Source organism: Pleurodeles waltl, chromosome 7 (assembly GCF_031143425.1).
Source record: "Pleurodeles waltl isolate 20211129_DDA chromosome 7, aPleWal1.hap1.20221129, whole genome shotgun sequence".
In the NCBI taxonomy this organism is placed as follows: Eukaryota; Metazoa; Chordata; class Amphibia; order Caudata; family Salamandridae; genus Pleurodeles; species Pleurodeles waltl.
Window position 1 is genome coordinate 678,333,603 of NC_090446.1, and position 121,896 is coordinate 678,455,498.

General features: G+C 45.6%; 1 protein-coding gene across 1 annotated transcript; it reads left to right on the forward strand.

Moving 5' to 3' along the window:
- Positions 1-44,213: 44,213 nt before the first annotated feature.
- Positions 44,214-119,279, forward strand: GRXCR2 (glutaredoxin and cysteine rich domain containing 2). Its single transcript, XM_069202005.1, has 4 exons — positions 44,214-44,591; positions 106,268-106,489; positions 110,417-110,461; positions 118,054-119,279. Exons 1-4 carry the CDS (start codon positions 44,253-44,255, stop codon positions 118,231-118,233), a joined length of 786 nt encoding a protein of 261 aa, XP_069058106.1. The 5' UTR covers positions 44,214-44,252; the 3' UTR covers positions 118,234-119,279.
- Positions 119,280-121,896: the final 2,617 nt, after the last annotated feature.

A 121,896-nucleotide genomic window follows, 5' to 3' on the forward strand; every position in this document is an offset into this window, starting at 1 on the left:
AGATAGAGCGAGTGCTTGTGGTTCTGAGGAATCAAAGAATGGCATTAGATCTATGTGCTAGTGTTAGGGAACTTTTTACTACTTTAGGGTCCCATTTTAAATTTGGGGACATACCTAGATAATCAAAGTCTGACACCCTTTCAAGGTTGGAATCACCCACTTTTATGCTCCTCATTCTGACTGTATAATTTTCAGAGACCATAAACTTGGTCTTAGAGCAGTTTATCTCCATCCCCCTTTCTCTACAAAAGGACCTTAATTTTAACACCAGATTTTGCAGTCCCATTGGAGACTTGGAAATTAGCAGTGAGTTGTTTGCAAACAGAAGGATGGGGATTTTCCCATCACAAATGGTGGGAGGCTCATTTATACACTGTCCAAGATATTAGGTGATGTCATTCATATATAGAGAAAAAAGCATAGGGGCCAGCACACAACCTTGTCGAATCCCCTGGAATTCTAGATGTCACTTCTCCTTGCCCACCCCAGCGGACCTGGGCGTAGTCTCCACAATGTAGTCTAATCAAGATGTCCACTAGACTACCAGGGACTCCCATCTTCCTTTGAACTTGCCACAGTTTATCAAGTGGGATTAAGTCAAAAGCAGCTCGCAGATCAAATAAAGGCTACATATGACCTCTGACGTTGGAGGAGGACCTGTTTCCTGTACAATACTGAAAACCTAAATACCTGATCGATGGTTCTTGTCTTGGGCCGAAATCCTGCCTGAAAGAGCGAGAATATCTCTACGCTAGCCACCCAGCCCAACAGTTTGTCAAGAACCTGCCTAGCAAATATTTTTGGGAGATTATCCAGCATGCTAATAGGGCAATAGTTCGCAATTTGGGACCTTTCCAGGTATCTGGCATTCTGCCCCCGCTTACTATTGCATTAGAAAGAAGATTTATATACCCTGCCAACACTCGTGGTTAGGACTTGTATAGCTCTCTGGGAATTCTATCCAAGCCTGGAGCTTTAAGAGGTTTCAGACTATCGATAGCTGCCAGCGTGTCTTCCATTGAAAAAAAAATTAAAGGACTATCTGCCTCACCCAACACTATACGAGGGTTCTCCACCCCTAATGCTATATTAAGGTCTACTAAGGGGCTCCCTGTGTGTTGATGTGGGGTACCACCAGAGACCTCCCCCTTATCATATTCACTCACAGAATATAAAGCACCAAAGTGTTCCTCCCACTTATCCGGTGCAATGTTACAGCGCCTCAAAGTACCTAATTCACCAGTTCCATCTGATATTATGGCCCAGAAGGCATGATTATCTCTTAGCTTCAATGCCTTAAGTAGCTTTTGCAGCTTCCATCATCTCTTTCTTTCCTTGCCATCCTTTGAGCCTTTTTATACATTGCTCGTGCGTACTTAATATCTGCTTGATTACACTCCCCTATGGCGGTTACCAGCGCCCGCTTAGCCATCCTACAATCCTGATTAAACCAATGTGGATATTTTGCTCCCGACCTATGGCTGCCTTGGTATTTACTAGAGAAAATCAATTTAAGTTTATCAGACAGTAGGCCATGAGTTTGTAAAAAAAGATTGGGGTTTATATGCAGATCTTCAAATTTGTCTAAAAACTGTACGAACCACTGATAGATCTCAGCATGCGCATCCCGATCAGCCAGGTCTCTAGGCCACGTTACTCGTCGCTGATTATTAGAGATACTGGGTTCCACAGGTCTGAATCTCCCCAGTTGGGAGACCTAAAAATTTCCCTCCATTGAGCCATACTGCTAGCAGGTGATGGTCACTCTCAGTGGTGCTAAGTACCTCCATATCTACCAGATCGGACCATAATCGCACATCCAACAAGATATAATCAATCACACTCCTCTGGTGCCCCCTTCTAAAAGTAGGCACTCGCGCTTGATCTGAGTTTGTTCTCCCATTACAGGCACGTAGCCCATGGGCCGCCACCATTGCCACTATCTGCAGAGCCATGTGGGAAAGATGACTTATTGGCCTGCCTACCAGTTGTGGGACACCTCATTGCTCATCCTCTTCCCTGATTACCATGCTGAGGGGAAGACACGGTTCAAATGAGGTATTGAAGTCTCCAGCCTCTATTAGGCTAGAATTACTTTTGTAAGTTTCCACTAGCATTTTAAGCATTGCCAAGACCGAGGACTCTCTGCTTGCTGGCAAAGTACGTGCATACACATTTAATATAACCAACGCTAATCCCTTTGGGAACCGTAAGCTAACGCCCATTAGCTTGGGGGAGTCTATCCTCAGTAATTCATGCCTACAGACTATGGGGGTCATTACAACCCTGGCGGTCTTTGACCGGCAGGGCTGTTTTGGAGGAAGCATCGCCACAGGCTGGCGGTGCTTCCAGGGGAAATACGACCGCGGCGGAAGCGCAGCAGTCGCACCGCCGGGACCGGCGGTTTTCTGCCACATTGATCCCGGTGGTTTAAATCCCCCAGGGCAGCGCTGCTTGCAGCGCTGCCCAGGGGAGTACGAGTCCCCCTCCCGCCAGCCTTTTCATGGCGGTAAGAACTGCCATGAAAAGGCTGCCGCAAAGGGGAGTCATGGGGCCCCTGGGGGCCCCTGCCCATGCCACTGGCATGGGCAGTACAGGGACCCCCTGCCACAGCCCCATGGAGCTTTTCACTGTCTGCTATGCAGGCAGTGAAAAGCGCGACAGGTGCAACTGCACCCGTCGCACAGCCACAACACCGCCAGCTCCATTTGGAGCTGGCTCCCGTGTTGCGGCCGAGATCCCCGCTGGGCCGGCGGGTGGAAACCAGGTTGCCGCCCGCCAAGGTTGTAATGAGGGCCTTAGTCATTTCTGACCAAGATCATAAGTCCCCCCATTGCCCGGACCATTTTCCTAGGTGGCAGGGCCTCAACGCTATAAGTGGTAAAGCCTCTAACAAATACCTTGTTAACAGCCCATGTTTCTTGGAACATACAGACATCATATTTCCCTATAAGGGAGTTCCATGCTTTGTCATCTACCTTAGGGTTCACCCCTGCCACATTCCAGGAGATTAGTGATATGTTTGTCCTGTATTCAGCCACCTTTTCGGGAGGATCACCCCTTTGTCCATCGCCCATCGATATACAAGATGCCCCCACCCTATGGGAGCCTCTAGGGTTGATTCGGTGACAGCTGCTCCTTGAGGTGTAAGAGTTCCCCTGTTCTTCCGTAACTTTAAAGGACCCAGTCAGTCTAACTGGTCTAGTGTGGATAGTGGGTAGTAACAGTTCCGAATAGGTACCTTAAAGGTAGTATGTTGTATACACCCGGTTTTTAGTGAATGATGTTGGTCAGACAGTATATTCTCAAAACCCCTTGCTACTGGGGGATAAATAATCCCAGGGGTAACACCCTAATACCCCCATTGACTTGGTTATTAACACCAATCATATTTAACAGGGATCAGACACTGCTTGGTGACTTGAAGTTCAAAATTATATAGTCCCCATTTGAAGCTTTTGGCGTAGGGCCCACCCACACCACCCTTCGGGTAGTAAGAATTTCCTCACAGAGGGCCTGTGGCCAGCCCGACTGTTTCCGTAACCGGTGTGCAATTTTATTTAGTAATGAGTTATGCGACTCACTTGTTCCTCTAGGTAACCGAGGAACATTCTCTAGGATAATAATGTGGGGCGTACACTCCGGAGGCCTGCTAGGTCGTATATCAAAGGAGTTAGTACGCAAACACACAGACCCAGCTTCTTCGGATCCACTGCCACGGACTCCTACCCCTTCCTCATCACCCGCATGGTGTCCACTACTTGGGCGTTCGAAAAGTCCCTTAGAGGGTTCATTAAATACAGGTGGACCTCTTCCTTTACTTGTTGTTTGGTGGATCAACGATTCCTCTCCGTTCCCTCTCGGGCGTGCTCTCTGGGTGTCAGGGATTTCACCTGGCTCATGGGTCCTGCCACAACCTCCCTCCCTAGGCTTAGTGAAGGGATCTCTGTTGTCGTGGCTAAACTCAAATCGTTTAATCACAGCCTCTATCGAGTTGAGACGCTCAATTAGAGGCTGCAATTTTAAGTCAAGGATGCTAAATAATATTTCTTCCATCTGTACAAACATCTCCCCCTGAGCCAGCCCTCATCCCTGCCCCTTCTCATTACCTGCCCCCTCCTTTTTAGAATAGATGGAGCGTTGAGCTGCCCCCATTTTTTGGAAGGAATAGAGCGTTGGGCTGCCAACTGGATACTACCACAACTTAAGCGATTATCATTCCTTTCGGGATCTGGTCGTGTCCTCTTCTCTCTTGTTACCAGCTCATTGCCTGTATTATTTGTGGGAAGTAAATCCAGGGCTCCAAACTCAAGGGGATCATACTCCTGCCTCTGAGCCTGATCTGGCTCGTCCACGTCCCCCTGAATCCCAACTGCCACAGGATCATCACAGCGCATCACCTCACTACTACCTCCCCTCCCAACCAGCTCTTCATTATTAAAAGTTCCTAATATTGAAGCACCCAGCACCCCTGGGATGTGGGGAACGTAGGGAGGATACAGAAAGTTGACGCTCTGCCACCTCAATTTCCTTATCAATTATCCCCACAGCCCTTACTATAAATTTGTCCATACTCGACTTGCAGGGACCTACTTGACCTATAGAGTTCGTCGTTCTGGGGGCGGCCTTACTATTTGTCTTACGACACGATGTCTTAGCTCTAGGCATGCTGCAAGATTAAAGTAAGGAGCCCCGGCAAGCACCAACCAGAGGCTCAAGCACTTATCTAATAGCAAACTTCCCACTGCTCATGAGATTGCAAATAAGAATCGAATAAGTGAGCCCAGACCCTTTTGTGGCCCCCAACTGCCAGAAGCGGAGATCATTCAGTGCACCTCCGGTCGCCGCAGGAGGCGGTATGCAGCTTCCTCCGCCACCTGGACTGTTGTGGGATACAGTGCGGACCCCTGTCGATTTGCCAAGTTCTTAATGATGGATGTTAAAGGGGTGGCCCAGCCCAGCTTCCTTCTGGCTCCGACGGGCTTGGATGGGCCCGCCTTTGGCCCGGGCTTCGCCCGTGTGCGCCCTGCACTGTGTTGTACTTCTGGCGCTTTGAAGCGCTGCTGGCAAGGTGATTAGGGGCAGCTGGTGCAGTGAGATGGCTGCCTCCTGGGGCCTAGAGCAGTCTGGGACTTGTAGTCCCCCTTCCAATGTTCAGCGCATCCTGCAATGCGTTGTCCCCCTGGCGCTTTATAGTGCTGCTGGCAAGTTGATTAGGGGCAGCTGGTGGAGAGATATAGCAGCCTCCTAGGGCCAAGAGCAGTTTGGGACATGTAGTCCCCCTTCCAACGTTCAGCGCATCCGTGCTGCGTTGTCCCCCTGGCGCTTAATAGCGATACTGGCAAAGTGATTAGGGCCAGCTGGTGCAGTGAGATGGCCACCTCCTGGGGCCCAGAGCAGTCTGAGATTCACAGTCCCCCTTCCAATGTTCAGCACGTCCCGTGCTGCATTGTCCCCCTGTCGCTTTATAGCACTGCTGGCAAGGTGATTAGGGGCAGCTGGTGCAGTGAGATGGCTGCCTCCTGGGGCCTAGAGCAGTCTGGGACTCGTAGTCCCCCTTCCAAGGCTCAGCATGTCCCGTGCTGCGTTGTCCCCTTGTGCTTTATAGCACTACTGGCGAGGTGATTAGGGGCAGCTGATAAGGTGAGATGGCCACCTCCTAGGGCCTAGAGCAGTCTGGGACTCGTAGTCCCCCTTCCAATGTTCAGTGCGTCCTGTGCTGCGTTGTCCCCCTGGCGTTTTATAGCGTTACTGGCGAGATGATAAGGGGCAGCTGGTGCAGTGAGATGGCTGCCTCCTGGGGTCCAGAGCAGTCTGCGACTCGTAGTCCCCCTTCCAATGTTCAGCGCGTCCCGCTCTGCGTTGTCCCCCCGGTGCTTCATAGCACTGCTGGCGAGGTGATTAGGGGCAGCTGGTGCAGTGAGATGGCCACCTCCTGGGGCCTAGAGCAGTCTGGGACTTGTAGTCCCCTTTCAATGTTCAGTACAGTCATGGCAGCAAACGGCGGTAAGGTGGCACTACTGCCAGCAGCAGCACCACGCCATCAAAATGCCGCCTACCGTATCATGTTCTTTGATACGGCCTGGTGGTGTTTTGCTGGCGGATGCTACTGTTGCCAGCAGCGCCGCGTCCCGTCCACTGCCAGAGGACCCCCTGCAAGTAGGTAAGCCGGGTTCTCCAACAGGAGAGGGGGCTGGGGGTGTGTGAGTGTGTGTGAATGTGTGCATGCGTGTGAGCATGAGTGGGTGTGAGTGTACGTGTATGTCGTGTTGTGAGATTTGTGTGTGTGCCTGGATGTATGTTCGTGAGTGTTGCTGTGAGTGTGTATGAATGTATGAATGCATGGGTGATTGTGTGTATGGGTGTGCATGTATGTGTGTAAATGTGGGGAGCGGGGTCGGGAGAGGGAGGGGGAGGGTGGGGGAGGGATCTGGGGAGGGGGAGGTGAGCGGGGGAGACCCCTATCAGTGCCAGGGAAGGAATTCCCTGACACTGATAGTACCTACCGCCATGGTTTCAGTTGCGGTACAGAAACCACTGAAACCATGGCGGTAGGCGGGGTCAAAATGCCATGGGCGGCCGAGTGGCGGCTGCCGGGCTGGAGACTGTAGTCTCCAGCCCAGCGGTCGTTACTGCCGTGGCGCTCGGTGTGTTGACTTGGCGGTTTGGCCTTGGCCAAACCGCCAATGTCATAACAGTGTAGGTAGGTACCGCCAGCCTGTTGGCGGTAATACCTCCACTATACTACTACCGCCGGGGTCGTAATGACCTCCCAAGTCTCTAAAGTTGTTAACTCACTTTGGTCGGGGTTAGGTTTTTACATGTAGTTATTTTCATTAGTTAGCACCTCTGCACCTTGTAAGCTACATGTACTCACTGTTCTGATGCAAAGCAGCCGGAACCAGCTCTTCGGGGGTTAAGGTAACAGACTGGATAGTCCTGGTAAGAATGACAGCAACAAATGTGTTGGCACAGAACCAAAGTGGGTGGTCCGGTCCTGTCTCTTCCTGGATCTGACAGGCGCAGGTGAGGGTGATTTCACAGGCCTCCTCCTCTTCTGGCCAAAGGATTCTGGATTGTGGAGATGGTAGTCCCAAGGCACATGAAGTACGGTATTTCCAGGAATGTGGTGGAAGTCTTGCAGACTGCTTCAGGTTACATGGAAAGGAAGACATAGCGGATCACACCGGAGTGAAGGATTTCGAAGATATCTTTTTCCACGGGTTGCTGAGCTGCCCTCCTGGATCCATTCTTCTGTGCCGCCGGCACCGCAGGCCCCTGCCTCTGCACGGCGCAGGGAGGAGTACTGGGGCTGGAAACTTCTGTGCCAGCTTCAGGTACGTTGGTGAGAAGTAAGCAAGGGAAAGGAGCGTAGTCTCGCATGGTTCTTCATTTTCTTTAATTCCTTCTCATTTGCAACAGTATTCCATTTATTTAATGCTTCAAGCTCTACTGGTCTAGGTTGCGATTTTTTCTCATACATCATACTCCTCAATCACTCCAGATTTCTCACATTAACAGACCCTTCAAACAAAACTGTTTTTGGCATCAGATGGACTTTGCTTCTGTTCTTTTAGCCACATGCATGCATGAAGACTCAAATTCAACATCAATTTCATTTAACGAGAGAAGAAGTTAATTTCAGCACAATCACTCTAAGGCAAGTTCTGAGGAGAATTACTTACCCTAAGACTAGCACATTTACTCCTGTGAACCAAGGAATAAACAACACCAATGTAGGTTGCGCTTAGTGTATACAAAATAAAAGTCGTTGTCTTGATGTATACATCACAATACACAATACACAATGCAGTTTGCAGACAAGTTCAACAAAAATTAATCTCAAGATCTTGGATTTTGACTAATCCATTAAACAAACCAACATACAGTTTACCATAAGAAACCACAATAATTCAACTAATTTCGAAGCATTTGACAATCATACATATACAATCAGAATGATGAATTTCAGTAATTCAGGGGAAGGACAAAATCATAAAAATCACAGTAATTAATATGAGAATAGCCAGCAAATCAGAATTCCATTGCCAACAAGCTCACAGTCAGTAAAATCCATGATACCACAAGAAAATCAGCACATGTCAAATTCTCAAACCACAAATACCAAGATGCATTCTCTTCAACATCAAAATACGTCACTATTAATTCACCCTATTGATACTCACTTTCCTGTTCTCAGGAACAGCTCAGGCACACTGCAAATAATCCAGTTTTGGCAAATTATAGGAACCAGGATTGTAGAAAGAAATTTAGGAAGGGGAACATTTTTACCAAATCTTGTATCTAATTTATTATCTGCCCTGTCCACATTCTCCATCAAAACTGTTATGTATATCTTTTCAGATAATCTAAAATAAACCTGCGTACAGGATTGGAGATGATATTAACCTCAAGAACATAAGAAACAATATGTCCTAGCAGGTAACAGTTTTTTCAGAAAATAAATCGGTATGGTCAATGAAGTGGGTCTCGAAAGAAGACGGGACATGGGCCTTCCAAAAGGTCAAATCATGAAGATTTATTCATAATTAAAGTGCAGCACAGAAGCTAAAAACGTAATAGCCTAAATGAAGGATGAATCATTATAATGAATTAGCATGAAGCATAATCAGCTGCAGCAAAGAGTCTGAAATGAAGTCAAAGCTCAGAACAAAAAAAAATTCTAAGTCCAAATCAAGAGACCGACTAACACAATTCTGCTCTCAAAAACTCAAGGCAAAGCAGACTGGACCACCTCCAATTTCAGGGCCTTTTAAAATAAAATCCACAGTGAAAATAACATTGTCAGCATAAGGTGATCATACATCTTTACAGAATAAACCAATCATAACCTAAAATGTAATACAACATTATCTACCACTATTCCATTTCCATCCACTAGCATGAATATTAAAACCACCCCTTTGACCTAATGTCATCAGACCTGCCAGTACAAATCTGGTTCCACTCTGAACAATGACACTCTCATAGGTGATTATCCCTACAGTTACACAGGCAGGAAAAACGTCAATGTTACAAGGCTTCCCCCAGAGTTATTTGAGAACACCATGTAAACAGAGAGCATTATACTGGTGCACCTGTTTTTGCATATGATGAGAGGTGAAGTACAAACACACCTCGTGGCTGCATTAGGCTTGAAGATGGCATTTGAGCCTTGCTTGAGCCTGTCTGAGTAAAGAAAAATATGACTTTTCAAGGTGCGGTGTTTTTATTTTAGTGCAACAATATTTACAATGACAGGCACACAATTGTAATTAATTAACATCAGCTTCCTCAACTGCCGTAACCTTGCTTTTAGGGTGATGTGCATTCTCCACCATTCCAACCAAATTTTGGTGATGCAAAAGGTCCTGCACAAGCAGAAAATACATTTTCGGGTATTGTGCATGGTGCACCAAGCTTTCTATCGCACACCCCTCTCTTTCCAACAAACATGAGAAACCCATACTTTCTTGGTGGTACTCTCAGATCATAAACTCAATGCTTATGCAATGTTCCTCACCTTGATCGTGTGACGTGTGGTAGAAGATCTGTTGGAGTTAGTGGCCTCCAGCTTTGAAATGTACTTCCCACGGATTCCTTTGGCTTCTCGAACTTTGGGGTGATTCGTAAACCACCCCACACTGGAATTTGCTTTGAGTACTAACTATTGTCAAGATGACTTTGGGAAATAAATACAAAAATCTAACACTACAGATTAGACAGGGTCTTCTGTATGCACGGGCCGATAACTGAGTATGCACCACCATATTGTCTATTGTTCCACGCGTCTTCATTTGTCTGTGCAGTAAATATTCACATCATACCTGTTGCTATTAAAATTCCACAACGTAGCCAGAATTTAACCAAGATATGTGATTTATTAAATAGGAGCAAAATCAGCACACATCTTCTCAAGTGGTCTTCAGGCCACAACCAACTAGTTAAGTACCATTACTTATTTTTACCCTGTTATTTATTTTAATTTTAAAAACTGCTGTATAGATTTACCCAAAACCAAAATATGTGGACAAAACTATTCAAACTACTATGGATGTATATTTTTCTGGAATGTGTTGAGCAGCTTATCTCCACTTCTGATTTGAAGCCACAGTCCTTCTGCTGTGGTATCTCTAGATATACTTTGGTGGTACCATCATCGCAATTGGATGGACCCCAAAGGCCCATTAAGCAGGTGCCTGTGGTTAAGCTCAGGCAGCAGCAGACCTTCCATGCGGGATGAGGGGCCACACCCTCTACTTTTTTCCTGACATGAAGAGTGTCTGTCAGGCTGAACAAATGTCAGTCTGACAGACACTCTTCTGATTCAGGTCAGGCAGCCAGGAGCTGGACATTTGCTAATTGCGTAGGCTACTGGCTGCCTGAGCTGAAGTTTTCTGGGCTGGAGAAGTCACAGCCATGTAGGTGTAACCTCTTCAGCCTGGCAAAGGTGCCTCAAAGCCCTCCCCCTCGGTAATGAAGGGAGCGTCGCTGATGGCTTCGGACCTGGTCCCTTCAGTTTTAAGCCATGAAGTCCCCAGGGCCAAGTGTCAATCAGTGACACCTGGTCACAGAGTGAGGTGGGGTCAGCAGTCTCACTGACCCCATACCATTCTGTAACTAGATTGGGAATGCTTCCTTCCATCATTGGCTGTCCTTAGGTCAGCCAATGAGGGAAGGCAGCAGTCCCATCCTTTATGGGACCTTCATGGCTTCTCTGTTGGAGCTGCTGCTGTTGAGGTAAGATTTTTTTATGTTTGGTGCGTGCATGTATTAATTTATGTATATCTGCTAGCGAGTGTTGTTAATGGGAGTGTGAGTGCATGTGTGAATGAATGGGTTGAGTGAGGTATATGTGTGCATGTATTCAGCCCCACTCCTTTGCTCCCTCCCTAGTAAAATTACTGGCTGCTACTGAGCTCCAGTATGCCATCTCTGTGGGGAGTGAACCCCTTAGATCGTGGAACAGAATAACTTTAATGCTCCATAATTTTACTAATCATATGTTGATCCAAGTGGTAGTATGTTAATTGGGGTGCTAAAAGTGGCAGCATATCATTGCAAGCAAGCCACATTTATATAACTGGAGTAAGATCAATGGGTTGCTTATGACAATAGTGCATTTATTTAACTGTCATTTCTTGACGTTGGCCTGACAGGGAGTAGGCCTGGGCCACGTGAAGTAGTCATCTAATACATGTATTATTGATATCTATGTGGTTTTATGTCTCTTTTCCTATTGCAGGTAGCTTATCATCTTTGTTAGTTAGAAAAATGATTCAGTGTTTTGGCTTTGATAAAATTTGAGATTAGAAAGTTAATTGGAGCTTTGCTGTGATTTGTGATGGGCATAGAAGAGAGCCTCCTGTACCAGGTGGACCGATTGCAGATACTCTCAAGGTTGTGCAGTTATGTGCTCCTTTGTTTGGTGAATGGAACTAAGGGAGTCTACCTGCTCTCAGAACATGATGGCCCATATTTATACTTTTTGACGCTAAACTGCGCTAACGCAGTTTAGCGTCAAAAAATTTAGCGCCGTCTAACGCCATTCTGAAGCGCCATGCGGGCGCCGTATTTATGGAATGGCGTTAGCCGGCGCAAGCAGACCGGCGCTGCCTGGTTTGCGTGGAAAAAAACCACGTAGACCAGGCAGCGCCGGCGTTGGGAAAAAATGACGTTAGGGCGTCTTAAAATTGGGCAAGTCAGGTTGAGGCAAAAAAATCGCCTCAACCCGATTTGCGCCATTTTTTTACGACGCCCAGACGCCATTTCATGACTCCTGTCTTAGTAAAGACAGGAGTCATGCCCCCTTGCCCAATGGCCATGCCCAGGGGACTTGTGTCCCCTGGGCATGGTCATTGGGCATAGTGGCATGTAGGGGGGCACAAATAAGGCCCCCCTATGCCACTCAAAAAAAAGTAAAAAAATATAAAAAATAATACTTACCTGAACTTACCTGAATGTCCCTGGGGTGGGTCCCTCCATCCTTGGGTGTCCTCCTGGGGTGGGCAGGGGTGGCAGGGGGGTCCCTGGGGGCAGGGGAGGGCACCTGTGGGCTCATTTTGAGCCCACAGGCCCCTTAACGCCTACCCTGACCCAGGCGTTAAATAGTGGCGCAAATGCAGGGTTTTTTGACCCGCCAACTCCCGGGCGTGATTTTTGCCCGGGAGTATAAATACGACGCATTTGCGTCGCCGTCATTTTTTTAGACGGGAACGCCTTCCTTGCATCTCATTAACGCAAGGAAGGCGTTCACGCAAAAAAATGACGCTATTTGCCAATACTTTGGCGCTAGACGCGTCTAACGCCAAAGTATAAATATGGCGTTAGTTTTGCGTCGAAAAAAACGACGCAAATTCGGCGCAAACGGAGTATAAATACGGGCCGATGTATCCTGATTGGCCCATTTGGAGGGAGATGGTGAAACAAAAATTCCACAGAATTCTGAATGATATAATTGTGTGTCTCTTAGAATAATTTAGCAGATCCTGCCCTGACTTGACTGACCTACTTCTGGAGAAACTGTGTTTTCTATGTTATCGAGTTAGACTCTTGAACATTCCTGGCTGTTGCCCTGAACCTTAACACAGTCCACCTTTGCTTTGTCACATGAAGGGTGACAAAGCCCAGAGGGGCTGATTGCGTTGTGCCATGCCAGCAAAACCTCACAGAGGGGCGGAGTATTTAAGTAGGACAAGCTTGGATCACATCTATAACTCTAGTGCATTACACCAACATTTTTCTCACATAGGGCACTTTTAAAGCACTTTATCTCACCATTCATAAAATATAAAAAACGGAGTATCTACTCACTCAACCATCCAGAAGGAGCTTTGGACCTCGGAGAGTTAGGGAAAGTGCTATAGAAAACCAACACAATTCAGATTTGTAAACATTGACCAAGACTATAAATGATTCAAACGTTCTTTCAATAGAATTTAAGAATAAATCATAACTAAAGAATCACCATCACTTTCTCTTTAATAGGCTAACCAGATAATTATGTCACCATGTATGAGTCTTTCTCCAGTCTCAGGCCTCCCTTCTATAAATTATTGCAATCTCCCTTTTTAAATATCAAAACCCAAACTGTGGCAGGATGGCTCAATGAGTTGAATGAGCCTAATTTATTTCTTGGCAGATGGGGTTAACTCGGTCATGACAACAGAGTTGTCATTTCTATAGCATTGTCAGGAACCATCATCATGGCGGCTCCAGTCAATGCTTTTTTAAGTTTGACGCATGGCTCTGTCAAAATGACAGTTGTCTGTTAAACTTATATTTCGTTTGTTTTGAAAAAGAAAATCCCTAAGCAGGATTTTATTTTTTATTTTCTCTTCAAAGAATGCCCATTGTCATGGTGGTCATCTCCCATTGAAAGAGAGGGATTTTTAGTTTTATACCTCCCTTTACCTTTACCGCCAGTGTTTGCCTGGGGGTGGCGAGCAATAAAAAATGGCTATATGTCCGCCCATCTAAATTAAGGGAGCGGACATATAACTAATTCTCTGATGACCTTTACTGTGTAGGGCCATTGGAGAAGTTTGGCCACGGTGGAGATGGCGTAGTCTTGGCCGTGGCCAAACTATGGTCTGCTCACATGTAAATTGGGTAGGAGGACCATCATTTTGGCGATAAGGATACTCAGTGGCTGTTGTGATGGATTGTCCTTAAATCTAAGGTGTAAACCAGGCCCTTAATACAGGAACATAAGGAGATCTGCAAATCACAGTCCTAGAAAGGCTGACTTTGCCTTTCCTACAGGATCGATACTAAAATACTTGTTATTTACAGCACTTCGAATTATTTGAGGTGCTATACAAAGTGCTAGCTTACATAGGTTTTTATTATTACAGAACACACAAGAATGACTCTGTGTACTCATATTTTACAAAGATAACTGTCAGGGCCAGGGTTATTGGGAGAAAATACATGGGTTCTGATTTTCTGCAGTCTTAAAATCCCAAAGCCATTACAAATTAATAGAGCGACCCAGGCAACTGAGGGGCATATTTATACTCTGTTTGCGTCGGAGTTCCGTAATTTTTTTCTACGCAAATCTGTAGCAAACACAACTTCATATTTATATTTTGGCACTAGACATGTCTAGCACCAAAATATTGGAGTTAAAGTAATTTTTTGGCTGCGGGAATTCACCTTGCGTCAATGAGATGCAAGGTAGGCATTCCAGGGCAAAAAATGACTCTAAGCGCCTCATTTATCCTCCAGTGCAAAAATCACGAATAGGAGGAGGAGGGCCTTAAACAATGGTGCTAAGCCTGCTTAGCACCATTATTTAACGCATGGGTACAGGCAGGCGTCAGGGGATCCGTGGGTCTTTTTCCATGGTCAGAGACCTTGGAAACAGCCCACAGATGCCCTTTCCTGCCCCCAGGGACAACCCCACCCACACCTGGAGGACACCTAAGGACGGGGGGGACCCATCTCAGGTAAGTATTTTTAATTTCTTTACAAAGTGCTATGGGGGGGGGCCTAACTTGGGCCCCCCTACATGGCACTGTGCCCAATGGCCATGCCCGGGAGACACAAGTCCCCTGGGCATGGCCATTGGGCTGGGGAGGCATATCTTCTGTTTTTACATGAGTCATTGTAGCAAGGGGGCTCGCCAATAAACAAGGAGTCGTATTTAAAGATGCGTGCAGGTGAGTTTATTGTTACAAAAGGGACCCACGCACGTAGCCGCCTCTCAGTCCTGGAATAACGGCCAACTCAATCCCGAGCCGCCCGCACTCCAGAACCCAGAGGAACAACCAATGGAACAAGGATTCCATTGGGACCACGCACGTGGAACACATACAAAGAACTAAAACAGGACAATACTATATGGAAAGTAAATTACATACAATACTAAAAAGAAAGATGATTACATATTACAACATCTCCCTCCTTTACAATAAAATAAGCAATTAAACACTAAGACAGTATAAAATCTCAAAATTTAACAGGTAAGTTAACTTGTCTCGAGCTTCTAGTTGTAACACATTTAGAATGAGCCTCATCCATGTTTTTGTCACTATCAGGATTTGAACCATTATCAACAGACTGATGATCAGAACAAAAATTCGGAACCTCAGAATCATTCATGTGATCGTAATCTAAATTACTAGATTTCAAAGACCCGTCACATGCAAATTCTTGCAAATCCGTCGACAACAATGACCCCTCATCATGTTTTAAATGAAGCATGTTCCTGAAAATCTTGAGTTACTCAAAATTAATAGGAATTACACAACTCCTGCTCCACCAACCTCGTCCATCTAATAATACAGAAGCTCTGGTAACTTTGAGAACTTTAGATGGAAAAAGAAATTTTGATTCTCCTTTTCTTACCCTAAAAGGTTTTTTAAGTAAGACCCAATCATTGACCTTTAAATCAACTGTTTTTGTGGGAAACCTGTGATCAAAATGACATTTCTGCTTAAGTTGTTTATCAAAAACAGTACTTCTCATGGTGTTTCTAACCAACAACTGAGATTTTTTGTCAACATCATTCAAGACATGAAACATCCATCTTGGTACAAGTTTGGTTCCCCTTAGGGATCCCTTCCCCTTAGTAACTTGAATGGAGAACAACCTGTAGTTGAATGAGGAGTAGATAGGTATGCCCAAATTTTCTCTTGCAGAAATTCTGCAACATCAACATTTGATGGTAAAGCAGTCTGAATTCCTTCTTTAAGAATCCGATTGACCCTTTCTACTAATCCATTCGCCGATGGATTGTGTAGTGCCACTCTGAGGTGTTTGATATCATGTAAAGTCAAGAAATCTGAAAAAAATGTAGACAAAAAATGTGAACCATTATCAGTAACAATTGTATTGACAGGCCCTTCTGATCTAAATAATTTGCTCAAAAAACTGATAACCACATCAGAATCGGTTTCAGAAGTGAAGGAATAATAAACCCATTTTGAAAAATAATCCACCGCCACCACAAGATATTTCATGTGCCTTGGTAACAAATGAAATGGCCCCGAAAAATCCAATGCAACTTTATCCCAAGGTTTCTACGGCAAAGGAACAGGATATAAAGGCTTAGGGACAGTCCTCCAAAGTTTATCTGAAACAATACACTCGGGCACCTGTTGATAAAAGAAACTACTTGCTTATCTAAAGTAGGCCACCAATATGACATTTTACGTTTTCTGGATGTAGCTGAAATACCCAAGTGACCTTCGTGGGCTAGTTTAACTATCTTGTCCCTGATGTTGGTAGGAGGAACAATGAGATCACCCCTCAGGAAAATACCATTCTCACATGTGAGCTCACTTGACACATGATAATAAGCTCTAAGCTCCCCTGACAAACTTCTCTCAGCAGGCCATTTGGTCTTCAGAAATTCTATTACTTTAGACAATGTAGAGTCTGAGGACATAGCAGACACCCATTCTTGCTCAGAAACATGATTGTTAAATACAGCCAAAATGTCCAACAGGGCTACCACACACTCCTTTTCAGCATCAATCTCCACTGAGGCCTCATAGGGAAAGGCAAACGAGACAAACAATCCGCACAAAAATTCATGCCTCCTTGCACAGACTTCAGCACCAGATTGTATTCTTGCAACTTGGATAGAATGCGAACTAACCATGCTGATGCTTTACCTAGACCATTTCCATTCAACAAATGAACCAAAGGTTTGTGATCAGTGAACACCTCACACCCGTTGCAGCAAATATAAGTTCTAAACTTCTGAACTGCCCATACACAAGCTAAGGCCTCTCTTTCGATGTTGCTATAATGTTTCTCTGCCTCTGATAACATCCTAGACGCAAAAGCAACAGTGTTTTCACCACCATTTACCCACATTCCAACTAAACTGCCATCTACCATGACAAAAGGAATACCTGCAGGGTCAAAGGTTTGTAATGCAGGAGCCTTGAAAACTAAATCTTTAACTCTATCAAATGTAGAGTTTAAATCCTTTGTCCATTCAAATTTAGTTCCTTTTTTAAGTAATGATCTGAGAGGTTGTACTTCCATGGCATACCCCAGGACAAATCTAGCATAGTATTCACAAAGTCCTAGAAAGGATTTTAATGCATCTTTATCAGAAGGTGGACATGCCCTACTAACAGCATCCACATTGCTAAATTTATGTCTGATTCCTTCACCAGAAATGACATGACCAAAATATTCCACCTCGTTTACGAACAATTTACACTTGCCAGGTTTTACTGTCATACCCTTTTCCCTTAGGATACTCAAAACCCTTTTTAAAACTTTTAAATGTTCTTTCTCTGTTACTATGTGTATCAAAATGTCATCTTGGAAAGCCAACACCTGAGGCAAATCAGAAAATAAATCATCCATCAATTTTTGAAAAATGCTTGCTGCTTAAGCAAGGACAAAAGGTAAGCGTAGATACTTGAATACCCCGAATGGAGTTACAAAAGTGGTTACATCTTGAGAAGATTCGCTCAATGGAATTTGGTGGTACGCAGAGTGAAGATCTATGGTAGAAAACACCTTGGAGTTACCCAGACTCGTAATCATTTTTTTATATACGTGGAAGAAGATGACTATCAATGACAATGTTTTGGTTAACAGACCTCAAGTCCACACACAGTCTCAATTCGCCATTTTGTTTCTTGGTAATTACAATGGGTGATACCCATTCTGAGGCATCTGCAGGAGCAATTATCCCTTGAGATTGAAGTTTATGTAATAAGGACTTCAAATCTACTCTTACACTCAGGGGTATGGGTCTTACTTTATGTACAACAGGAGTTGCACCCTTCTTGAGTTTTATGCAATGCTCATATCCTTGCACTTTCCAGATTTGGTCTTGGAAGACTTCTGGAAACAAATCAATTATGCTTTGCGTGGTGTCTTTAGATATGCACACACTGGCTACCGAATCTGATAGAAATAAATTAGGTAATTCACCTAGAACCACTGGAACATCATGGCCAGGACGCAGTATTATTCCCAAACGTGCTAAATCCTTCCAACCCACAATATTACGCCCTTTGACAGCTACATACATTTTTGTTACAATAGTTCTGCCAAGACATTGAAAATCTGATACAAAATAACCCAAGAGGTTAATGTCTTGTTCCCCAAACGCCTTGGGAGCAACATCAGGATATTGTAATTCAATGGAACCCTTCCACAACTTAAAGAACGTGTGATCTGCTAAGATAGTGATGGGGCCTCCTGAATCGGCTAGAACAGGAATGGTTTGAGAACGAATCACTACGGCACACACAGCCCCTTTAATAACTTTCTCAGTTTTCCCGCCTAGACCATCCGAAACGTCAATGGTTAATAACATATTAGAAAATTGGTTAGACGTCTGTGAGATTTCATCATCAATGTCAACACTGTTGATCTTGACTTTACTATAAGAGCCTCTGTTTGAGGGTTGTGACTGGCACACTGCTTGAAAATGCCCCATTTTCCGACAATTGTTACATTTTTTACCATGTGCCGGACAGGAAGTGTCATTACCAATATGAAATTTTGAGCCACAACGGAAACACTGTTTTGAATATTTAGCCCCTTTTATCTTTGGCTGTTTGCTCAGTTTGTTATGAATGGCACAAACAGCTTCATTCTCACTAATAAGATCAACAGTGCTGTTCTGATTAGCTAAAACATTGGAAGTATTTATGGACTTTTCAATCCCTTTAGCTAAAACCATAACTTATTCCAAAGCTGGGTTACAACATGACAGAAGTCTTTCTTGAATCTTTTTGTGAAAGCAATGAAACACAAACTGATCCCGAATATAAACATCAGTATTTGAACCAAATTCACATTTAGCTACTAAAACTCTTAAGTTTGCTATATACTCCTCAATTGACTCATCACTCATTTGTTTGCGCATAGCAAAATTAAATCTTTCAAGTAATACATCCGAGTCCCCAGAGTAATGCTTTGCCGTAAGTTCCTTCGCTTGAATATAGCAGTTCCATAGTACGTCGCCTCCACCAGGAGATGAAATAGCTGGTAAGTTGTTGAATATCCTTTGAGATGCAATCCCTAGATGGTTAAATAATAAAGCTTTCTTCCTATTAGGAGAAAATTCCATAGCATCCATGGCTGCCAGATAGTTTTTGAAAATGCAAATCCATTCAGCCCATTTAATGTCAGGTTTACCTGCCTTCTGTAGGAAAACTGGTGGTTGTACAATATTATGATTGGATGCCATAATAAATTTGGGAAAATACACAAATATATTCTTCTTTGAATGAAGCAGGAATTGACACAAAAGTACAGGTGAATTTCAATGTTTTAATAAGTGCGTTGGAAGGAAGCAACGCGACACGATAAAAAGAAAAAACAAAAAAATATGCAACAGTAACCAGGGCAACATCTGGAAAGCGACGTAGAAAGTGCACACAAAAAACGAAGAATCCTTCTTCAATTGACACTAGCAGGACAAACGTAATCAAGGCAACGTCATAGGAGGAACATGCGGAGCACGAAGAATCCGTTGCTAAGGCAACCTTAGAAGCGCTGCCACGTAGCGAATGAAGAGCGCAAGGAATCCGTCACCAAGGCAACTTTAAAAAAAAAAAACGCTGCTGCGTAGCGCATGAAGAGCGCGAGGAATCCGTCTCCACGGCAACTACAGGCCTAACTGAAGCGTAGCGTATAAGGCCTGTCTAATTAAGGCAAAAAGGAAATATGCCCCTCCTACTCACACCTTCCCGCGCAGCCAATCACCTTACAAATATCTTCTTTCCAGGAAGCAGAACAACGCCGGAACGGAGCACAACAACAGGGAGAAGCTCACCGATGGGTCCCTTCTTTGAGGAAGCTCCTTGTACCCTACTCCTGGTACCAAATATGTAGCAAGGGGGCTCGCCAATAAACAAGGAGTTGTATTTAAAGATGCGTGCAGGTGAGTTTATTGTTACAAAAGAGACCCACGCACGTAGCCGCCTCCCCATCCTGGAATAACGGTCAACTCAATCCCGAGCCGCCCGCACTCCAGAACCCAGAGGAACAACCAATGGAACAAGGATTCCATTGGGACCACGCGCGTGGAACACATACAAAGAACTGAAACAGGACAATACTATATGGAAAGTAAATTACATACAATACTAAACAGAAAGAAGATTACATATTACAGTCATGTCCTTGGGGTTTTAACTTCAAAAAGTGACGCTAGTCTGGGCAGAGGCTTTTTTTTTTTGCCTCTGCCCTTACTAACGTCATCCTCTGACACTAAACCCCCAGTTCCCCCTACCCCTTCCGCAGCTGGCTAGTGTCCTTTTCTATGACGCTAGCCAGGCCTTACCACCGGCTAGCGTCATACCATAAATTTGACTCCCCACCGGCATCTTGGTATGGTGCTAGCCGGTGGTAAACTTTTTGACGCTGGACTGCATTAGCACAGTTCAGCCTCACAAAGTATAAATATGGGCCAGAATCTGTAATCACTGAACCTGCGCTTAACTATTGCTGTAGTGGCAGGTTCAGTGTACTTTATCAAGCATGACCTGAGTGCTGGACTTTTGGTGGATCATCTTTTCCACAAAAGAGTTGATTTACATGATCTTTTCTACACTTTTGACATTGCTGCGTTTATTTAGAAATCATGGGGATTAAATTTATCATGAAAGGATAACGACTGTGTGAAAAGTTCTGAGGTATTCACTCGGTCACGTGACAATCTGGTCTCTCAGAGCTACTGAGGTGCTTACTATAGGTTAGGTGAGATTGTGTCAAATTAGGTTAGGCTAGGCAAGGTTAAGAGATTAGGCTATAATAGGAGATAAAAGGCTATCTTAGTTTCGGTTAATTGGTTGAATTAGGTAAGGTTAGTTGAGGTTAGTTTAGGGACCTACTTGACTAGAGTTCGTAGGCCCGGGGGCGGCCTTGCTAGTTGTCTTACAAGTTGTCTTAGCTCTAGGCATGCTTCATGATTAAAGTAAGGGGCTCTGGCAAGCACTAACCAGAGGCTCAAGCACTTATCTACTAGCAAACTTCCCACTGCTCATGAGATTGCAAATAAGAATCGAATAAGTGAGCCCAGCCCCTTTTGTGGCCCCCAACTGCCGGAAGCAGAGATCATTCAATGCACCTCCGGTCGCTGCAGGAGGCGGTATGCAGTTTCCCCCGCCACCTGGACTGCTGTCGGATATAGTGCGGACCCCCATAGATTTGCCAAGTTCTTAATGATGGATGTTAAAGGGGTGGCCCAGCCTCCTGTCTCTGACGGGTGTGGACTGGCCCGCCTTTAGCCCGGGCTTTGCCAGCGCACGTCCCACGCTGCGTTGTCCCCCTGGTGCTTTATAGCGCTGCTGGCAAGGTGATTAAGGGCAGCTGGTGCAGTGAGATGGCCGCCTCCTGGGGCCTAGAGCAGTCTGGGACTCGTAGTCACCCTTCCAATGTTCAGCGCATCCCACGCTGCGGTGTCCACCTGGCGCTTTATAGGGCTACTGGCAAAGTGATTAGGGGCAGCTAGTACAGTGAGATGGCCGCCTCCTGGGGCCCAGAGCAGTCTGGGACTCGTAGTCCCCCTTCCAATGTTCAGTGCGCAGTTTATATTGTTGCCTCAAGCTTGGCCTCACTGCTGCTAATCTCTTTATTTAATACCCCCATAGCGCTGAACAAAATGTTTCCTTGTGTGCCAGTACCCCCGCATCACGAGTTGTATACTTCCTCTTGCCCACAGTCACTCGCAAATGGATTACACAATAAGGCCCTCATTATGACATCGCCGTCACCATGCCTACCGACTGTCCATTGCATTATAACCGTAGACGGAATTCCGCCATAAGGCTGGCGGAATTCCGTCTACGGTCATGGCGGTGGACAGCAGCAACGCCATGCCAGCAAAACACTGCCTATCGAATCATGTTCCATGATACGCCCTGGCGGTGTTTTGCCGGCGGACGCTGCTGCTGGCAGCAGCTCTTCGTCCTGTCTCCTGCCGGAGGCCCCCCTGCAAGCAGGTAAGTCGGGTTCTCCGACAGGAGAGGTGGGTGGGGGGTGTTGTGTGCGTGTGTGGGTGTGTGTGTGAGTGTGTGAGAATGCGTGCATGCATGTGTAATGCTGGTGTGCATGAGTGGGTGTGAGTGTACGCGCATGTTGTACGTGATATTGCGTGTGTGCCTGGATGTGTGTTCTTGAGTGTTGCTGTGAGTGTGTATGAATGTATGAATGCGTGGGTGATTGTGTGTATGCGTGTGTATGTATGTGTGTGTATGTGTGTAAATATGGGGATGGGGGTTGGGAGTGGGAGGGTGAAGGAGGGGAAGGACTCTGGGGAGGGGGAGAGGGGGCAGGGTAGACCCCTATCAGTGCCAGGGAAGGAACTCCCTGGCATTGATTGTGCCTACCGCCATGGTTTCATTGGCGGTACAGAAACCACCAAAACCATGGCGGTAGGCGGGGTCAAAATGCCATGGGCAGCCTAGTGAGGGCCACCGGGCTGGAGACTGTAGTCTCCAGCCCAGTGGTCGTTACTTCCGTGACGGTCGGTGTGTTGACTTGGCGGTTTGGCTTTGGCCAAACCGCCAATGTCATAATAGTGGAGGTAGGTGCTGCCAGCCTGTTGGCGGTAATACCTCCACTATACCACCGCCTGCCGGGGTCATAATGACCCACCAAATCTCTAAAGTTGTTGACTCACTTTGGTCGGTGTTAGGTTTTTTAATGTAGTTATTTTCATTAGTTAGCACCTCTGCTCCTTGTAAGCTACATGTACTCACTGTTCTGATACAAAGCAGCCGGAACCAGGTCTTCTGGGGTTAAGGTAACAGACTGGATAGACCTTGAAAGAATGACAGCAACAAATGTGCTGGCACAGAACCAAAGGGGGTGGCCCTGTCCTGTCTCTTCCTGGATCTGACAGGCGCAGGTGAGGGTGATTTCTCAGGCATCCTCCTCTTCTGGCCAAAGGATTCTGGATTGTGGAGATAGTAGTCCCAGAGCACATCAAGTATGCGATTTCCAAGAATGTGGTGGAAGTCTTGCAGCTTCAGGTTACATGAAAAGGAAGACACAATAAGCTTTACTCAGACATAAGACAGCGCACCTCTTCGGACGGATAGCGGTTCACATTAGAGTGAAGGATTTCGAAGATATCTTTTTTCACGGGTTGCTGAACTGCCCTCCTGCATCCACTTTTCTGTGTCGCCGGCACAACAGGCCCTTCCCTCTGCACAGCGCAGGGAGGAGTACTGGGGCTGGAAACTACTGTGCCAGCTTCAGGTACGTTGATGAGAAGTAAGTAAGAGAAAGGAGCGTAGTCTCTGCATGGTTCTTCATTTTCTTTCATTCCTTCTCGTTTGCAACAGTATTCCATTTATTCAATGCTTCAAGCTCTACGGGTCTAGGGTGCGATTTTCTCTCATACATCATACACCTCAATCACTCAACATTTCTCACATTAAAGGTACCCTTCAAAGAAAACTGCTTTTGGCATCAGGTGGACTTTGCTTCTGTTCTTTTAGCCACATGCATGCATGAAGACTCAAATTCAACATTATTTCCTACAGAGCAAAAGGAATTTTCTGTCCCACGATTACAGGAGCTTTAAACTTTTTCAGTAGAACACATGTTTTTGCTCAAACCACATGATATAAACAAAGACAATCAAAGAATTATAGTGTGGCTTCAGCAAGAATTCACCAACCACAGTAGAACACTACATTGCAACATCACTATGAATAACAAATCACAGCCCAATGAACAATGACAACCAGTCTATCACGGCGGGGCTCAGTGTGATCAGCTAGTTGCATTGTGACTGGCTATGATGCAATTCTGGTGCACTGCAACACTACACAGCACAAAACAATGTCTTACCTGCTCAACCTAAAAAAGGGATAGAAGAATAAATAAATCAATTTCATTTAAGGAGAGAAGAAGTTCATTTCAGCACAATCAATCTAAAGTACGTTCTGAGAATTACTTACACTATGATTAGCACATTTACTCCTGTGCACCAAGGAATAAACAATACTAATGTAGGTTAAAGAGTATACAAAATAACCCTTTAGTAGTTCAAGAAAAGTCCCTATCTTGAGGTATATGTGGCACTTCACAATACACAAAGCACTTTACAGACAAGTTCAACAAAACTTAATATATCTCAAGATCTTTGATTTTGACTAATCCATTTAACAACCCAACATACATTTTGCCCTACATAAGAAACCACAATAATTCAACTAATTTTGAAGCATTTGACAATAATACATATACAATCAGAATAATGAATTTCAGAAATTCATGACATGGACAAACATCATAAAAATCACAGTAATTAATATGAGAATGGCCGGCAAATCAGAATTCGATTGCCAACAAGCTCACACCTAGTAAAATCCATGATACCACAAGAAAATCAGCACATATCAAATTCTCAAACCACAAGTACCAAGATGCACTCTCTTCAACATCAAAATACGTCAATATTAATTTACCCTATTGATACTGACTTTCCTGTTCTCAGGAACAGCTCAGGCACACTGCAAATAATCCAGTTTTGGCAAATTATAGGAACCAGGAGTGTAGAAAGAAATATAGGAAGGGGACATTTTTTACCTAATCTTGTATCTAATTTATTATCTGCCCTGTCCACATTCTGAACCAAACCTCTTATATATATCTTTTCAGATAATCTAAGACAACCCTGCGTACAGGATTGGAGATGATATTAACCTCAAGAACATACGAAACAATATGTCCTAGCAGATAACAGTTTTGTCAGAAAATAAATCGGTATGGTCAATGAAGTAGGACTCGAAATAGGAATGGGCATGAGCCTTCCAATAGTTCAAAATCATGAAGATTTATTCATAATTAAAGTGCAGTACAGAAGCTAAAAACGTAATAGCCGAAATGAAGGATGAATCATTACAATGAATTAGCATGAAGCATAATCAACTGCAGCAAAGAGTCTGAAATGAAGTCAAAGCTCAGAACAAAACAAGTATTCTAAGTCCAAATCAAGAGACAGACTAACACAATTCTGCTCTCAAAAACTCAAGGCAAACCAGACTGGCCCACCTCCAATTTCAGGGCCTTTTAAAATGAAATCCACAGTGAAAATAACATTGTCAGCATAAGGTGATCATACATCTTTACAGAATAAACCAATCCAAACCCAAAATGTAATACAGCATTATCTACCACTATTCCATTTCCATCCACTAGCATGAATATTAAAACCACCACTTTGACCTAATGTCATCAGACCTGCCAGTACAAATCTGGTTCCACTCTGAACAATGACACTCTCATAGGTGATTATCCCTACAGTTACACAGGAAGGAAAAACGTCAATGTTTGAAACAGAGTTATTTGAGAACACCATGTAAACAGAGAGCATTATACTGGTGCACCTGTGGTTACATATGATGAGAGATGAAGTTCAAACACACGTCGTGGGTGCATTAGGCTCGAAGATGGCATTTAAGCCTTGTTCGAGCCTGGCTGAGTAAAGAAAAATATGACTTTTCAAGACGCGGCGTTTTATTTTAGTTCAACAATTGTAATTAATTAAAATCAGCTTCCTCAACTTCAGTAATTTTGCTTTCAGGGTGATGTGCATTCTCCACCATTCCAACCAAATTTTGGTGATGCAAAAGGTCCTGCACAAGCAGCAAATACGTTTTTGGGCATTGTGCATGGTGCACCAAGCTTTCTATCGCACGCCCCTCTCTTTCCAACAAATATGAGAAACCCATACTTTCTTGGTGGTACTCTCAGATCATAAACTCAATGCTTATGCAATGTTCCTCACCTTGATCATGTGATGTGAGGTAGAAGATCTGTTCAAGTTAGTGGCCTCCAGTTTTGAAATGCACTTCCCACGGATCCCTGTGACTTCTCGAACTTTGGGGTGATTCGTAAACCACCCCACCCTGGAATTTGCTTTGAGTACTAACTATTGTCAAGATGCCTTTGGGAAATAATTACAAAAATATAACACTACAGCTTAGACAGGGTCTTCTGTGTGCATGGGCTGATAATGGAGTGTGTGCTACCATTCTTTCTATTGTTCCACCCATCTTCATTTGTCTGTGCAGTAAATATTCACATCCTACCTGTTGCTATTAAAATTCCACAACTTAGCCAGAATTTAACCAAGCTATGTGGGTTATTAAATAGGAGCAAAATCAGCACACATCTTCTCAAGGAGTCTCCAGGCCACAACCAACTAGTTAAGTACCGTTACTTATTTTCACCCTGGAATTTATTTTTATTTTAAAAACTGCTGTATAGATTTACCCAGAACCAAAATATATGGACACAAATATTCAAACTACTATGGATGTATATTTTTCTGGAATGTGTTGAGCAGCTTATCTCCACTTCTGAGTCGAAGCCATAGTCCTTCTGCTGTGGTATCTCTAGTTACACTTTGGTGGTAGATCATCGCTTTTGGATGGACCCCAAAGACCCATTAAGGAGGTGCCTGTGGTGAAGCTCAGGAAGCAGCAGACCATCCGTGCGGGATGAGGGGCCACACCCCCTACCTTTTTCCTGACATGAAGAGTGTCTGTCAGGCTGACCAAATGTCAGCCTGACAGACACTCTTCTGATTAAGGTCAGGCAGCTAGGAGCTGGAAATGTGCTAATTGCGTAGGCTACTGGCTGCCTGAGCTGATGTTTTCTGGGCTGGAGAAGTCACCGCCCTGTAGGTGTGACCTCTTCAGCCTGGCAAAGGTGCCTCAAAGCCCTCCCCCTCTGTAATGAAGGGGAGCATCGCTGATGGCTTCGAACCTGGGCCCTTCAGTTTTAAGCCATGAAGTCCCCAGGGCCAAGTGTCAATCAGTGACACCTCGTCACAGAGTGAGGTGGGGTCAGCAGTCTCACTGACCCCATACCACTCTGTAACGAGATTTGGAATGCTTCCTTCCGTCATTGGCTGACTCTAGGTCAGCCAATGAGGGAAGGCAGCAGTCCTAACCTTCCTGGGACCTTCGAGGCTTCTCTGTTGGAGCTGCTGCTGTTGAGGTAAGTTTTTGTTTGTTTGGTGCGTGCATGTATGAATTTATGTGTATCTGTTAGTGAGTGTTGTGAATGGGAGTGTGAGTGCATGTGTGAATGAATGGGTTGAGTGAGGTGTATGTGTGCATGTATTCAGCCCCAATCCCACCCCTTTACTCCCTCCATAGTAAAGTTAATGGCTGCCACTGAGCTCCAGTATGCCATCTCTGTGGGGAGTGAACCCCTTAGATCGTGAAGCAGCATAACTTTAATGCTCCATAATTTTACTAATCATATGTTAATCCAAGTGCTAATATGTTAATTGGGGAGTTAAAAGTGGCAGCATATCATTGTAAGCAAGCCACATTTATATAACTGAAGTAAGATCAATGGGTTGTTTATGATAATAGTGCATTCATTTAACTGTCATTTCTTGATGTTTGCCTGACAGCAAGTAGGCCGGTGCCACTTGAAGTAGTCATCTAATACATGTATTATTGATATCTATGTGGTTTAATGTCTCTTTTCCTATTCCAGGAAGCTTATCATCTTTGTTAGTTAGAAAAATGATTCAGTGTTTTAACTTTGATAAAATTTGAGATTAGAAAGTTAATTGGAGCTTTGCTGAGATTTGTGATGGGCATAGAAGAGAGCCTCCTGTACCAGGTAGACCGATTGTAGATACTCTCAAGGTTGTGCAGCTATGTGCTCCTTTGTTTGGTGAATGGAACTAAGTTAGTCTACCTGCTCTCAGAACATGATGTATCCTGATTGCCCCATTTGGAGGGAGATGGTGAATCAAAGATTCCACATAATTCTGTATGATATAATTGTGTGTCTCTTTGAATAATTTAGCAGATCCTGTCCTGACTTGAATGACCTACTTCTGGAGACACTATGGGGGTTATTACAACTTTGGAGGAGGTGTTAATCCGTCCCAAATGTGACGGATATACCACCAGCCATATTACGAGTTCCATAGGATATAATGGACTCGTAATACGGCTGGTGGTATATCCGTCCCTTTACCGTCACTTTTGGGACGGATTAACACCTCCTCCAAAGTTGTAATAACCCCCTCTGTTTTCTAAGTTATCGAGTTAGAATCTTGAACATTCCTGGCTGTTTCCCTGAACCTTAATTTGGTACATCTGACATTGACAACTTCCTCTTAGAATTTCCCCTTGCCATTTTCGATGGCTATTTTAGCTTAGGTAAATTACTTTTTGGAACCAATATCTTATCTGTTTTGTTTCTTATATTTGATTATGAGCTACCTTTTCATCTAAATGATATGCAATTTCAGATTGTACAACCAAATGGATATATACATGATTATTTGATAACCTATTTACCAATTGATTTAAGCTTGTAACTTTCTATAATCTGTTAATAAACCATAACAAATTAAAACCATCCTTTCTGTCATTCTTGTGGAGCCAAATTGGTTTCACTGTATTTCTGTTTGTGTTGCTGATGTTAGCTCCTTTCATACAATTTGAGCCAATAATCAAAGGCCCATATGACCAGAGACACAACTTTTGTGACGACTACACCTGAGCCTACAGGTGTAAGAAAGAGGCTGGATCAATTGCTACACTTCTACTGGAATTGTTCTCGAGTAGATCCTTTTCCTCTTCTGAATGGACTCATTCCTCTTCCTGTATCTACTTACATAGGGGGTGATTCTGACCTCGGCGGTAAAAGGCCCTTACCGCCGGTCAGAAGACCGCCATCATACCGCCGCGGTAAACCGCCACGGTCATTCTGACCCCATACTGCCAAACCGCCGAAAACCCGACATCCACGGAAGGCCGCCTCATCAGCGGGCAGCGATAAACTGGAGATGACCAAACCTCCACCGCCACGCCAACACAAACACGCCCATGCCATTACGACCCACGAATCCACGCGGCGGTCTTTCAACCGCGGTATCCCATTGGCGGTACACACCGCCGCGGTCAAAATACACACACATATACAAAACACAGCCACATTGGACAATTTGAAATACACACACCTGATACACATACAAACACCACTCCCACACATCCAAGCAACTATAAAACACACACCCACATCACCCACAAACCCCCACAACTCGAAAATCGGAGAGAAGGCGAGAGAGAGAGAGAGAGAGAGAGCACAGCTACCGAATAGGCCAACACACACAGGAACCCAACATCATCAACCACACCACATCTACGCACACATCACCACACACCACCAATCACATCACCACAAACACCACCCCACACCTCATCCACACCACCCCATGGCACCCCAAAGACACCCCAGGTTTACGGACCAAGAACTCAGGGTCATGGTGGAGGAAATAATAAGGGTAGAGCCCCAGCTCTTCGGCACACCGGTGCAACACACCACAATAGCCAGGAAGGCGGAGCTATGGCAAAGGATCGTCGACAGGGTCAACGCTGTGGGACAGCATCCCAGAAACCGGGAAGACATCCGAAAGCGCTGGAACGACCTACGGGGGAAGGTACGGTCGATGGTCTCTAGACACAACATCGCTGTGCAGAAGACTGGCGGCGGACCACCACCCACTCCTCCAGAATTCACTACATGGGAGCAAGAGGTCTTGTACATCCTACATCCTGCATCCTGCGGGCCTCGCTGGAGTAGGCGGAGGAATGGACTCTGGTAAGTCTCATCTCAACCACTCCCCCCCCCAACCACCAGCATGCCAACCCACACCCTCACCCCCACCCCCCTCAGCACACATCCTCCCTGCCAATGTCTCACCAGCACAACCCACCCAACCCAAAACCAAACCCTGAATGCCAACACAAACTATGGACACCCATCACCTATGCATGACCACTGCACATACCCATCCCCCACCACAAACCGCCCTCACAACTCCTCCCACAAGGGAATGCCAGCACTGGGGGACAAGGGCACCCACAAATGGCACGCCATGGAACACACAGAAGCAATAACCATACTCTTTTACCCCTGCAGGGCCCGAACGCCAACACACCGGCCAGGAGGGTCCAGAATTGTCCATCCCACCCCCAGAACAGGCCCCCAGTGAGGACAGCAGCTCTGTCGACCTAGAACCTGATGACCAGCCCGGACCATCGGGGACCTCTGGACAGTCGGTTCCCCACACACAGGCCACAGCAGACCTAACCCCCTCTGGGAATCTCAGCACAGCTCCCACCCAGCGGGCCCATGCCTCTGTCTCCAGGACAGGTCAATCAGTGGTGTGTCCGCCACTACAGGGCACCCAGGCTGACCCAACACCCCAACAACAACAGGGACCTGGGGGCAGTGGTAGTGGGCACACCGTCCAGGGGACAGAGGCCCAGGGAAACAGGGCAACTGGGAGGGCTGCAGTGCGACAGGGGGGGGAGGACAGGCCCAGGGAACCGACTCTCCAAGAGGCCCTCACCACCATCATGGGAGCATACCACCACTCCCAGGAGACGATGGCGACGGTACTGGCCAGGTTCCAGGAGATCCAGGCACAGCAGGAGGAACGGTACATGGGGTTCAGAGACGAACTCAGGAACATCGGTTCCACAATGGGGACCATCGTCCTGGCCCTCAACCAGATAGTCACCACATTGCGGGACCATGTGGCACCCCAGAGGGCCCCTGTCACTAGCCCGGACCACGAACAGCCTACCACCTCCGCCGGCGCTAGTGGACAGGAGGCCCCCACACAACGACGGGCCTCCAGAACCCCACCTCCTGCTGAAGATCAACCACCCCGCAAGAGGAACCTGAGATCACAAAAGAAGACAGAGTAGGATGCCAAGACACCCGCCAGCACAACATCCCCCCTGATGTCATCCCACTGTCCCACATTGTCACCCTGTCCAACCTTGAACTGCCCCTGCTCCATCCTTCCACAGGCATATGGACAATGCACCTGTGCGACTGAGAACTGGACTCTGCCATGGACATTACTCCACCCCCACCCATCACCGTTTTACCATCATGTCCCTATTTGTAGCACTTTAAATAAATCACTAGTTGCACTTAAAACACTCAGGAGTCTGCTTGTATTCTTAACAAATGTATTACACATAACGGTTCAAAAATGTTCAGTTACATTGTGATGTCAACATACCAATGTCAATGTGCTTTACTCCATGGGCAAACAAAGCAGAAGTCACGCAGTGGGTCATACAGCTCTGAAAAGGGAAGGGAAAGTCACAATTCAGTTGAAAGGAACTGGGGGGAAACACAGAAAGTAGAGATGCAGGAGGCCTGAACTAAATGTAAAATGGCGTGGGGGATTCTTACCTGTGTGCTACTGAAAATACTGCTGTATAACTATGTCCCTGTTGTCCGTGTCGTCTCCGTCCTCTTCCTCCTCTTCACTCTCCCCAGGCTCCACAGCTGCTACAACACCACCATCTGGACCATCCTCCTGCAGGAAAGGCCCCTGGCGTCGCAAAGCCAGGTTGTGAAGCATGCAGCAGGCCACGATGATCTGGCACACCTTCTTTGGTGAGTACATTAGGGATCCCCCTGTCATATGGAGGCACCAAAACCTGGCCTTCAGGACCCCGAAGGTCCTTTCGATGAACCTCCTAGATCGCCCATGGGCCTCATTGTACCGTTCCTCTGCCTTGGTCCGGGGATTCCTCACTGGGGTCAATAGCCAAGGCAGGTTGGGGTAACCAGAGTCACCTATTAGCCACACACGCTGTCTCTGTAGCTGTTCCATCACATAGGGGATGCTGCTATTTCGCATAACGTACGCGTCATGCACTGACCCAGGGAACTTGGCATTTACATGGGAGATGTACTGGTCAGCCAAACAGACTACCTGCACATTCATAGAATGATAACTTTTCCTGTTTCTGTACACCTGCTCATCGTCTTTTGGGGGTACTAAGGCCACATGGGTCCCATCAATGGCACCAATGATGTTGGGAATATGTCCTAGGGCATAGAAGTCACCCTTCACAGTGGCCAAATCACCCTCCTCAGGGAAAACAATGTAGCTCTGCATGTATTTCGTCAGGGCAGACAACACTCTGGACAAAATCTTAGAAAACATAGGCTGAGACATCCCTGATGACATGGCCACTGTTGTCTGAAAAGACCCACTTGCCAAGAAATGGAGGACTGACAGAACCTGCACCAGAGGGGGAATTCCTGTGGGTTGGCGGATGGGGGACATCAGTGCTGGCTCCAGCTGGGCACACAGTTCATGTACAGTGGCTCGGTCAAGTCGGTATCGAAGTATAATATGACGTTCCTCCATTGTCGACAGGTCCACCAGCGGTCGGTACACGGGAGGATTCCTCCTTCTCCTCGCAAGTCCCAGCAGACGGTGCCTAGGAAGGACAACATGGAGTACAGAGTCAAGCAACCCACAGGTACGTAACCACAGCTTGCACAGTACACGAATCGCTATGCATTGAATGGCTTGTATGAGTGGCAATGCAAGGCCTAGGCCTGTGTGACGCAGTAGAAATTAAGCCATGTGGGCCCTTGAAATGGCGTCTGCCTGACCTGAGAAGTGTGACAGTGGGATGTGAGGTCAATGCGCTGGCGTGGCACACCGTGGCGGTAGGCGGTCGAAGACCGCGGCGCAAAGCAGCATTGGTTAACATTGAACCCTATGGGTCTCAGGAGCCAATGACGAGTTGCGCCGGTGGTCGCGGTACGTGACCGCCATTTTCTCTCTGCTTAATCACTCGAGACCTGATCATCCACAGGAGAGGACCTATACTGCAAGTGCTGCTGTGAACTCAGTCTGGAAGAGACAATGGCTGCTGCGACTGGGGAAAGGGCCCCTGCCTTCAGTTCCGAAGAGTTGGAGAAACTTGTGGATGGGGTCCTGCCCCAGTATGCGCTACTCTACGGTCCTCCAGACCAACAGGTAAGTACACTGGGTGCACGTTGAATGGGCTATGCCTGTGTTGAGTGGGGTGGATATAAGATGGTGGGGAGAGAATGAGGAGTGCAAGGCACGACAGATGAGAGCATGCGCCACATGGCAAGGTTGGGGAGGGGGGCCAATCACATCTAACATGCGGAAAAATGATGATATTTCCAATTCCTCCCTGTACATGTCAAATAGGTCAGCGCCCATCAGAAGATCGACATTTGGCGTGCCATCGCCAAGGAAGTCCGGACCCTGGGGGTCCACAACAGACGGGGCACCCACTGCCGCAAGAGGTGGGAGGACATCCGCCGCGGGACCAGGAAGACCGCCGAGTCACTGCTGGGGATGGCCTCCCAACCTAGGAGGGGTGCCAGTCGTACCCTGACCCCCCTGATGTCCCGGATCCTGGCGGTGGCCTACCCCGATTTGGATGGGCACGTGAGGACATCACAGCAGACACAAGGGGGTGAGTACCAGCACATTCAGCTATCTTTACGCGCAGTGGAGGTGCCTGGGTGGGGGAGGAGGGCTGTGGGTGATATTAGGCCAGGGCGCTTTCTGTATTGTATTCCTCTCCTTTAGCCATGTCCCTGTGCCCCCGCCCCCCACCTCTGTACGGTGACAGGTACAGCTATCCATGGTACTGCATCACCCATGTGCGCGTTTGTTGTCCCTAGACCTGTTGGCCCAGTCACAAGTACTCAGTAGTGTACCCCGATTGCGCGGCTTAGTGCATGAGGCTCCTGTGTCTGTCCTCTCCGCCAACGGTGTTGACAATGCATGTACTCAACCTTTTTTTATGTCTCCCCCCACCCTTTTTCTTTATCTTCTTGTGCATGTGTGCATCAGCATCATCAGGCGGAGGAGAATTGGCACCGGAGCACGAGGGAGCTGCGACTCACAAGGCCCCGGTGGGCCATGGCACAGACACCGAGGCCACCAGTGATACGGAGGGCGAGGGGAGCTTCACAACGGGGACCCGTGGTGAAACCAGCGACACCGACACGTCCTCGGATGGGAGCTCCCTAGCGGTGGCGGCAACATCCGTGCCCCCCGCCTCTACAGGTACAGCCGCCACCCAGCGCACCAGCTCCGCCCTCCCAGCAGCCCCTCAGCCTACGCTCCGTGCCCGCTCGCCCAAGAAGGCGGGCATCTCCTTCGCCCCAGGCACCTCAGCCCCTGCCCCTGTTACCCCTGCTGCCCTCAGTGAGGAGGTCATTGACCTCCTGAGGACCATCATTGTTGGGCAGACTACCCTTTTGAATGCCATCCAGGGGGTAGAGAGGGAGGTGCATCGTAGCAATGCATACCTGGAGGGCATTCATTCGGGTCAGTCTGCCCATCAACGATCGTTCAATTCTCTGGCCTCAGCACTGACGGCAGCCATTGTCCCTGTTTCCAGCCTCCCTCTTCTAACTGCCTCCACCCTGTCTCTGTCTCCTGTTCCTCTGCCTATCCCATCCACACCATCAGATCAGCCTGCACACACCTCAACACCCAAGGGCAGCTCATCCAGACATAAGCACCACAGATCACACAAACATTCACCCATGCAACACCCAGATGCAGACATGCCAACAGCCACTACCACCTCTGTGTCCCCCACCTCCTCGTCTCCCTCCTCCCTCCCTGTGATGTCTACACTCACACCTGCATGCACACCACCAACAGCCAGTACTTCCATCACCAGCACACCCTCCAGTACAGTCCGCACACGTGCAGTCACCACCCCCACTGCCATTTACACGTCCCCTGTGTTCTCTCCCACTGTGTCTGTCACCCCCTCTTCCAAGACACACAAACGCAGGCAGCCACCCACCCAACAGCCAACCACCTCACGACAGCCTGCAGCCCATGCACCTTTACCCAAGGACAGCACACCTGACTCTCCTACAACCACCTCCTCTTCCTCCACTCCCATAACCACTGCACCTACCGTTTACCTTGGTCCTAAAAATTTTTACCTCTCCAATCTTGACCTCTTTCCCTCACCTGACCCACCCCCTCCATCTGCTAAGAGTCCCAAGAGCACCTCAGCCACCACCAGCCCGGGTTCACGTGTCAGCGTAGTCCATGGATTTTGGAGTCCCCCCTTTGCCAGCAGAGAGACATCGGTCAGCAGCAAGGGGACAGCCAGCCCCCCCCCCCCCCTGGAAAGAGGACCCGGAAAGTGAGGGGCCGCAACGAGAGGAGTGCCACGGCTACCCCCAAGGACCAAAGTTCGGCCACTTCACCTGCCACAACATCCAGGGGAGGCAAGGCCCAGAGAGCCACAGCGAAGGAGGGCAAGGGCAGCAGGGCGGAGAAGTCAGGCAGCAGGAGCGCGGACCAGGAGGGCCCCACAAGCCCCATCCCGGGTGTGAGGGAGGACACCCAAGGGCCCAGGACACTGTCACCGAAGGGTCCAGCAACTGCACGGTCGGAGGGCGACTGAGCAGGGAGTCCTGCCCAGGTCTGACTCCCTGGAATTACAGGACAAGCACCGCTGAAGAGGGCCCTGCCGTGCAGGAAGGCACCGCTGAAGAGGGCCCCGCCGTCCAGAAAGGCACCGCTGAAGAGGGCCCCGCCGTGCAGGAAGGCACCGCTGAAGAGGGCCCCGCCGTGCAGGAAGGCACCGCTGAAGAGGGCCCCGCCGTGCAGGAAGGCACCGCTGAAGAGGGCCCCGCCGTCCAGAAAGGCACCGCTGAAGAGGATCCCGCCGTGCAGGAAGGCACCGCTGAAGAGGGCCCCGCCGTGCAGGAAGGCACCGCTGAAGAGGGCCCCGCCGTGCAGGAAGGCACCGCTGAAGAGGGCCCCGCCGTCCAGAAAGGCACCGCTGAAGAGGGCCCCGCCGTCCAGAAAAGCACCGCTGAAGAGAGCCCCGCCAAGACAGGCCCCGCTCCGCTGGGCCCTTCCTGTCAAGCACCGCTCCGCCGGGCCCTTCCTGTCAAGCACCACTCCGCCGGGCACCGCCGTCTCAAGCACCGCTCCGCTGGGCCCTTCCTGTCAAGCACCGCTCCGCCGGGCACCGCCGTCTCAAGCACCGCTCCGCTGGGCCCTTCCTGTCAAGCACCGCTCCGCCGGGCCCTTCCTGTCAAGCACCGCTCCGCTGGGCCCTTCCTGTCAAGCACCGCTCCGCTGGGCCCTTCCTGTCAAGCACCGCTCCGCCGGGCACCGCCGTCTCAAGCACCGCTCCGCTGGGCCCTTCATCTCAAGCACCGCTCCGCTGGGCCCTTCCTGTCAAGCACCGCTCCGCCGGGCACCGCCGTCTCAAGCACTGCTCCGCTGGGCCCTTCCTGTCAAGCACCGCTCCGCCGGGCACCGCCGTCTCAAGCACCGCTCCGCTGGGCCCTTCATCTCAAGCACCGCTCCGCTGGGCCCTTCCTGTCAAGCACCGCTCCGCCGGGCACCGCCGTCTCAAGCACCGCTCCACTGGGCCCTTCTTGTCAAGCACCGCTCCGCCGGGCCCTTCCTGTCAAGCACCGCTCCGCTGGGCCCTTCCTGTCAAGCACCGCTCCGCTGGGCCCTTCCTGTCAAGCACCGCTCCGCCGGGCACCGCCGTCTCAAGCACCGCTCCGCTGGGCCCCGCCGTCTCAAGCACCGCTGGCCCATTGACAGTGCCGGTTCTGTGTCGAGCTACTGTTCAGGCTGCACTCGGCCCACCCTGCCTCCTCCATTGCCTGTGGAGACTGTTATCCACTTGAGAGACTGTGGCTTTGCACTCCCCAGGATGGCACAGTGGGCAGCCCACCCACTGTAGAGACTTGAGAGACTGTGGATTTGCACTCCCCAGGATGGCACAGTGGGCAGCCCACCCACTGTAGAGACTTGAGAGACTGTGGCTTTGCACTCCCCAGGATGGCACAGTGGGCAGCCCACCCACTGTAGAGACTTGAGAGACTGTGGCTTTGCACTCCCCAGGATGGCACAGTGGGCATGGTGGACCCTTTGTGGATCTGGCGTCGCGGACTCATGTGGCTGAGGTGACCCCCTTTCCCTTCCCCCTGAGGTGCCTGTAGTTTTGTCATCTGATGCCCCAGCAGTGTTCTCTCCAACGGACTCAGGTCTCCTGTGTGGGCTTTGCCCGTGTGATGGTACACTTTGGCCCACGGACACTTGCTATTTCAGTGACTGTGCAGGACTTATTGCCTCTATTTATAGTTGACGCAATGTTTTAACTTAGTTTATATTATTCAATTTCCGATTTTAGCATGACTTGAATGAACCTATTTTATTAATATATTTGGTTTCTCACTTTAATTGATTCTTTTCATTATTCCGGGGGGTTTGGGTGGTGTCAGTTTGACTTGGTGCTCTGCATTGTTGTGTAGATAGTTGGGGGGTGGGTGTATTGCGTATGTGTGTGCCCGTAACCCTTCCTCCTCCCCCCTCCCCTGTGTCGTAGGTGCGGTACTCACCGTTGTCGTCTGCGCCGGAGTTCGTACTCGTGGTAGATGAGCAGGTAGACGAGAGCAGGTAGGATGTTCAATTCGGGCTCCATGCTGTCCTCCGTCCTCGTGGAGTGTATAGAGGTGAGCGTTTTCCCGTTCGTAGTCTGTTTCCGCCGTGTTTTTATCGGCGGGGCTCCCGCCCCGGAAAAGGTGGCGGATTGGTGAGTTGTGATAGGGTGGGCGGTACGTTGTCTGCCGCCTGCCTGTTGGCGGTGACCGCTGCGCTGTTTGTTTGTCCCGCCGTGGCGGTCGGAGTGTTAAGGTGGCGGTCTGTGTTGGCGGTTCCCGCCAGGGTCAGAATTCATTTTTTTTTACCGCCAGCCTGTTGGCGGGTTGGCCGCCGCTTTATCACTGACCGCCAGGGTCAGAATGACCCCCATAGTGACCAGAAGATGGTAGATTCAAAACATTTAATAAAATGTTCTAGCAGTTACAAACAGATGGTAAATTTCATAAAGTGGCCAAGGTAGGCATATACAGATGCCACTCTATCCCTTCTCTTTGCTAAACACCAGCCTAAATTCCAAGTTTGGAGGACAAGCCTGGAATACTGCTGCATGAGTGGCAGATCTTCCAGCTCACACGGTGCCGCAGTGTGCCGTACGATATCAGCTCCCTTCATGCGGTCACACAGTGACAAGGCGATATTACATGGTGTGCACACAGTTAGCTGGAAATCACTGCTGAGAGCAGGTTTCCAGCTCACTGTGTAGAGTTTCAGCACAGCTGACGGCCATTCCGAGGTGTGAAACTTTTCCAGGACATCACTTGTTTTTTTATGTTGGAGGAGGTGAGTAAAATTGCCTCAAGCCTTGCAGGGCACAAAGTTCGGCCCACTCTGTACACCGTGATAACATTTTAGAAGTAGGCAGGAATGGGATGGTGTGAAGGCACTTGGCTAGCACACCCTTTATTTCATGGGTGGTACAAATACAAATATAATTGTACTAATTTGTGACATGCCAACAGCCGCGCAGTACCGGCTTGGACAGTGCTTTAGATATTCTGCTTAAATTCTCGTTCCCTCTGTTGTTTCTTTGGCTTGGCACCACGCAGTCAGTCCTTGTGGGTTTAGAGCCCCACAATCCAGCTTAGCTGTGTCACATGAAGGGTGACAAAGCCCAGAGGGGCTGATTGCGTTGTGCCATGCCAGCAAAACCTCACAGAGGGGCGGAGTATTTAAGTAGGAGAAGCTTTATCACATCTATAACTCTAGTGCATTACACCAACATTTTTCTCACATAGTGCACTTTTAAAGCACTTTATCTCACCATTCATAAAATATAAAAAACGGAGTATCTACTCACTCAACCATCCAAAAGAGCTTTGGACCTCGAAGAGTTAGGGGAAGTGCTGTAGAAAACCAACAGAATACATATTTGTTAAAATTGACCAAGACTATAAATGCTTCAAACATACGTTCGATAGAATTTAGGAATAAATCATAACGAAAGAATCACCACCACTTTCTCTTTAATAGGCTAACCAGATAATTATGTCACCATGTATGTGTCTTTTTCCAGTCTCAAACCTCCCTTTTACAAATTATTGCAATCTCCCTTTTTAATGATCAAATCCAAACTGTGGCAGGATGGCTCAATGAGTTGAATGAGCCTAATTTATTTCTTGGCAGAAGGGGTTAACTCGGTCATGGCAACAGAGTTCTCATTTCTATAGAATTGGTAGGAACCGTCATCATGGCAGCTCCTGTCAATGCTTTTTTAAGTTTGACGCATGGCTCTGTCAAAATGACAGTTGTCTGTCAAACTTATATTTTGTTTGTTTTGAAAAAGTGAATCCCTAAGCAGGATTTTCTTTTTGATTTTCTCTTTAAAGAATGGCCCTTGTCATGGGGATCATCTCCCATGGAAAGAGAGGCATTTTTAGTTTTATACTTCCCTTTACCGGCAGGGTTTGCCTGGGGGTGACTAGCAATAAAAAATGGCTATATGTCTACCCATCTAAATTAAGCGGGAGGACATATAACTAATTCTCTGATGACCTTTACTCTTTAGGGCCATTGGAGAAGTTTGGCCACTGTGGAGATGGCGTAGTCTCGGCCGTGGCCAAACTATGGTCTGCTCACATGTAAATCGGGTAGGAGGACCATCATCTTGGCGATAAGGATGCTCAGTGGCTGTTGCAATGGATTATCCTGAAATCTAAGGTGTAAACCTGGCCCTTAATACAGGAATATAAGGAGATCTGCAAATCACAGTCCTAGAAAGACTGACTTTGCCTTTCTTACAGGATTGATACTGAAATACTTGTTATTTACAGCACTTCGAATTATTTGAGGTGCTATACAAAGTGCTAGCATGTTTATACTCTGTTTGCGTTGGATTTGCGTCATTTTTTTATATGGAAATCTGGTGCAAACTTAACTGCATATTTATATTTCCCAGGCAAAAAATGACTCTAAGGCCCTAGAGCCTTATTTATCCTCCTGTGCAAAAATCACGCATGAGAGGAGGAGGGCCTTAAACAATTACTCTAAGCCTTCTTAGCGCCATTATTTAACGCCTGGGTATGGGCAGGCGTTAGGGTACCTGTGGGCCTTTTTCCATGGTCAGAGACCATGGAAACAGCCAACAGGTGCCCTTCCCTGCCCCCAGGGACACCCCCACCCACCCCCACCCACACCTGGAGGACACCTAAGGACGGGGGGACCCATCCCAGGTAAGTCCAGTTAAGGATTTTTTATTTTTTTTGCCAAAGTCCTATAGGGGGGCCTAACTTGGGCCCCCCTACATGGCACTGTGCCCTACGGCCATGCCCAGGGGACACAAGTCCCCTGGTAATGGCCATTGGGCTGGGGGGCATGTCTCCTGTCTTAACTGAGACAGGAGTCAAGTCCATGGGGTTTTAACTTCAAAAAATGACGCTAGTCTGGGCAGAGGCATTTTTTTTAGCCTCTGCCCTTACTAGCGTCATCTTCTGATGCTAAACCCCTTATTCCCCCTATGCCTCCCGCACCCGGCTAGCGTCCTTTTCTATGACGCTAGCTGGACCTTACTGCCGGCTAGCGTCATACCATAAATATGACGCCCCGCCGGCATCTTGGTATGGCGCTAGTCGGCGGTAAACCTTTTGACGCTGAACTGCGTTAGCGCAGTTCAACGTCACAAAGTGTAAATATGGGCCAGATTATGTAACCCGCGCTTAACTATTGCTGTAGTAGCAGGTTCAGTGTACTGCATCAAGCATGACCTGAGTGCTGGACTTTTGGTGGATCGTCTATTCCACAAAAGAGTTGATTTACATGATTTTATCTACATTTTTGACTTGCTGAGTTTATTTAGAAATCATGAGGTCACGTAGCAATCTGGTCTCTCAGAGCCACTGAGATGCTTACTATAGGTTAGGTGAGATTGTGTCAAATTAGGTTAGGCTAGGCGAGGTTAAGAGATTATATACAAAAAAATGAGGGACAGGGAGATTAACGGTCCAGTGTATGACCTCCCAAAACTACTTGATATAAATCCAAGATACACTGTTCCTTAGAAAGAGGAAAAAGAGTATAGGGCAACCCTTGGGTTAGAAGCAAGTGCCCTCACACACCCAAATGGATGCCATGCTTCATCATCAGGCAAGCTCCTCATCAGACCGGCGATGCAATGTCTAACGGGCACCCCTATAAGGGGGCTCTTTGTCGGAGATCTTTTCTCAGTAGCACTGTGCCATGATGAAATGAAGGTAGAAAGATCAATGTCTACTTATGGGCATTATCTCACTCCCCACTCTCCGGTGTATGTTTTTATTACCTTGGTCATCACCCTTTCTAGATCATTAAAATTTGGTGTCCTGTCCGGGTTTTGAGCCATTTTTATATTTTTTCCTTCTCTCTCCTTTTCTCCTTTGTGCCCATAAGTAGACATTGATCTTTCTACCTTCATTTCATCACAGTACAGTGCTACTGAGAAAAGATCTCCGGCAAAGAGCCCCCTTTTAGGGGTGCCCGTCAGACATTGCAGCGCCGGTCTGATGAGGAGCTTGCCCGATGATGAATCATGACATCCAATTGGGTGTGTGAGGGCACTTGCTTCTAACCTAATGGTTGCCCTATACTCTTTTTCCTCTTTCTAAGGAACGGTGTATCTTGGATTTATATCGAGGTTAAGAGATGAGGCTATGATAGGAGATAAAAGGCTATCTTAGTTTTGGTTAATTGGTTGAATTAGGTAAGGTTAGTTGAGGTTAGTTTAGGTTATGAGATTAGGCAAGGTTAAAATAGGCTAGGACAATTTAGGTTTGGTTGTGTCAGGCAAGAATAGTTTAGGTAAATTATATTAGTAGGTTAGATTAGGTGAGATTAGGATAGACTGGATACCATTAATTAGTTAGATTAGGTGAGATTATGTTGAGTTAAATTAGTGCATTAGGGGTAGGATAGGCTAGTTCTGAGCATGCCCACTTACTTTAGGTTAGTTGTTTAAATTAGCTCAGACTAGGTTAGTGAAGGTTAGTAGGTTAGGACAGGTTTTGTAGGATTATGTCATGTCAGATTATGTTAGGCTAGGTTAGGTTCGTTGGTTAGATTATGTTAAATTAATTTAGATAGGTTATGTTAGGATATATTAGGTTAGATTAATTTAGACTAGATTGGTTTAGTTTAAGGATTGGTTGGGTGGTCATCTCGCATTAGGTTAAAATAGGTTAGAATAGAAGGATTATCTAGATTTATTGGTCAAATGGATACATTTCAATGTCAAACCTAACTATTGCTTTTCAGTATATACAATAAAAAGAAAAATACATTAGTCGAAGTTGGGAAGAAGGTAAAATAGCAATGGAAAAATTACAGATACAGAGTGGGAGGTTGTATCAGGGGAAGCACACGTGAGAAGGAATAGTCATTAGGTGACTGGAGCTCAGAAAATAGCAGACAGAAAATGTGGCATGTGTCAAAGTTCATATTCTGTCTGATGCGCTTGATGTCAGCATTTCATCGTAGTTTGGTGACTTCTAAATTAGACTGTTATGGTAAATTAGCCTATTACATTGCCTTAATTAAGGGTGACATGTAATTATTTATACTGTTCCGAAACCCAGATGTATCCAGGCACTCAAATTGTACAGTCACCAATGGTGGGTGAAACAGAAGTAAGGCCTTAAGGAAGACTTCCGGGTCAAGGCACGCAATGACATCAGAATCACAGACTGCCTATCCGGCCTCGTGCCAGCGTATTTTACCATACTCAGGCCCATATTTATGTTTCTTGCTGCAAAACTGCGCTAACGCGTTAACATAGTTTTGCGGCAAAAGGTTTTGCGCCAGCTTGCGTCATTTAACAATGCCAGCCGGGCGCCGTATTTATTGAATGGCGCAAGCCGATGCTAAACTTGGGGTAGTGTCTTTGAAGAAGACACTAGCCGGTTGGGGGTGGCGGTAGGGAAGGAAGGGCTGTGCGTCAGAAAATGACGTTAGCCGGTTAGAGGCAAAAAAATGCTTCTAGCCAGACTAGCACCATTTCCTGGCGCACAACCACCAAAGACATGACTCCTGTCTTAGGAAAGACAGAAGTCATGCCTACTACCCCAATGGCCAGCACAGGGGACAAGTGTCCCCTGTGCATGGTTATTGCACCCTGTGCCAGGCAGGGGGCCCCATGTCAGGGCCCCCGATGGCACTTTAAAAAAAAGAAAATATATACTTACCCATACTTTCCCTACTTACCTGGTATGGGGTCCCCCATCCTCTGGTGTACATCTGCTGTGAGTGGGGGAGTTCCTGGGGCTTGGGAGGGCACCTGTGTACCCATTCCATTGTGTTCTACCATTGAAATGGTCCACAGGTCCCCTAACACCTGGTCTGACCAAGGAGTTAAATAATGGTGCAAAACAAGCTTTGCACTGTTATTTGGCCCCTGCTCCCACTGGTGCGTCATTTTAGCATGGGGAGATATATATGGGGCTATCGGCCATTTTTTGGATGAGAACGCCTGTCTTGCATCTCATTGATGTAAGGTAGGTTCATGCATCCATAAAACGGTGCTAACGCCTATATTTTGATGCTAGGTGTGTCTAACATCAAAATATAAATATGGAGTTCAGTTTGCGCCGAATTTGCATTAAAATATGACACAAATTCAGCACAGAGTATAAATATGCCCCTCATTTCTATTATTCAGAAACATTCAATACCGTCAATAATTGTGCAGCATGTATGTAAATGTTCCATTTCACGGACAGACTAGAATGAGACAAACTGGCAGCACAAAAGCCCATCATCCATTTTTTAATCTACAATTCAGGCCTGCATTCGTGCGTGAACATGTTTTCAAGGCAGGTGTATTCAGTCCTTAATTTGTAAGAGAATAAATACATGCCAGGAGCCAGTGATTTACTCAGAAGCCCACAGCCAGCGATACTAAATGTCGGAGTTGCCGAATACCAAGGCTGCATACTTTAGATTAATCTTTTGTTGATTTAATCCACCAAGACACTCCCTGGTCATTATCTCACTCTTAGTAGTAGTTTCCCATTCACCACTGCTTTCTTTCTTTGTCACTATTCTTCCGTCTTTTCCTTCCCCCTTCTTTACTCCTTTTGTGTTTTTCTCTCTTGCTGTGGTTCAAGGTCTGATGAAGAAAAACAAGTGCTAGTACCCAAAAATGAGTGCTGGTGGGTCTCATCTGCAAACACCGCCTTAAATTAAATACTTTGTGTATTTGTGTAAGAACACTTAGTGGAATTTAAAGTTAAGCAGATAATACAAAATATCTCATCCAATGAAATTCTACCTAGGTCAGCTTCATTCACTTTATTTTCCGTACAGTAAGCTGACCCCTCTCTCTGTAATGAGAGCAGGTTGCAGGGTTCTTTACAGTGGGCCATTGTGTTGATAGTTCGTTTAGTGGCAGCTATCAATGTTTCATAAGTCGGTGTTGATTACCCTGCTGCAGGGGTGACTGGACACTAGGCTTGAATTATGCATCACCCAGCGGAACAAACCAACAGACCGACTCTTGCAAAGCTTCATTCAGCAATAGAGTTTTTGGAAAGACACTGTCCTGAACCTGGAATAGATGGATGACCTTCCAAGGATGTTGAGTCAAAGATACGAGGCTAGGCCTCGAAAAGTCCGATTTAAGGTGTCATCGGCTTACAGCGGACGAGTCCTAAAGCAAGTCTATGAAGATGGTCAAGAGCTGGAGTCTCCAGAGGAAGACTACCCACACAGTTTCATCCACAAGTGCTTTGACCCAGGTGACCAATTCTTCAGTAGCAGAGACATCCCAGATCCCAGCTTTTACCCCTCGGCCAGCCTCACAGCCAAGAGGATAAGCGTCTTCAGACAAGGAACCTCATACAGCCTGGCTGGTGGGGCATCACTCTTCAGCGACTACCAAGGAAATGACCAGAAGGTATGTTAGCTCCACCTCTCCTTACACATATCTTGGTAATTTCTTTGAGTGATTCGACGTGCAAGAACTATTAAGCTGGAGAATCCCCCTTAATATAATGGGTATTTATTAACCATGTAGTAAGGAGCCCGCATCATCAAACCAGTTACTAATTTAAAGGCAGAATCATATGAACTTCCTCGCAGGCGAAACAGTGCAGTGCATGATGTCTGTGCCACCTGAGGGTTATTATACAGGCTGTCCGGAACCGCGCATACCAATTGTTTGCCTATAAACCTTGCAAGAATGCCTGCATTTTGGGATGGAATCCCTACAATTTGTCTTTAGCGTAAAATGTAATTATGTTCCATGCAAGTTATTTAGAGCACAAACACTTAAAGGCTCAGCTCTCCTACACTCCCTCTAACCCCTCAGAGATTCAAAGAAGTTGTTTGTGAGAGGGTTCAACGGTGTTTTGAGTGGCATGAAAATGATAGTGGTGGTTGTGGTTGTGCGGGGGGGAGGGTCATTAATGACAGTATGGCCGATGAGCTAGGGCCCCTTTATAAGATTCGATGTTTATGAAACAAAAGGCGTGGCTCAGTACACGTGGCTCGAAGTCGTACACCTCACAAATTCACACAGAAAGGCTTCATTTATAAGGACAGTAAATAGGATCAGTGGCATCGCCGTGTTCACAGCCACCGGTAGCAGTACTTTCGGGACATGTGACGCACAACACGAAAAACCTAAGTAGCGCCTTTGAAATCAGGCCCGGAGCACAGTCCATGTGAAAGCATGACACGCCCATGGTAACTGGCACAGTAAACGATAGGCGCTGTTGATACCCACCTTATTATCACTCATTTTATCAACCTGAGGCAAACTAAAGGCGCTGTAGTCCTTAATGCCTGTTAAAACTATGCCCTTCCCTTTGCCTACTAATGCCCACCGCAGGGAGTTGACAGTTACGTGTATGAGCCAGTAATGGAGCTCAGCGGGTTATGTCACCAGCTGAAGAGATGGGTATGCAGCAAGTGTCAGCGTCTAACAGCAGCAAAACACCTTAGGTGGTTAATGCGCCTGCTGCAGTGCACTCTGCGTAAGCAGTAGAGTGCAGGTTGCAATGCTGTATTGTTGCTCAGTGGTTTACTTTGGAGACTCAGGTTTAACAATTAGATGACAAGTTCCAAAGATAGTAGGATAGCTCTGTTAGTTATGCACATGATGCAATTATCTGCATGTAACATGGATGACACATGCCCAAGACCCAGCTGCACTAAATCAAGCGTTCATTTTGAGCATTGAGTGTGGTGGTAATTAACACCTCTTGATAAGGAACAATAAACAGTGGTTTCTGTTGTATGCTATATGCATGGTTATTATTAGTAGAAAAATTTACCTAAGCCTACAGTACATCAAATTTAGGATCGGATTTATCATTATTTCACGAATCGCAAAAGCAGATCAGCAAGACAAATGGCTGAGCTGCATGGCAGGGAGATAGCAGGACTGCATTATATTTACCAATATTTGGTGCATTTCGGATTTCTGTGTGTGCTGGTGCACATTTTGCTGCCTAGCGCCAACTCCAGCACTTTTGTGCCATGGTGCAAGGATGCTTACGTTGCAGGTAGGACTGTTTTGTGCAGGAAGGGGCACCTTCATGCACAGAAACAGTCTTTAGAGGTGTTCACCTCTTTATAAGTGTTCTGCAGAATGCAGCACACTTGGAAATAGGAAACAACAAGGTGAAATAAAGATATTGTTCCTCGTTGCTTCTCCCCTGGGAAGGTGTAGCAGTTTGACACATTCCCAATTTCCAGGTTTACCAGTCTTGCTAAAACTTGGAATGCACCAAAATCCATGCGTGGATGGGTGGAAAAACACACACTCCACCCATGGAACACCTTCCCAGTGCAGAGTAACACAACACAGTGACTTATGCGTCCTTGAGTTATTCCAGATTTACTATGCAACGGCCTTGTATTGCTTGGTAAAGGTGACTTAAGTAGCATTCTTTTTCAACACCATGCATGATGCAAGGGCAAAGTAATAGAATGATAAATCTGGCCCTTATTGTCTATCTTTATCTGTCTTTCATCCTGCCGTGAAGGTCAGCGCAACTCTTGACGCTACACCAAAATTACGTTTTAAAGACTGAGAGGCAGGGTAAGGCATAAGGCATCTGTACTGAGATCCTCCTCCTCCTCCTTATTCTGCAGAATGGCGAGATACCAAAATATCCCCCAGAAAATTTAAAAGGGCTTGTGGTGATTGTCAGCAGGTGAGAGACTACAGAGAGGGATCCTCGCCACCTCCCTTTCTCGCACATGAGTGTGAATTGCCTCATCTTCACTCTCCAGCCACTCCCATTTTTTTTTGTTATGGTCTTGAGAAGAAACAGAGGGCCTGATTGAGACCTTTTTCAAGGCTTACTTATCTCTACTGCCACTGGAAGAAACCAGCCCACTTGAAGCCCATGAATTGAAACCCCAGCTATTGAGTGAAGCTTGCAGCCTTAATGCAGTATAAGGCTTCCTTTCAACAGTGAACGCAAGACTATTCTTGTTCCAGTCTTGGGTCACATCTATCCAACCCACCAATTGGTAATCACTCTAAACCAACTGGATTTAACAGTTAAAGATATACATTATACCTTTGACAATCAGTAACGTCATCACAGGTTCAGATTTCAGTCCTTGTGTATCCTAAAGGCCTCCTACTAAACATGTCATTTGCTCACCTGGCCATGGAGGGCAAACATGTATCTATAATGCCATCACTGTCTCTACTTTGCCCTTGCTTCCTCTGCAGCTCGGTGTTCAAAACGGATAGTTCAGTAGACCCAAACTAGTGGTGCTGGATTGTAGCCGAGACCCAACAGCCATCCATCCAAAAGCGACCTGGAAGCCCAAACCACAAAAACAGGCTGCTACGGTCTGGCAAATGCAAAAATTAGGTAAAAGGTCGATTTAGAGTTTTCATGTCTGCCATATTGAAAGATCACAGATGGTCACGGCTGTTACTCTGAAGGCACTGCGAGCTTGATGGAACGCACCAAACGTTTTTGGTTTTCAAAAACAAACTCTCAATGTGGGGGGTTGCTGTTGAAAATTAAAAAAACGAATGACCCCCCACACCCTGAGAGTTCTCTCCCAATGTGTTAAGGTAATTTATCTTTTTTCTGTGCGCTTCAGTTGGTGACAGAATGAATTAAAAACTCCGACCCTCCGCCTAGATATGGTGGGCAGTGTGATGTTCTTATTCTTACTGTCCCTGCTCTGTCGGGCCGCGGGAGTAAGCTTTCTGACAGCAGAGTGGGCGGGGATGGTCCACCTGACTCAGACCAGAATGTCTCAATTAACTAGTTTATCAGAAACACTGAGTCGTCCGAGCTCTGATCTTTCTAACAGTGGTCGCAATCATAATTAAGGGGATTAGCGGTAATTCTAAACTGATCCCACACATTGTTCACAATGTGTGGGATTCCACACATTAACTGGAGACAGATATGTTCATTGAAATTAGAAAAGACCTGGTGTCAAAAGCTTCAGGGGAATGCATCTTGGACACTTCTGCTCGCATTTGTCTACTGTTGGGGGCAGGATCTGGCCAGGGTCACCAAATGGACTGTCTGAACTTGTGGATAATGAAACTCTTGATTCAGGCCTACGGTACAAATGGGTACACCAACACAATATCCTAAGAATAGCATGATATAGAACTATGGTTCCCACAACTCTAAGTTCAGGACAACTAGCTTAATCCAATGGTACATGCCTCTAGGACAAAAGGGGGAAACCTTAAGTTTTCTCTAATGCTCGGGGATTGGTTAATAGAGGCCTACACAAGGACAACAGGTACAACTCTTGTCAAACACATGCGATGGTCCCAATTTCCCACGTCCACCTAGTTAAGCATGTGCCTACAACATGAATGAAAGATGGCAGTGCAAACTCTCCAGTAGGCACAGCCTTTGAGTGTCTCCCATACATACGCTAAACCCTCCCACAATGAAAAAGTTGCAGCAATGCTTCAGATTCAGTTCGGGCACCCGGAACTGCAGGGTCTTGGACTCCTCTCTGCAAGAGTTATCCCATTCTGGGAATTGGAATGGGCCTAGAGGTCAGGGTGTTTGCAGGTCTACATTAATTAAGTAGTACAGTACCTCTGCTTCCAAGCAGGGCACATCAGCAGGAACTTTGCCTATGGATCTAGGATTGATTGTATCCATTGCGGAGATCACCAACCCAAAGTTCTGGTGTAGCTCGATCTTCCTCCTCTCAGCTGGTGGTGTAGATATGACTCTGCCATTACCAAACAATAATTCACCTGATAACAGTTTCTACTGCAGTAATGGACTAAATACTTAAACATAATAACAAGTCCTTTTATTAGATGCTCCTCTCCGCACAGGATACCCTCAATAGAAATGACTTTAAGAGATTTTGGTCTAGTCACAAAGGAAGTCAGAATTGGTGCCTCTTGCCAAGGAATTCCAGTCATTAAGCATGAATTTGTGTGCACTGCGTAATGCTTTTCTTTCTCGTTTTCTTCTTAGAATGTCTTTAAGGAATAACAAAAGGAGTATAAATGCAGCCTTAGATGTATTATCGCTGTCCACACTAGATAGTTGTTATAAGGTTTTTCATGTGTTAATTCCTTCCTGCAGCCACATTAAGTAACCAGACTTTTGTTGGCTGTGAATTAAATAAATAAGTCTGCATTTCACGCTGCTCAGCAGCTGCTGCGGAACAGTTCGAAGTCAAGGTGAATGGAAGTAGAAACTATGGTAAACTGGCTCACTCCTGGAAAGATAGGCTCAATAAAAAGGACTGCCAATTCTTCATGCGTCTTTTCAGCCTTTCTGCACTGGGGAAGTGGCTGGCTGGCAGAAAATAGACTGATATGTCTTTTTTTCTGAACACATCAGGGGACTGTGTTGTCAGGCTTCCAGAGACGAGGGGACATCACCGCAAGCCCAATGCATCGTATTGGAGCCTGACACCTGAGAGCTTGCTCCTTGCTGGATGGGAGAATGAGTGACTTGTTCCACTGGAGTTAACTGCTTGAGAAGGAGAATGCCAGCCCCTGCGTCCAGAGAAGAGCAGCCAAGATGAAGCGGACTGCTATGGGGGTGTGCCTGGAGTTGTTCCAAGTGTACCTGTGGGGTTGCCAGCCTCCCTAGGAGCCCAAGGACATGCTACTCACCAGTGTACCCACTTCCTTTGCTGCCCCCGAGGACCATAGCCCAGCATCACAGACAAGAGGAAGGATCCCCTGGCCACGAGTGCCAGATCGGCCCGATTGGAGTGCCTTCACCGATGCCCTTGCAACTTCCGTTGGTGTGAGAATGAGGCAAAACTGAACAGTGATGTCTCGTGTCCTAAAGAAGTGCCCTTTTGGCAGTAGGTCCATCACTTCACCACTCACACACACACATACACTGCACCTACGAGATCAGGGCAACAATGAAAGTCACCATTAACTGTACAAATAGTTTGTATAAACTGTTCTGCATTCCTGATGTTAGACTCAACAGTGATATTGCAGCATAGATGTCTCTTGACATCTTCCTACCTTATTCCTCTTCTGGTGGAGAACTGACTGAAATGCCTAAGGGAGAAGCTACTGCTGTATGGAATGTAGGAAGTTGGCCTGGAGTGCGGTGGGCACCGATGGTGTTATCACCTTATACCAGATCCAGGTATCCCCTATTAGTGAGGTGTAGACAGTGTCTAGGAAGTCAGGGCTCTCTAGAGGTAGCTGTGGATGAGCAGCCAAGACTTATCTAAGAGACATGCAAAGCTTATGCAATACCGCTATAGTTACACAGTACTTACACACATGAAAGAACCACACAGTGTTAGAAAAATAAAGGTACTTTATTATGGTAACACAAATACTAAAATACTGTATAGGCAATACTCCACTAGGAGGTGAGTAAGCACACTGTTATATACACATTAGAAGTCAGTGATTAGCATAGAAAGCAATAGCAAACAGTAAAAACCATAGAAAATCGTGAAGACCCCAGCGGGAGACCAAACCATATACTAAGTAAGTGGAATGAGAAAGGCAGTCCCAACCCAAGGAAGTGGAAGCTGTAGAGGGGAGCTGGGGAAGTAGGAACCCCAAGAGGTAAGTAAGGTGCCCCCTCCCCCCCCAGCGACCAAGAGAGAAGAGGTAAGTACTTGGTTTTTCCCCAAACCCACAGGTAAACTTTGGAAAAGGACTGTGCAAGACCCAAGCAAGACTGGAAGGAACCAAAGGTAGATCCTGACAGAAGAGGACCTGAAAAAGAAGGGGACCAAGTCCAGTTCAAGTTGGAGTGTCCGGTTGGGGCAGGATCCACTACCCACCCTTCTAGAGATGCAGGACCAGGTCGACCGTGGAGACTAGGAGTCAGCTGTGGAGCACTGGGGCAGGAGATGAGTTCCAGAAGTGATGCAAAAAATGTCCCACAACGGAAGAGGAGCTGCACTCAGTGGAAAACCACCAACAAGCCTTGGCAAAGGCAAAAGTCACAGATGAAGAGTTACAGAGCTGCCGGGGACTAGCAAGGCCCAGGGGGACTTAACATAGGGAGGGGAGTTCTAGGTGACCCTCAGCAGTGAGGAGTGTCAGAAGACAAGGATGCAGCCCCCACAGGCAACGGACACAGGAGTTGCAGTAAGGCCCACTCAGCATACCTGGAGAGGAGTCCCATGTCATTGGAGCAGCAGGAAGGAGACTGTGCTTTGCATCAAGGAGTGCTGGAGGCATGGGATACACAGAGCCTGAAGATCCCTTGGAGGAGGAACAAACAAGCCTTGGTAGCTGCAAGAGTCTTGGTGCACGGAGGTACTGTCCTGCAAGGACAGGTAAGGGCTTACCGTCCCCCAAGTTGGACAGCTGGTAGAGAGAACAAGTAGACCATTCCAGACCACCACCTGGGATGCAGGATCCATGCAGATCCAGAGGAACGAGGATCCACGCACCCGATCATCGTTGCAGTTAGTGCCTGCGGATGCAGGGAAGTGACTCCTTCACTCCAAGGGAGATTCCTTCTTGCTTCATGTGCAGGCTGAAGTCTCATCACCCTCAGAGGATGCATATCCATGGAAATGTTGCAGTTGCTGGAAGGAGCCAGAGAAACAATGTTCTAGTGTCATTGGTTGGAGTTGCAGATTGTCAGTTCCTGGAGGGTCCAGTTGCAGTCCCTGTGGCCAGAAGATGAAATAAATGATGAAGAGGAGTCCTGCTGGAATCTTGCATGTCGAATCTGAAGTCTCACCATGGAGGGAGACCCTAAATAGCCCAGGAAGGTGGATTGGTCACCTATCAGGGTGACCACTTATCAAAAGGGGCTGTGACATCACCTGCCCGACCTGGCCACTCAAATGCTCCCAGGGGCCTCTTCCCACCTTGAATTCAAGATGGTAGAATCAAGTGGCCACCTGGAAGAGCTCTGGGCACCACCCCTGGGGCAGTGATGAACAGGGTAGAGGTTACTCCCCTTTCCATTGTCCAGTTTCGTGCCAGAGCAGGGACCTGGGGGTCCCTGGACTGGTGGAAGCCAGTTTATGCGAGGAGGGCACCAAACGTGCCCTTCAAAGCATACGGGTGGCTTGGGAGGCTACCCCTACCAAGCCATGTAACACCTATTTCCAAAGGGAGAGAGTGTTGCTTCCTTCTCCCAAAAGAAATCCTTTTTTCTGCCTTGCTCTGCTTGAGCAGGCTAAACAGCAGGAAGGCAGAAACCTGTCTGTGGGGTGGCAGCAGCGTGGGCTGCCCAGAAAATCCCAGACGACTGGTAGGAGCAATGCTGGGGGTCCTCTCAGAAGCCCCCAGACTGCATGGAATCCTACAACCAATACTGGCAACAGTATTGGCGTATGATTCCGACATGTTTGATACCAAACATGCCAAGGTTCGTATTTACCATTATGTAGCTGGACATAGGTGTCCTGTGTCCAGTACACTGGTAAAATGACTTCCCCCCACTTATGAAGTCCAGGAAAATGGAGCTGGAGTTCGCAGGGGCACCTCTGCTCAGCAGGGGTGCCCTCACACATAGGTACTTGCACCCTGCCCTCACGGCTAAGAGTGCCTGCTATAGGGGTGATTTACAGTGACCTGGTGCAGTGACCTGTGGTGAAAGGGTGAATGCATCTCTTCACGCAGGCTGCAATGTCAGGCCCGCAGACACATTTTGCATGGGCTCCCATGGGCGGTACAATACATGCTGCAGCCCATGGGGAACCCCTGGTGCCCCAATGCCCTGTGCACCTAAGTACCATATACTAGGGACTTACATGGGGGCACCAGTATGCCAATTGTAGGGTGTGCTAAGTCCTAAGCAACCAAATTTAGGGGGTAAGAGCACAGTCACTGGGGTCCTGGTTAGTAGGATCCCAGTGAACACAGTCAAAACACTGACAGCAGGCAAAAAGTGGAGGTAACCATGCCAAAAAGAAGGTACTTTCCTACATGAAATATGATCACAATTACAAAGGAATGGATTCCCACTGCATCATTCACAATTACACACACTGAAAGGAGAAGCCAATAGGATCTTGTCTTCCCAGCTGCAGGGTGTGCAGTAACATTTTCCCTACTGCAGTTAGAGATAGGCCCTGGGGTCCCAGTCACTGACCAAGATTCTATATTGGCAATATGCTGTTAGCCCCTCTCCTTCATAGAGCTACATAGATACACATCTTCCACTCTGAATGGACCCCACAAAAGGTGTACTGGCTCCTGGTTGCAAGGTCCTACTGCTTTCTTCTCAATATGACTGCAAGCAGTGAAAGCCAGTTCCCAAGGAAGACAAACCTCTATATACATTGAGGTAGAGGTCCCCATTGTTAGAGTCTTCCGTAGAAATACAGTGATGTAAGGAGACTACCTGATTTCGGGATCACTTGCCTTGACCCATTTTATTATCCAGTAGTTTCTTGAAGAGGCCTATACTAGCTGTGTTCCCTGCCACCGCAGAGGCTCAAGTAGCTCTTCCTCCAGCCTGTAGGGTGGGAATAGGATGACTTCTTTAGAAGACAGTGACTAAAGCTGCACCAAAGCTGTCTTCCCACTCCAATATGACAGTGGTTCTCCGAGCTACTTCAGACCTTTTCTTTCTGAGAAGGAGGGGAGATCTGTCCTCCCGTCCTGGCCAGTGGAACGTGTGGCTAGCATAATGAGCATCAATCAGCCCTGTCCTCCTGACCTGGCAATGGTCAATGTCCAAAACCCCACTGTGCATTGTGTGCAGCCTGCAAGTGGAAGATTTATGTCAGCAGAAAGGAAGCAGAGGTTTAAAGAGGGATTCAAGGAGAGAGAGCTGACTGAGAGGCTAAAGACTCTCGTCTCACTGGAAATGTAAGGTAAAAATGCACCTAAGTTACACTGGCCAGGGGCTCACCCTTGCACCAGTCATCAGATGAAGTGCTCAAGGACAGATGCCATGCAGAGGGATTTGTAAACTGATTGAAGGTTCAGTATGTGCAGTGCCCAGGTGCTCTTTGTGCCACAAAGAACACACAGATTTCAAGTTGGTGCACATGAAGTATGCGAAGCTTCTCAAACTCACTTTTTATCCTTTTTCTTTACATTTCATGAGCAGACTGGGATGCCACTTGCATCACAAGTTGCCTGAGGATGCATTCCACTTTTATAACTCATGATATATAGTTCTCCATAGTCACCCCTGTGGACAATACTGTGCCTACTTGGTCTAGCACGGAAATAGAGACTTTCAGTCCAATTAGTCAATGATTTATTTCTGAAGTTATAGTTGATTTTTCTTACATGAATTCAAGCATTCCATCCATCACCTTGCTGTTTTTGCATTTGCCACATTAAGTGTGCTGGATATTCCCAAATGTGGGCCCAGGCTCACTGTGCCACTGGACCCAAGCTATACCTAACTGAAGAGCCCTAACTAAGGCAAGATTAGTCCTAGGTTGCTTGTGTTCTAGTTCAAAGAGGACCTGGCCTGTCAGTGTGGGCTGGACTGTTCCCATGAGTAACTGGGTCAAGACTGATTTGCATATGGCTTGGTCCAAACGGAGGTTGCCTGGTGTGCAAAAAAACAATGGATGGGTATGTGGCCCTGAGCGATTGCCAGTGGCTGAGATTGGTTCAAGCCTTTTAGCCATCACCTTGTTGTTTTTGCATCTGATGCCTTAAGTGCTCCAGGTATGCCAAGGTGTGAGTCCCAGGCTCACTGTGCCACTAGAGCCAAGCAATAGCTGGCTGAAGAATACTAATTAGGGCAAAACTTGTCCTAGGTTGCTTGTGTTCTGTTTCAGGGAGGACTTGGCCTGGCAGTTCGGGCTGGACTGTTCCCATGAGGAGCAGGGTCAAGACTAATTTGCATATGGCTAGGTCCAAACTGAGGTGGCATGGTGGGCAAAAGATAGATTGGGATGTGGTCCTAAGCAATTGCCAGTGGCTGAGACTGATTCAAATACTTCCATCCAGCACTTTGTTTTTTTTTTATTTGCCACCCAAAGTGCACCGGGTATGCCCAGAGGTGGGTCCCAGGCTCACTATGCCACTGCAACCTACCTATACCTTTGCTGATGAGCCCTAACTAGGGTGAAACCAGCAACTGGGTTGCTTGTGTTCTGGTCCAGGGAGGACCTTGCCTGCCAATTCGGGCTGGACTGTTCCCCTGGGGAACAGGGTCAAGAATGATTTGCACATGGCTTGGTCCAAACTGGGGTGGCATGGTGAGTGTTATAAATGGGATCTCTGGTTGTCAGTCAGTTTGCACTCTGTCCAAGCCGGGACCCTCACTCTAAACAGAGTAATGGAGTTACACTCCTAAGACAACCCCTGCTCACCTCCTTGGTAGCTTGGCACAAGCAGTCAAGCTCATCTCAAAGGCACTGTGTAAAGTATTTGTAACAACACACACAATAATACAGTGAAAACACAATAAAATGGACACCACACCAGTTTAGAAAAATAGGCAATATTTATCTAAAACAAACAAGACCAAAATGACAAAAAACCAACATATACCAGTAAAGCTATGAATTTTCAAAATAATAGAATCTTACTCCATAGAAATCAATGGAAACGTGGTTGTTACACAAAGTACCCAGTTTGCGTCAAAAATAAAGCAGCACAGGCGAGCGTGTGTCGAAAAGGTCAGCGATACGTAATTTTTCTCTCCTGCAAGGAGCTATGTGTCGATTTCTGGATGGGGCACATGGGGTGGGTTCAGGGTCACATTGATTATTGATGCCCAACGATGTGGTGTGCGAAATCCAGGTGCACGGTGATGAAAAAAACATCCTGCAGGAGGTTTGCGTTGTTTTGCAGTAGCCGCAAGCAGATGTTATGTTGTTTCTCCAGCTGCAATGCAGGTAATATGTATATTTCCCAGCCACGATACATGTAGTACATTGATTTCAGCCGCGATAGAGGTGGTACAGGTGGCACGCTGTTTTTACAGCCAGGTTGCAGGTGGTGCGTCAAAGATTTCCCTGCACGGCTCCTGTGCGGAAATTTCCACCTTGGTTCCATAAGCTTCACCTTTCAAGGACCCAGGGACTGGATAGGGCACAACTTGGCAGGGTAGGAGTCTCGGCAGAGAGTCAAGGTGCTGGCAGAGGAAGTCTTTGATGGCCCTGAGACTTCAAAACAGGAAACAAATTCAGTCCAAACCCTTGGAGACACTTCACAAGCATGAATATAGCACAAAGTCCAGCCTTTGTCCTATTTCAGCCAGAAGCAGCAACTGTAGGCCAACCCAGGAAAGCACAGTCACAGACAAAGGAGCAGTACTCCTCCTCCAGCTCTTCTCCTTGGCAGATATTCCTCCTGGTTCCAGAAGTAATCTAAAAATCTGGGGTTTTGGGTCCACTACTCATACCCCTTTCTGCCTTTGAAATAGGCAAACTTCGAAGAAAAGTCTCTGTTGTTCACAAGATCCTGCTTTGCCCAGGCCTGGCTCTAGATTCACACCAGGGGATTGGAGACTGCATTGTGTCAGGTCAAGTATAGCCCATTCAGGTGTAAGTGACCACTCCTCCCTCCACTTTAACCCGATAGCCCATAAGGATATGCAGGGTACACCCAAGCTCCCTTTGTGTCACTGTCTAGTGGAGATTCCCAAATAGCCGAACTGTCAGTGTGACCCAGACAGGGAATAAACAAGCAGTCAGAGTCACACAATTGTTTAAGCAAGGAAATGCCCACTTTCTAAAAGTGGCATTTTCAAACTCACAATCTAAAAAATAACTTTACCAAAATATGTTTTTTTAAATTGTGATTTCACAGACCCCAAACTCCACATCTCTCTCTGCTCCCAAAATGAAACTGCACTTAAAAGAGATTTACAGGCAGCCCCCGTGTAAACCTATGAGAGAGATAGGCCTTGCAACAGTGAAAATCAAATTTGGCAGTATTTCACTGTTAGGACATCAGTACATGTCCCACCTTTAACATACACTGCACCCTGCCCATGTGGATACATAGGGCCTACTTTAGGAGTATGTTTCAGGTATAAAAAGGGAAGGCCTGGGCCCGTCAAGTGGATACACTTGCCAGGTCAAATTGGCAGGTTAGAACTGCACACACAGACACTGCAGTGGCAGGTCTGAGCCATGTTTACAGGGCTACTCATGTGGGTGGCACAATCAATGCTGCAGGCACACTAGTAGCATTTGATTTACAGGCCCTGGGCACCTCTAGTGCACTTTTCTAGGGATTTACTAGTAAATCAACTATTCCAATCATGGAAAAGCCACTTATACATGCAATTTACACAGGGGGCACTTGCACTTTAGCACTGGTCAGCAGTGGTAAAGTACCCACAGTACCCAAAACCGCAAAGAGAAAGTCCAGCACAAAGTCAAAACATAGGAAGCCGATGCAAAAAAGACAGGGGAGACTACGCCAAGGATGCCAGGTCTAACAGTGAGCAAGAGAACAATGGATTTACCCAAGACCTGTTACTGGGGGTGAGTGCTTGAAAAGTTTCAGCACTCCATCCATCATCCTTATATGCTGCTGTGTTTGCCCTGAGTGCCAGGGGTATGCCCAGAGTGAATCCATTGCTTACTGTGCCACTTGATTCAAGCTAGCCTGGCTGATGAGGGGTAATACCCCAAAATTGGTCATAGGATGCTTGTTTCTAGCCCAGGGAGGACGTGGTCTGGCAGTTCGGGCTGGACTGTTCCCCTGGGGAACAGGGTCAAGACCGATTTACATATTGCTGGGGCCAAATTGGGGTGGCATGGTGAGCATAAGAATGATGGATTTAACCCAGATCTGTGACTGAGAGGGGAGTAAGGCAGCCTACACCGGGCATAGTTAAAAATACAAACTTACATCAAGATTTGTGCATATAGTGTTGCGCAATTTATGAGGAACTTTTTCGCTCCTATTGATTTTAAAAGAAGCAGCAAAATCATAATAGGGATTTACTTCATTGTTTGCCAAAGTTAAACATTTTACATACCATGTCTCTATTGTTGATCACGCCATGGATTAGCCCAATTATTTTGTTGCTTTCATGTAGCACAGCAGACAACTTTTCATTAAACTGTACACTTGCACGTATTATGTGACGGATGGGTGAGGAATGTTGAGTTTTAATAGCGGATTAAAGGAGCGAAAAGTGAGACAGGACTAACCTGTTCCCTAGGGGCCAATCCTTCAGTGAGATGTCATCTTCTCACTGTGCTGAAATGTAATATAAATATGTGGTCTTTCCCCTTCTCCTGAAAACTCTTGGGGAACATCCTCTTTCTGCGAAGACAATAAAATGCTGTTCAGTGCCACCATTTTAAAATTGGGGTGGTGCCTTGCTTACATTTTGCAGGTGGTTATTTTTCATCATCAGGTTGTTGACCCAGAGCGAGGCGAAACAACTTGTAAAATGGAGAAAGAATGAGGAAGAGAAAGGTAGGGAACCATGACAAAGGGAAAAAGCAAAGTTGAAAAATAGCCTGAAATGCTGAAACATGAAGCGCTGGTTTTTGAAAGAAGGAACAGTGACCAGTGGGATAAGGGTACTTGAAAGAGAGAGGTGAGATAAGACAGAAATGTGGTTGAAATGGCTGAAATAAAAATTGAGGGGTAGATATATGGAGGTATAGAGATCAGTGGAAAGAGAAGTAAAGAAAAGGGCCCACTTCAGCTCGTGCTAGGCAGCGAGCGCAGTGGTGCTGTTCTGCGTCGGTTTTTGACAGTCCTGGTCCTCACAGTTCTTTCGTTGGGTGCCTGCATATGCAGGGAAGCAGCTCTGCTGCTCCAAGGGAGTTCTTCCTGGTGATTTGCAAAGCACTGGCAGCTCTCCCGGTTTCTTGGATGCTGTAGTGGCAGGACAGGTCAGTCGCTCCTTAAGGGTTGAGTGCAGCAGGCAGGCTAAAAGGGTTGGTGCCAAGTCTGTTGTGCTCCTTGGTTCTCAGGTCAGCAAACTTCTTGTCAACTCCTCCTTTTGTGTCCATAGAAGATCTGAAGCCCAGGGATCGGGGGGTCTCCTAAATACTCAATTTAGGGGGCATTGGGGGAGCAAAGGGTAGTAGCCAATGGGCTACTTATCCTTGGGGCCATTACACCCCTAGATGACCACTTCTTTTGGGAAGTGGGCATCACCGTGTGCCAGAATCCCTAATTCCTCCACACACAAGATGGCTGAATTCCTAAGGCTGTATTCATTTCAGACTGGTCACCCATGGCTGTGCCCAGCCTGCAAATGCAACAAGGCTCCTGCATAGCTAATATTATTTCCTGACCAGGTGCCAGATAGGCAGTGGGGCAGGGAGGGTCAGCATCTTCCTGTAAGCAAGGCCATATCTGCATACCAAAGGCGGTAGGCATCTTTGAAGCCTCCTGCCTTGGAATGCAGTTCATCTTGTTGGGAGGTGTGTGCAACACCCCTACCAGAGCAGGCTTTTTTTCTGACCTCCAGAGAGCAAAGGCTCTCACTTTTGGGGGTCAGAATCCCATCTGCTGGTGGCAGACTGGCTAGAACTAGTCAGTGAGCCCTCCTGCAGTTGGTAGGTTTTCAGGCGACCCTTTTAAGCTGCCCTCTGGGTGCATGTTTTATTAAACCCATCACTGGAGTCAGTGAGGGTTTATTAATACGAGATGTTTGATGCCAAACATCCCTATTTTCAGTGAAGCCATCATGTACCTGGGGAACTCGTATTGACCATTGTCCAGCACATGTATTTAAAATGGCTTCACTTACTATGTCTCAGAATTGACAAAGACATAGTGCACGTAGGTTCTCATTAGGGTAATGAGGCTACTGAATCTGTGCGTTAGGATCGCCTAGGTTGTGGGTACCGAGTACAATTCCACATCTGGTGACACCTGTCAGCCTAATCTGGGGTTTCCGGCTAACTAGCATCGCCCCATCTCTAACCGAGATGATTGTGGCAACCGAGCTCATGGTAAGATAGACTCCCCAGGGAATCGTGGTACGTCAGATCGCATCCCGTTCTCTCAGTTACCAACATCTCACTCAGGCAAAGACAACAGAGGCAGAATATATTTAAATAAGCATTTATTAAAATACCTGCATCTTAGATAAAGGCAGTGCATAGCGATAATGAGGATAATGAAAGACAATAGGAGCAGACACGTTACTAGGAATGTAAAACACAAGAACAGTCCTACCATACTGTCTAAACAAGGGGAGTAAATCTACAACCCCACACCTACACTGAGTATGAGTAACTCTTACTAAGCCTAATTTGCCCTTCGGGTTTTCCCCTGTAAGAACATCCTCCCTCATACCTGAAGAAGAGGCCTGAGGTCGAAAGAGACATCAACCATTCCAGTCCATTCCATCCTCTTCCACCCCACTTTACGCCACTCCACTCTATGACACTACACTCTACGACACTCTGTGCCACTGAACAGTCTCCCCTCTACTCAAGTTTACAACACTCTACTTCCCGTACTTTCTTTACTTCACTCTACTCTACAACAGTCTATTCCACTCCATGACACTCTATGCCACTGCACTCTGCAACACTCTACTCCACTTTGGCACTCTACTCAACTCTACACCACTCTACACCATTTCACTCTACAACAGCCGACTCCCTCCACAACACTACACAACTTTCTACATCACTCCATTCTATACCACTCAGTGACAGGGCACTTCACTTCACACCAGGCTACTCACCTCCACTCTGCGCCATTCCATGTCACTCTATGGTACTTCACAACTCTCTATGGCACTCCAAAACACTACACTGTACTCTGCTTTATAACACACCACTCCATTCTACTTTACCACACTAAGGTTTAGCCAAGCTACAGCAGCTGTGCCTGTGTACAACATGGCTAAAACATGTAAGCCAATAGCTTTCGCATAGGCGCGAACTATTGGCTTTATCAATGCTTGTTTTTTTTTAAACCCGCGAGCACCCACTTTCAAGCCTCAATACATGAAACGGTAATTGCACTGGCCTGGGCGCTGCCTTACCAGGGCTCCCTCGCAATTACGTGAAAGGAGCCCCTCACAGCTAGACAGACTTTCAGGGAAAAGTTGACACGTAGCTGGGCCATCTCTCCTAACCCTAACAAGCACCACAAATCACCCCACTAAAATGCTTAGTGACGCATGTTCGATTTGCCCCGAGCATCCTGACTAGCGACTACAGGCAGCTCACTGTGGGGGTAAAATTTGAAAAGCAGCAGTCAGCGCTCTTGCCCTGCGCTGCTATCCACTGCAATTATGAGCTGTGGCCCCGGTCGAGGAATGGTGACAAGTTGCTCGGTGACGGACCCCAGATAAGTTTGTTTATTTCTGCTTTCATTGAAAACATTTAACCTCTTCCAATAGGTGGCACTCGCAGCATTGTGGATCCAGCTTCATAAGTTAAAAAATATATAAAGTTTCTGGTCCGGTCCAAGCCTTAAGCATGTACGGCATCTTTTGCCACACCTGTTCCAACCCAGTTGCTTGTACTGTAGCACAAAAAAGGAGCGCTCCTAATGGCCTCCTCCCTGATAGCAGCTGAAATGAAACTAGTCAAGAGGCTCCTTTGTGCGAGCTGCAGCAGTCTGTTAGTTTTCAACAATCCCTGTCAGGGGAGGCTCCAGAGTAATTTGCCAGAGTATGTTCAATATATAATTCAAAGATTCTGGTCTTGTAAACTTACCTTTATCATAAAAAGGTAAAACACAATTAAGTGACACTGTACATTCTTCATTAGTCTGAAAATGTCTTCATAGTTATTTGCTACATATGTGTGTTTTCTGCTTTAGGACATGATGCTAAAAGGGTAAAGAGGTTAGATTATAGTGGTTATCCTAATGATAATAATGTTTACAGGACCTGAATTTTGTAGAACTAAATAGGACAGTTTGCAGTATTTGAAACTCTGGTTGTGTGCATTTGTGTGTAAAAGTGTGTTTGTTTTTTCATGCATATGGGGAAAGATGGAAAGTGGCAAGACATGACGTGATATATCTGGCCAAGCATCCTGTCCTTGGATGGCTGAAACCCTCAGTCTGTTCTTGGGTTTCACAGATCACCTTGCTTTCTGCCCTGTTTTAAGGCGGTTTCGAAACCATTGTAATGTTTAATGTGCAAAGCAAGAGTTTCCCGATATGTATCTTATTTCATGGTTATAACTGTTTTTTCAAATCACCGTAATTTAATGGTTATAACTGCTTTATTCAATTCATGATAAAGTGTCCCTCAAACTGTCCCACATAGGGCCTTAACATTTCGCACGTAAACAAACCCGATAACTGGAAATGTTACACATAAACAATCTGAAAACGTGGCAGCCGTGATCACGCTCTTTAACAGAATCAAGAGCACAACCTCCAATCCCCCCTCCCCACCCCCAAAAGGAATGTTTGAGCCTGAGTTACGCTTACGCACCAGGCAGAATGTCAAAGTCTCTTCTCGGTATCTGGCTCGCTCCTGAGAGAGCTCCTTTCCCTACATTTTATTTTCGTTTCAGAAACGTTTTGTGTTTCCAGGCACGGACGGCTTGCATTTTTTAGGAGGGGCGAGCTACTGGTTGTCAGATACGTAGTGTTTTGTAGGCTTGCTACAGCTGAATATTGTTATTTTTTTTAACTTGTCAATAGTGCCATCCTCTGGGCACTGGTGGAATTTCAAGGAAACAAGTAAATGAGGTCAGTGTATTAATTTCTCTGCTTTATATACCTGTGCTAAAGAACGCCTTTTGGCTATTTCAGAGGTTACCGAGACACTGTGCCACCCAGACCAGCAAAAACAAAAGTCACATTTTTTGTAAGTCACAGCAAGCAGAGTGTGTGTGGTGCTTGTCATGCATGTTCTTCACAGAATACTTGAAAATTACATTTTTTAAATACGGCAGATCACACCATTTCTAAAGGGAGTGAATAACATGATTAGTATTACCCAGCGTAATGGCACACTGTAAAAAACATGAAAGCCTCCCAAAATTAAACCTTCATTTTATTTTTGTATATTCTTTAAAATGTTTCCTTCCATTGTAATCATGTGGGTGAGGGAATTTGAACTCCATGAAATTTAAAATTTAACAACGATATATTAACCCCAGTCAATGATACTTCCTGGAACCTATAACTGACTTAGCACCAACAGTACACAATAAACACACCCCTGGAAGTTCACATGCGTGTCAAGGCTCCAAGCCATATAAACAGATAAGCCTCTGCCACCTTAACGACCCATAGCAAGTTATACAGCTACTCTGCCCTGCATCTGCGGTACACACTACCTTCACCGCATGCCGCAGCAACAGCACAATATTGCTCCAATACGTACAATACATACAGTTTGCAAAGTGTTGCTGACACCTCAGTAAGCACATCCATGCCAAGGCATCTCTATACTTACCCTAAAACATTAATACAAAGGCACAACCCTTGCACCAATATATGCACAATATGTCTCACAGGTGGGCCTCAAGCCTCATAGTTGGCCTAGCGTCTGCCAACGGCTCATCCATATGAAGTTATGTTCATCCATTGTCCTATATCAACGGCACACATTAGACCCATCCTCCGACACCGTCACACACAGACAACGCAGCTCTGATATAATTAGCTAAGTGTCTCCCACCTGATCAGCATTTCTATCTCAAACTATATTCATACTTCACTTTACACCACGAGTACCCATGATACACCACTCCAGCGCCATGGTCCACACACCAAAGCTACCAACCCTATAGTGGGTTAAGCAATTGTCACAACAACGCATCAGTATCTTCTGACCAATCTACACATCCAACAATTAGAAGAAGTCATTTTAAATTTGCCACACCCACATTGCATGTAAAATGCATAGTTGTCAAAGATGGCTCACATCGACAGACCACTCTACTCAATCCATCCCAAAAACCTACTAACAGACAATAGTAAACCCCAACAGAACACAACAAACAAGAACAAATGTTCTTCAGCATACACAGTCATGCGCTGAATGTGCAACAAAGATTCGTTACAGAAGCTAGTCGATCACTATCCAATCCATCAACACATAAAACACGAGTCCTCTTTTACCCTCATTGGTCACTAGCCAAAAAGATTAGCTGCCACGCAATTCAAAACCTAACCAAATAAAACATCAATAGCCCACTTTAAGTCCAGCCACTGAGTATCCGAGACCTGGAAACGTAGGCAAGAGGCCCGCATTGCTACAGGACCATACAAAAGGGAGTAACAGTCTATAAAGATGCGTGTAATTCAACATTGTTCTTCTAATGGCCGGTAATAACCCTGTAGGCTGTATTCAGTTCAGAGGTCTTTTTTATGGGCCTCATCATGATGGAGTTACACCTTCCCCCAAAACCACATCAAATGTTGCGGCCTTTTAAAAGCTGACAAGCATCTAAATCTCTGAAAGCAAACCACATCTTCGCTGAAGAGGGTTGATAGTTGATTGTAAGTAACTTCACATTTAAATTTGTAAATTGACATAAACGACTACTGGGAGACTTGACCAGTCCTAGGGGGAACCGCACACATCAACGACATTGCCCAGCAGGTCAGTGGGCCGACTTGACCCCATTTCCTGCGCCCAGAAGCGCTTATCTGTGGAGCCGCTGTCCTGCTACGCGGGAGACTTGATCAGCCCTAATGGGGAGGGGGGGGGGGGGGGGCATGCACATCAACGACATTGCCCAGCATGCCAGTGGGCCACCCTGAGGCCATTCCCTTCGCCCAGAGGCGCATGTCTGCAGAGCTGCTGTCCCACTGCCTGGACACGTGCAGGATGCACCCAGGCACATGCCCAGGCAAAGACCAGACCAAGACCGTCTGCGGCCGGGCGAGGCTGGGTTGGGCCTACCCTTTTGGATCTCGGTCTCTGAACCCAAGTACTATTGTATGGGTTTATACCATAGGGGGATGTAAAAAGGTGGGTGAAGTAAGCAAAATTGTTGTCATTTGCCACTTCTGCTAATATCTTCCTTTCTCTTTCTGGGGCAGAGGTCCCTGGTTGTATTTTATAGGCACTAGCCTTTATTTGTGGGGACTTGAACCTGTACCCAGTTGTGGATACGGGTAAGTGCAAAGCTGGAAGGCAAAAGTGCTCCTGAGACAACATGCTCTATCATTGGCTCCTTTCTAGTACGGGTGGGCGAGGTTATCACTAAGGAGATAGACCTGGCAGAAAGGCGCCTAAACCTGGGGGTGGCTGGGCTTAGTGAAGCCGTAGGAATGCCAACTGGCCTAGTGGCTCTAACAACTGATACTGATCATGTACTGGACAATGATCTAGGGAGGTATGGTGAAGAGGTTTTAGGCCATTTGGACCCTGTTACTGTTGCTTCTACATCAGCTGCTCATTCACCTGCTGCCAAATGGAAGAAACGTTGCAGAAAGGGGGCCAGTGGTGATTTGGGTCCCCCTGCCCTAGCCAGCTCTGAAGATAATGTTTTCTCCTGGGATGGGCTACCAGGAGGGTCATCCTGGAATAAATTCCTAACTGCTATTAGTAACTTGCTCACGTCACTTAAAGACAAGCCAAACAAATTAGAAGGGGAGGTTAGGAAGGTCATTATTTTTTGTCAGAAATTATCCTTGCCTACTTTGGTTTCTAACTGTTCAGCAGGTGTGCTACAAAATGGGCAAGGTAATATAACAATCCGCAGGTTGTAGATAATGTAGTTGGTAATATAGGGGGGGCTACCAGAGGGGCTCACTCACCAGTCAATTAAGTCAGGAGTGTGGAGTAGGACAAACCCTAGGGTGGAATATGACTCCTTGTAAACAGCTACGTGTCCCAGCAGTAGGTAAATTAAGATCTAGCATAATTCCCACAATGAGCCCCTCACCGCAGCCTTGTGTAGTGAGACACATGATACTATCGTTATGCGCCCCACCCCTGGGTGAACCTACTACCATTAATTTACCACCAGCTTGTTGCCCCTATGTAACTGTTATGGTAAATGATCCACCCTTGCAGCCAGGTCAGTTCGAATCCCCTAAGACTATAAAGAATAAAGTTATGCATTGATTGACTTTAAATAATTTATTCTCACCTGATAGAGCACATCAAATTCTTCTAACTAGGAGAGTGGGGTGGGTTGGCCCTTTAGCAAAATCTTTTGGGGGTGATTGCGGTATTGTTAATTTCAGAGTCCTAGATTTGTGAAGGAAATACTATTCATGGCAGTTCCATGTCCACCATACGGCACGTTTCTGTTCCCCTTGGGTTTCTTTTACCGACATCTGCAATCTCTGGTCCATCCCCCATTGAACCAATGATGGGGTTGACTAAGAGGGGATCAGTAGAGCACTATCATTCCACCCTCCGGCCTCTGCCTATAAGTAATAGGTATCAGGTTTTGAGCTCACTATCAGCTAATGATTGACTAAACCATGGGGGTCAGGAGGCTAATGAAGTTGAAGGGTTTAATTCTGAGGGGTCCAAAAGTGGTATAATGTACAGTGGTCATGGAAAGGACCCCACAGTTTTTACAGAATTAGTTGACGCTGTCAGCACACCATGTATTGTATTAATAGCATTGCTGGGGAAGTAATAGAGGGGAATTTGTCCACCACTAGTTTGCCCCGGGTGGTATCTGGGGGAGGTGATTGTAAGAAGTGCTAGAATGGGAGTTATAAAGATGCCACGTGGAGTGCGAGAGGTCTTCGCAACAATATAAGGACAGGTATAATATTGTTAATGAACTCAATATCACCTGTACCCAGGGGACGTGGTGCCTTACCCACATACATGTTCACGGATTTACTTCATATTTCCTGTGTACCATGCCTTCCCAGGCAGGGAGGGCTAGGGGTGGGCTCCAAGCACTTATTTCTAACCACCTTCCTATAGTAGGTAAAGAGTCTTTTTGGGTGGGTTCTAATTCGTAATTGCTGTGGTTAACTTCTTGGAGCGCAGAGGACGTGGTGCTAATTAGTTTTTATAAAAATGTCTTTGATTCTACTTGTAGCGGAGTAGCCCATGCATTGGATCATGGCCTGTATAACTTTTTATGCTCAATCCATTCAACCTTTATTATATTGTGGGCCAGAGACTTTAATTTCAGCCTTGTTTTGCCCCAGCAAATCAGGTCTGTGGGTTCACTAGTCAGGATGGGGTGGGCTATGATCATTTTTGCCACCAAGACTATGGAGAGGTTTTAAATTCAAGTATAGCTAAATATGAATTATTGTGATTGAGATGCAAACATGGTGTCAATGGGGAAGTGATTCCATCCTTCAGGGTAGTAACTCCTCATCTGTCATAGATCATGTTTTAGTGTCTTCAGCTGCCAATAGTTTGTGTGGCACCCATTATACTGTTCAATCTGTATTGAGCGATCATTACCCCTATTATCCTCCCATTGTTATTCTGGGGCCCAAGGATAGAGTCTTACATTACAATGAACCCAGTTGATACATATAGGGCTAGTGGAGTGAGGTTAAAATGGAAAGATATTGACCCGATGGTTTTTTACAGAATATTGTGCAGGGGAGTCTGTATGAGCTTAACTATTGTTTACAAGATGAAGTTGACCTTAAAAGGTTGCTAAGCTGTTTTGAACGTTATTTCCTGTATTAAGGCTCTCCTGACACGCCAATCAAAAGCCATGAAGTCTGAGAGGAAAAGAGGATGGTTTGATCATGCATGCACAAAAGCCCTGTGGGAACTTAAGCTGGGTCTCCATAACTCTCTCAGAGACCCTGTGGCTATTAGGACTATGCATATTAAGTATAGGGAAGTCCTGGGAAGTCCTGGAGAGAAGGAAGCAGTTGTTGCAGGAGGAAGCATGGTCAAAACCAGCTCAGGCCACGGAAATGAATTACAATAAGCTGTTCTGAGGAACAGTGAATGCACCCTTCCTGTCCAACAAGGCGCCCCCTGAGATAGGTTCCAGTGTTTCCTGATCGGCATGGGCGACCCATTTCTCTGAAGTTTTTAAACATAATAGTGGGATTGCTGACCCAGTTGGGTATGAGGAGCTGAGCAATGGGACCCCATTCATCTAAATATTACCATTGATGAGGTACTTCTGGCACTTCATGCTAGTGCTGGGGGTAGGGCCACCAGTCCTGATGGGGTACCTGTGGATGTTTTTAAATCGACTATTAACCTTTGGGGTCCAATCCTTACTAGGGCTTTTAATATGGTAGTGGCTGGAGAGATTCTGTCATCATGAACTTCCTCTATCATAGAGCCAATATACAAAAAGGGAGATAAATCAGACCCAAAAAATTACCAGCCAATATCACTACTCACCTCGTCTATGAACATATTAAGTAGGATTTTGTTGGCAAGGCTTAAAGAGTGGGTACAGGACTGTGACATGCTATCACCTGCCCAATTTGGCTTCAGAAAGGGCCTGGGAACCACTGAGCAATGTGTAAATCTAGACTTGCTTATTGGAAAGAATACAAGGGCTACAACAGTGGCTTTGCTGATCTCAGTAGCACCTTTGACCTCGTAGAGCATGCTATTTTGAAGTCTAGTTGTCTTGTTGGAATTGGGTGCTCCGAGGGAAATTATTGGTTTTCTGGCCAGCCTACATGAAAATCTAACAAGCAAAGTCCGTTTTGGTCAAATGGGAGAATGTACTTCTTCATTTAAGGTTGGGAGAGATATTCGTCAAGGTTGTGTCCTTGCCTCATTACTATTTTCTTTATTTATTAATGGGGTGGATAACTCCTTGCAGACTATCCAAGCAGATCCATCATGTGTGGCAGGGCGCCTACACCTGTGTTATTATTCGCAGATGATGCCGTTCTGATTTCCAGGACTCTATTGGGACTCCAGAAACTAATGATTGCCTTTGAGGAATTCCAGACTTTAAAGGGTACGGTGATTAATAAATCAAAATCTTTTACAATGGTTTGTGGCCAAAAGGCCCAAAAAGCTTGTGCCAATTCCCACCTTTTATTCCTTTAGCTATTTGGGGGTCCTATTTTTAAGAAAATGGTCCTAAGAATAGCATATTTCTATGGGTAGAAACAAAATGTGTAGAAACTTGTGTGGCATTTTCAGATTTGCTAGCAAATTAGGTAATCTCCCCATAAGAGAAATGGTAGATATTTACAGGGCCAGAGTCTTGCCTATGGTCCCTTATAGGGCTGGTTCATGGGGATACATCTCTGCAAATGGAGGAAAATTGTTTTTTAAAACTCTTATGTTTATCCACCTCAGCATCTAATTGGATTACACATTAGGAGGTGGGTTTACAGTATCTGAAGGAGGTGCCAAAGAAGAAACTCATTTTACTAAACAAATTATCTTAGACTGTTTAAAATTGGATAATGCCTCTGGTAGCACTTGGCTTGCTTACATTGGTTCTTCTTTTAATACCCTGTTCAATATATCTGTAAGGTTGGATCCTCAACAAGTTCTCACACTATCAAAAAAATCAATTAAGGATACTTTCTTGCAACATAGCTTGAACAGCAGGAGAGCAGTCGAAAATGATGAAATCTACAGTTGGCTTATATATGTCCCTTTCCCTCCAGGAAAGTTAAAAAGGTTATCTATCTAGTGTCACTAATATGCAGCACCGATTTGTCTCAATAAGATTTAGACTGGATATGGTGCATCACTTCATGGTGTTTCCTTAAATGAGGTCTTGTTCAACTGAAACGGCTCGTTGTCCCTGTGATGGGTCCAGTAAACAGAGCATTTTGCACTTTATGCTCTTTCGTAAATTTTACGTGCATCTTAGGATCCTTTATCTTAAACCTTTTTATTGCACAGAATATAACAACACATCAGGGCTCAATGAAATATTATTTGATTCAAATAATCCTAGCCTGTGCAATAATGTGGTGCTTTATATTTTAAATGCTATTTATGTTAGGAAAAGCCTTATTTTTTTTTTAGATATGTATAGATTTGATATGAATATTAGTATGTGATGTGTTCTGGGTTCATTCATTTTTAATTATTTATGAATGGTGATATTATAACTAGGTCTGTTTATAACGATTGATTTATGTACTTTTATGGCTCTTTTGTATATGACGAATAAAGTTTACAAACCAAAAACGACTATTGGTCACAATTCTTTTAAATAGAGCAACGCTCATATTTATCAAAAGCACTAGCAGGTTGAAGAATCACTGAATATTAACTGCTTAAAATGAAATTTGAATGATTATGTTATGTTTTTTAAACAAACAAGCAATAATTCACTCTTTTGCTCCAGGTAAGACGGCCACCCTTTGTGGGTCCATGAGCACCATGGTTATGAGAGGATACAAAAAACAGCATTTAATGATATAGTACAGTTCAACTACAGGACTTTTCCTCAAGATTGTGATCTTAAATGTAATCTCTCCTGGCCAAGAGATATTTGTGCATTTATCAGGTTTAGTTTTCAATATTGGCACATTAGCTGAAGTGGCGAATGTCATTATTGATGTGCACTTCAGAGCTAAACTGCAGGTCGCAGATTCAGTTCTTGATAAGATAGTTCCATGGATAATGATGCACATGTTGCAAAGATCTGCATTTATTGTGCTTAACATATATTTGAATCTCTGTGGGGCTGACTGAGGCTTTAATTCTTCTTAATGATAACATGAGAACTACTGCATTTGGTTAGAAAACGCATCTATAATTAAGGAGCAAGGCACAATTTTCTTTTGTGTACTATATACATTGACATTTGTTGTATATTTCTTCAGTACCATACATTGTTGTATTGTTTTCCTTGCCTACCCCCACGACAGGATGTAGCTCATTTTCAGCAACTTTTGCTCTGTTGTTGTTCTATCCACACCTTGTTAAATATTATGTAGATGATTAGAGACCTTTACAGAAAGCTTGAGCATGTTTATGTCGTTATTATCTCAGCTTTCTGATGTGTGAATTGATGCAGAGTATTGTTCTGAGCATGGTGGCATCTCTTGTGTCCTGTCTCTCTGTTTGATTACAGTTTTAACAATCCAAAGTAAACTTGACAAAGGATGTAATCTGGTCAGCGATTACAGAGAGGTCTGGGCACCATGTTTTAGTTCGAAGTGTGTCTGGTTTGCAAGGACTTCTTGGGGACATTCAAGAAGAATCCCTGGAGGTGCATTCCACCCATTGCTTACCATTGACTTTGTTTTGTAACTCACAGTTGCTTGCTTCCTATTTGCTGGCTTTATTTATTTTAGGCTGTGCAGTATGCCCTTACCCCTCCAGTGAAGCTTAGTTTATTTACTGTATTCTTTCACAAGTACTTGCTTTCTGTAAACATGCCTTTAAATTTTGTTCTTATATTGTCACATTTGCTGTGCGTTCAAAGGCAGAGGACAAATGGCGGGCTTTGTTTTCAAAGGGAGCTTACTATTTACTTTTCTTTCTCTGACTTCAAAGTTAAAGTCTTTATGTGACAATCATGCTGGGTACTGGGATTGTGCTGGAGAAAGGGTGTAAAATGTTATTTTTTTCTAGCACACAATAAAATATGAATGTCTGTATATGAACTGTGCAAATATTTCTGAATATATCAGAATGAGAAAAACACAAATGAAGCACTTATTTTTTAATTCTGAAGGGTGTTGGAAACAAATAGTTTAATATGATCAAAACAAATCAATACACTAGGTGATGCCATTTCCACACATCATTGTTTGTGCACTGTATACTTTTATCAGTAAAATGGTATGTCTGTGCAAATGCAATGTGCCAAAGGCAATAATTTAAGCAAAACCTTATAATTAGGTGGGGGAACATAATACAGTAAATCCTGCTTTTAACAAATGACAAATGTTAACAAATATTACATTTTAATGATTAAATTACTCATATCTTTTGAGTGACAATTTCACACAATGATAAGGTGCTACATGTGATGGCACAGTGTAAGTGAAGGTAACTGACAAAACAAGGTGTAAAAATATATACAATGCCATAACACAAAAGTGTCTCAACCAACCAGACAAAAAGAAAAATACAGGAATAGCAAGTCAGCCATATCCACTGTTTTTGTACCAACATATTCCTTTCAATAATGTATATGTGGTTAAGACATACTAGTTGAGGTTTCTTTCTCAGGACAGATGTAGCAATGTTACCAAGTAAGAAGTACTGTCTAGCAAATTAGACCATCAAATAGGAAATAGGTCTGCAGCAGGGACATAGGGAAAAAAACCCTCATGAATTAGGGGGGAAACCTAAGGCAGCATATAAGATAACATCTGTTGGGACGGGAAAGTCCTCTGCATGTTGGGAGACATATACCCATTTCCTGACTGCCCAACTGTATTGGATCTCTAATGCTCATTTTTTTGTCATAGGCAAACACGGATCATGCATAGGCCTATCTCATGGGTTGTGGTCTTGTTGAACCAGGAGGGGTACCCAAAGCACTACCCTCATAGTGGTGGAAGGATACAGCCTTTACTAGGAGTTAAACAGCACAAGCGCGGTGGTGGCAGCATACCGTGTAGTCACCAGTAGTACCAGTAGTAGTGCGCAGGTCTGTTTCACCCTGCTTCACTGGAGTGAGGCCTACTGGCTCATTCACCTTTTTAAAAGTTCAGCTGATATGTGTTTAACTCACCCCTGGCCTACATTAGGTTGATGTGGAAGTGCATGTGTGATGAAAACGTACTGAGTGCATATGTGCATATGTGAATGCAAAGAATACACTATGCCTAGGGTGAAGTGTGGTACAGTGTGCACATGATATTGTGTGTGTCCTGGCAGGTTGTGCTTTTCAATAACACACTCTGGTGCTGTACAAAGAGACTGTAGTCTGAATAGTGTGCACAGGCTGAGTGCCTGTGCTGCATGTGGGAATTCTGGCTGTAGCATTATACATGAGCACAACAGTACTAGTCAGTGCAGTGTGTTGTGAAGGTAGGCTGAGTGCAGAAGTTTCTGCACTGGTACATGACATGGAGGACCTTGAGCTCCATTTTGGGAAGCCCAGGTCTGCCTGGTAAAAACATGAGGAGTAGAGGAATTCCACCAGACAGAGTTGTGTATTGCTGCATTCTTTAAGCTGGGTGGGAGAACCACTGGATGAGGGAGGAGCCAGGCTCCCCCTGTGCATTTCAAAGGGCTCTTTGATTCAGTGACAGATCCAAGGAAGGGGCCTGGGCACATCTCAGGAAGCGAGAGATGGGACTGATAACAGAACCTCAGTAGTGCTGAGGAGCCAGGATTAACCTTTAATGCACATATCACTGTGGCTGACATCCAGGGGTGAACTCTGGTCACTACTACGAATCGTGTTGTGGGTTAATCAGCTTTGGAGTCCTGCCTGCTGTGACAGACATCCTTCAGGAGGAAGAAGAAAGGGGCGAGATGTCAATTTCAATGGGGCAGAACCTGAACCTAAAACGTCAAAGGTCCAGACACTAAATCACATTTTGTGTCTAGAAAAGAACTATAAGTAGGGAAGTATGAGACTCCAAACGTTGTCATCTGCCGAGCAGCAATCCAGGCTGTGTGAGGAAGGGAATCTTTGCAAGACTTCTACCTGTGACCAGGACTAGGAGCCTAGCCTGCTAGTCTCCCTGCTGAGTGAAGGGACATCACCTATGGAAGCCAAGATCACCTGCCCTAGAGCCTGGGGTACCAGCGTCTGCCTGCTCACCAAGACCGGTATGCCCATGAGGAAGAGGAAAGTATTGGAGGGAGCAAGGTCTAGAGGGGAGCTCTGGCATGAGTACTCTCTGTGCGAGGTTTGAGGAGCCCGGAACTGCACCGATTTGGCCATAGCCCATGTGTTGGACTTCATTGGTGACCCCATAAGCTAGGAGGGGCTGCCGTGCAATGAGATAGAGAAGTGCGGTGGGAGAAGCCCATTCCCCGCACCAATCAAGCCATTGACCCGTATGCCTAACTGACTTAGTGAACCCAGATGCCAGGAGGGACAGCAGCTGATTGCCGAAAACATGTCAAGGGAGAACCTATCTCCGCACTGATTGGGCCGCTGGCCCTGTGCTACATTGACCTGGTGAATCCATTTGCCAAGAGAGGCCTCTGTTGCATGGATCAAAGCCTGCGTGGGAGAAACCAGTCTACGCATCCATCGGGCGGTTGCCCATGTGCTGAAGTGGTTTGGCGACCCCGTATGCCAGAAGAGGCAGCCTTGACCATTCTTGTGAGGCTAGCATGATCGGAGTGTTAAGGCCGGAGAGGCGACCCTGTGTACCAGGAGGGGCTGCTGCTAGCGTTGAAGCTCAGAGGTCTGGGTTGTCGCTCGGAACCAGGAAACTGCTGTGACCAAGGTGAGGTTCAATCTCATCTTGTGGATGGAACCTCACCCACATATTACATCACTCATGACGTGTTCTATGACATCATTGATAACATCACTGTAGCATATAAAATTCCCTCATTGATGACAAGAGTGTGCATGGCAGATAACTATAACAGGTGCATTTCAGTATTCCTTTAGTTTAAAACCTTACCTTTACCTGGTGGTCATAGCTGGCATCTGCTGGGAATTTCTGGCACCTGTCTGTGATTGTTGACTTTTGGTGAACATACTTGGCATATGACTTTCATCTCCAACATATTGCATGCATCTCTGATATCACATGTTCAAGCTTGGCATCAGGTGTCTATCCCTGACATTTGGTGGTTATCCCTGACGTCATGGACATTCCTGACACTGGTTGGCCATCCTTGGATTCTGATGGGCATCTCTTGAACCTCGTGAGCTTCTCATACCTAAGGTGGGGATCTCTGGAAAATAGTGGGCATCCATGGCACTGAGATGTCACTTTGCAGTATGGGTATCTTTGGGAAATAGTGGGCACCCATGGCATTGAGACGTCACTTTGGCAGTGATTGGCTATATATGGCTTTAAGGGACTATTCCTGACCACAGGATGAAATATTTGCCTTACAGTTGGTATTTATTCCTTCCCTGGTGTCCGGTGAAGAGCCCTGCCATATGGGGAACATCACTATCTTTGTGAATATGGGAAGCTGATAGAGCCCTGGTGTTTGGAGGACATCACTATCTTTGTGAAAAGGGAAGCTGATAGTTGGGGCCAAACAGATGAACTTTCAGGAAAGTGACAGGTGCCATCCATTGTGGTTTTGTAGTAGATGGTTGTTATTCCTGGTATTTGTGAGAACCCCATGACATCTGTGGCACGTCCCAGGAGCCCTCTGTACTATGGACAGGACTGCCTTTAATAGTATGGGATAATCATGGGTAACATACGATGGTCAACTCTTGCATGTGGTGTCATTCTGTGGCTTCATTTTGCTTAAGGTGGCCATCTATGCTCTCTGCTGTGCTTCTGGCTTATGGAGGTCATCCCTAGCATATACTTAGCACTCTTGGAATAATATGTGATACAGGTTTATGAGACAGTTCATAGCTATATGACACTAACCTTGGCTGTAGGAAGATATTCCTGGTAAATTATGGCGGTACATGGGGTGTCTACGAATTGTAGTTTGGAGTATGAAACAGTGTCACTCTATGAGAATTAGTAGTAAATGTAAATATTTAAAGAAAATGAAAAATTACCATTTGGTAATTAAACTACTGCATTTACTAAACAAGCAAAGTAGGCATGTGTGGGCGTAAGTGTGTATTTTCAGAAAACAGGGTTTTATAAATGAAATGCTAATACTTGAGGGGAACATTCATTTATTTTCAGAAAATTGTTAACAGATCTTTGAGGAAAAATTGGTTCATAGCAGAAAAATAAAAAAAATCCTAGTTGGCTAATCATGAATGGGCTTTTCAAAAAAGGGCTACATGACATTAAAGGTAAATACCCCTCTACAAAAAATGAGACATTCGTTTTTCGGGGGTAAATGGGTGGATTTTGAGAAACTGACAATCTGATATTTGAAGACAAAATAACTGCTTTTTGAAATGTGATTTTGTATTGATAAAACAATATTTTATGTTTCATTAGGAAGACATATATCCCAACGTCATGGCCAGAGGGCACTTAATTAGTACTATGATAATGACAGTAATTATATGATATATCAGCATAGTTCACAATCTCTATTGAGAGATTCATGACATAATTTACATATGCATAACTGTGATGCCTGTGATTTGAACACGTGAGATTTGTGAAACGTAGCATGTGTCTCTTGACTGAACTTGAACGGTATTTGTGACTTAAGTGATCGCTCCCCTCTCTGAACCTGTACGCCAGTGGTTCTTAACCTTTTGATCTCTGCAGACACCTAACGTAATCATCACTGGAACCCAGGGAACCCCACTGAATCATTATTGGAATCTGGGGATCACAACTGAGTAACTACTGGAAGCTGAGGACCCTAGCCTAAGCATTTTCATTTGAACCTCAAAACAATACACAAAAATACAGAAACAGGCATTCATCAAACAAATATACAAATGATGAAATATTTTGTTTTATTCACAAACAAATATAAAATAATCAAATCTTTAGTTTCAATGGGAAGGTTGGAGCTTTTCTCATTTTCAATTGTGGCCACTTATCGTCCAACTATCTTCAGTTTGATGCACTTGCGCCACTCCAAAGATCAATCTGAGGATACTAACTTATTTTGTAGCCTCCAGTTTTATATTCCTTCACAATTACAGGATGTTTGAAAAAAATCATTTTTCATGTTGCTTCTTTATTTATAAACAGTTTATTAAGCTATTAATGTGTTTTAACTATCTAAGCAGTCGTGGACCCCCCTGAGTCAGCTTCGCAGCCCCCATGGGTCTCCAGACCAAAGAGTAAGATCGAATGCTGTACTCTGTGTGCCTGATTACTTTTGAGTAAGTTTACAGTTTAGAGTAAGTTTACTTCTATTAGGTGTTCACAAACTGTATTACTTTAGTAACATACACCTTTGAAGTACCTTACACTTTTGTAGCAAATGCAACACTACACATGGCCATCCACTGATAACACCCTCCCATACAGAATAATGAATGTAGGAACTTAAAATAAAATTCCACAGGAGATAATGTTAAATAAAATAAAAAAATAGTTAAACTCATAAATAATTATAAATGCGGTTACAAAATATATAAAATTAGTAAATACTTATATATTGTTAAATTAGATTAAAATATTTCAAATTGTTAAAATATGAATAAGTATAAGTTAATGATGAAAAATACACAGCAGTACGCATGGGCTATTTAATTATAACATATTTAATTTCCTTTTTTTAATTAAAAAACTTATACATTTTTTAATTCAAAAAAGATAAATTAAGTTAAAAAGAATTAATAATAAAAATAATATGACAGTGATGTTACTTATTTCTTACATTCAAAATAGGTTATTAAATGTTTTCTAATTAATTAATACACATGTACAAATTTTATATGTTTTAACATTAATTTAGATACATTGTAATGGTCCTGCATGCACCATCATTCCACTTTGGCTTCTTGTGTCAGGAGGCCCAGGCACGACCGCATATGTTCTAGGGGGCGTCTGCTGCAATGTGGACATTTTACTGTGCCTCTTTATCTGTGTGGCTGCACTGAGAAAGCTGAGACGTAGCATGGTGCATCTGGGGTGGATCATATGTACCAGAACTCATCATTTACTACTGATGTGTTGCATCACTTCCAACCCTATAAAGAGAAACTGGAAGTGGCCAAGGCCATTCCCTTTCTCCTTGCAAAGGAATTTCACCTTAGAGAACACTGCTATTCAGTCTAAATCCGTGAGCATGGCTCCTGATTTGATTCCCTTTCCTGCTGGTTGACTGCTTGGTGTTTCCTTCACCTTCATGGTTTCGTATTATCATGCAAGATCCTGATTGCGATTCCGATTAGGAACTAGAATTGTACTACTGATGTGCACCTACTTTATTTTGCTGCTACCTTCACTTTTAAGTTTTGCCTACAGATGCCGTTAGCTGACTAAAAACATAATAGGTAGAATACTACTACTTACAGAGGGCTTTGGGTAAGATGGTTTCTTTCCATTGGTTGGCTTTCCTGTCGATCCCATTAGCTTGCTTCCTATGCAATGGCTTGTATTCCTCTTCATGTGTTTGACCCTTCTCTTGAGCACAGATTCTTAACCATCCTTTTGATTGGATGACTTGTAATACCTGCTTACATTCAGAGTCCAATTTATTTTGTTTTGCTTTTTGCTCCTCCAATGCTTCACCACCTCTCTCTATAAATCCTTCCTCCACGTTATGCTGCTAAGCAGCATTCTACTGCTCCCCCGTTTCTACCTTAGCTCCCATTCCATTATATATTTTTTATTTCACTTTTTTTGAAGGGCAAGGCAGCAGCAATTTGCTGCCGGTCTAGCCCTTTCTAATGCACTTGTGCTTACTTTTTATATTTTTTTCCATGAACTAATATGGTTGTCAACTCAATTTGATGTACGATCGCGCATACCTCATCCCAGTCTTGAGCGTTTCTTGTTTGGTTTTCTCTCCATTCCAGCCTTCCAATTGCTAGTAAATTTGAAACTAGGCATATTTATTTTTGGTAAGTAGTTTCGCTTGTTTTTGTATCCTTATTTCTGTGGAATTGTAGTTGCTCTTAGTGAGGTAACCAAATTCCACCTCGTGAAGTGTGGTACCCTGCTTGTGCCTGCTCCTTGGATAATTTTCCAACTAGGAATATGCTTAAGTTCATTTCTTTGCATTAAGTATGGAGTTTTACGTAACATCAAATCTCCCTCTAATTATACTCCTTCTCTTCTACTTCCAGACTTTGAATGGAAGAAGATGAATTTCTGTTATCTCCATGGCCCACTCTTCCCCTAGCCATGTCACAAACATGCTGCATGCTGCACAGGTGACAACGGTTTTAGAGACTATGAGTTCGTGTCCATGTGTCTATCGGTGGAAGACTTTCACCAATAAATGAGCAACATTAACAGCAAGTAGAACTGACCCTAACACTGGCAGGCTGCCCTGAAGTCCATGCGAAGCTCCCCTGACATGCTCACGGTTCCTCCTTCTGATCCCTCCACTTTAGTCCTTCAGACAGTCACAAACCACGTGAAAGAAACAATGCGCCATACTCACACCACTTATGCTGTGCAGCTGGGTGGACTCGACACAAAGAGGAAAAAATGTAAATTATGCTGTACACATTACTCCATTAAAGTACTACCGACCCACTATTTCACTCCTTTTTTGCAGCCACAACTAGAGACCGCCTATACTCTAAAAGATGATATAAATCTGTACTGTACCCAAATCTTGCATTCAAATAAACGTGACAAGTGGCCCTTCGACGAGCTTCCAGTAATAAAATACTGTTAAGAAAACAACTTCACAACATTCGTTCAATGTGTGTATCCGGCATGGCATTCTGCCTCTCACTTGCAAGACTCTTGTGTTCTATAATCAACTTAGAACCCAAACATTATTCAGCAGTGGCTCCTCCGCAATAGCGGAGGAGCATCGCACCAGCTCGCTGAGAGCAAGCAGCAGAAAAAAAAACAAAATTTAACTATTGTTTTATTTTTCTGCTGCTGGTTGAGCCAGCATGTGCAGGGAGGGGCGGGCTGGGCCAGGCCATGGGAAGGGGGGAGTGAGTGCACGTAACTGCACATGTCTGTTTGGCCATCCGTTCTAGGCCAGCCAAACAGACATGCACAGTTGGGTTTTTGATAGCCGGGTTGGAGAAAACGCACAGGCTCCCTGTGCCTGAACGAGTGGCAACCCATCCCGCCAAGCCAATCCGTGCACTGCTCTCATGCTTGGTAATAACATGAGAGCAGCAAGGGGATTGCACAGGGAGTCTTTGGGACCAGCAAGCGGCCGGCACCACCAGGTAAGTGTTTTTTTTATTATTTATTATTATCAATCTGCCTCCACCCGCAATCCCCCTCCACCCTGCAGTGCCCCTACACCCGCCTCCGGCGGCCTCACCACTTTTATTTTGTCTCGCCTGCCGCTGCCATTACTCAGTCAACGCTGGCCGCATCATAGCATTTTCTTTTTTACCTTTTCGCACCCCCATCCTGGTTCTTTTCCAACCTCCCTCCCTTCCCTGTTTCATCTGTCCCTCAACAGCCTACCACCCTCCTGTCAATGTTTTTTTTCACCTCCCAGATATAAAAAAAATGCAATGAAGGAGCCAGTGCTGGACGCTTCACAGTAATTTTTTAACTATCCCATTACCCACCTGCACCCCCTAACTCCCGCCCCCACTCGACTGCCAAAGCCAATAGCTTGAAAACAGACGAGACCTATTCGCTTTGCCAATACTTGTTCCACTTTCCATGTTGTTAATCTGCACATCTATTGTCCTGGCATTCATGAATGCCAGCATGGAGAGTCACTCAAAATAAGCCCAATTTTCTGTATTTTCTACTTTTAGAAATAAATACTAACAAGAAAGGCATTGTTTGATGTCTATTTCTCTAAAATTCAGTAAAAACGGAAAACTGGGAACCTTAATTATAAGGCGGTCAAAAAGTTCTATGAGTTAAATCATCTCTCGAAATAATCTTTGTGCACACATCATTCAATTCACTCTGTGCTACACACCTTGCAGTATGAACTGCTTCCCCTCTGTCTGGCAATCAGAGACTTGTCTCTTACTACAGTCACAAATAAATATTAAATTAATCATGACGAGAATGAATTTTTATATTACTGACAACAAAATGAAAAAGAACATTTAGGATCAGAAATGCTAATCTTTGGACCCTGTCCACCTAGGATGTCACTTTCATGGTGAGTAGAATCTGTAGGGACATTGGTGGTAGTAAGGGGGTATATAAAGTGATAATAAATAGGATCAGAGTATGAAATAAGAGGAGAAAAGGAAGAAAACATGGACACTGACTGAATAAGACTTTATATTCAAATCCAGATTACTATTCATGTGTGTACGCATATGTGCGTCTTTCGGTGGGTTTAGCATTTTTCCATATACATCTACCATATATTCTAAGTGACATAAAAACTGCATGACTGCCAATTCAAGATGACATCAAGTGAGTAAAAGTTAAACCATGTAAATAATATCCAAGAAATGTGCCACCTAAGTATAAGTGGTTGTGGGAGGCCCCATCTATGCATGGACCAAGAAAGTTAGCTAACGGGCAGGACACTCTGATTATTTCCCAGTTGTCCTTTTAATGAGTCTGCTGGCTCTCTCAAGAAGTAGAAGATGAGGTTTTCCCTTCAGATCGCTGCACAATGCTGAATTAAGAGCTGTAGTAATGGAATAGTTGCAGACTGATGCCGATGGGTCCACTTTCAGGGAGGCCTTTAAAGACTATATTGGGGTCTGTACCTCAGAACACTTTATACTACCGACGTTATTAAGAAGCCACTCTTTAGACCACTCTCTTCTCCTTAGAGGAGCAATAGGCAAACTCTCAGGAGAGCACAGAACTCCAGGATATTACCACTCTGCACAGTGCACTCCCCTCGTACCCGTCATCCCCATTGGCTCTGCCTCTTCAACAACAAAAGGATAATAAACTTAGTTTAGCTTATCCTTTTGTTGCTGAAGGTTTGCAGCGGCGGGGTGCGACACTCCTCCGTCATAGCAGAGGAGCCGCCACGGCAAAACTCTTGTTATGGGTGGCAAATATATGGTCAAAAGTATTCTTGAGACATCCACTAGGTAGCGAGGGGCTTATTGACTTCTAAAAACAATACATTAATATACTCACTTCTAACCAGCTTTCCATAAATGAAAAGGCAGAGGTTAATTACTTTTTATCCTCTACTAGGTACATCACTTAAGCTTGACGGGTCTTACAGGCCTCTGATATTATTTAACACCAATAACAACATATTGGCAAAGATCCTTGCTGATAAGCTCCTCTCAGTCATTCTTTGTATAGTTCTTGCAGACCAAGTGGATTTTGTTCCTGACTGCTCCACATCACACACTCGTACCATAATTGCCTTATTGCACCCCTGCATTAGGGAGTGGCGGCGGTGGCCATGCTCCTGGATGTGGAAAAACATCTTTGTCTCCCTGGAGTGAGACATTATGGGGGTCATTCTGACCCTGACGGGCGGCAGAGGCCGCCCGCCAGAGTTCCCCCCTCCAGAACACCGCTCCGCCGTCATAAGACCGCTGCGGTGATTCTGGCTTTTGCACTGGGCTGGCGGGCGGCCGCCCGCCAGCCCAGTGCAAAAGAGCCTTCCCACGAGGACGCCGGCTCAGAATTGAGCCGGCGGAGTGGGAAGGTGCGACGGGTGCAGTGGCACCCGTCGCGTATTTCAGTGTCTGCAATGCAGACACTGAAATACAATGTGGGGCCCTCTTACGGGGGCCCCTGCAGTGCCCATGCCATTGGCATGGGCACTGCAGGGGCCCCACGACAACCCATACCGCCATCCTGTTCCTGGCGGGAGAACCACCAGGAACAGGATGGCGGTATGGGCTGTCAGAATCCCCCATGGCGGCGCAGCAAGCTGCGCCGCCATGGGGGATTCCCAGGGCAGCGGAAAACCGGCGGGAGACCGCCGGTTTTCCCTTTCTGACCGCGGCCAAACCGCTGCGGTCAGAATGCCCTGCGGGGCACCGCCAGCCTGTTGGCGGTGCTCCCGCCGACCCTGGCCCCGGCGGTAGTGAACCGCCGGGGTCAGAATCACCCCCTATGTTTGCCGCTTTACAGAAGGCTGAGCTGAGGCTGAATTCAGAGTTAGGAATATGGTGCTCAATACTGATTGTGTGGTTCAGAGCAGCGTCAACTGGCAACTACCGAGACAGATTGAGATATCGTGGGGAACTCAGGAATTTCCTTTACTCCAGTTTGTACTTCCTACTGCAGTGCATAGTGCATTCTCCCTCTTTATATATATATATGTATGTATATATAACATTTTTGATATGTATGCAACCCTGCTCTAAATGTGTCATCGTTGCCATGCAGAGAAATTCTCTTTTTGGGGATCTCCTGTCTGTCCAATAACTGGATTAGTTCCATTGTTTCCCCACTTTTGTTGGCCATACATGGTAGCAATTCTCCCTTTAGTAGAAGGATTTCCTTCTTCGATGGCAGGAGTCCTTGGTTTGTTATGTGCACATACAAATATATAGGGACGTGGTTATAGTGCTTAGTGACAAGCCTTTGAGCCTGGTGGATTGTTGGACCCAATTCACACTTTCCTTAGAAAAACACGTAATTCTCATTAAACTAGAGGTCCTCATAAGAATATTTGCTAACATCCCAATTCTGCTGCTGTATATTTTCTTTCCAACCCTACAGTCATTGGTGATCGTGTGGCGTGGGTAGACAAACAGCCCTGCCCGTGGTGGGAAGTTCTGCCTATACCTTATTGCAAAAGGGGCTTCTTTCTCCCTTATCTCGACCATGTTTTTAGCTAACCAGGCATATTTTAGCACATGTGCTCCGTCCATACCCACCACACCTTCCTCATCTAATAATAGACAGAAGGCTGTTGTATCACCTGACCCTCTCGCCCCACTGGGGGTGAAGCTGTTACCAAAGCATTAAATGGGTTGCCCGAACTGCATGGACTTGCTATCGTCTGGTGTAGGAAGTTGGCTCTGTATGTGCTATTTCAAAGTAAGGAATAGCATGCACAGAGTCCAAGGGTTCCCCTTAGAGGTAAAATAGTGGTAAAAGAGATAATACTAATGCTCTATTTTGTGGTAGTGTGGTCGAGCAGTAGGCTTATCCAAGGAGTAGTGTTAAGCACTTGTTGTACATACACATAGACAATAAATGAGGTACACACACTCAGAGACAAATCCAGCCAATAGGTTTTGTATAGAAAAATATCTTTTCTTAGTTTATTTTAAGAACCACAGGTTCAAATTTAACATGTAATATCTTGTTTGAAAGGTATTGCAGGTAAGTACATTAGGAACTTTGAATCATTTCAATTGCATGTATACTTTTCAAGTTATTCACAAATAGCTATTTTAAAAGTGGACACAGTGCAATTTTCACAGTTCCTGGGGGAGGTAAGTTTTTGTTAGTTTTACCAGGTAAGTAAGACACTTACAGGGTTCAGTTCTTGGTCCAAGGTAGCCCACCGTTGGGGGTTCAGAGCAACCCCAAAGTTACCACACCAGCAGCTCAGGGCCGGTCAGGTGCAGAGTTCAAAGTGGTGCCCAAAACGCATAGGCTTCAATGGAGAGAAGGGGGTGCCCCGGTTCCGGTCTGCTTGCAGGTAAGTACCCGCGTCTTCGGAGGGCAGACCAGGGGGGTTTTGTAGGGCACCGGGGGGGACACAAGCCCACACAGAAATTTCACCCTCAGCGGCGCGGGGGCGGCCGGGTGCAGTGTTAGAACAAGCGTTGGGTTCGCAATGGAAGTCAATGAGAGATCAAGGGATCTCTTCAGCGCTGCAGGCAGGCAAGGGGGGGCTTCCTCGGGGAAACCTCCACTTGGGCAAGGGAGAGGGACTCCTGGGGGTCACTTCTGCAGTGAAAGTCCGGTCCTTCAGGTCCTGGGGGCTGCGGGTGCAGGGTCTTTCCCAGGCGTCGGGACTTAGGTTTCAGAGAGTCGCGGTCAGGGGAAGCCTCGGGGTTCCCTCTGCAGGCGGCGCTGTGGGGGCTCAGGGGGGACAGGTTTTGGTACTCACAGTCGTAGAGTAGTCCGGGGGTCCTCCCTGAGGTGTTGGTTCTCCACCAGCCGAGTCGGGGTCGCCGGGTGCAGTGTTGCAAGTCTCACGCTTCTTGCGGGGAGATTGCAGGGTTCTTTAAAGCTGCTCCTTTGGATAAAGTTGCAGTCTTTTTGGAGCAGGTCCGCTGTCCTCGGGAGTTTCTTGTCGTCGTCGAAGCAGGGCAGTCCTCAGAGGATTCAGAGGTCGCTGGTCCCTTTGGAAGGCGTTGCTGGAGCAGAGTTCTTTGGAAGGCAGGAGACAGGCCGGTGAGTTTCTGGAGCCAAGGCAGTTGTTGTCTTCTGGTCTTCCTCTGCAGGGGTTTTCAGCTAGGCAGTCCTTCTTCTTGTTGTTGCAGGAATCTAAATTCTTAGGTTCAGGGGAGCCCTTAAATACTCAATTTAAGGGCGTGTTTAGGTCTGGGGGGTTAGTAGCCAATGGCTACTAGCCCTGAGGGTGGGTACACCCTCTTTGTGCCTCCTCCCAAGGGGAGGGGGTCACATCCCTAATCCTATTGGGGGAATCCTCCTTCTACAAGATGGAGGATTTCTAAAAGTCAGAGTCACCTCAGCTCAGGACACCTTAGGGGCTGTCCTGACTGGCCAGTGACTCCTCCTTGTTTTTCTCATTATCTCTCCTGGACTTGCCGCCAAAAGTGGGGGCTGGGTCCAGGAGGCGGGCAACTCCACTAGCTGGAGTGCCCTGGGGCATTGTAACACGAAGCTTGAGCCTTTGAAGCTCACTGCTAGGGGTTACAGTTCCTGCAGGGGGGAGGTGTGAAGCACCTCCACCCAGAGCAGGCTTTGTTTCTGTCCTCAGAGAGCACAAAGGCTCTCACCGCATGAGGTCAGACACTCGTCTCTCAGCAGCAGGCTGGCACAGACCAGTCAGTCCTGCACTGAACAATTGGGTAAAATACAGGGGGTATCTCTAAGATGCCCTCTGTGTGCATTTTTTAATAAACCCAACACTGGCATCAGTGTGGGTTTATTATTCTGAGAAGTTTGATACTAAACTTCCCAGTATTCAGTGTAGCCATTATGGAGCTGTGGAGTTCGTTTTTGACAGACTCCCAGCCCATATACTCTTATGGCTACCCTGCACTTACAATGTCTAAGGTTTTGCTTAGACACTGTAGGGGCATAGTGCTCATGCACATATGCCCTCACCTGTGGTATAGTGCACCCTGCCTTAGGGCTGTAAGGCCTACTAGAGGGGTGACTTACCTATGCCACAGGCAGTGGGAGGTTGGCATGGCACCCTGAGGGGAGTGCCATGTTGACTTAGTCATTTTCTCCCCATCAGCACACACAAGCTGGCAAGCAGTGTGTCTGTGCTGAGTGAGGGGTCCCTAGGGTGGCATAAGACATGCTGCAGCCCTTAGAGACCTTCCCTGGCATCAGGGCCCTTGGTACCAGGGGTACCAGTTACAAGGGACTTACCTAGGTGCCAGGGTTGTGCCAATTGTGGAAACAATGGTACATTTTAGGTGAAAGAACACTGGTGCTGGGGCCTGGTTAGCAGGGTCCCAGCACACTTCTCAGTCAAGTCAGCATCAGTATCAGGCAAAAAGTGGGGGGTAACTGCAACAGGGAGCCATTTCTTTACACAAGCCCCCCCCAGCCCACAGGCCAGGAGACTCAGCCAAAGCTGGGAGAGTCTTCCTAGTCTGTCAGGCGAGGAAGAGTAGAGGAAATAGGCTGGTTTGTTGCAGGGCCTACTCTGCCTTACATCCTCCTGTTCAGGTCATTCCCTCTGGGGAACTGACCCACTTCCACAGTGATAGGACCTAGTCTGAACTGCCTCTTGTCTGTGCTTTTTATGTCTTCACCCATTCTCTCTATTTTGGGGTTAGAGGTATCCACCTCTGCTAATCTTATCCTAGCCAGGGTCACCCCTAGCTTACCCAAAGAGGTTACCCAGAGCTGGAGTAACCCCACCATGACCAACAGGGTCAGGGGGCCTAACTTGTTATTTGGCATGGGGTCAGACCACCATGCCAAGGATAGTGCAGCCATAAAGGCTAACACCCAGCAGAGGCCACTGACAGCTGTCAGTGCCCAGAACCACACCTTTAGCTCTTCACCTACAAGGGAAGGGGCTAAGTTACAGGCTTCTTTGGGTTCAGGGTGCCTGTCTGCTGTATTAGAGTGGGGGGTTACCACATCTTGTAGTAAACACCCTTCTTCCACTCTTTCTTCTGTTAGCTGAGGAGCCACCCACTCAGGCTTAACAGTTGCCTGACTAGCCAGGACTTCTTGTGGGTCAGGTTGGATTTTATCAGAGCCACTTTTGGAGTTCTCCCCCACTGGAGCAGAATCTCCTTGGCTTGCTGGAACCTTGGCTAAAGGTTGTCCACCTTTCCTACTCTGTTTCCTTTTCTTTTTCTTCTGGGGCCTACTTGCATTTACTGCAGAGGTAGGCACTCCAGACTCCTTGGGAGAGGACTGGCCCTGGACCAGTTCTTCTCTTAGGCTCTGACTAACCTCTGGGTAGTCATTTCCAAGGAGACAATCAAGGGGGAGGTCTGTACTGACTACCACCCTTCTCCAGCTAAAAGTTCCAGCCACTTCTATGGGCACAAAAGCCACAGGCCTATTAGTGACCCTGTCTGGGCTAACTCTTACTCTGGCCATCTCACCTGGGATGTACTGGTTTGAGAACACCAGCCTGTCATGCACAATAGTGTGACTGGCACAAGTGTCTCTCAGGGCAGTGGCTGGGATTCCATTCACCAGTAGGTGGGGGAAGTGTCTACTTCCCTCTGGAATCTCCAACTCACCTGTTGGGCCCTTTTTCCAGTTGAAGGCTATGAAGACCTCCTCATCTGAGGAGTCATCCCCAATGGCTACACTGGTCACCCCTGGGATTTTGCTAGGGGGTTTGTTTTTGGGACAAGAAGTGTCCTTGGTGTGGTGCCCTGTCTGTTTACAGTTATGGCACCATGCCTTAGTGGCATCCCAGCTCTTACCCTGGTACCCACCTTTGTTTTGGGTTGTGTCTCTGGGCCCACCCACCTGGTCTGGTTTTTGGGGGCCTACAGGGGACTCTTTTTCTTTGTTTCTAGTGTCACCCACTTTCTCCTGGGGAGGCTTTGTAACCCCTTTCTTTTGGTCACCCCCAGTGGAAGTTTTGGTTACCCTAGTCTTGACCCAGTGGTCTGCCTTCTTTCCCAATTCTTGGGGAGAAATTGGACCTAGGTCTACCAGATACTGATGCAACTTTTCATTGAAGCAGTTACTTAAAATGTGTTCTTTCATAAACAAATTATAAAGCCCAACATAGTCATGCACTTCATTTCCAGTTACCCAACCATCCAGTGTTTTCACTGAGTAGTCAACATAATCAACCCAGGTCTGGCTCGAGGATTTTTGAGCCCCCCTGAATCTAATCCTATACTCCTCAGTGGAGAATCCAAAGCCCTCAATCAGGGTACCCTTCATGAGGTCATAAGATTCTGCATCTTTTTTAGAGAGTGTGAGGAGTCTATCCCTACACTTTCCTGTGAACATTTCCCAAAGGAGAGCACCCCAGTGAGATTTGTTCACTTTTCTGGTTACACAAGCCCTCTCAAAAGCTGTGAACCATTTGGTGATGTCATCACCATCTTCATATTTTGTTACAATCCCTTTGGGGATTTTCAACATGTCAGGAGAATCTCTGACCCTATTTATGTTGCTGCCACCATTGATGGGTCCTAGGCCCATCTCTTGTCTTTCCCTTTCTATGGCTAGGATCTGTTTTTCCAAAGCCAATCTTTTGGCCATCCTGGCTAACTGGATGTCCTCTTCACTGGAGTTACCTTGAGTGATTTCAGAGAGGCTGGACCCTCCTGTGAGGGAGCCAGCATCTCTGACTACTATTTTTGGAGTCAGGGTTTGAGAGACCCTGTTCTCCCTAAATAGGACTGGTAGGGGGGAATTTTCCTCCAAGTCACTATCTTCATCCTCTGTGTTGCCATCCTCAGAGGGGTTGGCCTTTGCAAACTCTGCCAACAGCTCCTGGAGCTGTAGTTTTGAAGGTCTGGGGCCCATTGTTATTTTCTTTATTTTACAGAGTGACCTTAGCTCCCTCATCTTAAGATGGAGGTAAGGTGTGGTGTCGAGTTCCACCACATTCACATCTGTGCTAGACATTATGCTTCTAAAAGTTGGAATACTTTTTAAGAAACTAAAACTGGTTCTAGAATCTAATTCAAACTTTTACAAACTTTTAAACTCTAAAAGAAATGCTAAACAGGATCTAACACAAGGCCCTAGCAGGTCTTTTAAGAATTTAGAAAACTTTTCAAATTGCAAAAATCAATTTCTAATGACAATTTTTGGAATTTGTCGTGTGATCAGGTATTGGCTGAGTAGTCCAGCAAATGCAAAGTCTTGTACCCCACCGCTGATCCACCAATGTAGGAAGTTGGCTCTGTATGTGCTATTTCAAAGTAAGGAATAGCATGCACAGAGTCCAAGGGTTCCCCTTAGAGGTAAAATAGTGGTAAAAGAGATAATACTAATGCTCTATTTTGAGGTAGTGTGGTCGAGCAGTAGGCTTATCCAAGGAGTAGTGTTAAGCACTTGTTGTACATACACATAGACAATAAATGAGGTACACACACTCAGAGACAAATCCAGCCAATAGGTTTTGTATAGAAAAATATCTTTTCTTAGTTTATTTTAAGAACCACAGGTTCAAATTTAACATGTAATATCTTGTTTGAAAGGTATTGCAGGTAAGTACATTAGGAACTTTGAATCATTTCAATTGCATGTATACTTTTCAAGTTATTCACAAATAGCTATTTTAAAAGTGGACACAGTGCAATTTTCACAGTTCCTGGGGGAGGTAAGTTTTTGTTAGTTTTACCAGGTAAGTAAGACACTTACAGGGTTCAGTTCTTGGTCCAAGGTAGCCCACCGTTGGGGGTTCAGAGCAACCCCAAAGTTACCACACCAGCAGCTCAGGGCCGGTCAGGTGCAGAGTTCAAAGTGGTGCCCAAAACGCATAGGCTTCAATGGAGAGAAGGGGGTGCCCCGGTTCCGGTCTGCTTGCAGGTAAGTACCCGCGTCTTCGGAGGGCAGACCAGGGGGGTTTTGTAGGGCACCGGGGGGGACACAAGCCCACACAGAAATTTCACCCTCAGCGGCGCGGGGGCGGCCGGGTGCAGTGTTAGAACAAGCGTTGGGTTCGCAATGGAAGTCAATGAGAGATCAAGGGATCTCTTCAGCGCTGCAGGCAGGCAAGGGGGGGCTTCCTCGGGGAAACCTCCACTTGGGCAAGGGAGAAGGACTCCTGGGGGTCACTTCTGCAGTGAAAGTCCGGTCCTTCAGGTCCTGGGGGCTGCGGGTGCAGGGTCTTTCCCAGGCGTCGGGACTTAGGTTTCAGAGAGTCGCGGTCAGGGGAAGCCTCGGGGTTCCCTCTGCAGGCGGCGCTGTGGGGGCTCAGGGGGGACAGGTTTTGGTACTCACAGTCGTAGAGTAGTCCGGGGGTCCTCCCTGAGGTGTTGGTTCTCCACCAGCCGAGTCGGGGTCGCCGGGTGCAGTGTTGCAAGTCTCACGCTTCTTGCGGGGAGATTGCAGGGTTCTTTAAAGCTGCTCCTTTGGATAAAGTTGCAGTCTTTTTGGAGCAGGTCCGCTGTCCTCGGGAGTTTCTTGTCGTCGTCGAAGCAGGGCAGTCCTCAGAGGATTCAGAGGTCGCTGGTCCCTTTGGAAGGCGTCGCTGGAGCAGAGTTCTTTGGAAGGCAGGAGACAGGCCGGTGAGTTTCTGGAGCCAAGGCAGTTGTTGTCTTCTGGTCTTCCTCTGCAGGGGTTTTCAGCTAGGCAGTCCTTCTTCTTGTTGTTGCAGGAATCTAAATTCTTAGGTTCAGGGGAGCCCTTAAATACTCAATTTAAGGGCGTGTTTAGGTCTGGGGGGTTAGTAGCCAATGGCTACTAGCCCTGAGGGTGGGTACACCCTCTTTGTGCCTCCTCCCAAGGGGAGGGGGTCACATCCCTAATCCTATTGGGGGAATCCAACTTCTACAAGATGGAGGATTTCTAAAAGTCAGAGTCACCTCAGCTCAGGACACCTTAGGGGCTGTCCTGACTGGCCAGTGACTCCTCCTTGTTTTTCTCATTATCTCTCCTGGACTTGCCGCCAAAAGTGGGGGCTGGGTCCAGGAGGCGGGCAACTCCACTAGCTGGAGTGCCCTGGGGCATTGTAACACGAAGCTTGAGCCTTTGAAGCTCACTGCTAGGGGTTACAGTTCCTGCAGGGGGGAGGTGTGAAGCACCTCCACCCAGAGCAGGCTTTGTTTCTGTCCTCAGAGAGCACAAAGGCTCTCACCGCATGAGGTCAGACACTCGTCTCTCAGCAGCAGGCTGGCACAGACCAGTCAGTCCTGCACTGAACAATTGGGTAAAATACAGGGGGTATCTCTAAGATGCCCTCTGTGTGCATTTTTTAATAAACCCAACACTGGCATCAGTGTGGGTTTATTATTCTGAGAAGTTTGATACTAAACTTCCCAGTATTCAGTGTAGCCATTATGGAGCTGTGGAGTTCGTTTTTGACAGACTCCCAGCCCATATACTCTTATGGCTACCCTGCACTTACAATGTCTAAGGTTTTGCTTAGACACTGTAGGGGCATAGTGCTCATGCACATATGCCCTCACCTGTGGTATAGTGCACCCTGCCTTAGGGCTGTAAGGCCTACTAGAGGGGTGACTTACCTATGCCACAGGCAGTGGGAGGTTGGCATGGCACCCTGAGGGGAGTGCCATGTTGACTTAGTCATTTTCTCCCCATCAGCACACACAAGCTGGCAAGCAGTGTGTCTGTGCTGAGTGAGGGGTCCCTAGGGTGGCATAAGACATGCTGCAGCCCTTAGAGACCTTCCCTGGCATCAGGGCCCTTGGTACCAGGGGTACCAGTTACAAGGGACTTACCTAGGTGCCAGGGTTGTGCCAATTGTGGAAACAATGGTACATTTTAGGTGAAAGAACACTGGTGCTGGGGCCTGGTTAGCAGGGTCCCAGCACACTTCTCAGTCAAGTCAGCATCAGGCAAAAAGTGGGGGGTAACTGCAACAGGGAGCCATTTCTTTACATCTGGCCTCATACATGGCCACTAAAACTGTTTTCCACAGTATCCCATTTAGGTAATAATTCTCTGCTTTCACTCGCTTTGGAACTTAAGGCGCATATCCAACTGAGCTAGGATTAAGAGATATTTTTCTAGATAGTTATTTTTAGACCATTCTCCAGCTCAGAGCTAAAGAGTGTGTCACAGAGCTGGATATATTTTTCTATTTCAGGTTGGACTGTTAAAGCAAGCTTTCATCTGTTTCCCCATAGAATTACGGCCCCTCCAGGCTCTTTCGGAGGTGATATTTCACCTGGATCCCTGACAATTGGTCGCTGGCATTTACATTGGCAATGTCCTAGCTCGAGACCTGGTACCCCTTCGGGTGAGGGGACACTGAGGTATAGACCGATGATCACCGATGACAGGTGGGCAATGGACACACCGCTGTGCGCGGACAAAGGCTATGCTCTGAACAGAAGACAACGGTGTCTGTAGTTTTGTTTCAGCAAACAATATACTATGTGCCAATGGCTATTAGGGCCTTTAGACTGGTGGTTGATGCGAGCTGTAGGAAACCAGAGGCAAACTGCCTGTATCTGGCTGAGTGCTGTCAAAATATTTCTTACTGGCAGGAAGTATGTGCTGATATAAGTGCGATGATGGGTTTCATTCTCCAAACAACTCGGCTCACTCTGCTCCTGGATTATGTTTTTGATCTCAAGCTCATCCCATACATGCATAAAGCTGCTGCTGCTGCTGTGGACCTAGAATGTATGGGCAGAAACCCTCCCCAACGACCGCAGCTGGGATGAGGGACACTGTTTACTGTAACGACATGATGGTAGCCTATGCCGCACTGCTACCTCCTGTTGTGCAACTCAGGGATATATGGGCTCCACGTCTGCAGCAGAGTGTAAACCTCACCCAGTCGCCATCACAGACAGAGATTATTGATGAGACCAAGACCACTACAATGGTTAGTGTCTGTTGTATGACCAGTAGGATTGCAGGAATTAAGGCATCTGGAAAACGTACACCCCTATTGTACCGCCACAGGTTCTCTGACACACAGCCCTCTACATTTCTGCACTGTTAATTGCTACAGGATGACTGTTCATAGATGTTTTTTGCTATCTGCACCTGCTGATGCTATAGTCTGTATTTTGGCTATGGCTGTTCTAACTATATTTACAAAAGTAAATAAGGTTGATGAAAGTGTGACATTTCAAACCCATGTCAGGAGTTCGGTTGACCCATGAGCTTAGCACTTATCAAGAGGTCTTATTAGAAATAATGTAGGTTCATGTCACAGTGTCACACATCCCTTTAGCAAGGTGCAGAAAAACTACAATTAAAAGTGCAAACACTAATTGCCACTAATCGATTCTCCTCAAATGTTCTCTTTTCACACATCTTCTCTCCTATATGTAGACAATTTAGTCATTATGGATTATAAACATTATAAACCCAAACAGATTTCGAAGGCAAGTGAATGAGCAAAATCTGTACTGCTTGGGTAATAGATTGCAAACTGATACAGAGAAAATCAAAATCAAGATATTTGGGAGAAGGCCTGATAAATCCTTATGGTGGTTGGATGGCAAAACTGGAATAAGTAGATAATTAAACAAAATATCTGGGGATGATATGTTCGCCTTGAAGCCACTCATGCTGTGGTAAAGTCTCGAGAAAGTTATTTGAAGCGCTATTTTTAAGACGGTGACTATTTTGTTAGCACTTTAAAAGATATTCATTACTTCAATAGGCACAATTAGTGAGTATTACTATTCCACCCCTTGGGCAAAAAACATTCTTGTCATTAGCCACAGAACCTGCCTAATTCCTCTGAATTAAATTAGTTGAATGAAGTGCTGAAGTGAAAATTTGGTATTTGTCCTGATTTGTGGCAGCAGGGTAAATTTGGATAGACATGCATGCAATTAGAATGTAAGAAACAGTATAGACCTACTGTTCTCAAATGTCCTTAATTGATTGCCCTAAAAAATTATTTTAAATCTAATATTTATCTGGCTTTTAATTTTAACAAGACAGAATGACCTTTCATTAAAGCTAGAGCTGTTTTATGTAATGGCTGAGGGTCGTTTATTAAAAAATATATATATATATAAATTGTATATATTTTTAAATTGTTAAGAACTGTGTGTAATGTGTCTGCTTATGTGTATGTAAACCTGTTGTCATATGCTATGTTTTAAGTGTTTAATTAAAAGTTTCATTTAAAAAAGAAATAAAGCACAACTGTTCACTTTTGTCTCAATACAATACAATTAACGCAATCTTGTGTCAAATACTTTTTATAGATGGTCAAGCCATGAAATGGAGTTGTTTATTTGTGAAAAATACTATAGCAAATAATTAGCTATAAAACAAGTACTGCACATAGATACCTTTAAAATCTTTGGTATGCACTCATACCCCACTCCTTCCGAATCTCCCCAAGGGAGCCAACATACCACAAGACCTGGCAGCTGTGGTAGTGGCCTCCCTGTACTTTATGCTTCTGACCTTCTGTTTTTGGACCATGTGCTGTAATTCATTTTTGCTGGTTTTGATACTCTGGGCACTTTACCACTGCTAACCAATGCTAAAGTGCAAGCGTTCTCTATCTAAAAGATATTGGTAACTGGTTTTCCATGGTTGGTACATTTGATTTACTGATACGTCCCTAATAAAGTGCACTATGGGTGCCCAGGGCCTGTAAATCAAATGCTACTAGTGGGCCTGCAGCATGCATTGTGCCACCCACATGAGTAGCCCTGTAAACATGTCTCAGACCTGCCACTGCAGTGTCTGTGTGTGCAGTTTTGCACTGCCAATTCGACCTGGCAGGTGTACCCACTTGCCAGGCCCAAACCTTCTCTTTTACTAAATGTAATTCACTTCTAGGGTATTCCCTAGGTAGCCCCATGCACAGGGTGCAGTGTATTTAAAAGGTGGGACATGTACTGTTGTGTTTTACATGTCCTGATAGTGAAATACTGCCAAATTCAGTTTTCACTACTGCAAGGCCTATCTCTTTTTTTTTTTTTTTAAATCTGTTTATTCAACGTTATTCAAAACATAATACAAGAGCTGCAGTACATTCCACTTAACTTGGCGAGAGAATACACAACTTTTCTACTCATGTATATCCGTGCGTATTAGTAGTTTGTGTATAATACAGGTTCTTTTTAGCGTACTGGCGTATAACTTAACATTGTGTAACTTTCATTACTAGTCTTGACAAACAATATGCGTAGGTCTATATGTCAGTGTCAGAGGTAATGATGCTTACGTTAGGCAGTATAGGTGCAAAAGGTAACTATCTTTTGTGTTTGCTTGGCGTGGATAGTTAGTGGTATCGGATCAGGGCCAGAAGATTAGTGGTGCGCGAGCGTGGTGTTGCAGTATGCCTTAGGATTCGGCTCCGTGTCCTTTATGCTTTGGTTGAATGTGATGATATCCTGTCAGCCTATTAGTGCATAGCGAAAGGAAGGGAGAGGGGTGAGGAGGCAGGTATTGTGTTTGCTGAGTATCGGGCAGGGGGTCCACTAACGGATGTACATTACTTTGGGCGTCTCAGGGAGGGTACTTGTCATCTCTGGACTCTATTTTTACTACGAACATATCCCAGCTTGCAGCGCCTTCCTGTATCTGTCCCTTAAGTTGCAGTTGTCTAAGTGTTTGAGCCTCTGCTATTGCGCAACTGTGTAAATCTCTCAGCCAGGTGGAGTGAGGAGGGGCATTTGGGGCCTTCCAGTGGGTGGCGATCAGGCGCTTGTATATCACAAATGCCAGGTCCACAAACTTGTGGGTGTATTTATCTCCTTTAGCGCGGTGTCGTATACCAAGCAGGCATGATTCCGGAGTGGGTGTTAACGCGTGGTCCACTATGTCTGCCGTGGTTTCAATAATGTGACACCAACCAGTATTTATAGAGTGACATTCCCAAACCATATGATAGAAGTTAGCTGCGGAGGTGGCGCACCTTGGACATATTGGTTTAGAATTTGGGTATATTTTATGGATACGAGCCGGGGAAAGATATGATTGATGTATGTAATTAAATTGCGTATATCTTAGCCTAGTATTACGAGATACGGACTTAATAGAGGTGAGGGCTGCTTCCCAGGATTCCTGAGTGGTTGGTGTATTGAGGACTGAATCCCATCGGTATTTAGCCTGACTTAAGGCGGTACAGTTGCTTGCTAGAAGCGTTTTATATAATTTGGTAATGGAACCTTTTGCGTTGCCCATTGAAAGTACTAAAGTGAGTAGAAGGGATTCATTAGGTTCGTTGGGGCTACGTCCCCATAGGTTGTGTAAAAGATTAGCGATGGCGCTGTGTGTCAAGAAAGCCCCAGGTTGTATTATATCTGCCGCTACCAATTCTGCAAACGTTCTTGCTTTGGAGCTCGAGTAGAGGTCTCCCAGGTTCAAGGTATTGGTCACGCGTATATCGTGATAGGATGAAAGAGCTTGTATGCCCGGTACCTGCGACAGTGGAAGCAAGGGGGAGTAGGGGGGGGACAGTGCCTTGCCTTGTACGTATCTCTGCCAACAGTGCCTGGCCGTGTTCCATAGAGGTGAATACTTTGCTGGGTAGGGGGGTCCTGCCAGCAAAGAGGTCAGTATCGCTTGTGGTGCTGTGTGAGCAGCTATCGCTATGCTCTCCGGAATGGTCGGTTCGTTGATCCACATTTTGACCCATTGCAGTTGGGCTGCTACGTAATATAATTCTAGATTCGGCATGCCAAGCCCACCTTCTTCTTGTGGGTATTGCGTAACGGCTAGTGCTACCCTGCGCCTGTCCTTGCCCCAGAGTAAGTCAGTTAGTAGTGAGTGTATTTTGCGAAAAAACGAGCGTGGCAAGGGTATCGGAAGCGCGGTAAAGTAATATAGGAATCTCGGTAGCACTAGCATCTTGGCTATTGCCGTCCTGCCCATTGGTGATAAGGGCAGCGAGCTCCAAAATGACAGGGAGCCCCGGGTGGATCGGAGTAAACGATCTAGGTTGCCTTCACGTAGGTCTGTCAAAGAGTGGTATATCTGAACGCCCAAGTATTTGAAGGTCTGGTAAGCCCATGGTAACTGGTGACTAGGGATTGTCGTTTGCTGCTCGGTGGGTATACGAGTGAGGGGGAAAATACATGATTTAGTCCAATTGACACGTAGGCCAGAGACAAGAGCAAAAGTATCCAATATTTGCATAACCCTAGATAGAGAGGTAGAATAATTGCGTAAATATATCAGGGCATCATCTGCGTATAGGGATATTATGTGGTATGTTTTAAATTCCTGGATGCCCCATTTTTGTGCATAGCTGCGAAGCTTAATTGCCAGTGGTTCCATGGCTATTGCAAATAATAACGGAGAGAGCGGGCATCCCTGTCTAGTGCCTCTACCGATGGGGAATGCTTCCGATATTACTTGACCGGTTTTGACACGAGCTATTGGTTTGGAGTATAATGTTGCGATCCAGCTAATGAAGCCGCTCTGGAAACCGAATGCTTTAAGAGTGCGGAAGAGGTAATCCCAACCGAGCGTGTCAAATGCCTTTTCTATATCTAACGACACAGCCACCGTTTCTGGTTCTGTAGTATTATGCATGATGCGAATTAACCGTCTGATGTTTAAGAAGGTGTTCCTATCCGGGATAAATCCCGATTGGTCTGAGTGTATGAGGTGCGATAGATGAGGGAACAATCTGTTTGCCAGGATCTTCCCTAACAGTTTGCAGTCGGAGTTCAGAAGGGAGAGTGGTCTGTAGGATCTGACGTCTTGTGGGTCACGGCCTGGTTTTGGCAGGACTACTATTAATGCTTCGCGCATGGAGTCTGGTAGCTGTTTTCTATTGCGTGCTTCGTTAAACACCTCGAGCAGAGGTTGTAGAAGGTGAGTGGCTTGTGAGTTATAGTATTCTACTGGCAGGCCATCTGAGCCAGGGGTCTTGCCGCGTGCCATTTGAGAGAGAGCCAAGCGAAGTTCCTCAATGGTAATGGGACCGTTAAGTATAACTGCGCTACTGGTGATATTTGGATTTTGGGGAATCTGTGCCAATAGCTCAGTCAATTGTTGGTCTTTTGGAGGGGTAGTAGGTTGATATAAAGAACGGTAGTACATATAGAAGGCTCTGTTTATGTCCACCTGAGTGTTGACCATATCACCTGATTGTAACCTAACCGCTCCTATTGGCAGAGATTGCGACGGTTGTCGTACCAGCCATGCTAACAATCTTCCTGATCTGTCTCCTTCTGCGTGCTGTCTCATTTTAAAGTGTCTATAGTCATGCCTACCAAGTCTATCATCGGTTTCTCTGTATTTCGCCTTCAGTAGATTTAGTGTTACTGATGGGGTGTTGCTTGTTGAGGCTTCAATCTCTGCTCAATGTATTTTGGCTTCCAGCGTTAGTAGTTCCCTAGTGAGCGTTTTTTTGACCCCCCCGGAGGCTGCCAAGCATTGTCCCCTGATTACGACCTTATGGGCATCCCATTCCGTAGCGCGTGTTAGTGTTGAATTTCTGTTTAGGGAGAAATAGTCCGATAGCCAGTTAGTTATTTCAGCATTAAAGGGAGGATCAGTTAGGGCGTCTGGTTGTAGGCGCCATGTAGGGATGCGGGTATTTGTGTAGCCCCATAGCAAGGTTGCGTAGTGTGGGTTGTGGTCTGATATGGTGCGGGCTAGATAGCCGGATGTTCTTATTTTTGAGATTATGTTGGGTGATGCGAAAAACATATCTATTCTAGTGTAAATTTTGTGTACTGGTGAATAGAAAGAGTACTCGCGCAATGTAGGGTGGCCAGTTCTCCAGACTTCGCTTAACCCATTGTTAGAGGCCCATTCTGTCAAGTCGAGTGATGCACGTTTAGTTGGGGCACTGGGTAATGGGGGGATGGAGCGATCTTTTTGGGTGTCTAAGACACAATTAAAGTCGCCTCCCCATACTGCATCTACCGCAGGGTCTCCGAGCCTACTGTTGTTAAGTGACCAGAGGAATTCCCGTTGATTTACATTGGGAGTGTACATTGCTATCAATGCTATAGGGTTACCGTCTAATACACCTTCTAAGATCACGTACCGACCATTTGGGTCACTTTGAGCTTGGGACACAATATATGGGACCCCGGGGGCAATCCAGATTGCCACTCCTCGTGCATATGTTGAAAAGGCGGTGCCATATAGTTGTCCCCTCCATTTTGTTTTTATGCTTGCAAGCAGGGGTGCATCCAGATGTGTTTCTTGGAGCATGGCAATTTGTATTTGGTGTCTTCTGAGATATGCATAGATCCGTTGTCGTTTACTAATGGATGCCATGCCTCTTATATTCCATGTGAGTATTTTATAATGTGGGATATGTCGTTGATTTTGAAAAGCCATGGTGTGTATGTGGTTTTACTCGAGCGCATAGTGATTTCGCATGCCTAACGTCCCATATGTTGATGATGTACTTTGTGCCTATTGAGCTCAGCCATTTTGCCTTAGGTTTACCTAGCATGTTTTTTATGTTTACATTGTGGTAGACCATCTTGGTATTGACATTGATTAACTCATGTAACCGGGAAACGTCCCATTTGGTTTTAACAATAACTTTTACCGTAGTTAACTTTAACTGTAAGTGTGACGAGCACAAGGTTGGTGCGGAACTTGCCAACCTGCTGTAACGGTCCATATGAAGCGGGGGTGCTTTAGGTTGATGGGTGCAAGACAGCGTTGATCCCGGCCCATTTTACACTTGGTGGTGTAGCTGCTGTCCGGGAGCCACAGTCAACAAAATAATATAGCTGGGAAAGATGGTGACACAGTGGTATGTCAGAACGAAAAAAAAAAAAAAAAAAAAAAAAAAGGAATTGGGAGGGAGCTAACAGATATCGTCCGCTGTCCGTGGAGTGAGGTTGGGGCCACGGGCCGAGTCCGCAGAGTCAGAGTATGCTTCTGGTTCAGGGTCTGCTTCCGACTGCGCAGACATGGATGTTGGTGATGTCGAAGCAAAGCGCGATGTGGTTTGTAGTAGTAGTGAGCGTTCTTCACGAGACTGCTCAGGGGTAGGTCTGGTGTCTTGCTTTCTGCGGGTTCTCCGTTTATCCATTGGTGGAGGACTTTTGACTGTGGGGTTACTCGCGGATATCGGGTCAGCAAGGCCTTTTGCGTGAAGCCACGTCCACGCGTCTTCCGGAGTAGTAAAAAAGAGAGTGCGGGTGTTATCTTGTATTCTGAGTTTAGCGGGGAACAACAGGGAATATTTGATGTTATGGTCTCTTAGACGCTCTTTGACTCGATAGAATGAATTGCGCTTCTTCTGTACCTCCACCGTGAAGTCTGGATAGGCCGAAATTACGGTGCTTTCAAAGCGTATTGGGCCTGCCTTTCGGAATAGCTGTAATATGAGATCTCTGTCCCGATAGTTAAGGAGTCTTGCTATTAGGGGCCGAGGCTGAGCACCCGGTGGTAAGGGCCTACCAGGGACCCTATGGGCGCGTTCTATGGAGAAGAACTTTGGGACATTGCTCTTTAAGACTGTTTCAGTTAGCCATTGTTCGATGAACAATTCTGCGCTCGGGCCCTCGGCCCGCTCGGGAAAACCTACAAAGCGGATGTTGTTGCGGCGAGACCTGCCCTCTGCGTCTTCGGCTCTACGTTTTAGTGCTTCCACCTCCATTGTTACAGCTCCCATCCGTGATTTGAGTTCGAGTATAGATGGCGTGAGGTGTGACATGTCCTTTTCCAGTCCTGCAACCTTTTCAGCCAGCGCTTGTTGATCTGCGCGTAGCAGGTTAACATCTTCAATTACTGAGCCTATTTTTGCTTCCAAGGTAGTTTTAGTGTCTAGTATGGCTTGCAGTACTTTTTCAAATTGTATTGTATGTGTTTGTAGAGTTGCATCCATTTTTTGCAGAGCCTGGAATGTGTCAGAAGCCTCCGCAGGCGGGGGCGAAGCACCTGAGTCCATGTCTCCTGGGGGCCCACGTAGCGGCTTTGGTTTGCCCATTTGTTGGCCGTTATGTAGTATTGTTGTTGATAGCTGGATTTTATGCTGTGCTGATTGATTGGTGCTGCAATAATTTGCTGTTATTATGTTGGCACCTTGTTTAGGATGGTGCAATAAAGTTTTAGAGTGTTCAGGTCTTCGGGTGCAGTGAATGATTGGTTTAATTATTATAATAGGTACTCAGACTTTATAAATTCGGTATACGGTTTCCTTGGGTGCTGTGCAACTGTTTAAGCCTTTTGGGCAGTCGGTACTGGACAATAAATGTGTGTTGGGACAGCCTATTAATTGTGTAATGCGTGTTACACAAGGTGTTTATGTTACTTTCTTTTTTCACCTTCTTTCTCCTCTCTTACTTCCCTTCTTCCAACACATTCCACCTTTGTATATTGTTGTGGTTAGCTTGTATTGGTAAACTGCCAACTTCAATTTTACGGGCGTTTGTTTTCAAATTGCTTTGGGAGAGTTGCTATCAGCAGAAGTTTGCTTTACTGCATGCTTTTGTGTTCATTAAAGGAGAATTTCATGTCTTTGCGCTGCGACTCGCTTTGTGTCGCCGGTTAAGCGCGTTGTGTGTGTTCCTGTTTGCAGTTGTCTGAATGCTGCTTTATATCTGTACTGGCTGCCTGCAGACGAAAAGGGCACGATGTGTTCCAGCGCTTCGTTATGTATTTAGGCCCCCACGGAGCCATGGGAGTATTCCAGGATTCTTAATGGCCCCCACGGCGGCCGCCTCAAGTTCAATGATTCGCGGCAGGGAGTGGTCAGCCAACAGGGCGCTCGCGCGCCGCACCGGGGCTCCGTTCTTCCCCCCAGCAGACGCGATTTCCACGGCCCAGGGTCACGGAGCCGACGCGGTAACGCAGCTTCACGCCCGCATCCCCGACCGCAATCACGGCACGGGGTACGCGCTGATGGCTCAAGCCGGCTTTCTGTGCACGGCGCAGGAGCTACTCGGGCCGGCGCCGATTCCGTGTATGCTGCAACACTTACTGCGCGGCCGGACAGCACCGCAGGCGGACAGGTCTTCACACCGCTCCCAGCGGCTCCCGGCAGGACGCCTCGCGTAACACCGGCTCCCCACCTTGAAGGATCTTCAGCGCCTGCCTTTCCGGTATGTGCAGGCGCCTGGGAGAGGATATTTGTTTAGGGCCGGGATCGGAGCTATGGCTTATGCGTCCGACCCGGTCGCCATGTTGGACATGCCCCCCCTGCAAGGCCTATCTCTACCATAGGTTAACATGGGGACTGCCTTTAATTATCTTTTAAGTGCAGTTTCCCATTGGGAGCAGATAGTTAAGCGCATTGGATCCTGCCAGCCCCACACCACCACGATCCCACATCAGTTTTACTAATGACCAGCATGACTGCAATGCCCCCTCCCTCCCCCATGCCCTCCCCAGGCGCTCCCAGCCCCTCCTATCCGCTGCCCATAGGAGAATAATAGTAGGATTGGCTAGTATTTCACATGGACATTCAACAATGATCAGTGCAACTCAAGTAAACTTCAGTAATGTCTGTTCAGGCAGTTGCCAACAGGCTGTCCACCGGATTATGGAGCAAATAAGATTCCAACAGCCACCAAATGTCTCTAGGCCTGGAACTTGGAGGCAGATGTTCAGCATATGTTTTCAATTGGTCTTTACAGTATATTAAATCACATACCCACTCCTTGAATTTGGGTGCTCGGCCCCTACCCCATCTACATGCAATTCTTCTTTTTGCCAGTATTAGGCCAAGATCGACATATCTGCGGTACCTTGCTTCCAATTCTTCAGTGTATCTTATCAAAGCCATGAGCGGGGTGAGCGTAAGCGGCACAGAGACCATGTGGGACAATGTGGCCTCAACCGTCCCCCAGAAGCGTTGTAACCAGGGGATGTCCACACCAAATGCATGAAGCTTGCATGCTCTGTTCCACAGTGCAGACGTTAGCTGTACGGAGTCCATATCTATGCAAGTTCACCGGGATATAGTACAGCCGGTGCAGAAACTTGTAGTGGATAATGCGTAGCCTGCTACTAGAGGCAATCCTGCCTATTTGCTGGCAGCAATACAGCCACTGCTTGTCCATTAGTGGCACCTGCAATTCCTCATTCCACCCCTCCCTAGCCCTGGTTCTCAATGCCGGCTGCCCTTGTTGTACGGACCGATTTAGTAATGACACTAAGCGCCTCGGACCCTCTGATCTAAGCAGCAGATGAAATATGTTAACTATTGGAGGTTCCCAGGGAAAGTCTGGCGTGATAGCCCTAACATAATTTTTAAGGCGAATGAAAAGGAAAATATCCAGTGGAGTCTGCAGCGTGGCAGGCAGCAGCGCGTCTCGGTCTTAGAAATGACCTTCCTAATAAAGGTCTCCTCATGTACGAATACCAGCACTTGTTAACAGATTTCTGTCTGCCGTCTCACAGGCAACCGGGACAGCGGTCTGATGCCGGAAGGGCATGGCCTGGTGAGTATAAAAACTGCTCACCCCCTCTCCTTGTCAGCTTGTTCCAAGCAGCCTGTGTATAGGCCACAGTAGAATCCGGAGGTGCCAAGCTGTTCACCCCAGGTCACAGATAAGCAGAGGAAGGAGTCGGAGCCCTACTCAACAGCGAAGTGTGGCATATATGGAGGGGGATGGTACCAGTAGATCGGTGCTTAACTTGTGCTTGTTGTTTCCAGTGCGGAGCACCAGCACTTATTTTTGAGGGCCGGAGCTTATTCTTCTGCCTAAAGCATTTGCTGAGAGCAAAAGACACATATGGGAAAGACGGAGGAAGGGGAAAACGAAAAAGCTTCACGAAGGGAGAAAGTAGAAACCTGCAAGAGTGAGCTGAAGGGGCAGGGAGTGGCTTTATATGGATTGAAGAGGTCCGAGATGGCTTCAGGATTACGCCGCCTCAGTATTCCGTGTTCCCACATTTAATTGCAGTAGCCGCAGGTTTAAGAGGAGGGCTTTGAGCACCGGCACGTTTTTCTTTACAAATTAAGCACTGCAGTAGATTGCAAAATGCCCTTGTGTGCAGGCATGTTACAGTTCCATGTCTGGGGCTTCGAATCCCCCCAGATTGAATGGCTAGACAAGCTCCTCCCACCTCAATCGCAGCTGCTTACCGGCCCATGCTAGTCTAATCAACTGTGTTATGAGCATGTTAAAATAGTGACGGCTCGGTGGACATGGTATGTTAATGAATAGATAGAGCAGTTTGGGTAGGATAATCATTTTCATAAGTGAGATGCGGCCAACAAGCGACATGGGTAGGGAAATCTAGTGAGTGATACTGGATATGAAGTTTTCCAGTGCAGTGCCGTATTTTGCACGCATCACTTCAGCCCTGTCCCAGTATACTGCCATGCCCTAATACCGAAGGTCAGACTCGCTCCATTTCAGGAGTCAATCTGGTTGAAAAAGTTTTGTTTTTACCGTCAATGGAAAAGTATGTCATTTCCCCCAATTAATTTGAATTCCAGATAAACAACCGAATTGGATGAATTCCCGCAGCACCGCATTAAGGATCTCCGCAGGGTCTCTGAGATAGAGCGTAACATCATCAACATATAACAACATTAGGATGTATCTGCTAGGTGTCGGGTAGCGTCTTCACTGTGGTGTTGGTGCAACTTGGCGGCCAGGAGCTCTATCGCAAGTGCGAACAACAGGGGTGACAGAGGGCATCCCTGTCTTGTACCTGAGGTAACAAGAAACTGCGTGGATTGCATGCCATTAATTTGTACTTGTGCCGAAGGACTGGCATAGAGAAGAGCAATCCAAGTCATGAACACAGATGGGAGTCCCATACACCGCAGTTTAACCATCAGTTAGACCCACTTGAGCAAGTTAAACGCCTTTGTAACATGCAAAAAAAACAGCTGCTGCTGAGAGGTCGGATCTCATGCCAAACGTTTGGCAGTTAAGTCTGACATGGATGTTGAGGATGGTATCAACAACTTTATCAGACAGCCTAATGCTGAGGCCACAGGCTGTGTAAGGTTTGGAAAGATCAGGGAATGTACCAAAGTGTTCAATATTCAAAGCGTAGTGAGGCAGGGGTGCATTCTCGCGACCTTTCTCTTTACACCAATAGGATTGAGGCTGCTCTCACTTTAAATTCTAAGGATACCCCATATGTGGGAAATCGCCCCATGCACGTTATCCTCTACACACATGATGTAGTCCTAATGGCTAGAACTGGGAGGACTTTGCAGGGGCCGATCAATGATTATACTAACTTTATGAAAGATCTTGGCCTTCATGCCAATAAAACGCAAAACCTTTACAGTGTTTTGTGTGAAGAAGCCAACACATTGCATGAACGGTCTGAGAGTGAAGGCTACCACTTCCTTCTCCTACTTGGGTGTGCTTTTTGACAGCAAATACACGTGGACAGCTATGGTTTTAAACAGATGTGCCATCCTAGAAAAAACTATTGTGGGGCTACAGGGATTCTGTAAAATGTTAGGCTCCAAGCCGGTTAAAGAGTTGTTAAACATTTCGCCGGCTAAAGCAGTGTTGGTTGCCACATATGGGATGGGCATTTGGGGCATGGCGGACATCCAAGATATCCAGCTAATAAAAAATAGCTTTTTCAAAAAGGTTCTTGTGGTCCCACTTAGCTGTCCTAACTACATGGTACATATTGAGCTGGTTGTCCCTTACATAGCGGACAAAATCAAAGTAGCCCTCTTATTGCTCTGGCATACTATTTGGGCAAGGGAGTCTACTCCACTAAGCTGGCTCATTATTGAGGACTGCTTGAAATTGCACACGGTTGATATCATCCCCTGGCTAGCATATATGAGGGCAACGTTGGAGAAAATTGAGCTTGCAAATTTATTCTCCTCCCTGGCTTCCTGCAGTACCTGCCTGAGGGCAAAGCTGAGAGATGCGTTTGTTTCTTATATGGGGGAAATGAGGGTGAAGGCTGACAGCTCCAAGACTATGCTGTCTTTTAATAAATTGGTATCCATTCTAGAAGGTTTGCAACAATACATCTGTAATTCAAAACCTACAGCACGGCTTTGTCCCAACCAGATTTCGTTTGAATTACCTCCCCCTCATGGTTGTTTATTCCACTGGCTGTCATTTGCACTTGTCCATGTGTTGGTGTGTCACCCTAGACCAATTTGCACATCTTGTTTTTTTGCACTTTTTAAGGAACCCCAAGAAAAACTCTGATCTTGCCTCTGTTTAAATTCTGGAAGTGTAGGCCTGCCCTACTTTTCCTACCGCAACTGCACGCAATGCCCCAAACAAGATCACCCCCTCCCAAAATCTCCCCCCCTCCCCCAGAAACCCCCGCCACCACCCTTCTCTCACTCAATGGATTTTTTATTTACTTTACGACTGTGGCAGGGGGTCGTAATACTTTGAACCTATTCTAAATTGTTTAAATATTTATAATATTGATTGTATTTATTAACTGTTTCTCAACCCCCTATATTTTTTGCTCTTTCCTTTATTATTGTTAATTAATGTTATTGTTTTAATGTGGGTGTGTATTTGGTATGTTTATTTATTCTTTCAGGCAGCTGAAATACTGCGAATAAAGATTTGGGGGTTTTCTGATTTTCCAAAGTAAGGCTGTACTCCCCAGTGCCGAAAATTATCACCAGTAGGCCAATAGGAGCTCCAAAATAAATAAATCTTTGGGCAATTTAAATCTGAAGTAAATATGCATTGTACTGTTGATAATGCCAATAGCCTTAATGTTTATCACCTTAATTGTATTTTAAATACCATGTTCTTTTTTTAATTACAAAGCATTCCGACATTTTAGATTTTGGCAAAATCATCATATACACCCGAAATCTGAAGATTGTTCGCACACCAACAGAAAAGAGAGACAAGCAGATTTCAAAAAAACAAGAAGACGCAAAAGACGAGGTGCTTCTGTATGGTGCTCAAAACAACGGAGATGGGGTTGAAGGTCACAGGCCTCTGGAGGAAGCTCATGGTCAATATGAGCAAAACCGATACATAACAGTAAGTGAATAATCCCCCCCTCCTTTCTGTCTATGGTGTTAAGTGCCAATAAAGACCACAGCACAGTATAACAATCGATGAGGAGTCCATGAAAATCCCATTAAGTGTAGTGCATGAGCACAGCTTTAATTTCAACCTTTTTCTAGCAGATGTAATTCATCAAATTATTCCCATTCATTGGTGCCTTCACTATTGGAACTAGAGACACTAATAAGACGTTTTGTCTGTAAATCCCTGATACTCCCTATTCTATCTGTCAATATATAATAGTCTATCTATCTATCTATCTATCTATCTATCTATCTATCTATCTATCTATCTATCTATCTATCTATCTATCTATCTATCTATCTATCTATCTATCTATCTATTGTATTGTGTTGCTCCACTTATGTAGCACTTCGTATCACTGATGAGGCCGCAAAGTGCTCTGAATGTAAGTGGATTTTCTGAGCGGCCTTCTGGGGTGTGTAGTTGGAAAGAGGTTGCATGTGTTACATCATTGGTTCCCAACCTGTGCGCGGGGGACCCCTGGGGGTCCGCGAAGCCTCCTCAGGGGGTCCGCGGCTGCTTAAAACATTTAATAATATTAGGTCCCAGCTATCAGTAATGACTCCTCGGGGGTCCCCGTGTACCAATAATGATTCAGTGGGGGTCCCCGGGCTCCAGTATTGATAAAATGGGGGTCCACAGAAGTCAAAAGGTTGCGAGCCACTGTGTTACATCATATGTTGCAATTGTTGGGTGTGGTACATGACGTTCAAATACATGCTTCAAACACGGTTCAGCATACGTTGCATAAGCATGAAGTGTTGCAGAGTGTGAGGTTAGACATATTCATGCGTACCTATTTACCAATTGTATAGCTCATCATCTGTATCTTGTCATTATACAGAAGGGAAGAGCCAATGTTTTAATGTTCTCCAGAACTCAAAGTTGTCAGTTTTTATTTACCGAGGTATAAAGTTCCAAGGTTTTGCTGTCTGGTTGGATAAAGTGCTTCCCTTAGTTAGTTACTTTTTGAAATGTACCACAGCCAATAGAAGTGCATAGGTCTTGTTTGCCAATAGGTGAGAAAATTAAATATTTATTGTAGGAATTGTGGTGGAGTCCAAAGGATTGCTCAATGAGCAATGCACATTGCTTTAAAGGTGATTCGTCAAGCTACTGCCAGCCAGTTTAGGGAGGAGTATGTTGCCCAGGTAGATACAGGTCCATATAGGTAGAGCAAGAAACTCTTTGGCTGTTGCATTCTAGACTCTCTTTAATTTATGTGGTATTAACACAGGCACTCCAACTGCAGTCCATGGCATAGCTAAGATAGGAGAATACTAAGGTAATGGATGCTTGAACTTTTGTGGGGAGGCCGAAAATTTGTTAAAAACATCTCTTAATATGGAGACTTTGTTTGCCCACTTGATTTGATCGAGGTCTTAGTGATAAATTGGAGTCCATAATTACCATCCAGTTCCACAATTCAGGCCCTCATTACGAGCCTGGCTGTCCTAAGACGGCCAGACTTGCGGTGGCGGTTGAACCACCACCAATGCATCAGTCTGGCCTTCACATTATAACCGTGGCGAACGCGCCACAGTCGGAACACCAGCACCGCCACTTTTTCGCCAGCCAATGGCCTGGCGATGCCAGCGGTCTTAATCCGCCAGGGCAGCGCTGCCCTGGGTATTAGGAGTCCCCTCTCCTCCGGCTTTTACATAGCGGTTGCACCACCATGTAAAAGCTGGTGGAGATTGGGGGCCCCTGCAGTGCCCATGCACTTGGCATGGGCAGTGCAAAGGCCCCCATGGACAGCCCCGTCGCGCCTTTCACTGTCTGCTTAGCAGACAGTGAAAAGTGTGATGGGTACTGTTGCACCTGATGCCGGAGTCAATGTTATGGGCTGTTTCCCACTGGGCCAGCGGGCGGACACTTTGCCTACTTGTCCAGCAGGAAACTCGTAATAGGGGCTGCGGGAAGACTGCCTTATAGGAGGCATCCTGACTGTGGGAGTTTGGAGGGCAGGCTTTTCCGCCTGCCAAACTCATAATCAGGGCCTCAGTGTCTGTGATAGTGGGGCTTCTAATCTCAGAGGCCAAGTGGTTGAAAGGTGATAGTTTGCCCATTTAACATATGCTAGTATGTTGGTTTCCTTTAAGGTGGTTGGTTAAAGCTTCATGGTCAATTTCTTGTATCCACTGTCCAATGGTGCAGGAGTCAAGATCCGCAGCATTTTCAAGCTTTATGGTTATTTGCCTGTCACTGGCATAGTGCTGGAAGCTAAGGTTGAATGAGGTGATAACATCAGAAAGTGTAGTGATGTAGACACTGAACAGGAATGGAGCATTGGTTTAGATTTGTAGTGCACCATATACGTAGTTGAATGGTTCAGAGGAGAAGAGAGGAGGTGGGATGATGAGGGATCTTATGTAGAAAATTAATCCCTAAGTTGATTGCCTGCTGTATTACATCCCCTGAGATGTCCTCCCCATCTAAGAAGCCATTAATTAATTTCATTGAGCCACTACTTTGTTACCGAAGCCACAACTGTGTCACTGCCACACCATTAATTCACTCACTCCTCCTTGTTCCTAGCACTTTTATCCACTGTGGCTCGTGACATCTCACTCAACTACCATTCTGCATTTCTTACTAAAGAATACATGTTTAAACAGCCACATACTAAGCCTTCAACATTGAGTCTCCCAGCATACCCTTTCTGGCCATATGGTTGAGCATCCCGTGAATTCAGGGATGGTGCTTAGTAGCTGCCTTTTCGCACCGCAACACATGGCAGTAGGATGACAACAAAGATACATGCTGTGGAGTACCCCAAGGATCATCACTCAGCCCAACGCTTTTCAACATCTACCTGGCCCCGCAAGTGAAGATCACCAAACAATATGGGCTAAACATTGTTTCCTATGCCGACGATACCCAACTGATCCTCTTTCTGTCCGACGACCCTGTGAAGGCCAAGAGAGGTTTCCACAATGAGGTGAGAGCAGTTTCCACCTGGATGGAAGTCAGCTGCCTCAAACTCAACTCCGACAAGACAGAGATCCTTGTAATCGGCTCCACCCCTTCTGCCTGGAATGACTCCTGGTGTCCCACCGCGCTGGGAAATGCCCCTGCCCCCACAGATCACACACGCAATCTGGGCATCATCCTGGACTCCTCAATATCCATGACCCGCGAAGTCAATGCTGTCTGTTCGCCATGCGTCCACACTCTCCAAATCCTGTGAAAGATTTTCAAGTAGATCCCCTCCGACACAAGTAAGACAGTCACCCACGCACTCCTCACTAGCAAACTACTCTACGGCAAAGCACTCTATGCCGGCATCACCAAGAAACTGTAATCAAGACTACAAAGAATCCAGAATGCAGTTGCCAGACTCATCCTGGTCATCCCTCGACACGGCTACATCTCCTCCCACCTCAGAGACCTACACTGGCTTACCCTGAACAAGCACATCACATACAAACTCCTTATTCACGTTCGTCCCAGCTCACCCTCACCGCTGTTTCCAAGATCTGGAAAAGCAGACGAGGAGGAAGATCCTTCTCCTACTTCACAGCCCGGACATGGAACATGCAACATCTTTAACTCAGGCAGACAGCATCACACAAGTAGTTCAGGAAGGACCTCAAGACCTGGCTCGTCGATTGAGCAGCACACCTACAAACAGCGCCTTGAGGCCCTAAGGGTGATTAGCTTTGCTTTAGAAATGACTGACTGATTGATTGAACAAAGGGCATGTGACCAGGGTAGGTCAATGACGACACGGAGAGAAAGGGGTGTTTGAGTTCAGGTGTGCTTTATTAGATTTAGGAATATCTGGCGTGACGTATGAGTGTCTTTCTTATGCTGCTTCCTCTTCGGTTTCCTTCTACTGAGCTTCCACCTCTTCTTTGGTTTTCTCTATTGCAGGGCTCCCAGGAAGCGCATGTGGGAAAAGAACAAGATAAGATATCAGTAAGTTCCTTTTCTTTTCTTTTTTGGCTCTTTCTTTCCCTATCCTGCTTTCTTTCTTCTTTCTTGTTCTGAAGGGGTTTTCGCACTCCTTCTTTTCTAATGCATTTTCTCGGTATTTATCTTCCACTGGCACCTTTTCTGTCGTGGGTTATAGACTTCTGTTTCTGTCTTAGTTCCTATATACACTCCCTGTTGTAGTGTTTTTTTCTTGATTCTTCTCCTCTCTTACTCTTCTTGTGTTAGTTTGATATCTCTCTCTGTCTTTGGGCCCTCTGGGTTCTTTTCCTCTTTCTTTCCTTTATATCCTTCTGCCTTTTATGTTTGGTTTTGTCTTCCTTCGCAGTATTCCTGCGTCCTATCTACTGCCCTCGGGTCTCTTGCTCCTAGTTTTGTATGTGTCCTCCCTCTTCCCCCTTTTATTTTCACGAGGTTGTCTTCCCGCTCCCCCCATTCGTCCTCCCCACTCCCCCTTGGTTTCTAGTATCCTTCTCCCCACCCAACCGCCCTGGTTCCCCTTAAGTGGTCCTATGACGCACCTGAGTTTGCAACGATTCTCCTGAAGCGTGGCTGGTATTTTCGCGTTACGCCTCCTGGGCCGCCGATGTTTCTGCTACCATGTTCGAGCACTCTCCTCCTGGGTTCCGTCTTCTTTCGCTGTTCCGTCCTCCCGCGCTGCTCCTGGTCAAACCGCCGCGCCCTTCTCCGCTGTCCGCCGTCTTTTCAACTGTTCTTGTCCCCGCGCAGCAACCTCCAGGCTCCTCCTTTGATGCCGGAAGTCTTTGGGGATTCGCTATAATTTCTTGTAGAGCCGGGTTATTCCTGGCAGCGCCAGCACAAGTTGGAGTTGTGGACGGGCCGCACTGCTGGCCCGTCACAGGGCATCAATATTGTCTTTTTGCTATTGATTGATTGAACAAAGGGTATCAATATTGTCTTTTTGCTAGTGGAGAGGGTACAATCAAGTGGCAAAATGCCATTTTATTGAAGGCTTTCAAAATCCTTGGAACACAGCTGTCTGAAGTAATATTCCCTATCCTTCCAATAAACCAGATACCATTTTATATCCCTGTCTTCTTTGTCGATGGGCACCCAATGTCCTGTTTAGAAATAATTTCATCTAAAACCTCTATGGGAATCAGACTAACAACCTTTTGCTACCCATCCCATAGAAGTGGATGGGTGTTTGCATCTTGTAGGGGACTTTAATAAACCCTTTTGATGGTGTTCTTGAAATTGTGGGTATGTCCAGCCTTTAGATATATTAGTTATACGGTGACATGTATAGGGTAACCATCAATTACCCTTAGAGGTCGACACAAATCTCTGGACTTGTGAGATAACTTCCTACCAATCAACATTAACACTATCAAATCAATAAACATCACTTTCAATTTTGGAGTCAGTAATTTATACGCACCATGACGTAGGTGGCAATGAATTACCACACCAGTTTAATAAAATTCAAACATTTATTGCCCTTTAGATTAACAATGCTAAGATCACTCAAATCAAATGAAAGATCACATAATGTGAGTAGAGAAACAATACAGGCTGACCAAATCTTTGAAAGAATCTTAACCTAGACAGAATATTTATCATTAAACATTCAAGAACCACCATGCAGAATAACAACAATAACAGATGAATGATAGACACAGAATCCATTTAGTTATCACAGATTAACTAATTACAATCAAATTATATGAAACAGCTGAATTTAGATTTTGGCATCCTTAACTATTACTCAGACTCAATAAGCATGTTTGGGCTTCATGCAAAAAGAAAAGAAGAAAAACATTAATTCAGAAAACATTTGACTATGCCACTAACCAAAATTAGCGATTGGATTTTCTAAAGAAAGAAAACATATAAATTTGCAAGAAAGACAAATGCACATTTGGTTATCCCTCTTATAAATGGATCCTCAAGCACCGACGTCTTCATCAGTTGAGCATCTTCTGCCTTTACTCAAACGGGACATGAACATGGACACAGTTTAGTAATGTTTGGCCTTATTGTATCTGAACAGTTAATAGCAGAAAGCTAAGGACACAACACATCATTACACTAGCAGAGTAAAGAATAACTGCCCTGACATCATCTAAACATTGTTATATTAAAACCCTAGAAAGCAACCAGCTAAGTTTCTATTGGTCAGACTATGGGCTGTTTTAATGTTCAACTAATAACTTCTGATCCCCGTTTCAGAAATATCTTTCTTCATTTTCTGCACCAAAAATTGGCTCTATCTTCTCTGCTCCTAGTCACCAGTTTCCGCAGTAGAATACAATTGTTGCAGGCTATACATTAGCACTGAAGACTATTATTCCTGGGTACACATTACCTGATCCCAGAAAGACATACAAATGTTACAACAGAAGAACATAACTTTTCCACAGTGAGCAAGTCACACAGGATGTTTAGAGAAACATCTTTTTGCAGAGCTAACACTTTTAAAACATTGCCTCTGGAAAATTACTAAAACGTGAGGCCTTTTAAAATCAATGCTAAAACATGAAGAATAAAACATTTCATAATATTTAAATCATTAATCCTTTTAGTACATGTTAAAATTAATGTTATTTTTCAGTACATTTAATTATCATTAAACAAAATACATTTTTGCTATACATTATTTTCTCATGTTTATACATATTTTTTAATGGTGTCCACCATATCAGCTAAACGTTTTTATTTATTAACGCACAATTTCAATTAGGCCTTTTAATATATGTTATTTCACACACTATTTTAATGTTACAATTTTTATTAACAATGTTTGCACTCCAATAGCATTCACCTTAAATTTTCCTCTTCATAGAACTATTGCATCTTAAAAATCTGATCCTCACACATGTTTGCACTAAAGATAACTGTCATCCATGTTTCTTTCTCACAACTCTGGGGTGTCTACTTTTCAAGTATTCTGGCAATCACTACCATACACCTAAATAGCACATTTCTAGCAATGCCTCCAATTGTCTACCCTAAGCCATCATGTTCTAGCATAGGCCAGCATCCCAAAAGTTACATACACATCTTAATACCACCCAAACCAGTCAGGTGGCATATGGATACTGTGCCTCACAGACACGCTGCGTCATGGGTTCATGAATTAGTTATAGGTATGGTGTCTCCCACGTGGCAAAACCTAAGCCTTGTTTCTAATTCTTCCCTTCCAAGACAAAGGGGCAGCTGAGCAGGAATATATACAAAAATCTCAATCATTAGTACTCCACTTTTACTTATTTCCCCGGACACAGTCTTGTTAGCTTCCACACACTAACGAACACAAAGGGCAGCCCCATCACAAGCTCTTCAAACACCTTCCCTCAACATGGCTCACACCCACTCTTGTTCACCAGGCTGCAGAGAGCACACTTCCCCCATGGATCCAACAGAGGTGACGAGGTGTACCGTTTGCTACCCTTCCTTTCAGTTTGGCAAATGACACTTTGTTTGGCACCACAGGTGCCAGGGATCATTTACACAGCAATAGCTTTATTTTCTGCAGTTTATCCTCTTTGCCCTTCATTGAGATTCTTAATAGCAAACTGGAGGCTGTTTCTGGTATCAGGTTTGTTAATACTATCAGTTGTCCAGGGGTGTGGAATTTAATAAAATATCTACTTGTCCACGGGACAGGTTGCTTCTCAAATCTACTTGTCCTGTAAAAAGATCTACTTGTCCCTTTGGTGCCATGTAGTGTGGCGCCAAATTATGGCAGCAATCTCATTATGTAGGAGCTCTGATAATAGCCTCTCTGATTATGCCAGGGCTACTACCATAGTAGGGCTTGAATACTTGCAATTTCAATCACTACTGTAGCAATTTCCTTATTTTTCCACATTTGTACAGATCTGCATACTGGGGCTGGAGGAAGCAGTAAGCAATAGTTCCAGGGCTGGAATGCCTTTGAGTCTGCATACCTACTAACCTGCATGTTTTAAAGATCTTCACCAGCTTCTCTCTAATATTTTCCCATAATAAGAAAGGTTGGACATTTACTCCTGACAATGGCAGAATTAGAACTTCTTCCAGGGTTGGGAAGAAAGTGGCTGGAGGGAAAATTAACTTGCAAATGCTCAATAGATTTTCACATGAGCAAATCTACACATGCGTATTTACCCATGCTAAAATACAGTTCACAAATATTTTATAGGGGTACGACATATACCATGGGTGCACTTTTGTGACTTTCTTTAAGAATTTGGGGCCACATGTAGGTAGGTTCAGATTTGCGACCCGCAAATTGCGAGTCGCAAATCCGAATGTAGGATGGTGTCCCTGACACAATCTGTGATTCGCAAGGGCTTCGCAAATGCACACCTCATGAATAATCATGAGGTGGGTCGCAATTTGAGACCCCCTTGCGAATGGCGGCCTCACAGGGATGGTGGCCTGCTGGAGACAGCAGACCACCATGTCTGTGACTGCTTTTCAATAAAGCAGTTTTATTTTTTTTGTAATGCAGCCCGTTTTCCTTAAAGGAAAACGAGATGCATTAAAAAAACGAAAAATTAAACATTTTCGTTTTATTTTTTCAGAGCAGGCAGTGGTCCTGCGGACCACTGCCTGCTCTGAAAAAATGTTTACAGTGACATTCACAATGGGAAAGGGGTCCCAGGGGGACCCCTTCCCTTTTGTGAAAGTGTTAGCACCCTTTTGAAATGGGTGCAAACTGCGATTGGTTTGCGCCCGCGTTCGCAAAACAATCCTACATTGCACTGCGAGTCGCAATTAGGAAGGGAACACCCCTTCCTAATTGCGAGTCGCAAACTCGTTTTGCGATTCGGTAACCAGGTTACCGAATCGCAAAGCTGGGTTTGTGCATCGCAATGTGCTTTTTGCACGTCGCAAACAGCGAAAGTCGCTGTTTGCGACATGCAAAAAGCTACCTACATGTCGGTCTTGGTCCCTAATTAGGTCTGGTGTTAAAGACATTTTGTTTTTATTAAACTTCTATTTCTCTCTCTTTCGGCTGGCTTCACTGTGAGTGATCGCATTCTTCTCTTCCACAAGGAGCATATTGGCACACAAAGTAGTTTTGTTCAGTGTCAGGAACTACAGTGGCAATCAGTGACGTAACGAAACTGGAGGGTGCCCCTTTGCAAAGAACATGGAGGAGCCCCCTCTCCAGACTCACTCAGGGCAGGTGCTGTGCTGAAGGGGCCCCCTGGAGGGCAGCTGCGGGGCCTTTGTTATGCCACTGGTGGCAACGTGTGCTTTTAGAGTTCAAAAATGTTTTTTTTTTTTTTTTGCCAGTGTTTGTTACAATGTTGAGGGCCTGGTAGCTCCCACAACAATAAAGTGTTACAAAAGCCATGTCAAAACAAGACACGCATTGATGAAACTAAAAGACTTATAAAAATATGTCAGATCAGTTGGCTTTGTCAGTGTTTGTTTATTTTCATGCTTCCCATAATCGTGTTGAAAATGGTTACACTGATTTTCCATTCGAAATATTTTTGGGAAATACTAGCATGCATCAAAACATTTTACTAAATGACACCTCATTTGCATCTAATCAGAGAGCATTCTGGGAGCATTATACTTAGCCTCATAGCCTAAACTTTTCAAACATGTGTATACACGTTTTTTTTATTTGTACTGGAACCAACGTCAGTAGTGAAGTGTGACCTTAAAACATTTATTTACAGCACTCACCCTAATAATGAAGGTTTTCAAATAATGAACCATAAATAAAAGTTCGAACAGCATTATCTTTTGGAAACACATTACCTCAACTGTAGAGAGTTCCACTCTCTGTAAACAGGCAGCCAAAGGGTTTGTGCTGCAGAGGGTTGGGCGTACTTGTCCCAAGGACAAAGTAAACATAAAAACTTGTTGCCCTTAACCCCAAACAAGATGTCCCTTCCACATCCCTGGTTGTCAAAGTGTGATAGTGTCACTTCTGCCACCCGTGGCATCTTGGTGAATTTATGCACATGACCTCTCCTTCCATTGCCCTACTGACTGAAACATTCTCTTCACCTGGGCTTTTTTTCTGTACAAACAGCATCCAGGTCAAAACAGTTTAATCAAGTTAAAATCAACTCATAATTGCAAATTACATTCCTACCACAGACACAACTCAGCCAGTCTTCCAATTCTACTAAATCCACACTGCAAACTATACATTTGTTTCACTACAACATGTATTCTAAAATATAACTAGCAGGATGGCTACATGAGCTTAATTCCTGCAACTGACAAATATGTTATTCTGAAAGTCACAGGTTTGAAACCCGCAGTGCAAACACACCTTTCAGACAACAGTGATTTTGGAAGCACTAATATCATTACCTGGTATTTACAGTTAGAAACAACAGTAGTTTGGAATAACGCACAAGACAGAAACGAGGTATCATAATTAATCTATGACCAAATGCATGCCAGTCCTATAAATATTCAAAATATCTGCCTATGCACTTTTTCTGCCAGCATTATGTTTGAAAATCTTTAGATGTATGAAATACGTAGGTATGCAGGGCCCTTTGAAATCTGCAATACAGCGCCACAACAAAACATTGAGTGGATTGTTAACCTCAAAGTAAATGAGACAATGTGTCCCAAACAGCATCTTAAAACAGTCAATAAGAAAATACTGACTCCAAAAAGGGAACTCAAGATTAGAATTTAGGAAAACCATGAACATGTATTACAAAATTTAAAGTACAATGCAGAAAACAGTATTTTCAGATGCAGCAATAAACTCATTGAATTAAACTGAATTGATTTACCATGTAGGCTATCCAATGCAGAATAATACAAGAATGGTAAAAAATCAGATAAATGCTAAGTCTCAAATTTGCAGCAAAATTAGTAAGAATTCAGACAACATCTCTAGAGCCTCATGAAAGATCTCGGACTCAACCCCAGTTTCACTGTTTAAATGTTGTTTTCTCGCACAGAAACTATTAAGAACTGGAAAAATAGCATGGTGTGATCATTGCTCCAACAAATCATAATTTTACTATTGAAAACATCACATAACCCTATCACCTTTGCACTAACTCACAACGTGATTATTGATTTGGCCCTTCTGACCCAATGCCATCAGCGATCTTAAAACAAATTAGTTACATAAACAACAGTGAAGCATTGTGAATGAATGCAATGCAGCATGCAAGCGGAAAGAAGTTGGATTATGTTGCAAAAGCTTTTTATTCTAGCAGGCTAAAGATCAGTGTCACTCAGATCAAACAACCTACATTGTTGTGCGTCATGCGAGAAATATAAACACAGAGTGAACATAGTAGGATGGCGTCCATTTTGAACAAGATGGCATTAAGGCCTCACTGAGGCTTAGGCCAGAAACACACACTTTAATACATTGTAATGATTTTGTTTCAGATACATTGGCTCCATGTCAGTATACACATGAATTGAGGTGCAGAACGACTAATATTAATGTACATTTAAGTTTAAACGTCTAACACTCCCTCATTCTCAAATCAAAAAATTTAATCTGCTACTTCTGAAGCACTAAATTCAGATTCTAACTCTTTGGCAAATGTTGAATGCAGAATGCATCTGCAATAAAATCTTTTAACGATCACCAACCCTTTTTTCTCTTTTGGTTGTTTCAGGAAGATGAATCAAGCCAGAGGTGTGTTCACTGCCTGGGATCAGGCTGTGCTCCCTGTTCTTTGTGTCACGGAAGCAAGTTTTCCATGTTGGCCAACCGATTTAAGGAGTCATACCGGGCCTTGAGATGCCCGGCCTGCAACGAAAATGGCCTGCAGCCCTGCCAGACATGCACTGTGTAACAGCCGACTTGATTCCTAAATGTAACGTTCAACAACCTTTTCAGCAGACATTGCAATCCTTTGGTCACAAAAAAAAGAGAATTAAATTTGCCTAGAGTGATTAGCGTGGGCTAATTTGCATCTATTATATTTTTGCTATGGCCACGCTCGTCCTTGGATGGGTAGGGCAAGTCATTGGTCCCAAAATGAAGGTTTCAGGAATTCTCAAAATACTCACTCACTCATAAAGCCCACAGCAAAGCAAAAATGTCTCATGGGTTGCTTCAGGGGACACATAGAATATCAGTTCGAGTTGAACTGCCCCTCTTGGGGAAGAGCAAAGCTAATTTCCATTTGAGTGGCCTCTCTCTATAATGGCAAAAATGAGCGAAAAACGATGCGCCGTGGTGGAAATAGTGAATTAGAATGATTCCCAGATACTCTGCGTGAATATTGAAAGCCATGGATAAAATAAGCAAAATATATAGGGCTAAATAATGATGCAACTGTGAATAAATAAATAAATACCAAAAAACTGAAAGCCTTAATGAAGAAAAAGGTGCATTTTCTCTTCGATTAATGAATGGTTTGGTCTAATTTTACTCGCCATGATATAGAAACAGTTAAATCAATGAAAGAAAATGCAATGCTACTCCAAATATTCTGGCATCACTACATTTAACATGCCCAATGAAGCATAGCCAAGCGAAAATTGGTTGTGCATTGATTCCTCCAATTTCTTTTATTAGCTTGTTGTGTTTTTATAGCAAAACCAATTGCTATCTTTATTTTCTAAGCCCAGTTCTCTAATTAACCTGTGTGAAACAATAAAACTTTCTGTTTATAGTTGGCATTTTAAGTATCTACGGAGTGTAAATTCCTGATGGATTGCTAGCCTCTTATGCAGAATAGCTGCTAGTACTGCAAGATTGTTACCGATGCAGAAATACGGGGTGAATAAAGGTACCCATAAGACATGTCTCGCTTAACAAAATGCATTCTTAGTGAAATGTAAATGTTTATCTCTATATGTTTAAGTGACAGAATAATATTTAGTGACAGGATGAGTAAAGATGAGAACACTTTTAATAAAGTTTGGAAAGTTGTCGAGTCCTATATTTTATGAATTGAACAATGGGAAACTATAGGCTTTTCCAGGTACAGCTGTACTGTACCACTGATGCTGTGGGGCTGGCACTGCGTGGTTTAAGGTATTATTTCCTTTTGAGTGACAATATCAATATCTTTACCTTTTATTTAGTGGCAAGCTTCTTAGCAAACTTGATCGATATATAACAGAGGCACAGCACCATGGGCAAGAGCAATGCAAACTTCCACATCAAAAATAAAAGGTACAGGACGCTTAGCAATGTAAACTGCAGCAACAATGCCAGGTTCTCCCATTTGGACACAGAAAAGATACAATACATTTACTAGCAGTGTACACACACACACACACACACACACACACTCACACACGTACACACACACCAACAGATTAGGTTTAGCACTTGCCTCTCCCTTGCAAGCTTCCTTCAATACACAGCACATTAGGGGCACAAACAACCAAAGTACATTTCCTTTCTCATTCTCTTCCTCTTTCATATACACACAGCACCGCAGAAAGTTAGGGTGACCAGATAGTCCGTAATTTTGGCCCTACGTCCATTGTCCATGACTATTTCCTCAGTGGACACCATTTGTCCGTAATTCTGAGCGTTTAGGGTAACAGCCAATGATTTGGCACATTTCCCAATGAATTCTCGCTCAGGACGTTGTGGGAGAGCGCACAAAGCTACCTAGGATTGGCTTAAAAGTCAGCCAATCCTAGTGCCCGCTTCTCCCACTGCAGGGCTGTTCTCATTGGCCCTGGTGCTAGGGCCAATGAGAATAGCTTTTAAGGAGCTCAGCCATCTTCTTCAGGAAGTGTGGCACATGCCTTCCGTCTTTTGCAGACTTTCAGCTTGTGTCCCCATTCTGCACTGACTCCTACATCTGAGCACGATGTCTCAAGAAGAACCGGACCTGTCCTGCAGACCACCAAGTCAGTCTCCATTACCCCAGGACCCCTGCAATCTCAACTTCAGTTGAGGATAAGTACTTCAACTGAAATGTACTTTAGTTTTACATGTGCATGAGTGTAGCCAGGCATTGGCATTTTTGGATAGAAAACAGTGTTCTGGTTTGGATGTTATCTTCCTTAATGATCAGCAATTCTCTGTTTTGTTAGGATTAGTCTGTCTTTTACTTCCTCACCAAATTGCAAAGTATCTTTGTTATTTCGTATGTTGGCTGAGAGGTATTTCCAAATTTGTGTGCTTGCATGGAGGATATTCTTCCACCAATAGATTGTTTCCTTATAGGGAAACAACCCGAGTCAGGGTGCCAATCGTAAACAGAGTGGACTATTCTGGGATTATAGTTGGAGTTTAATTTGTAGGTATCACAGATCTTTTTTCTAGATGGCTCTGTGGATGTGGCAGGTGTCCTGAAAGCAGCACATTTGTCTCTAAGCAGCCAGAAACTGGTGTTACTTGTTTGCTTGGGTGGGGGTTGAGGTCTTGCTGCAAGATTTTGGATCCTCTCAAAACAAGTAGAAGAAACCTAGCAGCACCCACGTACGTGTTCACATATTCCACCTGCACATTGAGGTTTAAATTGATACTGCCTGAATGCTTTAAAATATGTGTATAATTCACTTAGTGAACCTGATGTTAATGGGTATTAAGGCAGTTTCCTGACCATATTTTTTTTTGTTTTGTTTTTAGCATGTGGGTTGCCTAAAAATATCAGTTTGGCTCATTATTTTCAAATGAGATTTGGAATCCAACTATACCTTGGGGGGCATAAGCTTGGCCCTTCTGCAGTTCCATGGTCATTGCCAAGGATTGTTATAATTAAGCCTCAATACAATACAACCATTAGTACTCACAAGACCTGAATTGGTGTTCAGGATTTGGAAAGGAGTGCTCCTAGGTGTATTGTGTGTGTGCTTGAATGTGAGGGGGTGGGGCATTCCCCTGGGGCTTTCCATGCAAGGTGGAGGTCCTGCTGAAATATGGAAGGCCATCACACTTTACTTTTTCATTTCATTGGAAATTACTATAAAATATGGAACTCTTTCCTTTTAATAGAAAGTGAAGGGAAGGCCTAGATATGTTGCATATATCATTGCGCTCATGTCTGGGTGTTTTTATACCTGCAGCATCCTTCTTGCACCTAATAATTCCTTGGATTAATATAATCATTGCACAAATATGTGCAATTGATAAGGGCATTTCCCTACAGGCAGGTGTCTCCTACCACGGATAGGAGGGTGCTCTTTAGAGTGTGAGCTAGGTGCATGTATGGTCCAATACCTTCCTTGTCTCAAGCCTAGGTTATTTTGAGGCATCTTCCTGTAGTTCAAGGAGTAGATCAGTAATTGAATTCAGTGTTGCTTTAGAGACTCTTTCCACCTTTTGGCTGCTCGTACTTTCCTCTTCAGTTCTAGACCTGTCGTTTGTACAGCCCGATGCATAGTCTCTCCAGTGGCCTTCTGCAGCCTTGGAGTACTCAGGGCTGCTTCTGGTTTGTCCAGTCCTAACAGTAGGACCAGTGTGGCAAGTCAGTATTTTTTCCATTGCAATTTTCTCGAGCCCAGATCGGTTGGCCTTGTTCCTGTTATTCTCAAAAATATACTTT

Coding starts and splice junctions, on each gene's coding strand:
- GRXCR2 (XM_069202005.1), top strand. CDS start 44,253: ATGGATGACCTTCCAAGGATGTTGAGTCAAAGATACGAGGCTAGGCCT. Junction 106,490..110,416: donor AGCAAAACCGATACATAACA/GTAAGTGAATAA, acceptor TCTCTATTGCAG/GGCTCCCAGGAAGCGCATGT. Junction 110,462..118,053: donor AAGAACAAGATAAGATATCA/GTAAGTTCCTTT, acceptor TGGTTGTTTCAG/GAAGATGAATCAAGCCAGAG.